The sequence below is a fragment of the Oryza glaberrima genome, chromosome 12 (genome assembly GCF_000147395.1).
Source record: "Oryza glaberrima chromosome 12, OglaRS2, whole genome shotgun sequence".
Classification (NCBI taxonomy): Eukaryota; Viridiplantae; Streptophyta; class Magnoliopsida; order Poales; family Poaceae; genus Oryza; species Oryza glaberrima.
Window position 1 is genome coordinate 21,058,947 of NC_068337.1, and position 125,723 is coordinate 21,184,669.

The following is a 125,723-nucleotide window of genomic DNA, read 5'->3' on the forward strand; positions in this document are numbered from 1 at the left end:
TTACTGTACACAATTACTTGGGTGTTTTTTTTTTTCCCTTCAGGAGGGCCTCCATAACAGAATTGAAATGATTTTCTGATGTGAGGTTCAGCAATGGCAGCCAAAAAAGTCATGGAAGAAGCTCTGATGTGGAGGCCACCGAACTGCAATCTGTGCTGCAGTCCACTTTGGCCTGGAGGGGTGTGGCCTCTCACCAGTCACCTCCTTTTTATCTTGGCATCTTTCTTTTGGATTGCTCCTCCAGATACACTGCTGCACTGTTCTATCCCACTACTACAAAGAAAACCCTTTGATTTTTCTTTCCTTTCAATTTCCATCCTTTTTTTTCCCGCTGCTTTTGTTTGTTGTTTTGCTATGTTGGACCCCATGGTTACTAAAACCCGCAGGGTTCACCGCCCGGTAACCGGTCCAGAACTCCAAACTCTGGGTGCGGTTACCGGCTGGAAGGATATGAATTTGAACAAAAATTCTTCAAATTCAGAGCTATTCAAGCCAGTTACCGGGTTTCGCTGGGATGTCGTTTATTTCGGCGAAACCGGTTTTGCCATGGTTGGACCTCTATCATGTCCCTATCGGCTGGTGTGGTCTCACCTAGTCAGCTGTGTGGGTTGGGCTACCTGGGAGGAGATGTTGAGCCCCTGCCTCTGCTTCTTCTTCCTCTGGCAGTGGCAGCATGCACTAGCTTCAGGATTTGTCGGTCATCATCGGCGCCACGACGAGATGTATGAAGCTCTCGTTCCAGTGCCCAATCGAGTGCCCTGTTGAAAATCTCCATGCAGGTGAGGTGTGCAGCTGCAATCCTTCTTGACTTCGCCATGGCCCCCCTCCAAAAGATGATCCCTGATGTGCAATTTCATTTGCAATTGCAAATTTGCACTCAAATTAGTGGAAACAGCACGTTGATGCTGTACACTGGAGGACTTTTCTTGGAGATGTTGGACACTCAAAATCCGATTTCGCACGCGGTTGCGCTGCCCGATTATGATAATCGGCATTTTTGTTTTATATACGCAAAAATCGAATTTGGCTGTTTGGAAAAATGCTTTCTTGTAGGAGAGCTGGCTGGCATTTTAATCTGTTAATTAACCCCAAGCATTAACAATTCAGCACGTTTTGCCGTGTTGTAGCATACTGCATACTACATCGTACGTGTTCTTTTTTGTGTGCATGTGTGTGTCGCATTAGTTGGCAATTACGAGTTCACCTACTGTTCACCTGATCATCTTTCTTTCTCCTTTATCTGACGTTCTATTAATGCTTTACTACAATGTTTCTTGTTTTCTGAGACTGGAGTGACTGTTCAAGGACCCAAGGGTCAGTGGTCACTACAGCTTTTATATATATAAAAAAACTTATTTGACATGCCTTGGTTGTCCTCTGTGTACCACTTTCTACTTTATTTGTGTGTCCGTCTGTGTGTAATCTTATGTTGATCCTTAGCTGTTGATGTGTCATTAGCAAGTGCCCTGCTGATGACATGAACTTTCTTTAACCTCGCATTACCTATTATTAGATTCCTAAATATTGTGCCCCAGTCTTTGATTTGTATATAGTTTGCACATGTGCCACTGTTGGTGGTATTTCTTTTTGACAAATTGCTTATTGCTAGATATTTTTTTTTTGCTATGAAAAAAGTGGACTATATATGTGCTCCCTGAAAAGGAAAATTCGTATTCTGTTTTGAGTGATGACGCTGAAAGTTTTTGGACTTGTTATGCTCCTCTCCATTTTTGTTTTATTCCTTCCGTAGGCTACAAGGTCACCTATATGTGTGTTGAGAGGATAAAAGAAGAATTACGGCTGAGGTCGTCTTCTAAATATTCTTTACTTAGCATCGTTGCTCTAGCTGTACTCTTACATGACTCATGATATTTCCATTAGATTCCCAGACGTTGCAAGCCGACGGCAATAATTGTGGTACATTGATTCACTATGCAAACTGATGAAAGATGGTGGAACTGAACGAATCAAGGGTCCATTTGAAGTTCATTGCAATCTCTCAAGATTCGAGAAACACCCAGGGATCTTCCGGCTAGCTCTACAAAGTGGTGGCTAGCTAGCCTGGGTTCGAAGCTTCACCCTGTCTAATTATTTGATATTAGGTCATCCCCTAATATTCGCTTCTTTTTTTCTGTCAAGATTTGAGATCTTATTTGGCCACTCGAAGCAGTTAGGAGCAGGTATTCCCTTCGTTTTTAAATAACCGACAATTTGGACATCACTCTTTGAACTTTACATGAAAGTCCATATTTACGACATAGTAATACTCCCTCCGTCTCTAAATATTTGTCGCTGTTAACTTTTTTAAACATGTTTGACTGTTCACCTTATTCACAAACTTTTACGAAATATGTAAAACTATATGTATACATAAAAATATATTTAACAATGGTTCAAATGAGAGGAAAAGAATTAATAATTACTTAAAATTTTTTTAATAAGACGAACGATCAAACATGTTTAAAAAAGTCAACGGCGTCAAATATTTAGGGAAAGTCAATGGCGTCAAATATTTAGGGACGGAAGGAGTACAATTTAAGAACACATGGAATCATTTTTAGTGTTTGTAGATATATATATCTTGCTCAAAAAGACTAGTGATCTAAGTGACAAAGTGGATAGTACCCGTCATCGGTTATTTAAAAACAAAGAGAGTAATTATTTTTTTAGAAAAGGGTATTTTATACCCGGCTTCTATTTCCAACCAGAATATATGCAGCCTTTTAAATTAGAAACTTAATCCCTCAAACAACGCCAATCTAAATTTCGCTCCTATCAAGATTGGAACTTAGGACCTTGGGATGCTGTACTCATGTCATTGCAATCTTATTTTAAAGAGCGGAGAGTGGATAAATCGAGGATGATAGATCCCGCAAGCGGATAAATTCCCATGTTTCAAACATGTTGTCCTTGTGGTAAAAGATCAAGGCGACGCGACGACAATGGCACGGTGGTTCGTGGTACTCGTGGCCTGGCCGGCCGGCCGGCCGGCAAGCAACCTTTCACGGCGAGGAAGCCATGATCTTTGGGTGGTTTGATTGTGCCCTGCGACCTGGAAACGATGGGCTCCTGGACGTCTCCTGCGCCAGCTGAAAGGTGAACAGATGTACCATTGCATCTGGCAGGTTTAGAACTCAGTGAGAGGCTGCGTCTCACTTTTCTGGAAGAGGCAGACACCCATCTTTTTTCAGGGGGTGATCAGATGGAGATAGGTTATGGTGGTAACAATTTCGGAGGCGAATGATTTCTTGCGTGTTTGACTCACCATCGTGTGCGGTACTACCTCCGTCTGCACTATTCACGTTCAATATTTGATCGTTCGTTTTATTTAAAAAATTTTTATGATTAATATTTTTATTGCTATTAGATGATAAAACATGAATTGTAATTTATGTGCGACTAAATGTTTTTAAATTTTTCACAAATTTTTCAAATAAGACGAACGGTCAAACGTTGGGCACGGATATCCACGGCTACACTTATTTTAGGACGGAGGTAGTAGCTTTTACCGGGATTTTAGTGAGATTTACGGATTTATTTTTGACATACGGATATTTGTTGTAAGTTGCAGGGGACGCGGTCGTGGGTGTGTGTACATGTGCATTTGATGTCATCGTGCAAAGGGGAAAAAATGAAATAAGGACAAGTTATAAAATCTTAGTGGTTGTGATCTCTAACGTGAATGCCTGCCCTTCTCTAGTGCTCTTGCCTTGGCTTTTGATGGGGATGCATGAGAGATAACCAACCATCCGGTTTACTGCCAAAAAAGAAAAGGATTAGTGATAAGGGGAGTATAGAGCCGTGGATTCCCTTCTTAATCCTGATTTGTTGAACGGCTATGGTGGCTGCGATGACGGTGACGGCCAATGATACGAGATAAGAGCCACTTGGCTAGCAAAAACCACTGGCATGTGTACGACTCTCCGAGCTCGGTAACATTTCTCTATTTTGATATCACTCTTCTTTTTTCAAATTCTTGCTATTTTTTACCAAACTATGTATATGTAGATAATCACGGGGAGAATTTAATATAGTCTAACAAATATTTAATAATTAAGAAATCAAATGGCGAAAGATTGTGATTGCTCGAGTAAAGAATATAGGTGAAAATTTTGTTATATTTAAGGTCAGACAAATTACACAGGTTGGATTCTTAATTTGTTAATAAAAAATAAAATTTTGGGAAAAATATTAGACGCTAGAAATTAATATATTTAGGACAGTGGAAGTGCAAGAATTGGTATAGGTAAATATATAGGTGGTAATGCATTATAAAAGTAAATTTTGAGAGTTTTCACTCCAAGTGTGGTCCAGGGATCCTAGAGGAAGAAGTTAAGGGATGGTCCCACTTGGAAGGAGATCAAGTAAAGCTCTTATGTATAATCTTATAGCTGAGGTAATTAAATCAAATCAAACCATGGGAGTCATGATCATATCCATGATGCATGAGATCATTTACAACCAGGCATGCATGAAAGCTCCACTTAAACCAGTTGCCGTGCCCTAGTGTTTAATTAGTGGACGTCGTAGTAAAGCCTTTTGGTGCGATTGATTTGTGTGGTTGTTGTTGGAACATGTGGACATTATGCATGGGATTGGGATCAAGATGGTAATTAAGCTAAGTGTGGATGCTGCATCGCATGGTACACGTAGGAAAGTAACACGCACCTAAAGCCCATGGTGATGTGTCACTGTGCCAGTGACGTGTCCCATGATAGAAATATAGAATGACCGTGAACATAGAAGAAATCAAGAAAATATGCTATGTTTAGCTCCAGTTCTCTGTACTCCCTCGCTTTCATATTATAAATTGTTTTAACTTTTTTCTAATTAAACTTATTTAGATTTAACTAAGTTTATAAAAAAATTTAGCAACATCTATAATACCAAATTAGTTTCATTGCATATTATAGGTTAGCTTTGTGTTGAAAACGTTATTATATTTTTTATATAAATTTGATTAAACTTAAAATAGTTTGTATAGGAAAAAAGTCAGAAAGCCTTATAATATGAAACAAATGAAGTAATTTATAGCTTATAAATTGTTTATGGACACTCTTTCTAATTAAGAGTAAGATTTCTGTAAATATTTTTTTTATTTATCAGTATTTCTTAGAATATCGTTTTAAAACAACTTTTCAACTGTAATACTTAATTTATCTACCACTGGAATAATTCTCCTAAACTTAGAATCATCCATGGAACATGTCATTAGCATGGAAGAAAGGAAGACGACCATATATAGTGCTTTCTTACTGTCAAATTAATATGACACATTTTGACCTTTTGAAGAAAATATACCTGGGTTGTCGAACTCCTCGTTAATAGTCAATTTTGTTTTCTCTATCACTGTCCCCTACCTTATGAAAAAAAAATATCTATGTGACAATGTGTAGCTTACGTGTAAAAATATGCTTTGGTTTGGTGGAATGCACTTGATGTCCAAGTTAAAACAATGTGGTTTTCTTTGGAACAATGTATGAATTTTAAGGCGGAAGCACCGAAAGAAAGTACGTTGGTGTAGTCGTGATAACCCCCTCTCAATATTCAATTTTTTGTGTTCAATAAAATTACACATATAGGAATGCGTTTTTAGTAAAAAAAAAAAAAGTATTGTGAGGTATTCTTCTTGGTCTGGTCTATCTCAGCGCATCTCAGGGATCTTAATGGTTACTAAATCAACTTCTACATTTTGAATGTCCTAAAATAAATCAACTTCTACCTTCTTACCTACCATTGACCCGCAAAGAAATTTTATTCCTTCAATATCCCTCACTTACCTACCCCTCCGTTCAAAAAAAAAAAACAATCCTAACTATGAACCTGGAAATATGCGTGTCTAGGTTTGTAGCTATGAGTTGTCTTTTCTTTTTATAGAGTAGTATCTACCAACATAACTTATCTATTAATTAGAGATATTTTGGTCCTTTATCTTTCTCAATATTTCTACCTTGGAATCTACGGTTTGAATATTTATGGGACAGAGGGAATACATGACTTGTTTTATTATTTAATGTACTTTAATCCCAACTTATAGGTTTTTTATATTTACACAATTTTGATTATAAAAATGATAAAATGTATGTTAAAATTCAACCGCGTTATAATAAGGTGGAGTATGATCTTGGATTGAAGACAAAGACAAAGTTCTTTCTTACCAACTATCAATGTTTCTTACTTCCTTCCTTTGGATTTGTTTGAAGTCAAACATCTCTATCTTTAACCATTAAATTTTAGAAACCTGTATAACTTGAAACGGATGAAGTATTTCCTCTGTCCCAAAAAACCAAACCTCGGTGAGGATGGAACATGATCTCTATCTAGATTCATTGTACTAGGCGATGTTCCATTCTCATCAATGTTGATTTTTTTTACAGAGGAAGTAATAAATATAAGCCACGTTATTTTTGAAGAAAATATACCAGAGTTGTCTCTTCGCTAGTACTCCCTCTTTTCCACTTTAAGTGCAACCATGAGTTTCCGTGTCTAACTTTGATCGTCCGTCTTATTTGAATTCTTTTTATAATTAGTATTTTTGTTGTTATCAGATGATAAAACATAAACAGTACTTTACTCACGACTTATGTTTTTCAATTTTTTTTCAAATTTTTTTAAATAAAATGGATGATCAAAGTTGAACGTGGAAAACTGTACTTAAAATGGGACGGAGAGAGTAGCGAACATATCCTTCGCTGGTAAAATATAAGACAAAGAATAATTTCTGTGATGACACAGTGAGAGGGAGTACGGAAAAGAAGCACACTACATTTAATTTCATCAACAGAATCCAGGTTTGGCCAAATCCTAACAAATTGTTTCCTTTATGCTTGTGCTTATGCTTATACTTATAAGCTAATATTTGAATTTTTAATCTTGATTTAGAATTGATTTTGAGTTTTTTCATCGTAGTTTATTTTTCAGTCTTCGCTTTTAAATCGTTAAGAACATATATATATATAAATTTTTTATTCACAAATTATTTTTTTTTGCAAATATGCCGCTATAATACTATGGCAAACATGGGTTCCCAAAGGGGTAATTGTGTTCATGTCTTGTTTCGAAATGCGATTATGATTTTGCCTTTTTTTTTAGGATTTGTGTTTTTTGCCTACACTTTTTCCCCCTAAATCAAGCATGAATCACATACAAGCTTCAGGTGGTGAAAGGGGAAAAAAATTGGATCAGTACAACATACCCGGCGATTGGTAGAGATCATGGACGAAATGAACGCGGGATCCTGTGATGAACTCCGTCCTCACCCTTCTTACTCAAGCGATCAACCAATCGATGGATGCTGCAGCACAGAGAAGAATTTTATAGGATTATGTAAGAAGAAAGAGAAGGGGATCACTGTTTGGCTTGCCACGCAATATTAGCTGATATTTAACTATTTTGTCACTTTTAGAGCAAGTTTAATAATATAGCTGGCTACTAGCTCCAATTCATCCATAACCAATCAGTCAATTCATATAATAGTTGCTTACTATACTATTAATATATGGTTCCACCTATCATACTGTCAGGCATACTCCTGACATAGTCGATGAACAAGCTGAGTTGATCCCTGATGCAAATGACAAGCTACAGGAAGGAGCTGTTACTGAAGATGGCAAGGAAGAAGCAGGAAGACCCAAGCGTAATAGGAAGCCCAATATCAAGGTCCATGGGCCTGAATGGACAGCGTGAGTTGTCACCTGCGTGCGGCGTGTGCGTAGCTCGTGAAGGAGTTGGTAGGAACAAAGTATAAAAACATGTGTAGCTGTATGTCTGAAACTTGAGTTGGCAATTGGAGGCGAAGGCGGCGGCGGCTCGATCCTGTTGGATCTGAGAGGAATACATATCAAATTGCCACAATCTCTTGTGTTTTTCGCTTGTTCTTGCTAGTACCTAACAATCTGGTATCAGAGCCTCTCGAATTCCCCAAAATTTCTCTTGATCGGGTTGTAAAATTCCAGTGATAGGTGGGATCCCGCTGCTTCGGTGGTGTGGATCCGCAAAAGTTTCGGCTCCCTTGATCTGGTTAGCTAGATTCGGAGAGGGGAGAAGAGAGAGTTCAATACTAGGGCTGTGAGATGGATCTAGAGGCGAAATTCGATCTGTTGCTCAAGACCATTGCGGAGAATGAGAGGAAGAGGGTGGAAGGGGAGGAGCGCACCCGAGCAGATTATCAGGAGCTGAAGAAATCTGTAGAGGCGCGTATTCCAGCCGTGGAGAAGAAGGTGGAAGAGCTCGGGAAATCTATGTCGGAACTCAGTACAAAAGTGGAACATCTGGAGAACAGCATCAGTCGACCTGGTGCAGAGCCCTGGACCAGCCGCACTTCAGTCGGTAATGGAGGAATCGCCAAGGAGGAACCCATCACACCCCCAGATGGTATGCATAACACTCACTTTCGCTCCCCAATTCCATTTGGTATTGAATCCCCTTTCAATTCTCCTAAGAGTGCTGGTGAATTAGTTAATCTGAGTAGTACTGTCTCCCCCATGACCTGTCCCCAATTCAATGGTGAGAATCCTCAAATGTGGAAGTCTAATTGCGAGCAGTACTTTGATGTGTATGGGATTCATCCAAATCATTGGGTTAAGATTGCTACATTGAATTTCTGTGGTAATGCTGCATTTTGGCTTCAGTCAGTCAGGAAGCAGATGGAGGGTATTACTTGGGTGGCACTATGTGAACTGGTGTGTTCCAGGTTTTCTAGGGATCGTCAGCAGGCATTGATTCGCCAATGGGTGCGTATTAAACAGGAAGGATCAGTGTCTGAATATGTTGAAAAGTTCGACAGTCTTATGCATCAGCTCCTAGCTTACGACAGTTCTTTGCTTCCGGTGTACTTGGTGACTGTTTTCATTGAAGGACTTCGTAGTGATATTCGTACTGTGGTGTTGGTGCAACGCCCCCAAGACTTGGATTCGGCCTGTGCTATTGCTCTTTTGCAGGAAGAAGCTACTGAAGGAATCAAGTCTATTGTTTATCGAAAACCTGACAATCCTGTAGTGTTTAAAACCACTCCAAGAGCTAGTTTGCCTGGGCAGCAACTGGTATCTCCAAAGGCCAATGTTACACCAGCTACTGAAGATAGGAGGGGTTTAGAATCTGCTCGAGCTAGAGAAGACAGACTAGCAGCACTTAAATCATATCGTAGATCTAAAGGACTTTGTTTTGTTTGTGGGGAACGCTGGTCTAAGGATCATAAGTGTGCTACATCTGTTCAATTACATGTAGTACAAGAGCTCCTTGATCATCTTCAGTCAGATGTATTTGCAAGTGGTGCTGAATCTGCTCCGGTATCTGAGGACAGTGATAATAGTGTTTTGATGGCTATATCTCAGCAAGCACTATGGGGTACTGAATCCTCTAAATCCATTAAATTGAGAGGTTGGGTCCAAGATTTTGAGCTCCTCATGCTTGTGGATTCTGGAAGCACACATTCCTTTATGGATGTGCAAGTTGGATCCAAATTAAAGGGGGTCACTCCATTAGCCAAAAGTTTGTCAGTTCAGTTAGCAGATGGTGGATCACTGACTTGCTCTCATGAGTTAGCTAATTGCCGATGGTGGATGCAGGGACACAATTTTGTCAATACTTTCAGATTGTTGTCCTTGGGGGGCTATGATGTAATACTCGGGATGGATTGGTTAGAACAATTTAGTCCTATGCATGTGGACTGGAGCAACAAATGGATGGAAATCACTGTGAACAATCAAGTAGTTAAGTTGCAGGGTATAGTACCAAACTCTGGTCTCTGCACTGCAGTGTCTCTAGATCAGTGTTTGGGCATGGCCAAACAAGGAGCACTCATGTACTTGATTCAACTGGCTGCAGTGGAATCTCTGACTGACAATACTATACCTCCTGTTGTTCAACCCTTAATTCAACAATTCCAGGATGTCTTTGATGCACCAACTGGTTTACCCCCAAAGAGGAACTGTGACCATCATATACCTTTGCTTCCAGGGGCAGCTCCTGTGAATCTCAGGCCTTACAGATTCAACCCTGCTTTAAAGAATGAAATTGAGACTCAGGTGACAGAAATGTTAAACTCTGGGATTATCCAACACAGTCAAAGTGCCTTCTCTTCTCCAGCATTACTTGTTAAGAAAAAGGATGGTACATGGAGATTGGTGATTGATTATAGGAAGTTGAATGCTATTACTGTCAAGAGTACCTACCCAATGCCAGTTATCGATGAGCTGCTTGATGAATTGGCTGGTGCTACTTGGTTCTCTAAGTTGGACCTCAGGGCTGGTTATCACCAAATCAGGATGGCACCTGGTGAAGAGTACAAAACTGCGTTTCAAACTCACACTGGCCATTATGAATACAAGGTCATGTCCTTCGGTCTAACTGGAGCTCCAGCTACTTTCCAAAGTGCAATGAATGAGACCCTCAAGCCAGTTCTTAGACAGTTCGCCCTGGTGTTTTTTGACGACATATTGATCTATAGCCCAGATCTGAATTCTCACTTGGACCATTTGCACCAAGTGCTGTCTTTACTTCGAAAGCATCAGTGGCAAGTTAAGCTCAGTAAATGTTCATTTGCTCAAAAACAGTTATCCTATCTAGGGCATACTATCAGTGCTACTGGAGTACAGACTGACCATTCTAAGGTGCAAGAAGTGCTTAATTGGGAGACTCCCACTTCTCTTAAGAAACTTAGAGGTTTCCTGGGTTTAGCTGGTTATTACAGAAAATTTGTCAAGGGGTTTGGAGTTATCAGTAAGCCTTTAGCTAATTTACTCAGAAAGGGGGTTCAGTTTCTGTGGACAGAGGAGGCTGAGGCAGCTTTTCAAGCTCTCAAACAAGCCTTAGTATCGGCTCCTGTTCTAGCCTTGCCTAATTTCCAGAAACCCTTTACTGTTGAGACTGATGCCTCAGACACTGGTATTGGAGCAGTGTTGTCACAGGACAATCATCCGATTGCTTATATCAGTAAGGCCTTAGGTTCTCGTACAAGGGGGTTATCTACCTATGAAAAGGAATACTTGGCTATACTTATGGCTGTGGATCATTGGAGATCATACTTACAAATGGGGGAATTTTGTATTCTTACTGATCACAATAGTTTGATGCACCTCTCGGAGCAGCGCCTTCATACACCCTGGCAACATAAGGCGTTTACCAAGTTATTGGGACTCACTTATAAGATTTGTTACCGTAAGGGGGCTCAAAATGCAGCTGCAGATGCACTCTCTCGAAAATTCCAAGATGATACAGATGAACTTATGTATATTTCCAGCTGCCAGCCTTCTTGGTTGCAGGAAGTAGAGCAAGGGTATCACAATGATCCTTTTTCCACCCAATTACTAACTGAACTAAGTCTGTCACCATCGGCTAGAGAACACTACGCTCTACAGGCTGGAATTCTCAGGTATAAAGGAAAGATTTGGATTGGTAACAACCCTGTTCTCCAAAATAAATTGATTTATGAAATGCATGCTTGTCCTATGGGGGGTCACTCGGGCAGTCCGGTCACTTACAGAAAACTGAAGCAGCTGTTTGCATGGCATGGTATGAAGAAAATGGTTCAGCAGTTTGTGAAGGATTGTCAGATCTGTTTACAGGCTAAACCAGATCGTGTTCGTTATCCTGGACTGCTACAACCTTTGCCAATTCCTGAAGGTGCTTGGCAGACTGTATCCTTAGATTTCATTGAAGGATTGCCCAAATCGAATCATTTCAACTGTATCCTCGTCGTGGTGGATAAATTTTCCAAGTATGCTCATTTTGTCCCTCTAGCTCATCCCTTTTCAGCTCTGGATGTGGCTCAGGCTTTCATGAAGAATATATTCAAGCTGCATGGACTGCCCTTGGTGATAATTTCAGACCGGGATAAAATCTTTACTAGTCACTTGTGGCAGCACCTTTTTGATCTTGCTGGTACTAAACTTCATCTAAGCTCAGCCTATCACCCTCAATTCGATGGTCAAACAGAGCGAGTCAATCAATGCCTTGAGATTTATCTTCGGTGTTTTGTGCACTCAGTTCCTTCTAAATGGTTTGCCTGGCTGCATTTAGCAGAATATTGGTATAACACCTCTTTTCACTCTGCTATTCAGTCCTCTCCTTTTGAGGTTTTATATGGTCATACCCCTAACCACTTTGGCATTAGTTCCAAGGACTGTATTGTTCCTGATCTTGCTAGTTGGTTGTCTGAACGAAAGCTTATGCAGCAGTTAGTACAACAGCATCTTAACAGAGCCAAGCAGCAGATGAAACATTTTGCAGACAAGCATCGCAGTTTCCGAGAGTTTGCTGTGGGAGATTGGGTGTATCTCAAATTACAACCTTATATTCAAACTTCAGTTGCTGCTCGTGCGAATCACAAGCTCTCTTTCAAGTATTTTGGACCATTTCAGATCTTGGAACGTATTGGTGGTGTGGCTTACAAACTTCAATTACCTCCAACTAGTTCTATCCATCCAGTTTTCCATGTGTCCCAGTTGAAATCTGCCACTGGATTCCAAGCCCCTGTTCAACCGCAATTACCTACTTCTCACTCTGTTTTACAATACCCAATTGCTGCTCTGGACAATCGACTGGCTAAGAAAGGTAATGACACTGTCTCTCAAGTGCTAATTCATTGGTCTGACTCTCTCCCAGCTGAGGCTACCTGGGAAGACTTGGAGGAACTCCGCAACCGTTTTCCTGAAGCTTTGGCTTGGGGACAAGCCAATTTCCAAGGGTGGGGGCTTGTCAGGCATACTCCTGACATAGTCGATGAACAAGCTGAGTTGATCCCTGATGCAAATGACAAGCTACAGGAAGGAGCTGTTACTGAAGATGGCAAGGAAGAAGCAGGAAGACCCAAGCGTAATAGGAAGCCCAATATCAAGGTCCATGGGCCTGAATGGACAGCGTGAGTTGTCACCTGCGTGCGGCGTGTGCGTAGCTCGTGAAGGAGTTGGTAGGAACAGAGTATAAAAACATGTGTAGCTGTATGTCTGAAACTTGAGTTGGCAATTAGAGGCGAAGGCGGCGGCGGCTCGATCCTGTTGGATCTGAGAGGAATACATATCAAATTGCCACAATCTCTTGTGTTTTTCGCTTGTTCTTGCTAGTACCTAACACATACACACTACGTCTTGCAGTCCGTGCTGTAGCTGGCTATAAATCTATAGCCCGCTGCTCTTCTCTATCATTTTTTATCTCATTAAAATATGTTTATAATTTTCTAATAGTCTGCTATTGTACCTGCTCTTATAGGTGGTAATTAAAGATTTATCACTGGACTCATATGTCATAGACACATAAGGGCTCACCTGGTCCCCCTCCGTGGCCGGCGGGGCATCGGAGGAGGAGAGGACAGATGGGAGGAAGAAGGCCAGCCGGTGGGCCGGCGAGATGTATATGGGTCCGAACGAAATGGGCCGCTAGTTTTCGTTGAAAATCCCATCCCGGCCCATGTCATATAGGCCACACGTTGGTAGCAGTTTCCGCGCGGAAAAAGTCTATATAGACTCCACAAGCATTAGCCGAATCCCAATCTCATACGCATATTGCAGTTGAATCAGATTTTGCCAGATAGTATAAGGAAGCCAAAGGCAAAACTGTCTCAAATGGCCCGAGACAATCAAATGGTTTGCTACTATTCAGATTCGTTGTGTATCACATTCTTATCTGGATTGTTTTTTTTTTCTTTTTTGATGGAGTATCTCTTACTACCTCTCAAATATTCCTTATGTATTTTTTTATGGAGAGTATTTAAATTTTAAAATTCATACTTTATTGATTTTGAACAAGAGATCAGATTATAAATATATTTAGGGTATAAAAACTATACGGGTATATTTGTATATCAAAGTGAATTTTTAATGAAGCATTGGTCTTATTACTCTTAGGAATCTCTTTAAAAAAATAATGGTCAAAGCGTAATTTTCGAGATTTTCTTTCAAAACAAAACAGTACTACACTACAAATCTGTGGAGATAGTAGTAGTAATTAAGATACATGAAACAAAGGGCACAAAATATACTCCTTATGTTCTTCTGGCCACTTAATTACATTTTGATTACTAGTACAATACATGAAATTGATATCTCCCATGAAAAAACATGCAACTTATATAATTACATCTTTCTGATTTTATTACTAGTACAATACAAATGAGCTTAATATCTCCCATGAAAAAAAAGGAACATTTTCAATCAAGAACTAGTTGATTATCTGAACCTAACTCGATCACTCTCATCATCATCATCATCTTGGTCCCAGCTCGAGCACGCTCTCCTGCCTCAGCTCGCCGATCTGGGCGTCACTGACACTCGCCGCCGACGCCGCCGCGCTGACATTGGCGGCGCCGCTCGTCGTCGTCGTCGTCGCCACCGAGCTGCCGCCACCGCTGCCGCTGCTGTAGCAGCTGTAGCCGCGTCCCAGCGCGCGTGACGCCTCCAGCTCGAGGCACTCCTTCAGCTCGGCGACGACGTCCGCCATGGCCGGCCGCTCCCGCGACGGCCGCTCCTTGCACCGCAGCGCCAGCTCCGCCACCTTCCACGCCGAGTTCACCTCGAAGCAGCCTCCCATGGCCGCGTCCGCGACGCTCTCGATGTCGCCCTCGGCCAGCCGCTGCCGCGCCCACACGGCGAGGTGGACGCTCTCGCCGCCGCCGCCGTCGCCATCGCCGAGGGGGACGGCCGGTGGGCGGCCGGTGACGAGCTCGAGGAGGACGACGCCGAAGCTGTAGACGTCGCTCTTCTCGCTGAGGCGCGAGGTGTGGTAGTACTCCGGGTCGAGGTAGCCCAGCGTGCCGGCCGGCTGCGTGGTGACGTGGGTCACGACGTCGCCGGCGAACACCTTGGTCAGGCCGAAGTCGGCGATCTTGGCGTCGAGGTCGCCGGAGAGGAGGATGTTGCGAGTCTTGACGTCCCTGTGGATCAATGGAGGCTGGCATGACTTGTGCAGGTACTCCAATCCTGCAATATCCATGGACAGTTGAAATTTGTCCAAATTTTGGTCAAATGTGTCAGGCTTTGAACATGTTTTCAGGTGTGTGCAATTACTGTGCAGTCTTGTATATACCTTGAGCAGTGTCGAGAGCGATCTTCAGACGTTGATGCCAGGTGAGTGGTGCAGCAATGGAGGCCTCTCCTGTGACAGAATAATTATAAAAAGAAATTAAGATGGATATGAAAATCATGCAAAATAAATGGATATGAAAAAGCTTTTTTAAAAAATAGTTGGAGAGTGGACACATGAGTGCAGCACTCAGAACTGAGAAATTAGCCTAACACAACAGCACACATTCAGGGTTATAATCAACAGCACACAAATGTACTGACTATGTTTGGTAAAGAATAATGTTTAAAACTGAAATTTAGCAATGGGTGAAACAGTATGTTGCCAAATAGCTTACCTCTTAAACGATCCTCCAGGTTTCCTCCTTGCATGTACTCATAAACAAGTGCCAGATGTTTCTTATCCTTGCAATATCCAATCAAGGAAACAAGGTTTCTGTGATGAACTCTAGTCAGGTGCTGAGCCTGAAAAATGGAACAAGGGCAATTATTTATTCCCGGCACGCGTAAAAAGATGAATTTCAACTGAACAACCTGATAGGTTACCTCAGCTAAAAACTCTTTATCCCCTTCAGAAGATGTTTTTGAGCACATCTTGACAGCAACTGGAGTTCCATCCTCCAAATATCCTAGGAAGACAGTGCCGAATCCTCCTTTCCCTATTTCCTCTTTGAAGTTTGATGTCATGAGTTTCAATTCCCTGTAGGTGAATTGCCGGTTCTCGAATACGTTCGACCTTTCGTGAGGGCTAATAAGTCTTGCATTGTTTGTGATCCAGGTATCTGAAATAATCAAAAGTCATCTTATATGAACAATCTTCAGAAAATGCAGGTTCAGTTGTTCTTTTGATGAACTGTTGATTGATTACCTTGTTTATTCCTCCTCCTGTGAAGGATAACAATTGCTGCCACAAACAGCAGAGTTGCTGCAACTATTGGAACAGCTATTGCAATCACAAGGATTCTCTTGCTTTGCTTACTCTCCGGAGCACAGGTATTATTAGCCCCATTATAGCAGAGATTTGCATTGTTGCCAATCCTAGCATAAGAGAAACAATTCTGAATTAGTTAAATTTAGACACTAGATTGACTCTAAATTCTAACTCTAGGTCCATACAGATATTTTGGCAACAGGAACACAACTACATAGATCACAGGTCCATCAGGGGATGTTTGGCAAGGTATGAGTTTACAAGATGATCCAGAGTTGCAGACCTTAATACAAGTGATCCATTTTCTCTCTTTTGAAGTAAGTCAGAAGGAATCGATCCACTGAGTTTATTGCTTGACAAATCACTGTAAAAACCAAGTACATTCTTAACATACTGGTGTAATTTATTGTAAAGCGAATTCTGGCTAAGAAGAATACTTACAGGAACTTGAGTGCTGGCATTTGCGCTAGAAAATCAGGTATTGGGCCAGATAAGCTGTTATTGGACAAATCCCTGAAATTGAAATCATTATGAAAATACTCCAATAGGTAAAGCTGATCTAGTACATCAATAAATATTTTAACTATCATGCTACTTCAGGTTTTTGCTAGTGAAATTAGTGGCCGATATTTCTGGTCAGGAAGTGAGAACAGATAACCTTTTTTTTTTTTGAAAAAAAAAAACTACCAAATTTTGCACTCACAAGTATTGCAGGGACTTCAGATCACCAAAAGAAAGATTAACTGGACCAATCAACACGCTTGATGACAAATTCCTGCGAAAAAAAAAATCATTTAGAAGTAGATTCGTACCACTACAAGTTTTTCGACTGCATTTGATAAAACAGCACTGTTAAAATGCTCAATTTTGTGACTACTTACAAAGCTGTTACCAATGCAGGATCAAATGAAGAATAACTACAGTTCAATCCAACCCAGGCAAATGCCTTTGGAGCACATGGATCCCCCATCCAATTCTTCTTCAGTTCATAGTTATCGCGAATTTCCATCATCGCCTTCGCTGTTCATACGAAAAAAAAAGGAGATTCTGAACTTTTTACCTCACCATCATTCTAACAAACAACTCAAATCCGAGATTTTAAACTGAACAAAATATTTGGGGGCCAAAAAACATCAAGATTCAGAGATGTGCAACTATGCTGTACACCCTACCAAATACACAATGTTATGATCTATATGCAAGTTGATCAACAGCATTCTCTCCAAACCTTTGAAAAAAGATTTTGAGCATTCAAACGAATTTGTTCAGGCGTTGGCTGCACCGAGAGTATTTCTTGTAAATCTAATTTGTATTTACACCCGGCTACATAACACTTACACTCAGTTATAGTACACTAAAATTAAATTTATTTGCTATATATTTACAATTTTTTACATGCTTAGCTCATTTTTTTTGTTATTTCATTTAAGACGGGCTATATCCATTGATTGAAAACTGTGCGAGATTCGAAGCTTCGCAAGATCAACATATAGGTAGTCCTTTTAAAAAAAACAAACGAATTTCATCGAATTTTATTTTTCAAACGAATTTAAATCTGGTTAAACTCATACCGTCTCTGTCGTTCGTCGCGAGTTCAGGCATCGGCTGCACCGAGTAGATCTCGAGCCCGTTGACGATGGGCGGCAGAGCGGAGTCCGGCGCGGCGACGAGCGACACGACGTGCCGCTGCCCCGGCCGCGCCGCCCGCACCGTCGCCCTCACGACCTCCGCCGCGAGGTACCGGGGCGTGTACCCTCGCCGCCCGCCGCCGGCGGAGGCGTCGCCGTCGACGAGGACGTCGAACCGCCGCGCTGCGCCGGCCGGCAGCCGCTGCAGCTCGGCGAAGTAGAGCAGCAGGAGGTAGGTGGTGGTGGCGGCGTCGTCGGAGCTCCAGGGGAAGTCGAGGCGGCGGACGGTGGCGTTCGCCGGCGTGGCGGCGCTGCGGAGGATCGGGGAGGGGTCGTCGGAGCGGCTGATGTTGGTGACGTCGACGGCGGCGGCGACGGTGATGTTCGTCCACGACGGGTCGTCGCCGTACGGCTGCCACAGCCGGTTGTACGGATCGAATGGGTACCTGTTGATGTTATTAATTTTGCAAGAAAAGCTAATAATGATTAGGTTTGATTAAATGGAGAAAATTTCGAATTTTAATGGAGTAAAATGTGTGGTTGAACTGATTAAGAGATGTGTGATGAAATAAACTACGGCTGTGTTTAGTTCCACACCAAAAATGGAAATTTGAAGAAATTGGAACGATGTGAAGGAAAAGTTGAAAGGTTTGTGTGTAAGAAAGTTCGATGTGATGGAAAAGTTGGAATCTAAACATGACCACACATACTAATACAATGAATCTGAACTGAATCCCTCTAACTGGCATGAAAATGTATTATGTCTCTCATAGTTTATCAGCCATAGCTAAATTTTAATTTTAGAGTTGATTTTGATTTTTACCTATAATTTATTTTTTAATTTGTTTTAAAACTACTGATAACAGAGATATATTTAAAAGTTTTGATGGGAGATTTCGGGCAAAAAATTGTCGCAAGATGTTTAGCAAAAATCGATTTAAGATTATATTTTGTGAAGATTACGAAAGAGTTGAAAAAAAGAGAGGCTAAACTAACTTAGACAGGTGTACAAACAGACGACAGCTTAATTAAGATGATAACTTTGTTTAACATTGCTTGCGCTGGTCAAATGCCATGCGTCAATCAGGTCGTGTTTCAGGGAGCTCAGGCCGGCGGCCTATCGTGATTTAGAATATAACTGACATTAATGTGGACAGGAAATTCAGGGTGTGTTTAGTTTGCGAAAAGAAAATTTTTAAGTGTTACATCGGATGTTTGACTGCATGTCGAAATGGGTTTTCGGACAGAAATAAAAAAATCAATTTCATAACTTGACTGGAAACCGCGAGACGAATCTTTTGAGTCTAATTAATCCGTCATTAACACATGTGGGTTACTGTAGCACTTATGGCTAATCATGGACTAATTAGGCTCAAAAGATTCGTCTCGCCATTTCCATGCAAACTGTATGATTAGTTTTTTAATTTATCTATATTTAATAATCTATGTATGTGTCTAAAGATTTGATGCGACATTTGTTTGAAAAAATTTCTGTAAACTAGAGAGGGCCTCAGTCGGCAGCTGTTCAAGTTGACACAGAACCCATGGATTCTGAAACTAATACATTCAGAAAACCGTAGTATTAGTGGCTGTTGTGTCGATGGAGATCTCACCTGAATAGTTTGTAGTAGCTCGCCGGGCGCCAGAACTGGTAGCGGTTGAAGGCGAACCTCGCCGGCGGGCGGTCGTGGTTGAGCAGAAGCAGCGACTGGTTCGCCGTCGCCTCCGGATACAGCTCCGGTTTCAGCGGCCTCAGGTCCAGCCCGGAGATGAACGGCGTTCCCTTCCCTATGTTCACGAGGCACACCTGTAGAAGATTCGCAAATTAACTAGCAGCCCCATCTTTTCGCTTATCATTTATGTTTATGTATATTGGCCAAAATTTAAATTTTTAACTGATTTTGGGGTTTTTTATCGAGGTTTATCGCTAAGAACACATTTATAAAATTTTTATTCCAAAATTATAGAGCCTAGCAATCGGCAGACACGACCAAATTATAACTCTAGCAAACGGATGGTTGATAGTCAATTTATAAGGATATGGAAAAATTGAGTTTTTTAAAAAAATTTCTAGCTTCTAATTTATTTTCTACGTTCTATAATTATAACTTTTTAAAATTTAGATAAAAAACTATTTGGGAAGCTTCTGATTCTGAGAGAAATTGCAATTGTGAAACTCTCCCAAATAGACCCTATATTGAGCTGCATGCACCAGTTAGTTCATTTCTGAGATATGAGCAGTTGGCTCAAGATAAATTATATGTAATTAATAACATTGGTTTCCTATGTATAATTATGATTTGAAAGGAAGAATAAAATCCTGCATTGTTAAATTGTGGTGCCCAGGGTTCAATATTTCGATTTCGGTATTTGTATCGGAGGGTGCTGATATGGCAAAATTTTGGTCTGAAATTTTGTACAAATATTGCTAACGTTCACAAAAAAAAATTAAAAAATTCGGCCGAAATGGTTCTGAAATTTTGAACCCTGGTGGTGCCTGGTATATCTTTTAGAATTTGTACTAAGAGATGTGATAACCGGTGTTTTAAAAATCGACAATATAATCTCTCGATTACATGCTTATGAGCCATTCTTGCTGGTTCACACAGAGAAACCGCTCGGTAAACTGTTCAAGTTAAAAAAGCCTCAAAGTGAAATTCATTTCTTAAAAAAGAACAACAAAATTTGTCCAAATTTATAACGTATATACCTGGAGGAAGTCCGCCGGCGGCGACACGACGGCCTCGAAGATGTAGATGGCGTCGGCGGCGGTGACGTTGACGGCGGTCCACCGGTTGGCGCCGAGGTGGAGGTCGAAGACGACGGGGAGCATGGCGATGGCGCCGTCGTAGTTGCCGTAGTAGAAGGTGGCCCTCACGAGGTACCTCCCTCCCGGCGAGAGCTGCCGGAGCGTGTAGCAGCCGCCCCGCTCGCCGGCGGCGGAGGCGGCGCCGGGGAAGTAGCGGACGGTGAGGTAGCGGGCGGCGAGGTCGCGGTCGGTGTAGGGCGGGTTGATGCCGGCGCTGAGGCCCGCGCCGGCGTCGAGGAAGCCGGCGTCGGGGACGTAGCGGAGGCCGCGGGTGGACTCGTCGGAGTAGCCGCCGCCGTCGGGGATGCCGCAGTCGATGCTGATGAAGCCGAGGCTGTCCGGCTGCTGGCCATGGACGACGGCGCACAGGAGTAGCATCAGCTTCGGCAGCAGCCGCCGCCGCCACCGCCGGTGAACTGTTGCGGCGGCTTCCGCCATTGGTGACGGCATGCGAGCGAGCTAGAACTTAGCTTCTTCCTCTGATATGATATGTAGCATATAATATACTATCCTGATCTCTTAATTATCTCGTACCTTGATTGATGGTGATTAGGGTGATGATTAGAGTTTAATTAGCTCTGGTTAACTATCTAACGTAACATATCCTAACCGGTTTCATATTCTTAACGTTATAAATGATACGGCTAAAACATAGATTTAACTATGATTTTTTACACGGGAAACTACTTTGAAAGACTAATCTATATATATTATATATTATATATATTAGATATTAGTATGTTTAATCTATATATATTATATATTAGTATGTTCTGGTGTCTTCGATCTAAATATTTAAAAAGTTATGAAAAGTAACGTTAAAGAATTATGGAACCAGAGTAACGGTTTATAGGATTGGTTCGATATGATTGGACACTCTGGCAAGCTAATCACTGGTGTGATTGTGCGTAGGTCAACGACGTGCCCTCCAAGTGCTTGGAAGGAATTTTCCCTGGAGAAAATTAAGTCACTAAGTCAACAAGCAACAGCTGCATCAGCAAAATTAACAATTAATCAGGAGATGGCCGGTCCTATCCGTACTTGTCATTTCTCTAGAAAAATTTTAAAAAGAAATCTCCGTGTACGACGAAAATCCCACGAATACGATAAGCTGATTAGTGCCGTTGCATTCTTTTTTATATCAAAAGGATCTTTTGTAAAGCGAAAGAAAAAAAATAAATTACACCAAACAAGTAGACTAGATTATTTTTTTTCGTCATAACTAATATTAATATTTTTCACACGCAAAATTAATATCCTGCAATATCAGTGAGCAGGGCACGCAGAAGTTGATCAAATTCAGCAACTGAAGTTTGGACTGCCATTGCTGTTTCTTGGCACATACTCTCTCTGTCCATGAAACTATGAAAGTGTATAGTTTTATCTAGTCAAAAATAAATTAGATAATAGAATAATAAATAGTAAATTGCACTTTGGTTCATCTTTTGTTACCCAAGTTTCAATTTGGACCACCCTTAAACTTATCTTTTCAATTTGGACCGGGTAAATTTACCATCATTGCGGTTTGGACTACCATAAACAACTTTTCTCGTCATGTCTAACTTCCTATTTGGCAAACATATGAACCATACATAGAGGAGTTCGGCCATATACTTAGAGCTGATGTGTTTAATGCTAGAAAAAAATTGTTTGTAGTGGTTCAAATCACAATAATGGCAAATTTATCTGGTCTAAAGTGAAAAGATATGTTTAAGGATGGTCTAAAGTGAAACTTAGGTAATAAAATGTGGCCCAAAGCGTAATTCACTCTAGACTTAGACTAAAAGACTACTATGCTATTTATTATTAGGGATAAAAAAAACAAGGAGGGAGAGAGGGTACTATTGATTTGAGGTTTTTGCTAAAAGCACAGTACCACAGAGATACAGTGAACCGTTTTAATTAAAACTTCACTCTTTTTAAAGATAAATTCTTAAACTAAAACTACACCCGTCATCTTTTCTGCATTTCCTCAGAGAAGATGTTGAAATGCGGTTGGCTCTTGGATGCTCTTCCTCCTCCTCTTCTTCTTCTTGCTATGTTAAGACACGTATCACCATTTCAGCTGTTGTTTTGCACAGTATTTGATACATTTTTGTCTCTGGATTCTGAAATATATTTCTGTATATGTACGACCTTGATCATCATTTTCTTATATGGTGCCTTGGTGATCTTGTTAAAAAATTATATAGTTGGCTTTTTTGGGGAAAAATAGTATACTACTCCTTGATAAGGAAGTGATATATCACTTTGGCCATGACCATGATATATCACTTGGCCTCCATGATCTTTGTATGCTATGATACTAGCACGCATTTCCGGAAACTACATACTCCTATAGTTGAGGACCAAAGATTATAGTTGACATGAAAGTATATAGCACATGGGCGACGCGGCGACTATGTGTACGTGCAGAGGCTCTCCATTTTCTTTTAATTTTTATCAGACTGTCACCTGAGTCCTATTTATCTTTAATTTGCTTCAGTGTCACGTAAATGCCACGGTGATACTATTTGAAAAGAAAAACTAAGGGTCTGTTTGAAAATTTTGAGAAGCAGCTAGTTGGTATCTTGCTTATGAGAATATAGAAAAGCTGGGTTTCTCAACTTCTGGCTTCTATTTTATTTTTTAGATTCTACAACTACAACTTCTTAGATTAAAAGCTAAACTGTTTGGGGGAGCTTGTGATTCTGGAGAAGCTGCAGCAGCCAGAATCTCCCCCAAACAGCCCCTAAGTGCCGTGTGGAAGACAAGTAAGATGAAACTACTTCCAAACCATTGAGGCCTTGATTGGCTAATGGGTTAGTGAAATGATTTCCCACCCACCAAAAGACATCTTTAAATTCTAACCCTTCATTCATTTCACAATCCCAATCACAACCCTTATTTCCCCATTATCCAAACATACCCCGAAGGAAATCAATTTGTACTGGGTTTAACAATTGATGTATGCCAAGCCTATATTCCTGTTTTGCAGTTGAGAGACGTGAACAAAAATTGGACTATAGTTGAGGAACGTAAAATATACTCTCATCTGATACTGTTTGGGGAGCTTCTGGCTTGTTTGGTAGAGTTTCTAACAATATGAAATTCCCCAAACAATATAGCTTTTTATCCAGATTCTAAAAAGCCGTATTTGTAGAATTTAAAAAATAAATAAGTTTCCAGATTCTCAAAAATAGACTACCAACCAGTAGGAAGCCAATAATCAACTTCTCATAATATTAAGCTCCCAAAAAGGGAATAAGTGTCATGTGGAAACAAGTAAAATGAAAGTACCATACAAACCATCAAAGGGATCCATTTACACTAAGTTATTTTTACCATACAAACCATCAAAGGACTTTTGGGCTGGTTTGGTTTGAGGCCTAAATTCAGCTTACCAATATTTGACAATTTCAATAGTGTTTAGTGTCTATTTGGTCTGAAGCCAAATTTTGGCATGCCTAAGAAAATATGCCACTTTAATAGTTAACTTAGGTTATTTTGGCTTCAATCTAGACACAACTTTGCCTTCCCAAAATTAGCCATGCCAAAATTTAGAATTACCGAAAATTGGTAAGTTCAATTTAGGTCACAAACCAAACTAGCCCTTTAATTGAACTTGGTCCGTAGTCGAGGAACGTAAAGTAGACTCTCCCCAATGTGATAGCGTCCAACATAGGCCCATATTACCCAGGCCCGAGATAAAACCCCCATCACGGAATAAGTTCACTTTGACTCCCTTAAAAGTGACCCGAATCTGATCCATGACCCTAAACCGCAAAACCGGATATCTCGACCCCCGAACTATTCAAACCAGTGCAATTTGACTCCCTAGGCGGTTTTGGAGGGCGGTTTGCTGACGTGGCGCCTATGTGGCGGTATTGACCGGGTCTTCATCACACGTGGCGTTTGACGGGGCGCTTACGTGGCATTAGAATCAAAATTATAGAAGGGACCCTTTTGTCATTCACTGACGCGTTGCTAGCCTTCGTCTACGGCTCGCCCACCGATGGCGAGCGGCCCTCGAGGACGTCCTCGCCCCGCTACCGGCGCCGACCTACGCACCAACAAGAGGCCGCCCGAATGCGTCGTCGACGGCGAGTTCCGCTGCGCCGGTGCTGTCCTGTAGGCGCCGCCGCCGGAGCTGGTGACTCGTTTCGTCCCCACGCCGCCACCACCGCCACCAATGCTGCAGCAGCATCGACGGGAGCTGCCTGACGCAGTTTTCGTGCGGGGAGCCAGAGCGGCGGAGGCGAAGAAGGACGGCGTGGCGGGCGGATCGATGGCCGCCGCCACCGCCATGGCGTGAAGGCCGACCGTGTGCTCCGCCTCCGCCCTCGCGCCGCTGCGCCATCGCTCCCCCTCGTCTGCGCGGCTCGCCGGGATCCCCGCCGTCGCGACCACATCGCACTGCTCCTCGCGGTGAGCCGCGCCGCCTACCTCCTCCCCCGCTCGCCTCCCAACTCCCTTGCCGACGTTGGCCTGCTCCCGCCGTCCTTCACCGCTTCCTCTGCCACCGCCGCTGCGGGCTTGCTTGCCACCACGCGCCACCAGCTGAAGGGGAAGAAGAAGGGGAGAGAAAGAGAGAGAAGGGAGAGAGGGAGGAGGAAGAAGGAAGGAGACAGGGGACTGACTCGTGGGCCCCACATGTTAGTGGGCCCACATTTCTTTTTTTTATGACTAATGGGCCCCACGTATATTTTTTTAATTCTAATGCCACTTAAGCGCCACGTCAACGCCACGTGTAAAGAAGACTCGGTCAATATCGCTACGTAGGCGCCACGTCAGCAAAACCGCTTTCTAAAACCGCCTAGGGAGTCAAATTGCACCGATTTCAATAGTTCGGGGGTCGATATATCCGGTTTTGTGGTTTAGGGTCATAGATTAGATTTCGGGTCACTTTTAAGGGAGTCATAGCAAACTTATTCCCCCCATCGCTCAGAAGAAAAATCGAAAAAGCCCAACCACAACGACGCGGCCCATTACAGCCCAAGTCCATTACACTGACAAATCCGCCCCCACGAATCCAACGGCCCAGATCAACCCCATCCTCCATCCCAGCCGTCCACGCTAGGGCTATCCCTCCCCGAAACCACCCACGCCGACCTCTATATAAACCGGAGACCTTCTCCCTCCTCCAACCCTAGCCACCCCCGCCTCCCCCATTCTCCCCGCCGCCGCCGCCGCCGTCTCGCCGCCGACGAGGAGATGGGTCGCGTGATCCGCGCGCAGCGTAAGGGTGCGGGCTCCGTGTTCAAGTCCCACACCCACCACCGCAAGGGCCCCGCGAGGTTCCGCTCCCTCGACTTCGGCGAGCGCAACGGCTACCTCAAGGGCGTCGTCACCGACATCATCCACGACCCCGGCCGCGGCGCGCCGCTCGCCAAGGTGACGTTCCGCCACCCGTTCCGGTACAAGCACCAGAAGGAGCTGTTCGTCGCGGCGGAGGGGATGTACACGGGGCAGTTCGTCTACTGCGGCCGCCGCGCCACGCTCTCCATCGGCAACGTGCTCCCGATCCGGTCGGTACCCGAGGGCGCCGTGGTCTGCAACGTCGAGCACCACGTCGGCGACCGCGGCGTCTTCGCCAGGGCGTCCGGCGACTACGCCATCGTCATCAGCCACAACCCCGACAACGGCACATCCAGGTGATCCCCATCTCTCTCGCTTCTTTTTTTTTTGCCTGAATTGATGAGATGTTTTGTGTTAGATCTGTTTGTTAGTGTCGTAGTTGTGTGGTAGTAACTACTATTATTGGATCTGAATTGATTTGTTCGCGTGATTAGAAGAACTCATCTATTGGAAATGATCTCGGCTCAATCTAAATATGGATGATGCGATTTAATGTTGCTTTAATTATTTGTTATTTAGTAGAGACCCAAAGTAAATATATGTACCATTTGTTTAGAGATGATTCGAATGCCTTGGATGTAGCTAGTTTAGTGTATTTTCGAACAATTGCTTCTGTTGATACTGTGTAATAGAGCACCACAAACAACTAGTTTTGTTCAATAATCCTGCTGTTTTTTCTATCGTTATAATATAGTTGTATATGTACTACTTGATATTGTTGCCCATGGATGCTTTCTATTTGTTCTACCATCAAGATTGTGGTGGCATATGTACTAGATATTGTTTGTCTATGCATGATTAATATGATTGGCCAATTCGCTCTTTCAAGTGGTGAATTATGTTTGTGCTTATGATTTTGCTATCAAGTGATGTATGTATGCTAACATAGAAGATAATCCTTTACATATGCGCCTTGTTTGATCCGCATGCTTGCTTCTGTTGGAGAGATGTCCTTGGCCTTGTGAAGTATTTTTATTCCTGCAATTTTTTTGTAATGTTCAGTGCAAATAAACTGTATTGCTCATGCAACTAGTTGATATTATTTTCTTGCAGGATCAAGCTCCCCTCTGGTGCCAAGAAGATTGTCCCCAGCAGCTGCCGTGCCATGATCGGTCAGGTTGCTGGTGGTGGCAGGACTGAGAAGCCGATGCTCAAGGCTGGAAACGCCTACCACAAGTACCGCGTGAAGAGGAACTGCTGGCCTAAGGTGCGTGGTGTGGCCATGAACCCCGTTGAGCATCCCCACGGAGGAGGTAACCACCAGCACATTGGTCACGCCTCCACCGTCCGCCGTGATGCACCTCCTGGCCAGAAGGTTGGTCTCATCGCTGCAAGGAGGACTGGTCGTCTCAGAGGCCAGGCCGCCGCTACCGCTGCCAAGGCCGACAAGGCCACTTAGAGTGTTACTTATTGTTGCTACTATCCATATTCGCTACCATGCTTATCATCGCTAGATTAAAGGACATGTATTCCAGTATGGTCGTGCTTTTTGCTTGGTACTCTGGTCACATTTGTGATGAATGTTCGCAGTTTTCGTGGTCATGGTCTGGATTCTACATTCCACCTAAAGAAGTTTTTACCTGGTTATTTAATCCTTGAGTTGTTGAATTAGCTCATGGTAATTGTCAGTAGTCTTCCACTTGGTTCTCTCTGTGGATGATCGTTCTTGTTCTCTGTTTGCGCTGTGGCTGATTGTTCTCATGTTTTTAAGGTTTTTGGGTTAGTCACTGGTCGCTTCGTCACTGTGAGCCAAACCATCTGCCGGTAGTTTTCTTCTTCACCATCATCCGTTTGATCCTGACTCGCGGATCTCCTAATCCAACTTCTCTTTTTTTTTTTTTTAATCCAAACTCACCCAACGTTGGAAACATAGCTTGGAACCCCTTGAAATTGAACAGAATTTATAGCAGGCAAAAATGTAAGAAACCACGCTAGTGTAGCAGGCTTACAGCGGGGCAAAGCAGCATCTGTTAAGCAACCACTTACGTTAGAGATTCAGAGATAAGCGATGTTACTTTGTTTTTACCAACATTTACATACAAGCGGTACAGCACATATTGCCAGAAACCACTTGGTTTTCCAGCCATAATTTTTGACAATTCATGACGCACACACACACACAATGCTGGATTCACAGGGTCACACAGCCATGAGCCATCAGACTGGAAGGGCTCTGTTTGTTCATCACATAGTCACAGATCGCCTTGGCCTTTAGCAGTTGCAGGGGTTGCACTTGCAGCTGGAACCACAGCTGCAGCCATGGGCACCCTCACCAGATTCAGCTGCTTTGCCAACTCCCTCAAATTGCCTGCAAAGAAATAAATCAAATTCAGGAGCGAACAGTTTCAGGCATGGAAAGATAACATCTTCAGTTTTTCTTCAGCATATGGTCACATGTCTGAATCTCAGACAGGAGTTCCCTTCAGTTTAGTTTTTTGATCAAGGAAAAGATTCATAGATATCAATATATCATACCCCTTCTCAGGTGCAACACCGAGGACAGGGGTTGTTGTAGTAGTGGTGATGGTGATCTTCTCAGCCAGGTCAGGGTACATCTTTCTGAACCAAGAAACAAAAAGTAGAACATGAGATGATTCGGTAACCAGAAATGAAAAATCTCTTCTCATCTTGTGGGTAGCTTCATCTGAATATTACTCCAAACCAATGGGAGGAGGCAACACAGGAGATGGAAGAGTATATGCTTTTATCATGGAAAATACATCAAAATCACCTGAACTAATTGGGTGTATCTCTGAATTCTGAAAGCTTATGCCAGTTTAGCTTGATAAATACATAGCAAAACATATTCAGAATCAGTAGCTGAAGATTGAACGTACCCGCAGCCACCGCCGCATCCGCAGGAACCACAGTTGCAACTTCCACCGCACGACATCTTGATCTTCTGGGTCACTTGTAAACTCTTCAGGAACTTGTATAGTTGGATGAAATGAGAGATTGAAAGCTCGATATGAACTCAGTTCAGTATGCCCCCCTATTTATAGTAGTAGTACGCTTGAGAAGAAGCTGCAGAATTATGTCAAGCATTATCTTGCCAGAAAGATGTAGCTGGTTGAAATGGCCTTGAAAAATCATTATCATTCATTGACGTCAGTTTTCTATATGCATTTCTCGGAGTTTTAGAAAAGCATATTTGTTTGGGGTGCAATTGCGTCATTCCTAGTTGAAGATAGTATTGATAAGTGCCCAAAAATATAAAAATATTGACGATTTTTATACAGTTGCTTACGCACAAAGGTTGCACTATTCTAATTGCTGTTAATCTGAACCAAATTTCTGAGCAAATGCGATCTAAGTTCACTTTTGATTCAAAATTATTTTCATACCATGATGTCAACTCTTTGCTTAAAGAAATTGCATTATTGCTCGTATGCAAATCAAACAATTTGAATACGTCTCTTGGATGAACTGGATTTAAACTTCCACCACAAAAACCGTTGAATTTGATCAAGTTCTTGGCTGTTTCAAGCTTGCATCAGTACTATGATGCAGACTTTTTGCTTAAGATATGTGCATTATTGCACAGCTTGAAATTGAATACGCTTCCTTGCATGAGTTAAATTCAAACTTCTTGCATGAATCACGCTGGAGTTTGATTAAGTTCCCACGCTGGGTTTGATTAAGTTCACAAAAAGTCAAACCTATACGGCTATACCAGTTCCACACCAAAAGCACACCAATCGTCATGCAAATGTCTATTTGAATGAGCTAACAGCATGAATTGAAATATATAATTCAGATTTCTTGCACGAACCGGATTCGAAGTACATACACGAAATGAAATATAAAACTGATGTCTTCTTGTTTTTTTTTTTTGAACTCAAGTTTATCGCACAACAAGAATTCAAATCCCTCAAGCTACTGACCAAACCATTCTTCCTTAAGACCCACGGCACTAGCTACACCAGCCACACACTTAAACAAATGGATATCTTATACACATCAAATTCGAACAACTTTGCTGTACAAATCCTATTTAAATTTCTTGCATAAACTGGGCTGGAGTTGAATTTGATAATTATATGACCGGATCAAACCTGCTCAACGTTCAAGACTGAATCTTGAACATGTTCATGTATCAATTGAATTTGAAATACGTTGCCTTTAATCAATTCATCAGATCTGCCTCTCGAATCTCGATCGGAAGAAGTCTGGAATTCAGGAGGGTTTTTTGTCATCTTACATTTTCTTGTATCATCATCTTTGTTTCTTCTGTAAAGGAAATTAAGCTCCGAGTTCTTGATATCAATGGATTCTCTTTTCTTGTGGGAATCACATGGGTCACTGGCTCATTGCATAATTCTCCTTTCTGAGAAACATTTTTTTTTGAACCATTTCTGAGAAAAATTTTGTATCAAAGTTTTTGAGATCACACATGTTTATCTCATGTTATCCGCATGCTTTATTCTACTTCCTCAATGTTAAAAAAAGTTAGGAGTCAACAGCCATACGCCTCAAATTTTGACTGTTCATATGGTAGCCCGAAGAATTCTGACCAAATCACACTAGTATAGCAACACACTAGTACAATAACAGGCTAACAGTAAGAGTAGATAAAGCAGCAATCTAGCCAAGAACTTTTTGGGGGGGGGGGGGGGGGGGGGGTGTAAAAACTTCATCTGTGTTTTCTATCGTAGAATGACAAAAACGAGAGATAATCTATGAGAGAAGAAAATTCATACACAAACAATCTTGCATTTCACTGAACAACATTACACATGGCACACTGGCAAGATGATGACCAGTAGATTAGACAAGAAGCCACATAGTTTTCCAGCCACAAAATCCACAATGGCCTTTGACAATTGATAGGAGAATCTTGTCCACACAAACACACACACATACTTATGAATTCACACAACCAAATATACAGGGACTGATCCATCATGCACACTGGATATCTTCTTTTATTTGTTCATCACAGCTGGGAATGCTGTTGCATGGTTACAGTCCTTCGCCTTGACATTTAGCAGTTGCAGGGGTTGCACTTGCAGCTGGAGCCGCAGCTGCAGCCATGGCCGGCCTCACCGGAGCCGGCAGCCAACTCGAAACCCGCTTCGCTGTGCCTGCAGAAGAAAGAAGCAGAGAAAGTCAGACATGGAACAAAAATAAAAAAAAAATCCTGGAATCCGGTTCAAGTCTGAATCTCAGTTAGTACTAATTAAAGATTTTCTTCAGTTCAATTTTTAAGGTGAAATATATGTTATTTTACCCCTTTTCAGGTGCAACACCGAGGACCATGGTCACTGAGGTGGTGGTGGTGTTCTTCTCTGCCAGGTCAGGGTACATCTTTCTGAACCAAATGAAAAAAAAGTAGAACATAAATATATATCTCTACTATTATAAAAATTGAAGATGTTTTTGTTGGTATTTTGGTACGTCATCCGTGTATGAGTTGGTTTTTAAGTTCGTTTGCTTTTGGAAATACATATATGTATTTAAGCTGGTTTTTAAGACCGTTCACTTTTGGTAATACAAAAGGAATCATATAAGAAATCTGTTTAAAAAACTCGCATGCTAACTTGAGACAATCGGACTCCTAATTGCAGCTCATGATTTTCTAAAAAAAATATATCCAAGCGAGCTCCCACAGTGAATTTCATCTTAACTAAACCATATAATAATAATAAGATTAAAATAGGCTTCACCCGTTGCAACGCACAGGCATTTTTTCTAGTAATGTAAAATAATCTAGAAAAACATATAGTTTTATATGAACATAACTTTGAAGCAATGGAAACAGTATGGTTTTCATCATGAAAATACATTAAAACCAACAAACTAGGTAGCTGCTATCTCTGATAGACTATCTCAGTTTATTTTGACAAATCAGTATCTGAAAAACTATACCCGCAGCCGCCACCGCATCCGCAGCTCGAACCGCAGTTGCAACTTCCACCACACGACATCTTAATCTTCTAAATCTCTTGTAAATTCTTCAGGAAATTATATGCAATGAGGTGTTGAGAAAGCTTGAGGTGAGCTCAGTGCAATTGCCCAGCAGAGCACATATGTCCCTTTATTTATAGACTGCACAATATGTCAGGTATGATCATGTCAGGATGATCTAAGCAGGTTGGGAAGGCAATTTGTATGAATTGAAATTCAAATTTTCTTACAGAAAGATGCATTGAATTTGATGAAGTTCTTAGCTGTTCCCATCTTGCTTCAGTACTAAGATGCTGACATTTTTGTTTAAGAGAGATGCATTATTGCACAATTTGAAATCGAAAAATTTTCTTGTATGAGCTGGATTCAAATTCCTGGCATAAAACAAGCTGAACTTGATCAAGTTCCCAAAAAGTCCACCTGTACCAGTTCCACGCCTATAACAAATATAGATCCATCCTTGTGCAAATTGAATTTGAATTAGTAAGAGTATGGATAAAACTCAACTTTCATTACCAAAAGAGTAAAGTCCATCACCGGTCCCTAAACTTGTACCGCTGTGTCACCCCGGTACCTAAACTCGCAAATCGACCGTTCAGGTCATTAAACTTGTTCGACTATGTCATCCTGGTCCCTAAACTTGTAGATCACTCATTTAGGTCCTCCAACTTGTTCAGTTGTGTCACCCAGGTCCCTAAACTTAGATTTGAATATCATCTGGGTCATATACGACGGTCTAAAGACTTTATATTTAAAAATAATTCATAACTTTTTCATGTGAACTCTAATGAAGATAAACTTTATATCAAATTTGTAGCCCTCGACACGATCTATAACTTTGTAGTTTATTTTTTTTATTTTAAGTCATTTTTGTCCCAAAATGTAATTTTAAAATTAAAATTTCAAAATCTATAAACATGCAACAATATTTTGGGACCCTAAACAGTTTTAATTCAAAAAATTTTCAACTACAAAGTTGTAGGTCGCGTCGAGGGCTACAATTTTGATATAAAGTTTGTCTTCATTAGAGTTCATATGAAAAAGTTATGAATTATTTTTTGATATAAAGTTTTAGACCGTCCTGTTTAGGGACCGGTGTGACACAACTGAACAAGTTGGAGGACCTAAACGGGTGATCTGCATGTTTAGGGACTGAGATGACACAGTTGAATAAGTTTGAGGAACTAAACAATCGATTTACGAGTTTAGGGACCGGGATGACACAGCGGTACAAGTTTAGGACCGGTGATGGACTTTACTCTTACCAAAACAACACTTCTTCTTGTACTAATTTGATTTAAAAAATTCACGTGCAAATTGAAATATAGAACTGAAGTTTCTTGTACAACCTGAATTCAAATTTGTTTAAGCTACCGGCCAAATCAATCTTGTTCACGTACAGTTGACTTTAGACAAATTGAATATTTGCTCACGTACGTAGCTAGTAGAAATTGAATTTGGACAGGTTCCCTTACGGATTGAATTTAAATCTCTTACGAAAATGGACTTCGTTTGAGTCTGATTAATTTCTTGCCCGATCGAATCAACCCTGCTCCACTACCCATGGTTTTCTTTGACCAGCCGCTCCATGCTCCAAAATACATGTATGCGTCATTGCTAAGTCGAATTTTGAACGAGTTCGTGTATGAATTGAAACTGAACTGGAAACATGAAATTCACCTGGAATCGCATTCCGGCCCAGCACGTTACTGCGCATCACGTTCCGGGCTTTCCGGCCCAACTTGAATTGGGCTTACCGGCTTTCACGGAGGTGGCCTTTTTTTTTTAAAAGGGAAAAAGGGCATAGACCGTGCCTTTTCATTGAATATAGCATGAAAAAATAAACCCCTAGGGGCGAAAAGGAAGAAACTCAAAGAGCTAGCTATACACTGTACAAGATGTGGCAGGAGCTCACGCAACCTTCTGGCGCCGGCCAGCATCCAGAGCTTGGCCTCCTCTATGATTTTGGTAAGCAGATACGTCGTTGTGGACTCCTTGTGCTCAAAAATCCGCTGATTCTGCTCCTTCCAGATCTCCCACACTACAAGGAGGATGAGAGTGCGCCATCCTTTTTTGGGAACTCCTGTCGTATTGGCAAGTTTCTCCCACCATTCCTGGATTGACTACGTAGGCTCCCAGTGCCGTGGTTCAAGAAGATGATTACCCACCCATCTGGCCACGGTGGTGGGCTTGACGGCGTCGCCGGAGCAGCGCCTGCGTGAACCTACTCTTGTCCAACTCCGGAGGTCGCCGTCCGCCGGCGTGAACTCCTCCAACGTCCTAATTCCTAAGAAACTTGCCATTTGGAGCTTTATCGGTTGGCCTAATAAGCCAAATCAAAAACCAAAATTTGAACTTTCGAATTTGATTTTGTAGTTGATTTTAAGATATTTTCAACGTAATTTCTTTTTAGTATTGGATTTTGAGTCGCTACGAACAAATGTATAAAAAATTTACCTATGAATTATTTTTTATTTCCTAATAAATCAAAACAGCTTATTAGGAACATGGATAACTGATGAGGCTCTTGGTTATTAATGGTTAACTGGAACATCGCTAAGTTTTCACGTCTTTCATTTCACTGAAAATTCTCTCATCTAGCATGATACTGTACTACCTTGGAAGGCACAGCAGCACAGAATCTAGCATGAAAAAAAATTAAAAATAAGTGGGTAACCCGTGAAACCCACTTATAGGCTAAAATAAGACGCGAACCCACTTACACCCATTGAGATTTAGGACACGTTCTAAATAGCTACTCCTCATTTTTCATTAACACACTTTTTAAAGTGCTAAACGGTGTATTAATTTCGTGTGAAAATTTCCTCAACATGTCCTTCAGAAAAATCAACCAAATCTATTTTCAAGTAATTAATAATTAATACTTAATAAATAATATGACAATCATGTTTCTCGTTTTCCGTGCAGCTTATCAGCTAGAAACAACCGCCGAAAAGAACGCTCCCTTATTCTGCTCATAATCTTGTCAGTCATTTTGCTTAGTACTCCCACCGTTCGTCTTATTTAAAAACTTTTGTGAAATATGAAAAATTATATGCCTACATAAAAATATATTTAATAATAAATCAAATGATAGGAAAATAATTAATAATTACTTAAATTTTTTGAATAAGACGAACGGTCAAACATATTTAAAAAAGTCAACGCCGTCAAATATTTTGAAACGGAGGGAGTAGTTAAACTTCTGAACTACTAGTACCTTTTGGTAGGTCTTCGCATTAATCGGGAACAATGTGATTTGATTGCATCAGTAAATGGAACTGAAAGAACAAGATATACACAAGTAAACCATAGTATATTTTCAGAACCAAACGCTCAGATGAGATAGTGACACAAACGTAATGTAGCCTGAAAACTTCAGGTGCCCCAAATCACAAATGGCCATATCATAGCCTCTAAGATTCAGACAAGAACACAAAGGGGACACCTCACAAGATTCACAGTCCACATTAGTACATCAGGATGAACAACAAGCTGACACACACACACTGGAGCCATTGCACACCAAATGGCTTCTTTATTTACTTGTACAGATCATCAGCATGATAACCTTCCCCTTTAGCAGTTGCAGGGGTTGCACTTGCAGCTGGAGCCACAGCTGCAGCCATGGGCAGCCTCACCAGATTCAGCTGCCTTGCCAACCATCACCTCAAAGTGCCTGCATATCAACAAGGCAAATTCAGAAACGAACAGTTTCAGGCATGGAAAGATGTAGATCACAGCATATTGTTCATGTCTGAAACTCAGGTAGGATTTTTTTTTCTTCTTCTGTTTACTTTTTGATCGGGGAAAAGATTCAGAGATATCATACCCCTTCTCAGGTGCAACGCCTAGGACAGTGGTTGCAGTAGTGGTGGTGGTGGTGATCTTCTCAGCCAGGTCAGGGTACATCTTTCTGAACCAAGAAAAAAAAACAGAACACTAAATTCAGTAACTAGAAATGACAACTTTTTTTTTGTCTTATGGATGGCTTCATCTGAATATAACTTCAAATCAATTGTAAGCAGAAACATTGGGGCTAACATAGTATTCTTCTATCATGGAAAGTACATCAAAATCATCAAACCTTGTGACAGTTTATGTTGACAAATACATAGCAAACATATTAGCTGAAGATTGAACGTACCCGCAGCCACCGCCGCATCCGCAGGAACCGCAGTTGCAACTTCCACCGCACGACATCTTGATCTTCTGGGTCTCTTGTAAACTCTTCAGGAACTTGTGTAGTTGGATGAAATGAGAGATTGAAAGCTTGATATGAACTCAGTTCAGATATGCCCTCCTATTTATAGTAGTAGTACCCTTGAGAAGAAGCTGCGGAATTATGTCAAGCATTATCTTGCCAGAAAGATGTAGCTGGTTGAAATGGCCTTGAAAAATCATTATCATTCATTGACGTCAGTTTTCTATATGCATTTCTTGGAGTTTTAAAAAAGCACATTTGTTTGGGGTGCAATTGTGTCATTCCTAGTTGAATATAGTATTGATAAGTGCCGAAAAATATAAAAATATTGACGATTTTTATGTAGTTGCTTACGCACCACGGTTGCATTATTTTAATTACTGTTAATCTGAACCAAGTTTCTGGGCAAATGTAATCCAAGTTTTGGCCAGGTTCAAATTTGCTTTCACACCATGATGTCAACCTTTGCTTAAGATAGACGAATTGTTGCTCATATTTAAAGCAAACAATCTGAATTTGTATGAACTGGATTTAAACTTTCATCACGAAAAACAGAATTTGATAAAGTTCTTAGCTGTTTCAATCTTGCATCTGTACTATGATGCAGACTCTTTGCTTAAGATAGATGCATTATTGCACAGCTTGAAATTGAATACGTTTCTTGTACGAGTTGAATTCAAATTTCTTGCTTGAACCACGCTGGATTAGATTAAATTCCCCAAAAGTCAAACTTATACCAGTTCCACCCCAAAAGGCACACTCATCATCGTGCAAATGTCAATTTGAATGAGCTAAGAGTATGAATTGAAATATGCAAATTCAGATTTCTTGCAAGAATTGAATTCAGTGGTTTACACGAATTGAAATATAAAACTGATGTGTCTTATATTTTTTGAACTTAAGTTTATCATACGCCAAGAATTCAAATCCCTCAAGCTACTGACCAAATCATCCCTCCTTCAAATCCATGGCGCGAGCTACACCAGACACGTACTTAAACTTATCTTGTACACATCGAATTCTATTAACTTGCTGTACGAATTCAATTTAAATTTAATGCATGAGCTAGACTGCATTTGAGTTTGAAGATTCTATGACCAAATCAAACCTGCTCTGAACATGTTCATGTATTAACTAAATTTGAAATACGTTGCCTTTAATCAAACAACTAAATACACATCACTGAAGTAGTCGATCGGATCATCTTCTTCACGAATAGATATACCTCACTGAATTTGAAGTATTGTTGGGATCGATATCGCACGGCATCGTATTAGGGCACCCGCAATGGTTATCTATAGGCTCTTTACAAGAGATCCATGTCAGCATATTTTCCTACTTGGAAGAGATTAAATGAAGAGAGAGAGCAAAGCTATCTACTAATCTGGAGATAGTCTATAGAAAAAAACGAGGCAATGGATTAGAGAGCTATAGATACCCATGTAGACATACCATTGAAGTGGTTTACTATTAATTTAGTCTATTGCTGAGATGTACATGTTTTATAGATAGCACCTTACTTTACCATTGCGGGTGCTCTCAGGGTTTACAATTTCAGATCTAAATTTCCGAAATTTCGTTATTACCAGTGGGTGTCTGTAGGAGGTTCTTCCGGACGGATTTTTTTTAATTTAGCACACAAAATCAAATTTAGTAAATTTTTTTTTGAAGACAACCTCAAAAAGGATAGGGAGTGCCTATTTTGAGACTTGGCCCAGTTTTTGAGGGGAAACCGGATCCAAAACCCTCACATAAGCACGGTTTGTTGTGGAAAACTAGGCTAAATCCACATGAAGAACAAACTAAAAACTTGCAACGATACAACTGGAGGTTAAAACACAAGTCATCGTTGCCTAGCTCAAAAGAACAGCTCCGACTTCTTATGAACAGACCACAGACAACGTAAGGCAGTGTCTTCAAGACAAAGTCTCCAAGGAGGAAGATAGCATTGAAACGCAAACAACGTCCGTCTGAAAATCGGAACAAGGTTTTCACCCGAAGAAACAGGGAGAGCAAAGTAATGATGCCTTCAAGAAGGAAAACGACACCCACAAGCGTCGACATCGTTGACTCTAGCCCAAGATCGAGCAGGACATTCGCGCCAGCTCTCTCTCCCTGCCAACTACGACAACCCTAGCTACCACAGCGCTACCAAGACGAAAGCGGGAGAGGGTTATCTTTGCCGAGCTTGCCACCCTTCAAATTTAGTAATTTTCAATGTTATTCATTTGAACTTTCTGATATTTCGGAATTTTGGTCCCTCTGGTAGGTTTCCTGATGGTAGTGTGAAAAATCAATTAGCAAGAAGGGAGAGACGGGGCGTGTGGGGCGAGGTGGACCTATCACGGATCTGGAGCTGGTCGACCATGGCTGCCATCACCATGCGCATCTTGTCCTCCTCCAGGAGGCCGTCGAGGTCGCCAAGCATGTTCTTGTCTATCGCTGCCGCCGCCGGGGGAGGAGGAGGAAGGCTAGGGTTTTGGGGTTCGGGGAGGAGAGGAGAGGAGTCGAGATCTAAAACCTTGGGAAAGAAATTCCTTTTATTTTCTTTTGGGAAAAGTCCACTTTGAGTCCCTTAAAAGTAGGCCAAATCTAATTCGTACCCCTCAACTAGAAACCATATAGGACGACTCCCCGAACTATTAAAACCAGTTCAATTTGACTCCTACAGCAGTTTTGGAGGGCGGTTTTGCATATGTAGCGCTGACGTGGCGGTGTTGACCTGGTCTTCATCTCACGTGGTGCTTATGTGGCATTAGAATTGAAAAAATTCTGTGGGACCCATCTGTCATTCATACACAAAATATATTTGGGACCCACATGTAGTTTTTACATCGCCATGTCAGCAAAACTGCCGTCCAAACCCACTGAGGGAGTCAAATTGCATTGGTTTGAACAGTTCGGGGAGTCATCCTATCCAGTTTTATGGTTGAGGGTCACGGAATATATTCGGGTTACTTTTAAGGGAATCAAAGTGTGACTTATTCCTTTTCCTTTTGGAAAAAGTGCACTGAAGGTCCCTCAACTTGTCATCGGGATATAAAATCGTCCTTGAACCGCAAAACCAGATATGCAGGGTTCCTTACCTATATAAAACCAGTCACCCGAGGTCCTTAAGTGGTTTTGACCCCGGTTTTAATCTACGCGGCGGATGAGTCAGCGTGGACCCACGTGGGCCCCACGTGTCAGGTGTCCACATCACCGTCTCTCTTTCCCCTCTTCTCTCCCTTCCTCATCTCTCTCTCTCTCACACTTCTGGGCAAGCTGGCCGGGATGAGGCGGGAGGGCGGCGCCGCGACGGCCGCCGGCGGAGGCAGCGTGCGAGCGCGGTGTGGCCGGTGTGGTGACTGTGGCCGGCCGGAAGGATGGAGACGGTGGTGGTGGTAGAGGGGGAAGCAGCGGGGGGAGTTCTTGGAGCTCTGGATGGGGGTGGGGCTGGGGCACTGACAACGGCGGTGGCGGGAGCATTGGCGGCGGAGGAGGTGGGGGAGGCGGTGGCGGTGGCGGTGGTAGCGGTGGAAGAAGGTGCTGGTGGGGATGCGGCAATGGTAGACGGCGCCACAAAGGTGGCAAAGAAGGCGGCGGCGGCGGCGGCGAGGGCGGAGCGGGAAAAGGACGGCGATGGCAGAGGTGGCGTGGGGATGAGGAGCGTGCGGCGGGGGAGGAGGCACGGGCAGCGACCGAGCTACAACTCGAGTCTGTACCGGGTGGGGTAGTACGCGCGGTGCACGGCGCCGGGTACGTCACGCTCGCACGCCGCCTCCGCCGGCGGCCGTCGCGGCGCCGCCCTCCCGCCTCACCCGGGCCGTCGCGGCGACGCGGCTGGACCGGCGGTGGACTACCTCGACATGGAGGCGCAGCTACTGAGGAGGTTCCCGGAGTGGGAGGGGAACGGTGTCGCCGACGTGCCGTTCGAGATGTACACATCGTCGCAATTCACACGCAAGAACACACAGTACGCACGAGCGTGTTCGGTAATCACATGAAACAAGGAGAAAGATAGTGGGTATGATCGATGCGTAAGATACCTTCCTGGGAGGCGCCGTCCACGGTGCTCCCGGACTGGTGCCCATGGTGGCGGCCGCCGAGCGACATCAGGCGGCCGCGCTCGGCTCGCAGCGCGGCGCGGAGGCCGAACCGCTCGCCGAGGAGCAGGTCCCAGCGGAACAGCCCGGCGAGCGCGGCCATCATGTCGTCGAGCTCGCGCTCCGTCATGGCCAGGAGCGTGCTCGCTGTGAACCCGAGCTCCGAGATTCGCGCCACCGTCGACATCCGCACGCCGTACCCTGCCACCAGCTCCTCCAGCTCTCTGGGCAGTTAGCCGGCGGCGGCGGCGGTGGCGGCGGGGGCACGGGCGCCGGCGCCGGCGGGCCGAGGTCCCACCGGAACGGGTGCGCGGCCGAGAAGGCATCGTTGGGATCCATGCGAGGATGGCTAGCTACTAGCTTGCTGTCCTTGCGGTCGGCCGGGCTCGGTTTCTTCGGTTGTTTCTTGTGTTTCGCACACACCTATGTGCGTCGCGTTGGGCTCGTTATGGAGAGGGACAAGAGCAACGCGTGCAGGGACAGGAGCTCCGACTCCGGCAGCGATGGCAACTCGCTGTGTGGAGATGACAGCGTCAGCGGCGGGTCCAGCACGACGACGACAGCGACGGACGCATCGGCGTCGGCGTCGAGCCGGCCGCTGCTTGACCGGAGAGGCAGCACGAGGTCGTCGCCGCCGCCAAGGCAGGCAAGTGTCGCAGCGGCATTGTTACTCTTACTCGTCTAAAGCCTTCCAAGATTACAGCTAGCTCCATGTCCATGACGTGTGCAGGGCCGCCGCAGAAGTCGAGATTGATGGGCACGGTGAGGCCGCCGCTCCGCTCCGCCAGCCGCCGCCGCTGCCGCCTTGCTCCCCTGCCGAGAGAGCCTCGGAGAGAAGAGTAATCGAGAGAGAGAGACGAGGAAGAAAAAGAATAGGGGAAAGAGAGAGAGACGTGGACACGCTGACATGTGGGGTCCACGTGGATCTCATGCTGACTCATCCGCCACATAGACTAAAACCGGATCAAAACCGGGACCTTTTATGACCGGTTTTAATTAGTTAAAGGGATATGAGATATCTGGTTTTACGGTTTGAGGACGATTTTGTATCTCGATGATAAGTTGAGGGCCCTTGGGTGTACTTTTTCCTTTCCTTTTTGATGTAATTTAATGGGCTTGTTTTAATTGGAGGGCCCTATGGGCTTCGAAATTAAGCCCAGTATCAGAGTTTGAGGCCCATTTGGGATGGAATTCCACAAGGTTGTGTATAACTCAATGAATTATTGCAAACCAAAAAAAAGAAAAATTAATATCATAGAATGGTGAGAGTTTTTTTTTAGATAATGGAATAGTCATCCCGGCCTTTGCTCAAAGAAAGCTACATCCCATTATTACAATCTAGCACTTTAAAACGAGTGTAGTTCAGAAATGATAGAAAAAATGACCACACAAAGGTAAATTTAACCAAAACAAGATCAGAAGAACACATTATATAAGTCTATTTGTAAATCTCCATCCATAATTGGCAAAAAGTTGCATAACCATCGTCTCAAGCTTACGACATGCAGCTTTTAAAAGCTCACCGTCTTCATCACACCTTTGTAGTTGTGCCCAAAACCGGAGCCAATAGGTTGCCCTGAAAATTTCCTGCATATATGTAACAGATGGTGATTTGTTAAAAACCATATCATTCCTACACAACCATAGAGCCCAACAAATTGCAGAAGCTCCCACCAATATTAATTTACTCTTTTTCTTGTCCACCCCCAACAACCACCCATAAAAAATATGAGATATGTTAATAGAGGGGTATAGACCAAAAGAGAACTGCATAGTCTCCATAAAACTTTGCATAATGATAATCCATAAAAAGATGTTGTATTGACTAATTCTTCATACAGAAACAACATCTTAAGCTAACATTCCAATTCCGTCTTGCTAAATTATCCTTAGTCAACACCACCCCTTTAAGCAGGTACCACATAAAAACCTTAATCTTAAGTGGCATCTTAAGCTTCTAAATTATCTTATTTCTTTCAATATAACTATTATAAATCAAAGCTAGATACATAGACCTTACAGAGAACCGTCCATTCTGATTAAAGTTCCATGAAAAACAATCAGAAGAGTAAAATTCATAAACAAACCAATATTTATATTTCACAGAGTAAGAGTAAAATTCATAGACAAACCAATATTTATATTTCACAAACAACATTTACATAAAGCCAGAAACCACATGGATTTCCAGCCACGGACTTTTGACACCTGATTCACACATGGTTGAGACAAACACACACACAGGCATGAGCCATCACACTGGATGGACTCTTTATTTATTCATCATGTAGACAGGCTGGTGCATTGGCAATTCAGTCATAGATCATCTTGGCCTTAGCAGTTGCAGGGGTTGCACTTGCAGCTGGAGCCACAGCTGCAGCCATGGGCAGCCTCACCAGACTCACCTGCCTTGCCAACCATCACCTCAAAATGCCTGCAAAGAAACAAAGCCAAATTCAGCAAATAAGAGTTTCAGGCATGAAGCTCAATCAGGATTTTCTTCTGGTTAGCTTTTCTGGGCAAAGATTCTTCGATATCATTCATACCCCTTCTCAGGTGCAACACCGAGGACAGTGGTTGCAGTAGTGATGGTGGTGTTGATCTTCTCAGCCAGGTCAGGGTACATCTTTCTGAACCAAGAAAAACATAGTAGAAACAATGAAATTCAGTAACCAGAAATGAAAAATCTCTTGTCCTCTTAGGGATGGCTTCATCTGAATATAACTTCAGATAAATGGGGAAGCAGAAACATAGGAGCAGCAATAGTATGATTTTCAACATGCGAAACATACCAAAATCACTCAAAATAAATGGGTGCTATCTCTGAAAGTTTGTGTCAGTTTAGCTTGAATGACCATGTATATAGGCAACATATTTTCAGATTCAGAATCAGTAACTGAAGCCTGAAGAGCATACATACCCACAGCCACCGCCGCAGCCGCAAGAACCGCAGTTGCAACTTCCACCGCACGACATCTTGATCTTCTGGGTCTCTTGTAAACTCTTCAGGAACTTGTATGCAATGAGAGATTGAAAGCTTGATATGAACTCAGTGCAGATATACCCCCCCCCCCCCCCCTATTTATAGTAGCATAGCTGCACAAATTGTATCAAGCATTATCTTGCCAGAATGTCGTTGACGTCAGATTTCTGTAACGGCAATTTGTTTGGCTTGCAATTGTATCATTTCCCATTGAACCTTAGTACTATACACATTGATGACATGACAATATGACATAAGTACCCAACAAAATATACTTTCTTCGTTTCAGGTTATAAAACTTTCTAGCATTGTCCACATTCATATAGATGTTAATGAATCCAGACACACATATATGTCTAGATTCATTAACATATATATAAATATGGACAATGCTAGAAAGTCTTATAACCTGAAATGAAGGTAGTAATAATTACGATTTTTATATAGATTTTTTTCGCCGGGTTGGCAAAGAAAGCCGACCCAAGTGTATTAAGATTAGAGGAAAATTGTCAGGATTACGACAGTCCTGGCAACCAGCGATTTTTATATAGTTGGTTGCGTGCAAAGGTTGCACTGTTCTAATTACCAATCGAACAAAGTTTCTGGAAAAATGAGATCCAAGTTTGCGTCTAATTCAAATTTGCTTCCATACCGTGATGTCAAACCCTATGCTTAAAGTAGATGCATTATTGCTCATATTTAAATCGATTATTTTTAATGCGTTTCTTGTATGAACTGGATTTAAACTTCGATCACAAAAAAACTTTGAATTTGATCAAGTTCTTAGCTGTTTCAATCTTGCATGAGTACTATATGATGCAGACGTACTACTCTTTGCTTAAGATACGTGCATTATTGCACAGCTTGAAATTGAATATGTTTCTTGTATGAGTTGAATTCAAGTTTCTTGCATGAATCATGCTGGATTTGATTCAGTTCCCAAAAAGTCAAATCTATACCAGACAATCATCATCGTGCAAATATCAATTTGAATGGTAGTTAAGACTATGAGTTGAAATATGCAATTCCTCTTGTACGAATTGGATTGATAGGTCCTACACGAAATGAAATATAAACTGATGTTTCTTGTATTTTTGAACTCAAGTTAATTTATCGTACGACCAGAATTCAAATCCCTTAATTAATCTACTGAGCACTTGAGCAGGTCACTCTTCCTTTAAACCCACGTCGCTCAGCCAGCCACTACGTAAAAAAATGTTGTACACATTAAATTTGAACAACTTGCTGCACGAATTCAATTTAAATTCCTATCACGAACTGGGCAGGATTTTGAGTTTGATAGTTCAATGCCCAGATCAAACCTGCTCATCTACACATGGAGCATATATATGTTAAAATAGTTTTTGGTGCAGGTGTAAATTCACGTAAGCACACCATTAAAGCCTTAAATTAAAAGTAACTTTCTATACGAGAGATGATGTAAAATTTGAAAAGTAAACATTCAATTTTGTTCGTGAGATATGAGACTGATAAAAAAAAGAAGAGGATTTCATATATATCAAACAAAATTGTATAGGGCTATTACATGGTTGCATTTTATCACCTCCTACGTACACATGAGTCCTTTTCGGTGAATTTCACCCACTTTACAATGTGTTTTACACGGAATAACAACCGTAGCTTCTAGGGAGGGCTTCAAATCATATTAACCGACCTTACAAATCATAGCTTTGTAACTCGGACAAGGCTCTCCAGAAAACCAAAGAGTCAAGAGAGAAATTTGAGTTATAGGAAAGGAGAGGAGAGTGTGAAGGCGAAGGAGACAAAATTTGTATTAAAGTGGGGGAATAGTTTCATATAATTCTAACATCGATATTGTAAGCTAAGTAAGAATCCTGCTACCCCATAAAAACTCGTTACATAGTATATTTTGCACTTGTTAGCATAAATTTAGAAGAAAACAATAATAAAATTGTTTATTCTTATATTTTTAGATTACATGGCAGACGAACATGCACACACATCACTATACACGCAACACCACACTCACACCCTGTGAATGCGTCTCCTAACACATGCTCCAAGAGACGAAAACCAGTGGAGTGAGAAAAACACTGCTTGCCCATCCCACTTCCATCCCACTTGTTCCCTCTGTGTAATGTTTATATAGGGAACATATAGGGCCTGTTTGGTTCACACCCTAAGAATCACGCCTGAGTCAGGCATGATTCTCAGGCGTCCGATTTTGGTGGCTTGTGGTTGGATGCACCTGCCTGAGTGAGAGTGCTCAGGTCAGGGCACCATCCAAACACGCCCATATATCCTATGCATACAAGCTTTACGTACACACTCCGTGCGCACCAACTAGCAAATGTTCCGTAAAATTTTACAAAAAAAATGAATATTTACTCATAATAGTATACATATATGCAAAGTCTCATATTCAAATTCATTATATTTTAGCCGTAACAAAAATAATTGAAAATTTTGATTGTTTTAGCAGTAAAAATTTGTTAGAAGTTTATCTTTTTTGTTATGGTTAAAATATAATAAATTGAAGATAAGATTTCACAAGTATATGAAATATTCATTGGAAGTATATGTCTAATTTTTTTTCTAGAATTTTTTGTGACATTTAATAGTTGGTGTACACGAGAATATCATTGCTCTACACATCCCACATGTCGCCAATGTAACGGCTGTTCGCTCGACGCGCACGCTTGGGCCTTTCAAGTGCCCCCATCTTCATCGCCGCCGTCTCCCCCGCCGTCGCCGTCGCCGTCACCGTCGCTGCCTTGTTAATGGGCCTCGTGGCAGTAACCCGGACAAGGCTCTCCGTGTAGGGAATCACCATGAACTCGTAGGGCTTTCCCGGGAAACCCCATTCAAATTCGAACTCATCCATTCGCGCCACTTCCATGACACTCTCCTCGCCACCACCCGAGTCATGGTGGTACAGATGTACACCCTTCTGAAGAAGCAGTCGATCATGGCGGCGAAGCACCCCCAATGGCAGGTACATGGCGTCCGGCCCCGACACGGCGATGCTGAACCGCTGCTCCCATTGCCACCGATCATCGCCGCCGCCGCCGCCATTGTTGCTGTACACCCAGAGCTCTTGCCGACCTGACACGAGCAGCCCGATGCACAGCTCGCCGTCGAGCTCGGACAGCAATGGCGGTGCCAGTGGAGATGATGGCCGTGGATGGTGGACGACGGTGAACGTTTCGTGAGCTAGATTGAAGCGGAGGAGGAGGAAGCTGCCCGCCGCCGCCGCCGGCGATCGTCGGAGTTGGAGTTTCCAGAAGAGGTTTCCGCTGGAGTGGATGGCGGTTCGCACGTGGCAGACCGGGTACGACGGCGGCGGCGTCGCCGTGGCCGATCGTGAACACCTCCATGACAGCGGCGCCGTCGTCGTCGGCGGCGGCGGCGTCGGCGGCGGCGGTGGAGAGGTGGACGTAGCGAGCGACCTTGTAGGTGTTTGTGCGAGCGTCGAGGCCCAGCCCGGTCGAGTGCCGCCACGACGCGCCGGCGGCGGCGACACGGCTGCTTTGAGGCAGCGTGAGGACGTCGCCGGTGGCCGGGTTGATGACGTGGACGTCGTCGCCGTTGAGGAGCAGCACGAGGCCGTCGCAGGTGCGGGGCAGCGACAGGGTGGGCTCCTCGCCGCCGTCGCCGAACACCGACACGTGCGCGAGTCGCGGGCACCGGCGGCGGCCATCGCCGGCGCCGTCCGGCCACCGGAGGCGGTAGAAGGGGACGTGGTTGGAGAAGGCGAGCCGCCCCTCGGCATCCTCCACCAACGCGTACAGGAGGAGGAGGAAGGAGGAGGAGTGCTCCTTCTTGCGGCGGCGGCGGAGGAAGGAGGAGGGGTCGCCGGAGATGGCGGCGCAGACGGAGGCGAACCGCGCGAGGGACCTCGCCGGCAGCCGGGTGAGGATCTCGTCGGCGACGAGGTCATCCGGCAAGCGACGGAGACAGGTCCCGGGCTCCGTCGCTACCGTCTCCATTGTCGTTAGCCGTATATAAAAAAAAAAATATCAGTCGGTCACCGGAAAAACGCTACTAGTCGGCCGGGCTTGCTTCTCCTTCTCTTGTATCTCTTGATATATATCTTCCCTTGCTGCTGCTGGAATATTGTTGATGATATGTTTCTGCTTGTGATCTTACGCATGGTGCGTTCTTCAATTCGGTTCAGGGGGATTCAAGAATTAACCAAAGACATATAAGAAAATCCAGTGATCGATCGTCTCTATACCGAAACGGGTTCGATCCTACTCCGTGTTGGGGATCTCTATACCGAAACGTGGGCTTCGTCTCCTCCATTGGCGATTTGGCGTGCAGGCTGCGAGCCCGCGTCTAACTACATGCACCACGGCACTAATTAAGAAATATTAACTTTTCTAAAAAAAAAAACATGGCGCTGTTGATTTTTCATGCAATGTTCGATTATTTGTCTTATTAAAAAAATTACTATAAATAAATATATAAATATGTAAAAGTACAAGTTAAAATTATATTTTATTGAGTGAATTGCACCTTGGGCTAGGTAGTAGCAAGTCTTTTCACTTTAGACCTTCTTCCTCCTTTTATCCCTAAGCTAATTTCAGTGCATGCTACTAAATTTGGGTAGTGAATGTGAAGGTGGATGAGCCTATGTACAGAGGTTGAGCTCAGCTTTGGGTACAGCATCAAAGACAGCAGGGAACAACCGGATTCATGAGCGTGGTGCTCGAGCTCAGGGCATTGAAGGAGTTGAGCCTTCAGCTTGGAAGGATGACATCTTCTTCCCACCAGTGAGCAAGCAGAGCATGGAGACCACCTGCTCATTTTCCCAATCGTTGAGGCAGCAAATAGAAATGTGTGGACGCTGGGCAGGGGAGCCAACGAATAGAACTGTGTGGGCACTGAGCATGGGCAGCTTCTTGTTGTGCCTTGCTCATGGCTGCTTGCTCAGATCTGCGTGCCTCTCGAAGAAGAAGAAGAAGAAGAAAGAGAGCAGAGAGATGGGGGCAGCTGGAGGAGTAGACAGGTACAATGTGAAACATTTTGTTAAGAAACCTGGTCTAAAGTGAAAAGGGTGGTTCAACCCTAGTTCAGAGTGCAACATGGGTAAAAGGAGATGGTCCAATATGCAATTCACTATATTTTATTTGATAATAAAACAAGTCACTACAAAATAAATGATATAATAATCTTAACTTATAATTATTTATATTTATTTTAAAATTTTAAAATAAAACGAATGATCAAACGCTATGAAAAAGTCAATGGCATCATACATTTTGAAATAGAGAGAGTATATTAGTTGGGCTTGAAAGTTCGATTATTGCGCTCTTACTAGACATACATTTAACAGAAAACACCCTTCAAACCTTGCAATTTCTGTATCGTTCAATTGCTTTGAGATTCGTGTGCCACCTTATCTTCTTCCTCTACTCTCTAAGTTCGATAGCAGCACCCCACAGCCTCGTCGACATCAGCAAGGCCAGCCAGACATCCTTCACCCCGCCCGTCCTACTCCTCAAGTCAATGGTACCAAGGTTTTCCCGTCTCCTAATTAACCACTCGCTTAGATTTGCCTACAGCCAAAGTCGCACTCACCACCCCCTTGTACACCCTCTCTCCCAACTCAACCGCCTCTAAACCCCGGAACACCAATCCGTACGTAGTTTATCGGAGTATGGATATCGCCGGTGAGGAGGCTTACAAAAAGAAGTTGTCGTTACTGGTCAGTCTGTCACCTCAATTTCTTTCTTGCGTCTCTTTGTGCCTCCCGTAGTCCAAGGTTTAAGAATAATATATCGGACAATTTGATTATAATCGAACAAATAGGTGGTAGAAATTTTATAAAAAAAATTGTATGAATTGGGTTCAAATTCTCTTAGGTGCAGTTGTTAGCTGCTTCCGTCACGCCGATGATAGGTGCACTATTGCATTCCTTGAAATTTAACGGTTTCTCGTGTGAATTGGAGTCAAATCTTTGACACAAAATGTGTGAGTTGGAGCCAAATTTAGCTTCATTAAGATCCCAACATGACAGGCAACTAGATTTGCTGAATATGGCTGTGTTTAGTTCCACATCAAAATTGGAAGTTTGAAGAAATTAAAACAATGTGACAGAAAAGTTGAAAGTTTGTGTGTGTAGAAAAGTTTGATGTGATGGAAAAGTTGGAATATAAACAGGGCCTATTTTTGAACCTGCTAACACATTACTAATCGAGTATTTTTGAGCCTGACGTGACAAGTAGTGCGAGCTAGCCTGATCTAGCTCCTCGTCGTCAAAGCACGAAGAAATTTGCAGATCACTGCCGTTTCACACTCCGATCATGTGGGCGGCTTACACGCAGGAATTAGACATGCATGCAGCATCAACACCAGATAAGTAATTAGCAGGAAGCATGGTCACTAGTCACACGCTTGTTCACTTTGACTTCCTAACTGGTTAAGCAGATCTGCCAATACTTCTATCAGCGAAAATTGGTCGGTTTTCCTGAAAAATGAGCTTTCCAGGTCGGTTCAGGAATACAAACCGCTCGATTTTTCAGTCAAGTCTAAATTAAACCATGTTTATTTTGTAAAGAAAGTAGCCAATAGTTCACATGTAAACCGAACAAACCATCTATCTGTTTTTGTTTTTTTAGTAGTTGGGTTTTGTGAATCCTCTTGCAACTTACAAACCTAATTTCGCCGATGTTAAAATTGAACTCCGTGTTACAATCATATTAAAGATTGAAGAAAAATAGTTTTCCTATTTAGAATTTATTAATTTTGGGTGATGCATATTAAAGACCTACAAAGTCGAATGATTCCATGGTGGCTCTCTCTCTCTTTACCAACCAATCACCATTATATAGTGGTAGAGCTAGAAATGTTGTGGAACCCAAATATTTGGGAGATTCTATTGGTTGTATTTTTTTTAAGTTAAGCCTACGGAACTATCCAAAACCTCACATCTGGTGGTGGCTTCGCCGCTACCCTCGTCCTGATCCCCATCTCCTTATCCCGTCATGGTCAAGTTCATCTAGTTAGCATCAAACACTTCACCGAGCTAGAGAGATAGATGAGTTGACATCTAAGACTGTCACAAATTTTTCGGTTGCATGTACAAATCACAAAGTTCAAAGTCAAAAAAGCAAAAGGTCAAAAGCCAAGTTCATTTGAATTTCCACCTGGCACGCCAGTTGGGCTAGCTGGCCTTGGTAGCCACCAACCCAAGCATGCACAAACACTCCTTTAATTTGCTTTTTATCTGTCTCAAATCACGGGAACCCTCTCTCACACAATTTCACACGCTATCAATTAATCATACTATCAAGATGAAACTAGCTAATTAAGCTGTTGTGTCAACGTCGCCTTATATACCTAACAAACAAAGCCTTAATTGATTAACCGTGTAACATCTTCCTCACGCACCGATTGTCCTACACCACTCAGCCGTGGTACAGATGGCACTGATTTTTGGATGACATGGTTTTTGCTGCAAATATCATTTGGATTCGTCGAATGATAATCATGGCGATAGATTAAGACGCGATGAACCAACCAAACACAGACACACATACAAACAACAATAATTTACCATCTCCTTCCTAAAAATGTATAACGCCGTTGATTTTTCACACAACGTTTAACCATTCGTTTTTATTTAAAATTTAGTATAAAATATGTAAAAATATAAGTTAAATTATATTTTATTTGATGATAAACGATAAAATAAACAAAATTTATACATATTTTTTTAAAAAAATATAAATGATCAGATATTATATGAAAAATAAACAGAGTTATATATTTCAAAATAGAGGAATATATATAATATAGATTGATTTTGATGTAATTGTTTTCTGACTATATATCGTCCCTTACATGTGGGCCCTCCTCGGAGGCAGAAAGAATCTGTTGACTGGTTACATCATCAGTAAGTGGTAGGAAACTATAGTACGAGTGTCACAAGCGCAAAATAGTCTACAGCTCCACATTAATGACACAATTAACACCCTCACATGTCCGTGCCTAACAGCCATCACACACGTGGCACCCTCTCTCTTTTTTGCCCTTCCCATTCTGAGGCTGCCATGTGGGCCCCACCTGCGTCGCCACGTCAGCGTGCTCGTGAACCCGAGGGCCGAGGCGGCGACCTATATAATTTCAGGTGGTGGAGAAGGTGTGCGAGAGTGTGGGTCGGTCGCGATGCCGTCGTCGTCATCGCCGGCGGCGGCGGCGGCGGGGGAGGGATCAGGCAGGAAGAAGGCGGCGGGGCGCCGGCTGGCCGGCGTGATGCTGCTGCTCCGGCTGGCGTCGCTGTGCTTCGCGGTGGCCGCGGCCGCGTTCGCCGCGACGGACGGCGCCGCGCTCCGGGCCGCGCCGTTCAGGTTCCTGCTCGCCGCGAACGCCATCGTGGCGGTTTACTCGGCGTTCGAGGTCGCCGCGGCGGCGTGGGAGGTGGCCGGCGGCGCCACGCTCCTTCCCGAGGCCATGCAGCTCTGGTTCGACTTCGGCCACGACCAAGTAGGTGTCTCTTCTTCTTCTTCTTCTTCTTCTTCTTCTTCTTCTTCTTCTCCGGTAGCTAGCTAGCTAGCTCGCAATCGCCATGGAATCGATGAACTGGATGTGCGCGCGTGCAGGGGTTCGGGTACATGGCGCTGGCGGCTGCGGCGGCGGCGGCGCGGGAGGCGGCGACGTGCGGATCACACGGCGGCGGCACGGCGTGCGTGCAGGGGGACATCGCGGTGGGGCTCGGGTTCGCGGGGTTCGCGGCGGTGGCGGCGGCGGCGGCGGCGTCGGGGTACCGCCTCGCCTGCTTCCTCGCCACCGGCTCGCGCTCGCCGGCCTCGCCGTCCTCCTCCCCCTACTGACCAATTCAGTGTACTCCGGTCGCCGGAACAAACACCTCTCGGGCATGAAAATCTGCAGTGTCATGCTCGCCTCGAGCTAGCTAAGCTAGCTTGGACCTTGGATAGCTCTAGCTGCTTAATTAATTAGCGGCCTAGCCTTAATTAATTACAGTATGTGTTAAGCTGCATGCAAATCGATTAGATATATAGTATCAGAGTGCTATGTGTATTTTGTGTGAGTGCTGCTGTTGCAAGTTGCACGAGAAGAGAACTAGCAAAAGAAATCGAAGAAAATGAGAAGCTTATTAATTAATTATATTATATGCAGCAATTTCAAACAAAACGACCGATATCATCAATTCGATTTGTACGTGTAACGGTGTGCGCGCATGTGTAATTGTAATTCAACTTGTTTAATTAGGTGTGTCATATTGGTCACCTACTTTTAAAATACGTATTAATGTGAGTTTGAGTGAGTTCTATTCTTGTCTAAGGCTAAGTACACCTCCCTTGTTTTTCACACATACGCTTTCTGATACATTTTTTTAAAAAATAATATATAAAAGTTGCTTTAAAATACCATATTAATCCATTTATCAGAAAAAACAAATATTTAATTAATTATACGCTAATGACTCGCTCTCTTTTGTATGCGCGAGGGATTAGTTCTCAACTTCACCATTTGAACACAAACTAACCATTCACACGAGTATATCTTACACATGGCATGCTACCTATGATTGCAAGATATACTCATGCACACATTACAAAGTGATTGCAAGATCTAACAATGTAATTGAGTGGAATAAAAACATGGAGGAGATGAAAGCTGCTAGGGTTTGATGGTAAGGGAGAGAGGGTGGATAACTAAAACTCATCAAAACTGACTTGGTTTCACTAATCTTGTGTATTGCTAATTGTTAGTATCATGAGAAAAGGAAAAATACACAGGGGATTTTCTGTACATTTCTAGCTAGATGTGATTTTTTTTTTCAATCCTACGTAACTTGTCATGTGTACAAGGTACTCCCTCCGCTTCACAACGTAATTCATTCTAGCATTTCCCACAATTTCTAGATTCATTAACATCAATATGAATGTGGAAAATGCTAGAATGAATTACATTGTGAAACGGAGAAAATATGTTTTCTATATATAGTTAGATAGGTAAATGACTAACTTAATTCACATTACTGATCTAAACATGTATCTTTAAAGAAAAATGACCTATGTCACACCTAAATAAGTCGAATGATCTACTCTGTAAAAATCATAAAAGAGAAAAGAAAAGGTAAAAATGCTCGTAAAATGGCCGTCGACGACGAACTGGACATACGGACGGGCGGGGCGTGTGCGACTGCAAAGTGCAACAAAAATTGCGGCCCGGCCAGGCATGTGGGGTGGGCTGGGCTTTCGGCCCATGTTAATATGGGCCGAGGTGGGCCAGGTTTGATGGGCTGGAGCGACATAAAGGTTTGATGGCCTAGCTGGAAACGCGGTTTGAGCTGCTGCAGTTGTTTCGGGCGATTCTTCCTCGTTGGAAAAAAAAAAAAAAGAAAAAAGAAAAAAAGAGAGAAGCCCGGAAACCGTCCAAGTCCATGCTCCGTCACGCACGGCTGGATCATGGAGCGCGGCTAGAATTATTGGTCATGGGTTCCTCATAAGTTTTAAATTTTGTATTAAAGTAGATGGTCGATTTATTCTTTAATTTCTGTCTCTTTTATATTAGTGCCGAGTACGGTGTTGCAAGATCAACTATTCACTCAATAATTATAGACATTAAGATTTTAAAAATAATATGAACTAAGAATACGGTGACAATAGCATTTCAAAGTATACAAAATTATGGGGAGGTTAGTCCTTACTTGCCTCCTCTGTCTTGGAAAAATAATCCAATATCATATTTTTTATGTATATTTTTATTATTTGAGTTATTTTGAAATATAAAGAATATTGTTTTGTCCATTGCGAAGGAGTCTACTAGTCTTATTTTTTTTACTTATCCATTAAGATTTCACCTGACATGACATCTCGAGTGGGTAAAACAATTTAAGCACTCAAAATAGACAATTTTGAAAGTTAGAGACTAAATCAATACTTCATTCGTCCCATGATATTTGTTTTTCTAGCATTTAAAAGTTGTCCCAAAATAGTTGTCATTTTAATGTACTAATTGTCACATCAACCATCTCCAATTTAAATTTCTCCCCATTCTACCTCCAACCAACATCTCACATCGAATCATGCATTATTTATAAAAGGGAATTATAGTCCTTTTCTTATAACATTAATACATGCTAAACAACCTAGAATGACAAGTATTTTAGGACAGAGGTAATATTCACCCAAAAAATAAAAAAATAATTAGACATTCTCCTTGATTTTTTTAGATAATGATTCTCCTCGTATATGAGAAATTTAAACATATGAAAAAGAAAATTTAGACATATCAATGAAATGCTGTTTATCAAGTTTCTAAAAAACAGATAAAAAATTATCAAAAGGCAAAGCAGTAACCGATGGAAACTGCAGTTAAAATCCGACTTGACTGCTATAAACTGATGACTCGTCGAAAAGCAAAAACTCGGTAGCGTCCAATTCCAAACAAACCCAAAAAACCAAACGAGAAGGAAAAAAAAAACCGCCCACCCAATCGAAAACCCTCCTCCCAACCACCCACGCCGTCCGATCCCCATCCGACGGCTCACATCCCCCCAACCCCCGCGCCGTGACGTGGCCCCCACCACACCAAGATGCCACCTTTTTTTCCCTTTTCTTTTTCCCCGCATTATTTGATTTCCTCTCTCTCTCTCTCCTCTCTCGCTTCCTCCTCCTCCTCTTCGCCGCCGCCGCCGCGCGCCGCCGATCGGGCCAGCGGCAGGGGGGCCACCCGCGCGCGGAGAAGGAGGCTCCGGCTGTCGACGTCTGCTGCGGCGGGCGCGCGGCTTCACCGCTGCGGTTTCTCTCTCCCCCCGCACACCCCCCCCGCGACGTAAGTGAGGTCAAAACCCTAGTCTCCTCCTCCATCTCCGTCCCGCGGCTGGATCTGGGGCCCGGTCCCGATCTGATCGGGATCTTCGGCTCCGATCTCCGTCCCGCGGTTTGCCCGCCTCCCGATTCGTCGGTGGATTTGGGTGGGGGGCGCGCGCGCGCTTTGCTCGGTTTTTTTGTGTGACTGTGCGATCGGTTTCGGGAGCGGGGTTGCTAGATCTGAGCGGAGTACTCGTGTGAGAGCTCGTGTAGTTGGCGATTCCTCCGCGTGGGAAGCTTAGATTCGTTGTGTGGTCTAGTCGCGTCTCGCAGATTCGATCGAACGCTACGATGAATTCGTGTTTCTGGTGTTCCTTTTACGGATGGAATTGGTCGAAGTGTTTCTGGCTATGAACTGCTTCGTGCCAAAATTCCTGCCTCTATTTAGCTGTACTTTGAACTGTGTGTGTAGCTCTAGCAGTCTAGCCCCCTAGAACTCGTTCATTCATTCATGCTGTTACCTTTTCAGTAAGAGCTAAAGCTAATTCCTAAATTTGTCCGGGGACCAAGCTAGTCCTGTTTTATGCAGCAGCTCCTATTTTCATAGCTTCCAGCTGATTCCTGCTAGTATAATACTATAATTTATAATATGAATATGCCATGGACTGTTTTATTGTGGCCGGCTGTTTTCGTCTGCACAAGTATTGTGTCTCACTGCTTTCCTGTCTTTCCTCTGTTGATTTTATTGTTCTATGTTATATTGGAATCTAGTAAGCTAACACAGTACACCGACTTTTTTATAATAGAATCTTGTATATAGGATGAGGTCATATCGATGAATGATTAACCCCTTAGTGTTTTTATGCTGGTATTTGTGATACATCATACATGGTCTTGTAAAGCTCATTAGCTTTTGTGCCAATCGAATGCTTCGAAGTTGTATCACATCGTCTTATTTCTACAGTATGTTGTTTAGTTATTGGCGTATTTTTTATTTTCTGGTCCAGCAATTTATTGGCATATTCTTATCTATTGTACTGTCTATATATACTTCATTTCTTGCATGTTTATTGTTTTATCTTATTAATGAACTAGCATCTTGTGGTTTATTTTCTCATGTTGCCTGCTGTACCAGATGATTTTTTTCTCCTTATGAATTGGCATGCTTAAAGTATATCTACTAAGTGTAATTCTGGATATATGCGTATCTTGTTAACTTTGCATTATAGAGGAACATAGTGCAGCTTGTGTGGCTTTGCAGTTGGTATTCTAGATGATTTTACTATGTGTTGGTCTTGTTTATTTTGCATCTCTGCGAAGCTATACATGTTAGATATGTGTAATACTTTTTTGCCATGAGCCATGATTGTTTATCTAATTCCTTTTTTGGGGTCTCAGAGTCAATATGTCACTGGATATTACTCAAGTTCTCTTGAGTGCACAATCTCCTGATGGCGCGACTAGGAAGCTTGCTGAAGAAAGCCTTAAGCAGTTCCAGGAGCAAAACCTCCCAGGTTTCTTGTTCTCCCTCTCAAATGAGTTGGCCAATGAGGAGAAACCTGAGGAAAGCCGGAGGTTGGCTGGCTTGATTCTCAAGAATGCACTGGATGCCAAGGAGCAGCACAGGAAGAATGAGCTTTTCCAGAGATGGCTGGCACTAGATGTTGGCGTTAAGGCACAGATTAAAGGATTGCTTTTGCAAACTCTCTCATCTCCTGTTGCAAGTGCCAGATCTACCTCTTCTCAAGTTATCGCAAAGGTTGCTGGAATTGAGATTCCACAGAAGCAATGGCCTGAACTTATTGCGTCGTTGCTCTCAAACATACATCAGGTCCAGCCAAATGTCAAGCAAGCGACGCTTGAGACACTTGGCTACTTATGTGAAGAAGTTTCTCCAGAAGCTGTTGACCAAGACCAAGTCAATAAAATTCTTACTGCTGTTGTTCAGGGTATGAATGCTTCTGAAGGGAATTCTGATGTGAGGCTTGCAGCAACACGGGCATTGTATAATGCATTGGGCTTTGCTCAGGTTAACTTCTCCAACGACATGGAACGTGATTATATCATGAGAGTTGTTTGTGAAGCAACTCAGTCCACTGATGTGAAGATAAGGCAGGCTGCCTTCGAGTGCTTGGTGGCTATCTCATCCACTTATTATGACAAGCTGGCTACGTACATGCAGGACATATTTAATATTACTGCTAAGGCTGTTAGGGGAGATGAGGAGTCAGTTGCACTCCAGGCCATTGAATTTTGGAGCTCCATATGTGATGAGGAAATTGACATTTTGGATGAGTACAGTAGTGAGTTTACAGCTGACTCTGATGTTCCTTGCTACTATTTTATCAAGCAAGCACTTCCTGCCTTAGTGCCAATGCTGCTAGAGACCCTCCTCAAGCAGGAGGAAGACCAAGACTTGGATGAAGGTGCTTGGAATCTTGCAATGGCTGGGGGTACTTGTTTGGGCCTTGTGGCGAGAACTGTTGGGGATGATATTGTACCTCTTGTGATGCCTTTTGTTGAGGAGAACATAACAAAGCCTGATTGGAGGCACAGGGAGGCTGCAACATATGCTTTCGGTTCCATTTTGGAGGGCCCATCAGCTGATAAACTTGCTCCTCTTGTTAATGTCGCATTGAATTTTATGTTGTCTGCACTGGTGAATGACCCAAGTAACCATGTGAAGGACACAACTGCTTGGACCCTTGGAAGAATATTTGAGTTTCTTCATGGTTCTGCACTTGAAACTGCTCCTATTATCACATCTGAGAACTGTCAGCAAATACTTACCGTGCTTCTTCAAAGCATGAAGGATGTCCCAAATGTGGCAGAGAAGGCATGCGGAGCACTCTATTTCCTTGCTCAAGGCTATGTGGATGCAGGATCCGCTTCGCCGCTAACTCCCTTCTTCCAAGATATTATTCAGAGCCTTCTCTTTGTTACTCATAGGGAAGATGCTGGAGAATCCAGATTGCGTACTGCAGCTTATGAAACTCTAAATGAAGTTGTCAGATGCTCCATTGAAGAAACAGGCCCTATTGTTATGCAGTTGGTACCTGTGATCATGATGGAGCTCCATCAGACACTTGAGGCAGGAAAGTTATCAACTGATGAGAGGGAGAAGCGGAGCGAACTGCAGGGCCTTCTCTGTGGTTGTTTGCAGGTCATAATCCAGAAGTTGGGAGCGATGGAGTCAACAAAATATTCCTTCTTGCAATATGCCGATCAAATGATGGAACTGTTTTTGAGAGTTTTTGCCTGTCGAAACGCCACTGTGCATGAGGAGGCTATGCTTGCTATTGGTGCATTGGCATATGCGGCAGGTCCAAACTTTTCGAAGTACATGCCTCAGTTTTATCAGTATTTGGAGATGGGACTACAGAACTTTGAGGAGTATCAGGTCTGTGCCATTACCGTGGGTGTTGTGGGTGATTTGTGCAGGGCACTGGAGGACAAAATTCTGCCTTACTGTGATGGAATCATGACCCAACTCCTGAAGGACTTGTCGAGCAATCAGTTGCATAGATCTGTAAAGCCACCTATATTCTCATGCTTTGGTGATATTGCACTGGCAATTGGGGAGAACTTTGAGAAGTATTTGATATATGCCATGCCCATGCTACAAAGTGCAGCAGATTTGTCGGCGCATGCTGCTGCAGCTGATGATGAAATGCTCGATTACACCAACCAATTAAGGAATGGAATACTGGAAGCATACTCTGGTATTCTTCAAGGATTTAAGAGCTCCCCTAAGACACAATTACTGATGCAGTATGCTCCCAATATTCTTAATTTCCTTGATGCTCTTTACAATGGGAAGGATATGTAAGTCTTTAACTTTATATTTTGCTTCGCTGCAATCCTCATTATTAACATCGATTTTTTTAGTTAACTACCAAAATCTAAATCGATGTCATATGCTTTTCAGGGATGATACTGTGATGAAGACTGCGATAGGTGTACTGGGAGATCTCGCGGACACGTTGGGTGTCCATGCTGGCCCTTTGATCAATCAATCTATCTCAAGCAAGAGATTTTTGGAGGAGTGCTTAGCATCTGATGATCCACTGGTCAAAGAGTCAGCTGATTGGGCAAGGGTTGCAATCAGCCGTGCGGTTTCAGGTTGAGGTCACATTGGTCTCGAGTCTGCACATGCATCATTCCACTTGTCATGTCCGGGTCTTGGTTGCATCATGTCTAGACCTGCTCTTTGGAGAAGTCAACCCATCCTTACAGCAGAGTCGGAGGTCCTCACTAACTCATGCATCAATACATGTGTCAGCCTGTCCTTATCACTTCTGCAGAAGAGAGGGTTAAGTTGGCTGCCTGCTAACTTTGCTTAAGGCATCTAGAACCTTCATTTCTTACTGGAGGTGAGATGAGCTTCTACAGTTGCCTGGCATCCCGATTGTTCATCGGCATGGCTTGGCATGCGTAGGGTCTGGGTGCTATCGTTTTCCATTGCATTCATTGCATGCATCGAACTTTGGTCGGATGGTCACTCGATACATGGTCCAGTTGCTTATGTTTCAATTAAGCAAAAAGAGGGCTCGAATGCATTGTCACAGGATTATTTTGTATTAGCTCAGGGCGACAAAGTTCATTATGTCGGACCTGAGCGTTCTGTCCCTCCCTTAGCTGGTAGCTTTTCTTTAATTTCCTAGCATTTTCTTCACTTGCATTGTCTTGCATTCATTCTTGGTCTGTTTTGTAAGAGTTCACCTTTTATCAAAACTTCGGTCCAGTCCGGTCCGGTACAGCACGCCGTTGTACAAGTCCTCGCGTGCATCGGTTTTATTTCCTGGTGTATCGGAGCAGCAGGCATTTGTACTTTCTTTCTTTTTTTTGGGTTACTATCCTCTGCTCCATTTCAGTTTCCTTGAAGAAGCTGGGCTGCTGAAAAACAAAAACAATTATAGGTCTTGGAGTGGTTTTTTTGGGAGGCGGTTGGCCGAGTTGAATTTGTTTACAAAAATTGTATTATTCTATGGAGCTCTGCCTCCTCTCTCCCCCCATGTGTCATATCATTTGCTGGCATATTATGAGAATATGGTGAAATGCGTTGAAATGATATGGTGTTTTGCTTGCATGGTATGCTCGTATGGTTTGATTCGGTAAGAGTTTGGTGCCCAGTCCCTCTGTGGCTGTATATACAGTTATTACTGCCTAGTGTAAAGTTTCGAAATTGAATGATGAATTTGATTCATTTGTTAATTTTCTGTTTATCCGAGTGGTGAAGTTGCCTCAGGTTTGCTGGTTGGCAAAACTACAGACGCGTTGGCCGATTTGTTCGATTTGCAGAAATGGATGTGTGCATTAGTAGCAGTAGTGCGCTACGTTTAGCACACGTAGCAGTGCGAACTGCAAACCCAGCGAAGTTTCCTCTCGACGCGGTTGCCATCGATCATCAAATCGGTCGTTTGTTTCTGTTCTTTCTTTGCACTTGCACTGCCACTGCGGGATGCGTATTATTTGGCTGCCACATGCAAGTTCAGACTTCTTGATTCCACTGCGGTCAGATTCGGTAAGTTTTCAAGAGGAAGTTATCTGAAGCTAAACCGATTTGAACATCTACAAATGTCAGTGATCGGAGCCATCCCTCTCTACAAAGGTATAATGCATTAGTGATCGGAGCCATCCCTCTCTACATAGATATAATGTATTATGGGCCGTTCTGGATTGAAGCCTAAACGTGCCCTACCAATATTTTTAATAGCTTGAAGAGTAGGCACGGTTGTTTAGTTTGAAGCCAAATAATTAACATTGCCAATGTTCAATTTGGCAATTTCTAAATTCTAATGAAAGTTTTGGCTTCCAGTTTGTATGAAACCAAATACAACTTTACCCTACCAAAGAAATGTTAGTGCTAAAATTTGCTCAGGTTTTGGCACTAACAATATTTTGATTGGGCATTGTTATAACTGTTTGTATATACTTGTATGGACAATGTTTTAGGAAGAAGCTAAGCTAAAAGAACATGTGGTTCCAAGTATTAATATTCTTTCCTATCACTCTTCCTCTCTCTCTCAGGGTACTAGCAGTACCATGAAGGATATGAATGGAAGTACCTTCTGAGTTCTGATGTATTCTAGTTTTAAAATAAATTAAATACCTAATATGAACTGAAAAAAAACAAATTCCTGTCATACATCACTACCTATATATACTTATGTTCATTTTGCAATTCTATTCCAATAGCCCAATATGCTTTTATTTTTGCATGAATCATAGGCTTGGCGATAACACTAGAATGGGAAGTGGAAGTTAGATGAGAGTAAGACAGCTTCCTTATGAAACCACATGATTTTATATGTGGGTGAGCCTTTGAGAGTGTTTTTTTTTTCTCTCTTTTCCCTCATGTCACGTCGCATTAGTCTGATTTTGAATTCTGAAGACATGTTCTTTATTTGCTCCAACGTAATTTGTTCCAAGTGTCTCTGCTCTTCAGGAACAATCACATAGCTTTAGAAATACAGCTTCAGTTCCAGATTCTGACCAGCCAGCTGATATGATTTGTTTGATAATGCCCTCTGTTATTAAGGATGATTCTTGGTTCAGACTGGAGAATTCAAATTACAAAAAGGTTCAGATTGCTTTGAGAGGTACTAGTACAGCATTTTAGCATAGATAAAAATGAGAGAAATTAACCGAGATAGACTTCAGGAGTTCAGGGGCAATAAATGAAACACTTCTTCCATCCAACCCATTGCATGGTGTATTTTCCATATGCCAGATGCAGTTTGGTTGTCACTTAATTCCTGCCTCCCCATTTCATTGTAAAACAAAACTATTTCAAATTTGATTTTTAAAAATAGTTTTGGATAGATATCTTACTTGGCCTTTTAGCAAACATGAAAAGAGAGACAATGGAAGTGCGGAAAAGAGCACCTAAAATTAATCCTAAAATCAAAATCAACCTTAATGTAGTTTGAACATAACTATCTAATTTCTAAGGCAGTTTTTTTTAACAGAAACAATCAATATAAATCTCTTCCTTATAATTATAATGAAACTCAATCCATCCTTTACATCAGAGATATATGTACCAAACCAAAGTAGGAGTAACCAACTAGTTTAATCCCTACAAGGCTACCAACTCAAATTAGCCCCCTCTAAAAAACCCCCCTCAAATTAGCCCCTAATTTGTCTATCTTAGAAGAAAAATCCAAAGGGTTAAAGTCCCAATCTTCTCAAATAAGACTCAATCCTATCCTAGGATTAGCCTAAACTTCATTTCTTTAATCCAAACTTCGCCTATAAAAGCAGCTCGTCTCATCACTCAAACTCACACACTCCAAGCAAGAACTCAGCTTAGCTAGCTAGCAATGGCCAGCGCCCTCGCCTTCGTCGCCGTCCTCCTCGCCGCCGCCGCCGCGGCGACCTCGCCGGCGGCGGTGGCGGCCACCACGCTGACCATCCAGAACCTGTGCCCGCACCCGGTGTGGCCACTCGTCACCCCCACCTCCGGCCAACCCATCTCCGACAACACCGCGCGCCTCGACCCCAACTCCCTCATCTCCCTCGCCTTCCCGCCCACGCCGTGGTCCGGCCGCGTCGCCGCGCGCACCGGCTGCGACGCGGCGGCGTCGCCGCCGGCCGGGTGCGAGACCGGCGCCTCGCCGCCGTCCACCGTGGCGCAGCTGAGCGTCCACGGCGGCGGCGACGTCGCGGCGTACAGCGTCAGCCTCGTGGACGGCTTCAACGTGCCCGTGGTCGTCAGCCCGCAGGCCGTCGGCGGCGGCCAGTGCCCCGCCCTCGGCTGCGTCGTCGACCTCAACTGCGACTGCCCGCTGGGGCAGCGGTTCTCCGACGGCGCCGCCTGCCGCGGCCCGCCGGAGTACTTCAAGGGCCGGTGCCCGCTGACGAGGACGACGCCGGGCGACGTCGAGCCCGTGCCGCAGAGCTGCCGCTCCCCCGGCGAGCTCAAGGTCATCTTCTGCCCGCCCACCATGCTCACCGCCGCCGCCGCCGCCGCCAGCGACATGCTCATCCGTACCGTCGTCGCCTCCAGCTAGATCGCTCGCTTCGCCGGCGAGACGACGGCGAGAAGAGAAATCCCGTGCCTAATGCTGACGCATGCATGGGCTTAATAATAAATTAATTAATCAATTAAGCTGTGGCTTTGAGCATGTTAATTACTACTTAATTAGTCTTAATTAGCATCGATCTGTGGCTGTGGAGATGTAATTAGCTCGAGCTTTGGCTTGGAGCATACTTGGTGTTCGTCTGTGTTGTTTTTCGATGTGCTACGCCATTAGCAATGGCTAGCAAAAAATAATCAATCAGTATGAAATTTCTCGTGTTGTGATGAATTTGCATGGTGTATTTAATTCGTTATTTACCATAAATTTCATCATATATATTATCAAGAAAGTAATTTGTTATATATATAGAGCTGATAATTAAGTAAAAACATTATGTGTTATCGTCCCTGCTCCGCGTTAATTAACGCAAAATAGACAAGTTATATACTACTCTATACTTAATATAACTTCTGTGAAATTTCTACGCTTTCATTGATAAATACATTTTTCTACGCTTCATTTTTTTTTTCTGAAGCTGAGGAGGCTAGTCCTCATTCCATGAGAAAAACAACAGCGACTACAGTTGATCAATCCAGGTAGTCCGCAAATTATACTTTCAAAAACTGAATAATGAAGGACGCAAATTCGAAAATCCAATCTAGCTAGTAGAAAAGTTCAAACACGGCCTCAAATCCAAATTAAAAGTTCATGCGCGAGCGGCTGATGCGCGTACCGTGTGCGAATTCAATCGATCAATACGAATGGTTCTATTTTTATGACGACTAAACATAAATATGACTTTATTTAACTTTTGACATGCATATATACCTTGCTTCTTTGCAGAGAAAAGTGCCTTGCATTGGCTAACTAAAGGCAAAGTTGAAATTTGGGGATTTAGCTCGATATGTCATCATCATTAGCTGAATTATAGTACGAACTTGTCTAGGAAATCGGGCAAAGCCGGTAAAGTAAAAGGAGCTCATCAAGTTGAGAGTACCAGACAAATTGATTGTGTTTCAAATTCGAATCTGTTCCGGAATCAGGAACATTCAATAAACCACAGCTGGGTTTTCGTTTTCTGCGAGTTAATCTTAACTAATTAAAAAGATTCGTATTTTTCCAATCGTCACCTCTTCCGTGCGCTGTTTTTTCGTCCGTGCCCCCCCCCCCCCCCCAATTGTCCGCCCCCAAAATCCCATCCGGAATTCCATCATACAAATTGAATAGGACAGGGAAAACTGAAACATATACACACAACCAAAATCCCATCCGGAATTCCATCATACAAATTGAATAGGAGAGGGAAAACTATAACATATACACACAAATTTTATCCAAATCCTAGAGAAAACACTACTACAAGAACACAAATAAAAAAACCAAACCGGAAGGGGAGGGTGCCGCCGCCGCTGTCGAACCGCAGCCGCCTCCCGCTGGATCCGGCGGAGGGGAGGGCGCCGCCGCCGCTGGGACGCCGGGCAGCCACCGCCTCCCCTCCCCTCCCGCTAGATCCGGACGTCGGGCCACCACCATCTCACCGCCGCCTCCCCTCCCACTGGATCCGGCGGAGGGGAGGGCGCCGCCCCACCACCACCGTCTCCCCTCCCGTCCCTCGGGAAACCGGGCCGCCACCGCCTCCCCTCCCACTGGATCCGGCGGAGGGGAGAGCACCGCTACCACCACACAGGAGACGGAGAGGAAGAGGGTGCTGCTGGCCATGGGGAAGGAGCCATGGAGGGGGAGGGGACGAAGGAAGAGGGTGTTGGGAAGGAGTCATGGGAGGGGGAGGGGACGGAGGAAGAGGGTGCTGGGAAGGAGCCATGGAAGGGGGAGGGGGACGGCGTGCGTAGAGGGTGAGGGGAGGGGGAAGGAGTCGCCGGATGAGAAGGAGATAGGGGCGGGCGGAGAAGAGAAAAAAGAGGCGGGCGGAAGTAACGAGATAAGGGCGGGTGGAAGTAACGAGGCGCGCCGCTCTCTCGCTCTCCGCTCGTGTCCACCGTCACGCTCGTATGGGCAATTTTTTTTAAAAAAAAGGCATAGCAAGCAATTAATACATGATTAATTAATTATTAATTATTATAAATTTGAAAAATGGGTTCCTTTGAATTTTTTAAAAAACTTTTATATATTATTTTTTAAAAAGTACACCGTTTAGTAGTTTGGAAACATGTTAATGAAAAACAAAAAAGTTGAAGTTTAGAGTTGGAGTTTAGAAGGGGGCATTAAACGTAACAATCAGATTTCATCCATCGTGGTGCGTCATCACCATTTCAGCCTGAGAGGATCGGGAGTTATGAGAGGAAAAACTGAAATAGGGTTAGGGTTTTGGTACCGGCCGTTTTAATGGATTCTAAACCGATCCGAACCGTCCATCAAAACGAGTGGCTCGGATCAATCCCGCATCGAGCTGGCCTCCATCTCTGCGCTGCAGCACTACTGGGCCGCACGCAGCACATGAAGCACTAACAGCGTACGATTGAGTTGTTGGGCCACATTTGGTATGGTTAGTCTTTTTTTAAAACAACAAGTCCACTTTGTCTTTCTCAAATATATCTCCAATCTAATTTTCATAGAAAAACTAAAAATAAAAATTACCTAACAAAATACAATTACCCAACAAGAGGAAGTTAGTCTTTTTTTAATTGCGATAAAACCTTAGTTGATGTTGAAATATATTGTTTTCAACATGTTGTTTATTGGCAAATTTATAGCAAGAATGCCTTACTCTAAAAGGACTCATATCACAAATTAAATCCTAAAAATATTTATTGTGATTTTAATTGAAATTACTCCGTAGCAACGCACTATTGAATAATAATTTATTATGAGCTATATTTCCCTCTATCATTTGAGACTTTTTCTAGCGAGCAAAAGTACCAAAGCAGTGTAAAAAAAATTCGGTTACAAACAAATATTTTTAGTTTTAATACACCGTAGCAAAGCACGGGCATTTTGCTAGTTACTTAAATTTCCCACAAAACCATTTTGCTTCACTTGAAAATTTTTCAATTCTGTTTATTTAACTTCTTTCTTTCAAGGTACTAATAAACCATCGGATATGCTTGGTAGGCTCTGCCTATTTATTTCAAAAGTATTTCTTGGGTGTCAGGTGCTTTATAGGTTTGGGGTAAAATAGCATGCATAATCACTGTACTAATCATGAATCCAGTGGTTAAAGCCGAGGAATCTGTACTACAAAGAAAAATCTACAAAAGTTTAAAGATAAAGACCAATTCCTCTGCCTTATTCTCTGCTTTTTCGCCGTAAGAATGAACATTTTAGTTTGCCGGTTTTCGCTCTTGAATACCACCAAAGTTTGCTTGCTCGCCCAAGAATCATTGAATAGAAGCATTTTCATTGAAGGGAAAAATTACATGACAAATAGCATCAAAACTCTGTCAGTTGTTTCTACTCCTATGAGAAAATGAACAGCACTGACAGAAGCTGTAGAACAAGTGAAACTTCATTTTTGGCTGCGTTCGGGAGGAGGGCACGTAAAACGAAGCATGCATTATTGTATAATTAATTAAGCATTAGCTATTTTTTTAAAAAAAATAGATTAATTTGATTTTTTTTAAATAACTTTCATATAGAAACTTTTTATAAAAAACGCACCATCTAGTAGTTTGAAAAAAGTGTACGCGGAAAACGAGGGAGTAAGAACACATTCTTTGTTGTTGAAATGGCGAAGACAAGCTCTGGCCAGGCTATATTAGGGCTTAGGTCCAAAACCTGTTGGGCCACTTAAGTCCTCCTTTTGATGGGCCTCAACAAGTTCCATCCTTTTGATGGGCTGATATTTTGGGCAAAATTTTGGCACACATGGATGGGCCAGTATTGAGGCCCATCAAAAATGAATCATGATAATGTGATGACCCAGCCCAAGATGAGTTGGCCTGGCCTAACAAACATATCAGTCCTTACTGTTCAATATCAGGAGAAAAGACAAGAAAAGAAAAGAACAGAAGAGATCTAAGAATAAGTTGGCCTTTACATGCATGCTGTCTTGATACGTTTGAGTCGATTTAGTGGCTAATAATGCTCAGTGGTGCATGTATGAATTAAGTTAGAACAAAAGGTAATGTGTCTATCTCAATGACAAGATTATACCTGAGTAAAATGCATGGAGGGTCATCCAATTTATTTAGGTGTGTCATATAAGTTATTCTACTTGGCAAATGTTCATATAAATGTAAGTTTAGTGAGTCATTTGTTAATCTAACTATCCATCTATCCACACGAGTATGCCTTGTACAATGACATGTCACATAAGATTAAAAAAATTGCATCCAAAAATGTGTAGAAAACTCTTCGTGTATTTTTTCCTTTCTCGCAGCACTACCAATTGGCAATACACGAAATTAGTGAAACCAAATCATTTCACTTGTGCCTAACCTAAGAAGAAAGCTTGGGAGGTCGAGCGAGCCGAGTAACACTGCTCACTTGTCCAACGCTAGACTTAAAACTTGAAAACTGGATCTATCAAGTTTTGAATAGAAATTTCTAGACAGAAAGTTATTTGAAAAGTGTATCATTCGAAGTTTGGAAGTCGTTCTCACAAAAAAAAAAGGGTAAAAAATCAGTCGAGAAGCTGGTTCAAACTCAGCATAAGCTCTTCCCTTATATAAAACCGTCCTCGGAGCCTACTAGCTAAGACTTCAGAAGGGACAATTTCTCCCTAATTATAACTATCCGAAGTTGGCTAAACCCAAAGTCCCTGAGCACCCCAAAGCAAAGCATTACTCCCTCTATCCAATAAAAAACTAATAAAAAACCAATACTGGATATGACACATCATATTACTACGAATCTTAATATTGTACTAGAATGCGTCACATCCAATTCTATATTCGGTTTTTTTTTTTTTACAATGAGTATATCTCAGTGCCGACATGAGGACAAGTAATTTCAAAAAAAAAAATGACATGAGGACAAGTGAAGTGCCACCAACCAAGGTACAGGAATACATATATCCCGCGTCCCAAGCATCTTGTAAATACGCACGTAGTAGATGTAATTAATGAAGAAATAACCGCATGTGAAGGAACATTCCCCAAGCACGAAATGGTGGTTAGATTAAAGTAATTAAGGCAAGGCGATTCCATTAAACTAAATTAATCCTTGCTTTGTCAGCTCGACCCATCCAGTTGATGGGCTCTCCAGTTTCCTATGCGAGCCCGTGCTACACCTCTGTCAGCTGATTGCCAGTCGGTGCTCAGATCTCCATGCATCCATCTTTTCACTAATTATGTATAATAAAAATTTAAAATTAATATACGGATAATGCAAAATAATTAATTCCACAGAAAATGAAATTTCCATCAGCAAAACCAAATAGTAAAATTTAGAAAACGATCGAACAGGAAAGCAAGTAGAATTACTGTATTTCACATTTGCTCCCTTCAATGGAATATATTTTGATAATATATTTGTTTTGTACTGAAAATGTTACTATATTTTCTTATAAACTCAGTTAAATTTAAAAAAAATATAAAGAAAAAGATTAAACGATTTATAATATGAAACGGATTTAGACATAAGAGAAAATACTGAAATATTCTTGCAAAACTTGTGCCTATGAACCTATCCGAAACATTAATTAAGCGCACGCAATGTGCCGACGCCGCATGCAAATTAAACGCACTAGCTAAAAAGCCACTATCAAGGATAAAGTACACTCCTACTAAAGTGCAGTGATTGGTTAATGTAGGCCACTCTATTTTACAGCCACCAATCTAAATTTCAGCTAAAAACCGGTTCATTTCGGCTGTTAGAGTACTCCCTTCAGTTTAATATTAATTGACGTTTTGAACAAGGTTGAGATCAAACTTTTATAACTTAGACTCTTAATAACTTTAAAAATATTTAGTTTAAAGAAACTAGAACAACATATATAGATTTGTTTTTAAAGTACTATAATAAAAGTAAACATGCATTTATTTATTATATATATTATAATAAAAAAATAAGGTCAAAGATGTATCTTGTAAACCGTGTCATTATCCAAAACGTCAATTAAAATGAAACCGGAGGGAGTAAGTTATATTACTCCCTTTGTTGTTCATGACATGTCCCCTAAACTTATTTTGTGTAAATAGTTTTTCACTTATATAAAGGTTCTAAAAATATCATACTATTAATTTACCACTAAGATTATAATACTCGATTAATTTACCTTATTTGGCATGCCTCCGAGTTGCTTAGAGCACCCGCAATGGTTATCTATAGGCTCTCTATAAGAGATCCATGTCAACATATTTTTTTACTTGAAAGAAATTAAATGAATAGAGAGAGCAAAGCTATCTACTAACCTGGAGATAGTCTATAGAGAAAAACAAGGCAATAGATTAGAGAGCTATAGATACCCATGTAGACATTTTACTATTAATCTAGTCTATTGCTGATATGTACATGTTTTATAGATAGCACATTACTTTACCATTGCGGGTGCTCTTAGGCCACTATGAAGTACTCCCTTCGTTTCGTTTTAAGTGTTGTTATGATTTTCCCCGCTCAACTTTAACCGTCTGTCTTATTTAAAAAAATTTAAAAAAAATTTAAGTACATAAGTCACAAGTAAAGTATTATTTATGTTTTATCATCTTATAACAACAAAAATACTAATTATAAGAAAAGTTTAAATAAGATGAACGATTAAAGTTGGGAAAAACTTATGGTTGTACTAAAGTACTCCGTACCCTAGACCCTAGTAATTAATGTGCAATGGCAGATTACTGTACGGTACCACACTGGCACCCTCTCTTCATTTTACTGCCACCAACCCAATAGTAAAAACGAAAAAAAAAAAGAAAAGCAAATTTACACGCGATACACACATTTCACCGAAGCTACAATGCACGGAGCTGCAGTACATGGATCGTGTGACTCACGTTGCAGCCACGCGCTACAAAACAACCCAAACCCTACACCTGCATGCATAGTACTCATCAATCATCATCCGCATCCACTCTCTCCATTCCGAATAAATAAATCTACAATAAGATATAAAAACCTACAAATTTAATATAAATATGATAATCCCTTCGTCCCATTTTAAGTGTATTTTTTTTCCAAGACCATCCATTTTATATATAAAAAAAATATTAGTTTTTTTTAGTTTTTACTAAATGATAATATTATTTTATGCGTGACTTGTTTTTAAAAGAAATTAAAATTTTTTAAAGGGATAAGTCCATTTTTCGCCCTTAAACTTTTGTGTTTGTCTAAAATACACTCTCAAACTACAAAACCGGGTATATAACGCCTCCAACTATTAAAGACGAGCCCCCAAAACCAAATCAAAGTGGTTTTTTTTTGGTTACGTGGCATCTACGTGTCAATCCAAGTCAGCAAAATTATTGAAGCAAAATCCTCTCCTCTCCTCTCCTCTCAGCCTCTCTCTTTCCTCCTCTCCTCTCTCTCTCTCACCGACGGGAGCTGTGCGGCGTGGCGGGCTGGAGCGGCGGGCTCGGCATCGGCAGCGGCGGCGGCCTCCCATCCGTGACGGTGGCAGGCACGGCGACGACGACGGGAGCGGTGGCGGCGGCGGCGGCTGCAGCTGCGGCTAGGTCGACCAGCGTCCGAAGGTCGCGGGGCAGCGGATCCGTCGGCCGTGGAGCCGGCCGCTGGCGACGATGACGGCGGTTGTGGTGACGCCGGATGCGGCGAGCTCGGCCGGTGGCATGGCCTAGGGAGGAGCTCGCGGCACTCGACGGCGACGGCCATGGTGCAGAGTTTGCCGGCTCGAGGAGCAGCAGGAAGAAGGAAGAAGATGGGGGCGTGGATGTCGCGGGTGTGGTTCTTGATGTTCCCGGCGAAGAAGTACAAGATCGTCGTCGTCGGCCTCGACGATGGCAAGACCACCACGCTCTACAAGCTCCATGCTGCCCAAACCAATCTCCCCCAACCCGACCTTTCTCCTCCCTGGCAGTGGCAGCAAAGGGGCTTGGAGCTCGTTGGGTGGCGTTACTAGCGGCGACGGCCGAAGGGCGTGGAGCTCGAGGGACCCCCTCCACAATCGCTCGCCACCGCCATCACCTTGGCCACCACCTATCTCGTGTGCCGATCTCAACCCGCTATGGAGGAGGGCAGATTTGTGGCAGGAAAGCGGTGGGAGAGAGCTTGCTGGGGGCTGGAGGGAGTGAGGCCAGTGGAAAACGGGATGGAGGCTGAGACAGAGGGAGCTCGTCGGCAACTTCGGCTGCTCCATTGAGATTTTCAGGGAGGAAGGGGAAAGAGCAGAGAGGAAGGAAGAAGAAGAAAGGGGTGTACTGACTAGTGGGACCCCCTCTCCCTCTTAGTGACGTGGAATTCTTTTTTAGAGGTGGCATCCGACGTGACATCCAATTGTACCAAAACCAGCCTAAAACTGCTTTTGGGGTAAAGTCTCCGGTTTTAACAGTTCGAGGGTGTTAGATATCCGGTTTTACAGTTCGAGGGTGTGTTTTAGACAAGGTAAATAGTTGAAGGGCGTAAAATGGACTTATCCTTTTTTTAAAATAAGACGAATGATCAAACGTTTGAGATAGAAGCCCACCACTACACTTAAAATAGATTAGAGGGAAAATATTTTATACTACGACTTTAAACATTACTCTCTCCTTCGAAAAGTCTAAGTCCTATTTCTTTTTACACTAAGACAAAAAAAAATAATTCATTTACCATGTGCCAAAACCAATGAACATGCAACCATTAAACATAAAAATGGCTCCTTGGGTTTCTATTAAAAATTTAATTTAGCACATGATCACTACAGATAGGAATTGATTTTTGAAAAAAAAATTAAAGAATGAAATAGGTAGGAGGGAGTTATTCTGTTTAGACTATGTTTAGTTCATAAAAAAAAGTTAAAAATTTGGGAAAAGTTGAAAGTTTGGAATAAAAAGTTAAAAGTTTATATGTGTAGGAAAATTTTGGATGTAATATAATGTGATTTAAAATTAGAAGTTTAGGGTAGCTGGGGTAAACTAAACACGCCCTAAATTTTACTCCTATGGAGGCAGTATTGCCTCTGACACGCAAAGCTAGCTTTCGATCGATCTCATCCGCGTCACTGTCCCTACCTAGCTGACCAGCACCAGCTCGATCGATCTACTCCTATCTAGCAAGGTCCAGTATGCTCCCTCACAGATTATTTATCAAATTAATTAATCACCCCGTTAATTACACCACTGGTTCACTTAAACCCTAGTTAACCCCCTAACCCCAAACCCCCCATCCCCCGCTATAAATACCACCCCCAAATCTCCCTCCCAAACCAACCCAACCCAAAGAAAATCCATCCATGGCGATCTCCAAGCTCCAGCTCGCCCTCCTCGCCACCGCAATGGCGGCGGCGGCGATCTCCCCCACCGCCTCCGGCGCCTACACCGGCTGCGCGACGCCGAGGAAGGTGACGATCCAGAACCTCTCCGGCCGCGACCTGCCCCTCTCCGAAACGCCGCTGGCGAACAGCGGCGCGCTGTTCGGCGCCGGCTACGTGCTCCGCCACGGCACGCACGCCGAGTTCACGACGTGCCTGTGGACGGGGCGCGTGGCGGCGCCGGGGGCGGCGGTGGTGGAGTTCCACGTCGGCCCCGACGGCGGCGCGTGGTACCAGGTGGACAACCGCCAGGCCGGGTCGCCGGTGAAGGTCACCGTGACGCCGCACGGCCGGCCGCTCCAGGGCCACTGCCCCGCCGCCGGGTGCCGCGGCGGCGGCCAGTGCTTCGCCGACGCCGTCCCCGGAGGCAACTGCCACGCCGTCGACGAGCTCAAGATCATCTACTACAGCCCGTGATTTTGGTTTTGGTTTGGTTAAATTTCGTTTGGATTAGTGGGTGATTAGGCCGTCTATTAGTTTTAAGTTAATCATTTGGATCGTCGTCGAGTCCGTCTACTAGCTATATGTAGCTACTGCTAGCTTTAGCTAGTGAGTGTGTCAGTGTGTGACAGTGTCACGTCATCGCATGCATGCATGCATTGATGTCGACATGTCCTCGTAATGTGCGTCGTGTTTTGTCTTGTCGTGTTGTTGATTAATCCTCGATAATTTGATGTGCATGCATTGTTTGCAGTGCAGTGTGCCAGTGTTGTTATATTACTGGACAGTGGACGCCTGATCGAGCAGTGAAACTCCAGCTGAACATTATCATCATAATCATAGACAAAAATATAATGGAAAGGAAAGATGAACTGATAAAGTAGCTTAATAACTACTCCATCCGTAAAAAAAAAAACAACCTAAGAGTAAGAGGGGATCTTCTGTTCAGATTCGTTGTACTAGAAGGAGTCACGTTCACTTATAGTTTGGTCTTATAGTTTGGTCTTTAGGACGGAGAAAGTACTTCACTCCTCATTATTAGTTTGGTCTTTAGGACAGAGAAAGTACTTCACTCCTCATTATTTTTAGCACAGTATCAAATCAAACATTTTTAAATTCGACTATAATAGCAAAAAAAATTAAAAAGATCTATCATGTAAAATTGATATTACTAGATTTATCATTAAACAAACTATCATAATATGAAACTCTTTTTATTTAGAACATCTTATTTTTATAAATGTTATTGGTTAAAGTATCATTTTGAAGACTACGTCGAAGTCTAAAAAATACTTATATTTTAGTACAGAAGGAGTAGTTTATTCTTTTAACAGAGTATCAGAGTGAAGATAAATATGCAAATTCTTTGATCGTATTTAAGAAAGGAATATTACAATAAGGCTATAATAATTGGGCATAAGGCAAGAATTAAAGTGAATCATGACAAATTGGGAAGCATATGTACCAATAATTTTTTCTAATAGTAAACATGAACATAGGTATTATAAATAAATGCAGTGGTGGCAGATACTACAAACATTCCTCAAGCACGAGATGTGAATTTCAAATTGATGATTAGTTTAGAAAATTTATACTAAATACTAATTTGGTGTATTAATTATTAAACATAGACTAATTACAAAACTAATTACACATATAGAGTCTAATTTGCTAGATGAATTTATTAAGTCTAATTAATCTATATTTAGCACATATTTACTGTAACTGTACATTGTCAAATCATGGATTAATTAATCTTATCTCGTAAATTAATCTCAATATATGTACTTAATTTTTGAAATTAGTATATGTTTAACAGTTTAAATTAATGTCTAAACATCGATGTGTCCCTGTATTCCAACTACCCCTACGTTGTGCTACTGCTACCTGATCTGAATAGTAGTATGATTCCAGCATGCACGCGTGCCCGGCAGAGCTCAGATCTAAAAAATTAACAGAGTATCTTCTGGCCCATTCCCTGCACAAGCAGATAAAAAGCGTAGCCACTCGTTTCTGTCGACCATTTGGTCCAAATGCAAAATTAACCAAATGCAAAATGAATGGAAATTTGTACTAAGTGACGATTAACTTGGTTAATTAACCTGAAACTCAAGAAATTAATGAGACCGGATTAATCACACTTCTATTACTTATGCAAATGCACAGCTTGTTTACTGCAAAATAAACTATGATTAAAAAAACAAAAAATCAAATCCAAAATTAAATTCTAAAATTTAAATTTGAACTTATAAGTATAAGCATAAGCCAACTAATAAGGTCATGAGGCTCGTGTCTCGTCTGCCCCTCTCTTGTCCTCCTTGCTCTTCTTTTTTCTGGTCAGGTACCAATTCTAGCGACAGCCCAATTTGGACTTGTTTGGAGCTGGAGCTCAGCCAAACAGTTTCAGTTCCACCTAAAATAAGAGTTGAGTTGAATGAAGCACTCTCACAAAATAAACTAGAGAGGTGAAGTAGGGTTTAGTCAGCCTCACAATTCTACTTCAGACACAACTCCTGAAACTAAATTCAAGAGTTGTAGCTCTAATCGACCGTCCATGCTGGGGAGTGGACACCCAACACTAAAGGCCCCTTTGAATCGCAGGATTGAGAAAACGTAGTAATAAGAAAAACGTAGGATTTTGATAGGAATATAAGTGTAAAACAGAGGATTGCAAAACGCAGAAAAAACACATGAATGACCATTTGATTGAACCACAGGAAAAACAAAGGAATTGGATGAGAGAAATAGACTCAAAGGAAAGTTAACAAGAGGTTGAAACTCTTACTAAATTTCCTCCAAAATCTCTATAGGATTGTCCATTCCATAGAAATTTCAAAGGATTAAATATGATTCAATCCTTTGTTTCAAAGGACTTCGTAGGAAATTTTTCTATAAAATTAAAATCCTCTACAATTCATATGTTTTTCCTATAAATCAAAGAACCTAACGAGGCCATGAATTCCTACGCTATCCTACGCTATAAATCGTTGGCCGGCCCGTCACGTACGGCCCAACGTTCGAGATTATGTGATTAATTGCAGCAGTTTCAGCCTTGTACGCACCAAATAATCGGAGCTGATTTCTTCCGTCCAACACCTGAAGAACGCAAGGGTGGTACTTTTTACACTGTAAAATTTGAAGGCTTAGGTTTAAAAAGCATTTTATGCATTTTTGACCTAAAAATATTTAAGGTTTAGGTAGGATTGTGAAAGAAAACAAAATTATTATCAATGATAGGTAATTTACCAAAGAGAAACAAAACTAATAATTTACCAAATTATTAGTTATCAACAGTAATTTTAATTACATCACAAGTTATTAACAGTTAGCATCACAAATGAACCAAGAGAAAGGGGTACAAGAATTCAGAGATGAGTCGAAATTAGCTAATAGATATGTATCAGGTCGATCATGAGTTACTAACGGATAAAAAATGAAACCTGGTTGTTGTCCATAACGTCTTCGGATCTCGAACGGACATGTCCACGGGTAAAAAGTCACACCCACGCCCATGCCCATCAGGTCGGGTATCCACGAATACCCGGACCTATGGGCAAAATTGCCATCTCTAGCCATAAGCTCTACATTGTGAAGATCTGAACAACACTAAATGTTGGGGTGAGTCACATAATATAAGAGATTTCAGGTGGATGTAATATATCCTAGTACATATCTTAGTCAATATTTATTGTATTAGAATGTGTCACATTCACCTAAAATCTCTTATATTATAGTACGGAGGAAGCAGTAACAATTTCTGGCTCTTGTCGTTCTTTCATTCAGGGGAAGAAATAGTTAGAAAAAGAAAGAACACAGCTGGATGGGTAGATTCCATGGCATATCCAGCATGCATTCAACCTCCTCGCCCACACTCACAGTCATCGTTCTTATCCTGACCCTCCGATTGTTGAAAGCAGCACGTGTGGATCTGTACACGGACACTGCATTTAATACACAGTACATCAAGCACGAAGCCTCCGAATTGTTGTAATTTGCATTATATTGCAATTTACAGACATGCACGTTTAGCAATAATGCACTGTATTCGTTCAAGAAAATCCTTTTTCCAGTTTGGACGACAAAATTCATAACAAATGCTAAACTTGCTAATACCCACGTAAAAAAAAAAAACTGCATTTATGTTTGCGCAGGGCTTGTTCGAAATGCACGATGAAAAAAAGAACGAAGAAATAGAAAAACGTATGATTTTAATAAAATGTACTACTTCCGTCTCATAATATAAGTAATGAAGTAATCTATAATCGGATGGAACTCATAGTATAACAAATCTGAACAAAAGAGTGTTTAGATTCGTTGTACTATAAAATGTCTTATTCAGTTCTTTATTGTTTTATTATGCGAGTGAGAAAGTATAAACAAGTACAAATAGATGAATGTAAAACATAAGAATGGACGTTTAATTAGGCTACAGAGAAACATTGGAATAAGATAAGAGACATATTCAAGGGAAATTTTGAGGTTTGAGCTATTGTTAACTTTTCACCAAAATCTCTATAGAATTGACCATTTTATAAGAATTTCAAAAGAAATGATAGTTTCAAATGACTTTTATATTTTTTTCATGTATGAATGAAATCCTCAAAATCTCATAGATTTTTCTTGCAAATCAAAGTGGGCTTTCCGCAAGACCGGTGGCTTAATTTGGCTACAAGGTTAACGCTGTGTTCGGATTCCAGTAATGGGAACTAATCCCTCCTGCACGAAAAACGGAGCGATCTATTAACGTGTGATTAATTAAGTATTAGCTATTTTTTAAAAAATGGATTAATATTTTTTAAGCAACTTTCGTATAGAATCTTTTTGTAAAAAAACACATCATTTAGTAGTTTAAAAAGCGGGCGCGCGAAAAACGAGTGAGATGAGTTAGAAACATGGGGATGCAAACACAGCTGTAACTACAGCCTACTCCAGCCCAACCATAGTCTACCGCTGGTCACATTATTTGATTCTCTCTCTCTCTCTCTCTGTGAAAAAAAAAGAAGAGAAACTCAATCCTGCGCTTGTATTTAAAGCGTAAAAATAGGATGCCCATAATTGATCAAGTTACTTCTCCAGACAAGATTTACTTATTTGATTTAGACATATAGTACATGCAGAATCTCAAAAGGGATATGAAAATCTGAAAAAAGTTTATGCCAATGTGACTAAGCGTCTGTTCATGGTACGCAAAGGCTGCCCATGTTTTTCTCCCTTCTCTTTTTGAGAGAAGGCTGAATGCGAAAGGCGGCATATGCTTGAGGTTCACTCGAGTGGGCCGACCGGAGGCATCATGACTCGTGATAACAGTCCAAATCATGGAGCCATGCCGCCATGGATCAAAGCTGCCTAGCTACCTCTCTATTGTCTATGGATCCTTATGCTGACAAGGACATCCTAATGTGCTCCTCCATTTTAAACACTCCCTTTTGTTTTAAAATATAAGCTAACTTTAGAAAAAAATATTATTTGAAGGGATTAACAACATCGGTAAATTTTTATTAGGGAAATGTTCTGATTGGTTGTGATGATGAGAGTACATGTAGAGACATTAAATGAGAGAGATGGTTGAGTCGAGGGAGTAGGCGATTAGACATAGAAGTAGATATATTTCAAGATAAATTTTAAATGTTAAAAGAAAAAAAATGTACTCTTACATCTTAAAATATAAGCATTTTTTAATTTCGATATGGTCATTGAGATTCTACTTTGACTAAACATATTTAAAAAATAAAATACTTTAAATATAAGCATTTTTAAACTTCGACATAGTCATTGAGACGCTACTTTGACTAAAAATATTTTAAAAAATAATATGTTTTAAATAAAAAGAGTTGTATATTACGATAGTTTATTGAATGATAAATCTACTAGTAACATTATTCTTACATGAATGATCATTTTTATTTTTTAAGCTATTAATGGTCAAAGTTAAAAATATTTGACTTAGCAGCATTTAGAAAATGATTATATTTCAGGATGGAGAGAGTAGTACTTTATCAACATTGATAATAATTTCTACTAGCTAGCAATCAACACCGTACATATAAGTACTAGTACTACATTCTTTGTAAAATAAAAGGGGATTTTGAGAATGTGTGTGCACATATATTTGTCGAAATCCATCCCTGTGACGGATGTAGTATAAACTTGCTTATATTACAACCAATGCATGCTGGGTTCTCTGCTATCGGATTGCGTACGCGCGTGCAGAATTGTTGCTAGCTGTGCGCTACTCCTGTAGTTTGTTGGTAGTAGCACTCTAGCTAACCGCTTCGTTACATGATATACTGAATTAGACACCACTAGAGCCGTGATACTATGTGGTGGTATTATTTTGCTTATTGTATTTTACTAGGTACTCCCTTCATCCAATATTAGTGCAACTTACATTTATATATCTTATGATTACGAATTAGGATTATGAATCTGGATATACAATTGTCCAAATTTATAATTTTAGGATATGTCATAGTTGTCTGTTGTGATTTTTAGTATTAGAAAATACCACATTTATATTAGGTTACTTATATTGATACGTACGGAGTAAGAAGGGTAAGAAAGAATACGTTCACTGTTTTCCAGAACAGGTTTCCATGCTCATTGGTTCTTCGAAGGTTCTTGGCTTCGCATCAAGCACGCGCGCAGTTTCCTAGGGCAGTCAACACTTGGGTTGTGGATGCAATCACACGAGCTACAGCGCACGCAGTTTTAGGCTTTATGCAGTGAGCGTTGAGTGCATGGAATACTTTGGTTGTGAAATCCTTATATATATATATATATATATATATATATATATCTCTTTTAAAATGGTGAAGTTAATTAGCTGGCTATCATATAATCATATACTAAGCAAATTAATCACTTTCTCTTTGGAATAATTTAAACACAGGTGGTCGATCGAATAACAAAAGCATCACGAGCTATGAATATAAATCCGACGGAACCCTATAAGATTCATCAGTTCTTACTAATCCAAATTCCAAAGCATGCACTTTTCATCATTATCCCATCTCATAAACAATTACTACAGCCCAAGGTTTTGATATTAGAGCAAGTTTAATAATATACTTCCTCTGTCCTAAAATATAGCTACCTAATACTAGATGTGATATTATCTTGTACTGCTGTCCAGATTCGTAGTACTAGATAATGTCACATCTACTACTAGGTAGCTATATTTTTGGGATGGATATAGTAGCTAACTATCTTCAAATTATTTATAGTCAATCTAATAGATGATTCATATAATTTGTATCACCTCAATAATAATTGGTATCACCTATTATACACACACAAAGTGTTTTACCGTTTGTGCTACAGCCAGCTATAAATCCGTAACTTGCTTCTCTTCTCTCTCACCTATATATTATCTTTTTGCCTATATATTATCTTTTGTATACGTGCTTATAATTGATTTATAGTCTGTCATTGTATCTGCTCTTAGCTAGCTTGATGACCTAGCAGCTTCATCGATTCTTGCGTGTCCTTTTGGATTAGTGTGCATCCAAGCTACGACAATGGCGGCCGCCACCTTCGCCTTTATAAAGCTTACCTTTGCTACCACTCAACCACACCCCCATCCTCACCAACTCACTCCCTTGAAAAGCTAGACACACACACATGGCCAAGCAGCTCGCCCTCGTTCTCCTCGTCGCCGTCGTGGCGGCGGCGGCGACGTCGGTGGCCGCCGCCACCAAGCTGACGCTCCACAACCTGTGCCCGTACCCGGTGTGGCCGCTGGTGACGCCCAACACCGGCTTCCCTTCCATCTCCGGCAACACCGCCCGGCTCGACGGCGGCGGGCGCGGGCTCGTGTCGTACGACTTCCCGGCGAGCTTCTGGGCGGGGCGCGTCGTGGCGCGCACCGGGTGCGGCGGCGGCGGCGGGCTGGCGCGGTGCGAGACCGGGAACGCGCCGCCGGCGACGGTGGTGCAGCTGGTGGTGCACTCGCCGGAGGGGGCACAAGACCTGGCCGCGTACAGCGTGAGCTTGGTGGATGGGTTCAACGTCCCGGCGGTGGTGAGCCCGCAGGCCATCGCCGGCGGCGGGCAGTGCCCGGCGCTGGGGTGCGCGGCCGACCTGAACGCCGGGTGCCCGCGGTCGCAGCGCGTCGTCGGCGCCGGCGGCGCCGTCGTGGCGTGCCGGGGCACGGCGGACTACTTCAAGGCGCGGTGCCCGCTGACGAGGACGACGGGGAGCGACGTCGAGCCCGTGCCGCAGCACTGCCTCGCCCCCGGCGAGCTCAAGGTCGTCTTCTGCCAGCCGTCCATGGTCGCCGCCGCCGTGCCGGAGCTCATCCGCACCGTCGTCGCTAACATCTAGCTGTGTGTGAGGTCCTCGTCGTGCACACGTGGCGCGTCCTGCGTGTGCCACGTGTACGGGCTAGCTGTGTGTAGAAGTGGGTAGGGGGGAATAATAATGACAGTGCGTACACGTATGTGTACACCGTATGTCGACTGTACGCGTACGGACGGGCACCGTCTGGTATTAGTGTTGTACGTGTACAATCTAAAACGTATTTTGTTTTTTATGTAAGAAAAAAAAATGCTTTGATGTGTTTTTATTGCCACGTACTATATATGTCTGTTTGACGCGAACCGACGATGTAGCGACAACAGTAGATATGCACGTGAACGGGGATGGAAGTTATTGGAAAGATTGTTTGTTTTGTATGGATGTCTGCAGGACAGCAACCAAAGCGTTCCAGTCTATTTTCTCTTATTATCCTGCAGTAAAAACGTAGTTGTTCTCTTTCCATCATTTTCTTCTTTCACACGTACTCCCTCCATCCCATAATATAGGTGATTTTGTGTAGATGCGAAGTATCATAGTACAATAAATTTGAACAAAGATATGTCACGTCCATCCAAAATTTCTTATATTATGAGACGGAGAGAGTATGTTATTATTGTGTTTTATGATTAGTCTATCCATCCATTCAATCCCCAATCGTGAAAAGCACATCCACCCAATCAATCTGTAATTATATATGGATACTAGCAAAATGCCCATGTGTTGCATAAATACCCATGCGTTGTATTGGGTAAAGCAAAAAAAAAAGTAAAAATGGGTGTGTGGGAGTAAAATTCCACTAGATTAAATTGAGTTCCTTATAGTTAAATCGAATCTTTCCAGTGTAAGTAAGACGCTAACATGATATAATTATTTGTTTTTACATATTTCAAAGAGAGTAATAGTACCAGAAATGTTTTTGTTTTGCTAGGTATCAGATCAACCTTATTGCATTCTAATCGCATAATAGCTTTCACTCAAAAAAATTAAAAGGAAATCGTACAATGAATGGAAAGGAAAAAAACTGGTGTATCGCAGAATAGCTTTCACTTCAAAAAAAAAGAAGAAAATCGCACAATGAATGGAAAAAAAATGATGTGGTTAGATGTCCTACGGCGAATGAGAAATTGACGAGGAAAAAATCTAGATGTAAACACGATTCATTTTGTTGGTGATTACATTTTTTTTAAAAAAGAAAGACATGTGATTGTTTTCTATTTTTTAAAAGTAATTTATTTTGTCGGTAAATAATTCATTTTGTTGGTGATCACATGGTTTTTTTAAAAAAGAAAGACATGTGATTGTTTTTTATTTTTTTAAAGTAATAAAATTGCTCCTTATTTTTATCCAATTCCTGGTAGGCGTGGATCCAAACTTTATTCAGTATAGTAGCCTTGGGCAAGCCTCCTTTTTTTTTTGAGAACCAAATATATTAAATTTAGAAGCACAGCACATGATTAAGGATTACATCATTAGCCACTTGGGCTATTTGGGTAACTGCCTTAGAAGGACAGTTGGATACTAGCAAGGAATGGGATACATTTTGACAGAGAAATTGAATTGGCAGCTGTCTATTTTGTTGTAATTCTATCATTGCTTTTTTTTGCTAGAAATCAGCCATCTTATTCAGATCTCTGGAGCAGGGGAAGCAGACTCCAATGCTGAGGATGAGCAGCAAAATTTCGTTGACGAAGCTGTTTCACAAGTACCTGATTGTCCGAAAGAAAGACCACATCTGTGATCTTAAGTTTTTGACAAATGCAGAGCGCAACATAAATACTAGCATGTTCTGCTTGCAAAGCTGAAGTATAAGTGTCAGAACTGGCCTTTACAAATAAAGCCTTGTGAGATGTTGGGTCATGAAGAAACAGACCAAAACCTAACTTATCATCCTTCCATGAAGCATCAACAAAACATCTTGTTCCAGAAGGAATGGAGATATTTGAATCAGGAGAATTAAAAAAGAGAGAATTATCATCCTGATTTTGAGCTTGTGTTAAGGTGTTATAGTTTGAAGCCATAACATCAGCTGCAATGCAAACTTGAGAAGGCTCCCAGTTTTTTCTTTTGAAGTAGGAACCATTTCTAGCTTTCCAGATAAACCAGAGAAAAATACAAAATTTTTGAAAGCTTTCAGTTTTAGAAGAAGCTGCTAGAATGAAAGAAATAATCTCTGGAACTGAATTCATACTATCAATGATTTGGAAATTCAACTTGAAATCAGAGAGCATCCAGGAAAGACGGGCAAATGAGCAATGAAAGAACAGATGAACTGAAGTTTTTGCCGAGTTGCACCTGTGACAGGAATCAAGAATGTCTGGAATTCTAAAATGCAAGTTATTTGCAGTTGGCAAAGCATTACGAATAAGTCTCCACATAAAAGTTTTAACTTTAGGAGGGATCAATTTGTCTGACCAGGTTTTCTTTAAAAGATTGAGATGAAGAGTGGGAATAGCACTTTGAACATGATTCATTTCCTTGAAATGATAATTATAAGCACTTTTAGAAGTGCACTCACCTGAAGAGTTGTGCTTCCAACACAATTTGTCCACACCTTGGTCATTTAGACATTGAATCTTAAGTATAGCCTGAGTAAATCGTCTGCCACGGTCATCTGCATGAGTCAACGGTCATCTGCCACGTCACGAAAATCGCCCTTCGGGAGAAAATCGCCCTCCCAAATGGCGGCGGGTGAATAGTTTTGTAAATTTTTGAAATACAAAATTAGCTTTATAAATATTTTAATAAAAAATTAAAAAAAAATCATTTGCTCTGTGGGCTGGCTGCTGGACTGAGTTTGTTTTTTTGGGCCAACCTGCTGCTGCTTTGGCTGGGCTGCTTGCGCTTTCTCCTGTTTCTCTTTTATCTCCGGAGCATCATAGATCGTTATTAGGCGTCCGGATTCGTGAATTAGCGGCGAAATATCACGTGGGCCCACGCTTTAACGACGGACGAAAAAAATTAACTGGAAGCCTTACCTATTTTTTAATTAGATATAAGTATAGATATAGATAGACAGATAGATATAGATGTCCTGTTGCAAACACGACTAAACTTCCTCTTCTCCCATTGCGTTCTCGCGTGCAACGCGCATATGTAATCACAGATCCAATGTCCTATCCCCTATGCTTATAGCATATCCCAATTTATATAGGTCTGATCCGTTATAATATAGAAACATGTTACTAGTTCTAATAAATATTTATAAAAAATAAAAATAAAGTCCTATATTTAAATATGGAGTTAATCTCTGTTCCAAAATATACCAACTTATAGATATTTTTTAGATAATGGAATATAATATTCCAGCCTTTGCTAAAAAAATACAGCCAATTATTACAAAGATCTACTCCAGAAGAGAGTGTAGTTCTAGACAAGTTGAACACACCAAACAAGAGAAGAGATAACTCAAACTGAGAAAAGAAAACAAAATGTGGAGCTAGAAGGCCTCGTCCAGGCCTAGGACTGAAGTTCGAAGCCAATATATAGGCCAATGACAATATCCTTACACGAAGAGGTTTCTCCAAAGCGGTGCCCCAAGGAAGATGCGACATGGATAGCCGTCACCGCTCGTTCGGAACCGAAGCAAGGTTTTCACCCGGAGAATATGGTAGGGAAAGGAAAGGGGTATGCTAAAACAATGCCTCCAAGGAAACTATAGATATTAATTTGGAAATAGGTACAATAATAATTTCTTAGAAAACTTCTTTTAAGTGCATTTTTTGATTTTACAATAATTAATTCATTCGTATGTCTTGACTCTTGACTAGTTATTACAAAAAGGTTTAGTTATGCAGCCATTAAAAAAAATCCCATGGTAGTAAAGGAAAGATCTGTAGAAGGTTGAATGTGGTACGTGGAGGCTGCAATGCCTCAACTACCACAGTACAGAATCACAGCGAAATGAGCGACGCCTCGCAGAGGCTTTGAAGGTTAGGATGGCCCAAACACAAGCTAAGATACCACTGTTCGAATTGGGCCTAGGATGACATGCAGACGGACGGCCCATCCTTCATTACTTGGGCTAGAACGCGGTGTGGCGTACGACCGGCCCAAACTACATGGGCCGAAGCGACCATCCCTCCAACTATTAAAATTTGGTGCAATACTAGTTTCTCGCCGGTTTTGACTACCGCGACACCTACATGACATGTTGAGTTAGTGTTCGTTTGATATGCCTGCTAGTGGTGCTCACATGTCATTACACTATAGTTATAAAAAAATTAATAAAAATAACACCTACATATTAGCAACAGACCGATTAAAAAATTAATAAAATAAATACATAAGGCCCACATGTCGGTGTTTCTTCCCACCCATTCCTAGTCTTCTGGATATTAGAGGGCGGAGATGGTGGGATGACCGCCGATGCCAAATATGCTAAGCTTTGTTATTGTCTCCTTATGTGGAGAGTTCTACCCAGCCAAGTTGTCAGAACAAATCTTGATATGCTTCAGAACATCACCTTTCTGTTATCGTGAGATGTATTGCCTACTATGGATTATTTGATTGGAATGAAATTTGAAACGGATATACTTGACGATGATGATATGAATCACTTGAAAAATAAACGTATTCATTCGGTTGCGGATCTGATACAAGATCAATTCGGACTATAGCTCCCACTCCGCCACGTCAACACCCGTGCGTCTCATTGTTTCTGCCTCGAGCCATCCTTCCCTCCCAAGTCAACAAACCGCCATTCCGACGCCGGCCTGCACCTAAACCAGAGGCAGCGACCATTTTGATTCAAAATAGTTGAAATTATAGAAAAGCTATATGAAGATCATGTCAACAAGTGAAATGGGATTAGGTTTTATTCTTTAAACTAAAAGAGATTGAATCAGAGAATAGCAATTAATAGCTACTACTGCAGGAGTCCTGATGGTCCAAATAATAAGCCACGTATATAATCCTTCGAGTTCAGACAAATAATTAAGCCATAACAATTACTAATAAATAAACTAATAGTACAGTCTTGCCCCTTCCTATGCATAATTGCATACTACACATATGTTTTTTTCTTTTCTTTTCCTTCTTCTGAGAGCAATCTTGTAGATTTCCTGCCTCTTGTCGTTCTCTCATTCAGGACCAAATGGAGAAAAGGAAATACTGGATAGTTACCGTAGATTTTTTTTCTCTGTATTTCTTTTTTTTTTTTTGGTGAAACTGCAATTGTTACCGTAAATTATAAGGCATATATCGAGTAGCATTCAGCCTCCTCACAGTTCTTATCCACTTATCCTGAATTTCTCGATCGTTCAAAGCTGCACGTGTGGATTTGCAGTTTGTCACCCCCTGCATTGCTTTCAAGAACCTCAGAACTAAAAACTGACACGCGTAGCACGAGTGCACTGTACCGATGAAAGGTTCTCCAGTGAGGACGATGAGAAATATATAGAGAATTAAGACATTATATATCTAAAAAATACATAGAGAATTAAGCATTAATGCTTTGATTTTATCTTCTTAGAGTACCAACTAAGAAGATTCAGTTTGAAATTTAATTTGGGAACGTTGCTAGTACTACCTTCATATTTAAATACACGACTTTATTCTGTCTTAATCTGACCACTATTTATTTTTTTATTAGAATATAAACAAATATCTAACAAAATTATAATATCGTAAAAGTAAAAAAAATATATCCATATAATTTTGATGTTTTCAGGCTAACCAATTTAAGAGCTATAATATAATCAAAGTTTCAAATGTTGATCAACTAAAATAAATCCTGTCATATACTCATATTTAAATACGGAAGGGGTACAATGGAGATGGCCCCACTAAAGAACATCTCCTGATTTTACATGTCATTAAAATATTATTAATATCGATCAATGTAATATATCAATTTTATAAATATGCAAGCTTAAATTAGACTATTGCAAGTTGAAGAAAAAAAAACTTTAACTAACACTAAATATGTATTATTCACTATCATGTGTTTATTTGTTTGGCAAATTTTATGGGTCGAACTAATAAACTTGTGTATTTGTGAAGTGATATATCACCTATTGATTTATGTATCAATTTTTTTCATAAATATTTGAATGAGATGCAATAAACGAATAAACATCCTTTTATAAAGATAAAATTAGGCTTTCCCATGTACTACATATCAAATAAAGCCGTTAATTTCAGAAAATTTTCGTGGGCTTTGTCTAGGTAAACTTTTTTATTATGCAAAAGCACTCAAGCTGTTTTATTTAATGATTTTGCATAACTTAAACATGCAAAACCATGAGGATTTCTCACATGTTTTTTTTACTTGCTACATGCTAATCCAAAGCCCCTTTCACTGTCCCATCGCTGCCAAGTGGTTTTGGCTTGTTCTTTCCGAATAATACCATATGCATCCAACCTACTAAAAAACCTAGGAAAACGGCGTCTGCCACGTGTACACCACTCCTCTGTCTATTTAATCACAAGCAAATCAATTAACTCATACATACTCATCAGTTCATCACAGAGAGAAAAGTTTGCACACAGCTAGCATGGCGAACAAGCTGCAGCTCGCCATCGCGTTCGTCGTCGTCGTCGTCGTCCTCGGCGCCATGGCGGCATCGGCGGCGGCGGCGGTGGCCCCCATGCTGACGATGCACAACCTGTGCCCGTACGCGGTGTGGCCGATCGTGTCGCCGGACAGTGGCTCGCCGCCCATCGCCGACGGGATACGGCTGGAGGGCCGCGGCGTCGGGCTGAGGTCGCTCTATCTCCCGGCGGGGTTCTGGTCGGGGCGCGTCGTGCCGCGCACATGGTGCAGGGACGGCGGGCGGTGCGACACCGGGAACGCGCCGCCGGCGACGGTGGTGAGGCTGTCGTTCAACGGCGCCGGCGGGCTGGCGGAGTACAGCGTCGGCCTCGGCGAAGGGTTCAACGTGCCGACGGTGGTGAGCCCGCACGCCATCGGCGGCGGGATGTGCCCGGCGCTGGGCTGCACGGCCGACCTCAACGCCGGGTGCGCGGCGGGGCAGCGCGTGTACGGCGGCGACACCGGCGGCGACGTCGTGGCGTGCAGGGGCCCGGCGAGCTACTTCAAGCAGCGGTGCCCGCTGACGAGGACGGGCGGGGGCGACGTGGAGCCCGTGCCGCAGCACTGCATCTCCCCTGGCGAGATCAAGCTCGTGTTCTGCCAGGCCGCCATGGTCGCCGGCGAGCCGGAGCTCATCCGCACCGTCGACGTCGCCGACAACTAGCTAGCCTAGCCGGCCGGTCCGTTAATTAATTACGTGTGTTTTAATTAGTGCGTGTTTAACTAGTTAATCAGATCATCAAGCAGTTAATTAATTAATTAATTACTCCGGTTGGCCCGCGCTAACTGCTAATAAGTGCACATGGAATAACTCCGGTTTGTACGTGCGCATATACGTGTTTTAATTACTCTAGTATTGTATACATACTTGTGTACGTACGTCTACATCGTATATTCGTATTGTGTTTTTGTGTAACTCGATCTAGTAATCCAACAGTATGTATCCGTCCATAGTGATATTACCTACTACTACCTCTGCTTATTAATTAATCTCATCATGACAATATATCAACTTCTTTTCTTCCCTGCTACTCCCTCTGTCTCAAAATAAACGCAGCCATAAGTTTACATATCCAACTTTAATCATTCGTCTTATTTAAATTTTTTTTGAGAAAAATAAAAACATAAGTCACGCATAAAATACTATTTACTCCCTCCGTTTCACAATGTAAATCATTCTAGCATTTCTCACATTCATATTGATGTTAATGAATATATATATATATATATATATATATATATATATATATATATATATATATATATATATATATATATATATATATATATATATATATATATATATATATATATATTAAATTTGTTTGGTGCTCCATGGTGCGCGGGCACCATTGCTGAAATTGAGTATATACCCAATTCAAATGAGTATGAAACTTTTTCAATTACTTAGGTGTTAACATTAATTACTTTACTAACTAGTTCAAAGCAAGTTTGAACTGAATTTGAACTTGATTTTGTTAGATTTTGATTCTAGGTATATAGCATCCATACATATAACTAGTTAGGTATATAATCATGGATTGTGAAATAAAGTTAAATTTGAGTTGTTTTGTTGATAGGTATAAGTATGAATCGAATTATTATAACTAGGTATATACTCACAATTTGAAAATTTTAAAAAATTTGAGTGATTTTGTGTATTAGATACCATGGTGTTCGGGCACCATGGTGCCCCATATGAGTGTCATATATATATATATATATATATATTCATTAACACTAATATGAATGTGAGAAATGCTAGAATGACTTATATCATGAATCGGAGAAAATATGTTTTATAATCTAATAACAACAAAAATACTAATCATAAAAAATTTTAAATTAGACGGACGATTAAAGTTTGATACGCTTATCTAAATTGGAGTAATATTTTTGAGTGTATTGTTTTCTTTGACCATCACTAGCTTCTAAATTATTATTTTTTGAACAAACTAATTAAAGCCATTTGGACTATATGACAAGCACCGCATTTCATCCACGTGGCACACTTTTAAATATATCAAATTTCGCAAATACTATTATCATAATAAATATCAAGACTTCGGTCTCTAACAAGCTTTTGCTCCAGAAGCCTGTAGCGGCCGTGAGTTCTCCTTTTCCACCTTCCTCCTTGACCCCTCTTCCTCCTCGGTTTCGGCGGCTCGTCGCGAACAACAGCAGGAATAGGGATCAACCCTCGTCTAAGGTATGATTTTTCGTGTAACTTGGCTTAATTTCATTTTCTCTTAGTTCTTGTGATACAGTCCGAAATGGTCGTCGGCGCCAACTCGATCTCTGTCCTGGTGTTATGAGGTAATTCCTCCGTTTCACAATGTAAGTCATTTTAGTATTTCCTACATTTATATTGATGCTAATAAATTTAGATAAATATATATGTCTAGATTAATTATCATCAATATGAATGCAGGAGATGTTAGAATGATTTATATTGTGAAACGGAGGGAGTAGTTGTCAGAGGTTTAAGATAGTTGTTTTGTTTTTAGTGAGGCCCGAGATTTATCTCTGGTCGGTCACTTTAAGCACGTGCTAATAGACAGACATATTTCTGGGTTTGCCTGCATAATTGAAAACAAAAGAACACGGATTATCTAGGCGATTAACATGTTCCATAACTTGATTATTTATTCATCCATTTTTAAGGCAGGAATCAGATCAGCGTGGACAACCTAGCTCATGTGTATCTAGTTTATCAGAACTGAAATGAAATAGCCCAAGTTAGCCCAATTTGATGGTTCGTAAGCCCATCTTCTGCTCGCTTCGTTGCTAGGCCGTTTCTGTCCTGCCACGTACTTTCAGGCCCAAATACGGAGCCCAGTTTGTTGGTTGGATCAGTTAGGCTTTGTAGCTGGCTATGCGCCAACCTTTGTATGATTTCACGTATGTAGTTTAAATCACTTAAATTGAGCTACACTTTATAAACACTAGTTTTTCATAATAGTATTTAGAAGTGTATCTAAAATCTGAATACCGACGAGTATAGATAGTAATTTACCCATGCTAATGCCACGACAATATTTGTTAACAAAGACCCCCCCCCCCCCCAAAAAAAATACACATAGCTAGAAAATAGATAAATTTATAAAGCTAGGTGTGTAATATAACATCACATATACCTTCTTTTACTATGCAATTTGCATACAAATACTTTCGGCCAATCTCAATTTTTACCCCTTTAGAATGAAACTACCAGAACTTTACATCTAACCATCTTACAAATCTGTCTCCACCTGTATAACTAGCTAATTAAGTCGCGCTTTCGCGCGACATGACCTATCCTTTTTTTATATATGATAATTAGAACTAAGGGCATGTTTAGATTACTGCCAAAATAAACTTTTCCAAAATTTGGCAATATCAAATTTTTGGCAAGTTGATAGTATTGTCAAATTTTGAAAGAATGTGATAAATATGATGTTACCAAAATTTGCCTAGTGTGTGAAATTTATCGTAAATATTTATATTAGCACCTCTTCTCAACTTTATATATATTATTAGCATGTATTATATTTTAATTATTAATCCAAGTAATTTTTGAAAATTTATTTTAAAGCATTAACTTCTTAACATTTGAAGAACCTCGTTCTGTATTATTGAAAGGGACCATACCACGCTTGGAAAAAAACATTAGCTTTTTTTCTAATATTATTTTTGGAGTTTAATTCCAAGTTTTTTTATGCTTTCAGTATTAAAAAACATTTTTTCTATATATGCCCCTCTTTAGATTGCAAATGGACCGTAATTGGTCGCGTCTGAAAAAAAATCGTCCTCCATTTTCGTGTGTGGGTCCTTAAGAGGACTACACAGAAAAATTAATTTTCACAAATGGACCACTTAAGTGGACTGCATACGAAAATAAACGTATTTTCACAAACAGACCTCTTAAGTGGACCGAATGTAAAAATATAGTTTTTTTTATCCCAACCCTTTCTATCTTTTTCCTCTCACTTAATCCCTCCTCTGTATCTCTATCTTTTCCTTCTCTCATTTCCCTTTTTATTTTACTTAATCCCTCCTCTCTCTCTCTCTCTGCCTTTCCTTTCCTCCCCTTCGAGCGCGTGGGGCACGGGAGGCGGTGGCGGCGCGGCCGGGAGCGGACGGGAGGCGGCGCGGCGGCTGGTGATGACCGGAGGTGGAGCGGGCGGGAAGCGGCGGCGGTGCCGGCTGAAACGGCGCGGCGGCTGGCGACGGCGACGAGGAGGAGGAGGCGGCCCGCTGCCAGGAGCGGCGCCTTCATCTCCACGCGCGGCGGCTGCGGATTTGGTGGTGGGGGATGCGGGCGGCGGCGGGCTCAGGAGCGGCGGTGGCGGCCGGTCGCGGCGGAGGCGGTATCGGAAGCGGCGGCGAGCGGCTCGGCGGACGGCGGCGTCGGGCGCGCGTGGAAGGCGGCGAGGGGCGACGGCGACCTGCCCCCGCCCGGATCCGGCGGAGGCGGCTGCCCCCTGCCCGGATCTGGCGGCGGCAGCCGTCCCTCGCCAGCATCCGGCGACGGTGGCAGCGGGCGGCGGCGGCGACGTCACCGACCACGAGGAGGGCTGCGGCGGCAGCTTCTAGGGTTTTTTTTAATCTGCCCTCTATATTTCTAACCATCCAATCGAAATCCAACGGCTCAGGTTTTCTTGCATACGTGGCACAATCACAGACCGAATAAACATCCTGCGTTCATTGATGATGATGATTGATGATGATGATGATGACATCCTTCACCCTTGCCGTTTGGAACGTACCAGAATATATGAGTTTACCCTGAACAGTGAACACTTGTTGCATAGTAGTATTATCCCTGCATGAGAAATGAAGTGATTTCTCTTAAAAAAAAGTAGTATTAACGAAAGATATCCTCACAAAGAGAAAATGGAGGGGAACAAGCAATGTTGTTTTTTATACACAAGAGACCATTCAACATATTTTCTTTTTTTTTCATGTTGCACGTTTTGCTTAGCGATGTGTCCTTTTTGTCTTTAATATTCCCCCTTCCCGCAATGCAAAAGTTATTTTGGGTAATTGGCTAAGGGGAGTGTCTAGGCTCACAGAAAAATTGATTTTATTTGGAGCTAGTACGCTTTGTTGGTCAATCTGACGTTGCCATAATGATAGAGTTTTTAGCCATAAGAAATTGCCTACCATTATGCGGGTTATCTTCATGGGTTCCAATTGCTCCATTCTTGATGTATGATGCTTTCATATAAACAACATGATACTATGTGTATTGGTGCTACACGCATGGAATTGGTAGCCAGGGAGCTTTTATTCCAATTTGGATGACGTAGAACCTATTGAATTTCGTACTAGAATATATGTAATTTTGAAAACGTTATTTCAATCAACCCTTTTATTGGCGGAAGTTGGGGCTTTATCCCATCATGTCTATTTTAAATTATTCTGAAACTTGTTGACTGTGTGCTTCCATTTTATCTGACAAAAAATGAAAAATGCAGTCAGAGACGACATGACACGAGACTTGTACAATGCATATAAAACTTTGGAAAAAGTCCACTTTAACTCCCTTAATTGTACGCCGAATCTAATTCGTACCCCTCAACCAGAAAACCGGATAGGACGACTCCCCGAACTATTGAAACCAGTGCAATTTGACTCCTTCTGCGGTTTTGCTGATGTGACGCTGACATTGCGGTGTTGACCCGATTTTCGTCCCACATGGCGCTTATATAGCATTAGAATTAAAAAATATCAATGGGACCCATGTCATTCACAGCAAAAAAAATACCGCGGGACCGACTGACATGTAGGGTCCACATGTCATCCTCTCTCCTTCCCGGCGGAGACGGCGGCGGTGGGCAAGAGGCGGGGGATCCAGGCGACATTGTTGCTGGAACCACGCCCATGACGGCTTCGCCGACTCCGCCCCCACCCTACCCCGCGCCCGACCCCTCTCTTCCTCTCGGACGCAACGCCGGACAACGATGACGACATGGAGATAGCGAGGCGGAGCTGGAGGGGTGGCGGACGCTCCAGCGCCCGCCTCCCGTACGCCGCCGATCTGACTCTAGTCCCGCCCGTACGCCGTCGTCGCCACTCCGGCCCCCGTCTGCCGCCGCCGCCGATCCAACTCCCGCTCCCCGCGTGCGTACGGAGGGGGAGAGAAAAGAGAGAGAAGGGAGAGAGAGGGAGGAGGAAGAAGGGAAGAAGGATGACATGTGGGCCCCCACGCGTCAGTGGGTCCCACAATATATTTTGTGTGTGAATGGCAGATGTGTCCTACAGACATTTTTTCAATTCTAATGCTACATAAGCGTCACGTGGGATGAAGATCGGGTCAACACCGTTGAGGGAGTCAAATTGCACTGGTTTCAATAGTTCGGGGAGTCGTCTTATCCGGTTATCTTGTTGAGGGGTACAAATTAGATTCGGCGTACAATTAAGGGAGTCAGAGTGGACTTTTTCTTAAAACTTCCTACGCAATTTGCTTCGCTAATTTTGCACATATAGGAAAGCCCAACGTTGGCCCATTTCTCTCGTGTGTGTACATCTATATATATTGAGAAGAAAACCTAGCTAGGTCACTCAAGTCCTCCCATCCAGCAGCTCAGCCGCCACAAGGCATGGCCGATGCGAGCTCGGCCGTCGCTGCCCCCAAGCCCCAACTGGCCGCCGCCACTTGAGCACCAAGCAGGGCCAGCTCGACGACGCCGTCGCCGCCCGCCACCAAGCTCGAACAGATCAGCTCCAGCAATGTTCAATCCAGCGACTTTTGCATTGATTGATTGATTTTCTCTGCTCGTGTGATTGTGTGATTGGAGTCGACTAGCTTGAACCAATTGATAGTATCCCTGTGCTGTGCGTGCATTGCATGTGTACATATTACCAAATCTCTGTTGCATATGGATCCACTCTTGGATATCGGTTTTCGCTTGAATGCCGTTTTCTTCTGTTATTTTGTTGTTCCTTTTTTTAAGCTATAAAACCCAACCTTCTCTTTATGATCTGTTTGTTTTCAATATTGTAATTTTTTTTCTGGAATTTGTTATTAATTATAACCTTTTCATTATCTCCTGAGCTAGCAGATTGATGATGAAACAATTTCTCCAAGCGTTTGTTACGCTGACATCCATATATGATGGAGGGCTATGTTACCATAGCCTTCATAGTTTTCAATCTGAACCATCTGCTGCTCAATCATTTTCCCCAGATTTTTTTTACAGCGATTGTTTCTCCATTGCTAACTGTTCTGTATTGATTTGGGATTCAAATTCCTTTCATGGTTTTTGCTCGTTTTCTTTACAATCTCATTCATTTGTCTGTGCAACATTTGGGAAAAATTGGGAGAAGTGATGATATTATATCCATACCACATTTCTGCATTCACTATGATGATCATTAACTTCATGCACTACCATCTGATCTCCCGCTACACATAATAAAGTTATGGTACAAGGCTATATAAATTGAAGTTGTGCAATGCTGGACTGATTTTCATTTACACGCTGAATTTATTTTGTTAATTAATGTGCAATCTGTGATGCAAATAATCCCATTTGCTGAATCACTGTGATTATTGCAATCAAAATCACCATCTTTCGGCTGAGATTGCACATTGTTATTCTGCAAAATTTATCTTTGTTTTAAATTAAGGTTTATGCCATTTGGTATCTGACACATAATCATTTCTCTGATTATGTGTCTCGAAACATGGCAGAAAGTGAGGGGGAACGGTCCTTGCGACACTGGTTGCTACTATATGAGCTTCTAGTTACTATATACCCGTTTACATTTCCTTGCTTTTTTAGTATTTCTGTTTGACTTTTGTCATGCCTATGTGTTGTGATGCATTAGTTTTGTACTGTGGAGATTGTACCCCTGTCAAACCATTTAATGAAATTACAGATAATTATTAGACTGAAAATGCCGTCTTTTGGCTGAATCACTCTAATCAATCAAAATCACCATATTTCAGCTGAGATTGCACATTGTTGTTACGCGAAACAATTTTATCTTTGTTTTAAATTAAGGTTCAGCCATTTGGTATCTGACACATACTCATTTCTCTGATTACATGTCTCGAAACATGGCAGAAAGTAAGGGGGAACGGTCCTTGCGATGCTGGTTGCTGCTATATGAGCTTCTAGTTACTATATACCCGTTTACATATCCTTTGCTTTCTTAGTATTTCTGTTTGGCTTTATTCATTAGTTATGCCTATGTGTTGTAATGCATTAGTTTTGTACTGTGGAGATTGTATGTCTATCAAACTACTTAATGAAGTTACAGATAAATATTAGACTGAAAGTCTAAAATCACTGTAGCATATTGGGCTAAAAGGTATAGTTTGTTTACTTGGAATCTCTCGAAAGTTTGTTTGATTGCTGAATTTGTGCTCCAGTTTGTTTGCTGTTTCTTACATGAAGCATTACCTGTCCTGATGTTATTTATCACTTATGAGATTTGTGTATGCAGTTTCCATTTTTTCAGTGCCTGTTATGCAGATGCCAAGCGTCTCATTGGCCGGAGATTTACTGATGCTTCTGTCCAGAGTGATATTAAGCTCTGGCCCTTCAAGGTCATTGCTGGACCTGGTGACAAGTCAACGATTGTGGTTCAGTACAAGGGTGAAGAGAAGCAGGTTGCAGCTGAGGTAATATTCAAATCGTTTCTGTGATGGCTACTTAGGATTTATGCTATGATTTTAACTTGCATTGTTGTAACGATGTTGTTAAAGTAAACAAGTAATGGTAGCAAGTTTGCTTATCAGCTTGTTGTTTTTCAGTTTTTCCTGTGAGCCTATCTTTTCGTTCTTTTCCATTATAAGAACCCATCTCTCTTTATGGTCTGTTTGTTTTCTATATTATAAATGTTTTTCTGTAATTTGTTGACCTTTTCATTAAATCTTGAGCTAGCAGATTGATGATGAAACAATTTCTCCAAGTTACGCTGATCCATATGATGGAGGGCTATGGTAACATAGCCTTCATAGTTTTCAATCTGAACCATCTGCTGGTCAATCATTTTCCCCAGATTTTTTTTACAGCGATTGTTTCTCCATGCGTACAGTTCTGTATTGATTTGGGATTGTACTAACACTTAGCATAACATACATTAATGAATTCCTTTCAAATTAAGATTTCTATTATAGTGCTATTCAAATTCCTTATATGATTTTTGCTCGTTTTCTTTACAAAATCTCATTCAATTTTCTGTGCAACGTTTGAGAAAAAAGTATTATTTGGGAGAAGTGATGATATTATATCCATACCACATTTCTGCATTTGCTATGATGATCATTAAATTCATGCACTACCATCTGATCTCCCACCCACATGATAAAGTTATTGTTACAAGGCTATATAAATTGAAGTTATGCAATGCTGGACTGATTTTCATTTACAAGCTGAATTTATTTTGTTAGTGTGCAATCTATGATGCAAATAATCCCATTTGCTGAATCACTGTGATTATTGCAATAAAAATCACCATCTTTCGGCTGAGATTGCACATTGTTGTTCTGCAAAACATTTTTATATTTGTTTTAAATTAAGGTTCATGCCATTTGGTATCTGACACATAATCATTTCTCTGATTATGCGTCTCGAAACATGGCAGAAAGCGAGGGGGAACGGTCCTTGCGACACTGGTTGCTGCTATATGAGCTTCTAGTTACTATATACCCGTTTACATATCCCTTGCTTTCTTAGTATTTCTGTTTGGCTTTATTCATTAGTTATGCCTATGTGTTGTGATACATAGTTTTGTACTGTGGAGACTGTACGTCTGTCAAACTACTTAATGAAATTACAGATTATTGGACCGAAAGTCTGAAACTACTATAGTATATTAGACTAAGGTTATATAGTTTGTTTACTTGGAATTGCTCCAAAGTTTGTCTGATTGCTGAATTTGTACTCCGTTTGTTTGCTGTTTTTCGCATGAAACATTACCAGTCCTGAAGATATTTATCATACATGAGGTTTGTGTATGCAGTTTCTGATTTTTTAGTGCCTCTTATGCAGATGCCAAGCGTCTCATCGGCCAGAGATTTACAGATGCTTCTGTCCAGAGTGATATTATGCTCTGGCCCTTCAAGGTCATCGCTGGACCTGGTGACAAGTCAATGATTGTGGTCCAGTACAAGGGTGAAGAGAAGCAGTTTGCAGCTGAGGAGATCTCTTCTATGGTCCTCATCAAGATGCGTGAGATTGCTGAAGCTTACCTTGGCACCACCATAAAAAAAGCTGTCGTAACAGTTCCTGCTTACTTCAACTACTCACAGAGGCAGGCTACCAAGGACGCTAGGGTCATTGCTGGCCTCAATGTCATGCGTATCATCAATGAGCCTACTGCTGCTGCCATTGCCTATGGTCTTGACAAGAAGGCTTCCAGTGTTGGTGAGAAGAACGTCCTCATCTTCGACCTTGGTGGTGGTACCTTTGATGTCTCTCTTCTCACCATTGAGGAGGGAGGTCAAGGCCACAGCTGGTGATACGCATCTTGGTGGTGAGGACTTTGACAACAGAATGGTGAAGCACTTTGTTCAGGATTCCCAGAGTGCAGCAGCTCCTCCAGGACTTCTCAATGGCAAGGAGCTCTGCAAGAACATCAACCCTGATGAGGCCATCGCCTATGGCGCCTCTGTCCAGGCCGCCATCTTGAGCGAGGAGAGGGCAACGAGAAGGTCCAGGACCTCCTGCTACAAGAAGAGGGTGGAGAAGAACATGCACAAACACCATCAAGGACGAGATGATAGTGTCCGAGCACCGACGCGGCTGGCGGCCAAGAAGATGGGAGGACGCGGTGGAGGCGGCCATCCAGTGGCTGGACAAGATTGAGCCTGTGCAACCCCATCATCGCCAAGATGTACCAAGGCGCCGGCATGGACGAGGACGTGCCGTTAAATTTTGGCTAATCATGGTGGTTAAATTTTGGCTACGTTGTAATGAAAAATGCATTGGTTGCTTCGTTAAAGTAATAGTACTACAATTGTTCAGTTTCGGTTCATCCGCATTTGCCTTTTGATTTTTGTTTAGCTGCTACTTAAATCGCGTTTATTTTGCATACAGTATCTATCTGTCTTCTCCAAAGCGTTGGGGTGTGCTTTTCTTCCCCGGTGGTATTCACTATTCAGAGTCTTTTGTCGTCATGTCTGCTCTAATATGCCATCCATTGTAGGGAGTGGATTACGTCCCCCCATCGTGTACCTTTTTCTTTTAAAATCGATGCAAATAGTTGTTAAAAATTCTGAAAAATATTGATAATGTAGAGTACAATTATATCTAATAAAAATCGATGCAAATAGTTGTTAAAAATTCTGAAAAATATTAATAATGTAGAGTACAATTATATCTAATAGTCCACAAAAAATAAAGTTTAAATTCGACCTATACATCAAGAACCAAAAAAGACAAATTCAGATATTAACAGTGCGCTACTATTTATACGTTGAATTTGTCTTTTTCATATCTCGATGTATGAGTTGAATTTGGACTTAAGATAATTTGTCTTTTTCATATCTCGATGTCTTTTTCATATCTCGATGTATGAGTTGAATTTGGACTTAAGATAATTTGTCTTTTTCATATCTCGATGTGTGAGTTGAATTTGGACTTAAGATTTTGTGAAGTTGTATAGATATGTTGTATAAGTGTTGCCAAATTTTTCCAGAATTTTTCATAACCGTTTAGATGATTTTTAAACAAACGAGGGGACATCACCTCGAGGGATCAAACGAGAGGACATCCCCTCGAGGGCGAGGGGATCCAAATAGTTTCCCATCCATTGTACTAACCTCCGTCCCAAGAGATAAAAAAGGTTTTTTTCTATTTGTACTGCTAAAATTGTTCATATTTTAAGATTTTTTTTATATATTTTGAGTTGGAGGGACATAAAAATACATAGTATTGGTTTGACCGGGTGTTTTGAATGGTTATTGCTGGATTGTGTTTCCTTGGTGTGGAAGCATGAGCAAACGACGAGCAGATCTGATGTCGTCTTCCATTGCATATCTCGTCTGAACATGAATCGTCATTCAGACTTGAGAGGTAGAGTATAGTAAGAGAGAGAGAGAGAGAGAGAGGCGTGAGGCATGCAAAGCAAAGCTTTTCCGTGGATCCGTCCGGGCAGAGGCGGTCGCCCGCTTTACCCACCCCCACCCGGGATCTGCATGCAGACGCCGGCAGCGGCCAAAGCTGCACCCCATGCTGATGCTGCTTCCGGTGGTGCCGGGGCCGGCCGGAGTCGTGAGTCACGGCCGCCTCGGTGGCCGCACCGCCTCCGTCTCCATCTTTACTGGTATTCTCTCCATCCCAAAATATAAAAATTTAAGGTGGAATGGAACGTTTTCTTGTCAAAATATAAAAATTTAAGGTGGAATGGAACGTTTTCTTGTATAACGTATTTGGACATACTTTTTATCCAAAAACATTGTATTAGAAAATGTCCTATTCAATCCAGTACTATATTCTTATATTTTATGACAGGGATAGTAACCATAGTACTACTATACTACTTAATCTGTTTCAAAATATAGGTTATCTAGCATTAGAGACCAGTTCTCTTAAGGTTCTACAAAATTTTGGCCCAAAATGCATTTAAGCAAACAAAGCCAATACAAAATTTGGTAATTACCATAAATAGCTTGTTCACTTTGTTGCCCAAATATTGATTTGGGCAACAAAGTGAACAAGCTATAGATTTGATATCATCTAGTATTACGAATCAGACTGGTCTCATATTTAGATTTATAGTCCTAGACGATCAAATCCAGTACCCTCTTCGTCTTAAAATATTGCAAAGGTTATATCCAGATTACCCATCCTAGATTGTACTAACATTACTCCATCCATTCAAAAGTAAACCAAGTAAACAACGTAATACATGACGAGACATTATCTAGTATAACATATTTGGCATATTTTTTGAATAGATTTATTATACTAAATAATATCATTTACTGTATTGATTTATTTTGAGTCTGAGGGAGTATAACGTAGTACTACCAATCCCGACATTGGTATGGCATGGCGTCACATGGGAAGCACCCCCACCTCACCTGGAGGAGGCAGGGAGCGTCGTCGCCTACCTCCGGTCTCGCCATGCTACCTTTTGCCGCTTTTTCTCCCCGGCAGCTTAGCTCAGCTCGGCAGGTTCGGTCTTGCTTACCATCTTTCACTCTTTGACCACCCATATAACTACTATATTTACATATAAATCCCTTTTTTAGTAGTATACTTTTATATGATATTTTTTAGGATGTGTTCGGTTAGTAGTGTTGGAAACTAATCCCTCAAACACGCAAAACGAAGTGATTCATTAGCGTATGATTAATTGAATATTACTCCCTTCGTCCCAAAATATAAGAACCTAGGACTACTGTCCAGATACGTTGTACTAGGAAACGTCCCATCCAGTACTATGTTTTTATAGAGTAAAGTCCATCACCGGTCCCTAAACTTGTACCGCTGTGTCATCCCGGTCCCTAAACTTGCAAATCGACCATTCAGGTCCTCAAACTTGTTCAACTGTGTCATCCCGGTCCCTAAACTTGCAGAACACTTATTTAGGGCTTCCAACTTATTCAGTTGTGTCACCCCGGTCCCTAAACTTGGATTTGAATATCATCTGGGTCAAATAGGACGGTCTAAAGACTTTATATTTAAAAATAATTCATAACTTTTTCATGTGAACTCTAATGAAGACAAATTTTATATCAAACTTGTAGCCCTCTACAACTTTGTAGTTGATTTTTTTATTGTAAGTGATTTTTTGTCCCAAAATGTAATTTTAAAATTAAAATTTCAAAATATATAAACATGCAACAATATTTTGGGACCCTAAACAGTTTTAATTCAAAAACTTTTCAACTACAAAGTTGTAGGTCGCGTCAATGGCTACAACTTTGATACAAAGTTTGTCTTCATTAGAGTTCACATGAAAAAGTTATGAATTATTTTTAAATATAAAGTCTTTAGACCGTCCTATTTGACCTAGATGATATTTAAATCCAAGTTTAAGGACCGGGGTGACACAACTGAACAAGTTGGAGGACATAAACGAGTGTTCTGCAAGTTTAGGGACCGGGATGACACAACGGTATAAGTTTAGGGACCGGTGATGGACTTTACTCGTTTTTATATTTTGGGACGAAGGGAGTAGCTTTTTTCTAAGAAGGATTAATATGATTTTTAAAACAACTTTCGCATAGAATTTTTTTCTAAAAAATAAACCGTTTAGTAGTTTGAAAATCGTGCATGTGGAAAACGAGAGATATGAGTTAGGAACCTTAGCAAAAGAACTCAGCCTAGTTTTTTTTAACTAACAGAGACATATGGCTACATGGTTGCTGTCAGGGTTATGGATACCACATACCTAATAGTAATTGACTAAATCTCGGTAGGACCCACCACATACCATGTCCTATACGGAAACAACCTGCGGATATAGGATGAGTTCCGCACAAGGAAGGATGACCAGAGTTCTACATGGAAACGACAAGAACTACTCGAATTGTATCCATATTGGTTTTCCTAGTTCTACTTGGACAAGGGGACATCTATGGGTATAAATATAAGACCCCCTAGGAGGAGAGGGGAGACAACCAATACAATCAAGACCCACCACAATCAACATACACGGACAACATACAAGCTTACATACGCCAAGACAAGCTGCCAAATATCGACATCAGAGATATGCCTGGATCGACCCTATCCGGTACCGCCGGCCGTTGGGATCTAGCGCTGTCTCTGATCTCGCCGGACACGGATTCGAGGAGGAAGACTACCCTGTTGTCGACTACGAGTCAGACCTTCAGACCGTCATGTCAACAACAGTTAGATAGGCTACCCCAAATATTGTGCTTGTTTGATTATGGTGAATAAGAGCAACGACCGGCTTCGGCCAACAGGATGTAGGGTTATTACCTGACAATTCAGGGGCCCGAACCTGTATAAAAATCCTCGCCTCCGTCTCTTTTACCTCAGTATTGCGTATGTCCTAGTACCAACGGTCCCCATACTATGCAAATACCGGAATCGCGACATCAAACGTCGACAGTGGCGTGCCAGGTAGGGGGATTTTGGTGCTTCAGGATTTTGACGAGATGGGTTCAAGAGATAGATTCTTCGACAACAAGCTACTCGACGACTTCGCCGTGGGGAGATCCAACACGACCGGAGTATGTCTCTCGACGAGATCGGAACCATCGTCATCAACAATTCGATCTCTCGAGATCGACCAAGCCTCAAGATACGCGGCGTACCAAAAGACGTCAGTTCATATGATGTCGAACGAGTACGCGACGAGGTAATTGGTAGATTGGTTTTTTAAATTAATCTACTAATTTCGTAGATACATCCGGCATGTATCTACAAAGGTATGCAATATTTTATATGCAATTTATCGTACCTATTCAGATCATACAGATCTATAATCTGTTATGTTTACCTAGAGCATGTTTTTTATACAATATCTGTTGCGCGAGTGTCCCCGATGTTAAATCGACTACGGTCTAACACTGGGGGCTCGCTCTATTTTCTTCTGTATAAATCATGCTTGTTTACGGTCTACATAATGCCTGATATTTACATCTGCTCGTTACATCCTGATAGTACTAGAAGATCCATGCAGTTTTTTGAGTACATACTCGATATTATCTGCTATATATCTTGCCTTCTAGAAAATATTTTTTAGGAACAATTGAGCACTCGAGTAGAATGTGGTCGAGTACACCGCATTATCGAGAACGTTCTCGACAAATGTAGAGTCGTCGCGCTCAACCTACCAACGAAGACCGACGACCTATCTCATAGCACCGGCCATGGCTGGACTACTCGGGAAAAGGTTGTTAACGGATAATTGCTCGCGAATGATGTCGGCTTGATCACCCGACATGATCGCGGACGGACATTCGGATATGCTACGAGTTGGGTATGTGAGTCATGCTGGCCACATGAGATACACATGTAATAAACCAACTCTAGCGACTTCCATTGGTGCTAGAGAGATAATTCTACGCGCTGGTTCTCGAACCAGCAAACCCGTAGCAATCTCTCACATCGCGACTTCCATTGGTGCTAGAGAGAATTCTACGCGCTGGTCCTCGAACCAGCAAACCCGTAGCAATCTCTCACACCGCGACTTCCATTGGTGCTAGAGAGATAATTCTACGTGCTGGTCCTCGAACCAGTAAACCCGTAGCAATCTCTCACACCGCGACTTCCATTGGTGCTAGAGAGATAATTCTACGCGCTGGTCCTCGAACCAGTAAACCCGTAGCAATCTCTCACATCGCGACTTCCATTGGTGCTAGAGAGATAATTCCACGCGCTGGTCCTCGAACCAGCAAACCCGTAGCAATCTCTCACACCGTGACTTCCATTGGTGCTAGAGAGATAATTCCACGCGCTGGTCCTCGAACCAGCAAACCCGTAGTAATCTCTCACACCGCGACTTCCATTGCTGCTAGAGAGATAATTCCACGCGCTGGTTCTCGAACCAGTAAACCCGTAGCAATCTCTCACACCGCGACTTCCATTGGTGATAGAGAGATAATTCTACGCGCTGGTCCTCGAACCAGCAAACCCGTAGCAATCTCTCACGCTGCGACTTCCATTGGTGCTAGAGATATAATTCTACGCGCTGGTCCTCGAACCAGTAAACCCGTAGCAATCTCTCATACCGCGACTTCCATTGGTGCTCGAGAGATAATTCTACGCGTTGGTTCTCGAACCAGTAAACCCGTAGCAATCTCCCACTACCTTTACTTCAAGTGATCGAGTTACGACTACTACCTAGTCCTCGACCAGAGGTGTAGCGATTCTCCCACTACCTCTACCTCAACAAAGTTGATATCAGGTACACAATATCGCCAAGTGTTTTACCTAGAGATCCCTTACCACGACGACACCTAGAGTTGAAACATATCCTCATGTCCCTTTACGCCGTCTTGACAAGGCCTCTGAGGAACCTAAGGGAACTTCGGCTGGGGACGCCCAGAGCAGATAAGGCATTGTCGGATCCTGTAGAGACGAAAGACCATGTAAGATCTGGTCGTGTAAGAGTTCTCGCCGTGCGTATTAACCAAGCCGTGTAATCGGAAATGGACTTTCCAACTTCACGGCTGGGGGCTAGGATCAGTGCTTGTTCAACCGAGGCAGGTCGAAGGTCCAAGAGCCTTATCCTCCGAGAATGATTCTCCTACGACAAGGCTGGGGGCTAGGGAGAGTGTATGACTCTACAAACTGACTGATCGGAGTCGGTAAAAGAGAAGACGCTCATACACAAAACATTAGTCTGTATATTTAATTTATTTTTAGTTTTTCCATACATATTATAACATGTCACCCTTTGAGCGTTCGCTCGGGGGCTATTTCTATCTAATATTTTTTTCTGAGTATTGATTTCAGGAAAAATTCTATTCGACATCATTGAGGACTCCATGTCTCTATGGTTCTACACCAAGATCGACTAAGGCGAATACGACAAATGTTGACAAGACTTCGTCGCAGATTCTACGCCTTCTCGATTGCTCGAGAACGGTTGGTGGATCTCGACAAGGAATACGGAATGAAGAAATGGTGTACCCGCCGAGATAAATTTCTTGACTTCAATCCAAATTCTCGATTACAGCAAGACGGGAGACTTAGACGTATGCTCTGGATTTTCTTGGTTGACGTCGGAGATTGACTCTGACAAACCCTATAGGTGCCCGCACGAGGCTGATAAGGGAAGTCTAATGTTATTTCTGAACTCAGCGAGAACGGTTACACGAGCACGATAACAGTTACTTCAAGGTCTGCGGTTGAGAATATGAACTTGTTCATTTGCATTGAAGTCGGGGGCTACTGTCAGGGTTATGGATACCACATACCTAATAGTAGTTGACTAAATCTCGGCAGGACCCACCACATACCATGTCCTATACGGAAACAACCTGCGGATATAGGATGAGTTCCGCACAAGGAAGGATGACCAGAGTTCTACATGGAAACGACAAGAACTATTCGGATTGTATCCATATTGGTTTCTTTAGTTCTACTTGGACAAGGGGACACCTATGGGTATAAATACAAGACCCCCTAGGAGGAGAGGGGAGACAACCAATACAATCAAGACCCACCACAATCAACATACACGGACAACATATAAGCTTACATACGCCAAGACAAGCTGCCAGATATCGACATCAGAGATATGCCTGAATCGACACTATCCGGTACCGCCGGCCGTAGGGATCTAGCGTTGTCTCTGATCTCGCCGGACACGGATTCGAGGAGGAAGACTACCCTGTTGTCGACTACGAGTCAGACCTTCAGACCGTCATGTCGACAACAGTTAGGTAGGCTATCCCAAATATTGTAGTTGTGTGATTATGGTGAATAAGAGCAACGACCGACTTCGGCCAACAGGATATAGGGTTATTACCTGACAATTCAGGGGCCCGAACCTGTATAAAAATCCTCGCCTCCGTCTCTTTTACCTTAGTATTGCGTATATCCTAGTACCAACGGTCCCCATACTTTGCAAATACCGGAATCGCGACATCAAACGTCGACAGTTGCTACCTTCATTCTAAATTATAGTTATTTTTAACACGGTAACTTATTTTAAAATGGAGCTATTTCTTCACATACCCTTTCCTTTCAACCAATCACAACCATTCTCTTTACATACGTTCTCTTCTCTACCTATCCCAATTCTTTTTCAATTATCTCTATATGCTTTTCTAATATCCGTACCTATCTTAAAAATACTTACTTTTCAAAACGGAGCTAATAAGTGAGAGGAGAAATGTTCCAGGCCAAGATTGATTGATTCCTCGTTCCCTCTTTGGCACCATATGCATGGGACCTCGAGCCAGTACTCGCCCCCTATAGCTCTCCAAGGAATATTTCTGATGTTGATTAGCGACCAACCCCTGATGATCATATCGCCTGTCTTTTCCTAATTACCTACCAACCCTCTCTCCCTCCCTAGCTTTGCTTCTTTCTTAACCATGCATGAATGACCCATTATTTCCCAATTAAGCCTTTCAGGTGATGATGATTCCAAATTAACCAATGAGCATGTTACCATGTAGTTCATGAATTTTGTTTTAAAAAAAAACATATTTCCATCCATCTGAATCACAGAATCAGTACTGATCTGTACGCACATTTCGGCCTAATAGCCTATTAATATTATGGAGGAATTTTGCCTGAATCAGCCCTGATCAGTGCGATCACTAGTTCAGTACTCGTCAGTTGTGCTTGTCAACACAACGGAGACTCCAATCATAGCCAAATTAACCTACAAATACTCCATCCGTTTAATAAAGTAAGACTTTCTAGCATTGTCCACATTCATATAAATATTAATGAATCTAGATATATATGTCTCTAGATTCATTAACATTTATGTGAATGTGAGAATTACTAGAAAGTTTTATATTGTGAAACGGAGTAAGTATTAATTAGTGCGTGCATGTCTGCCGAATTACTTTTGAACGAGCTGCTGAATGTATTTACTTCTAGCTAGCTAGATAGTAGTTCCGATTGATCGCTGAATTTAGCGAACGATTTAATTTGGTCATCTGGCTACCAAAGCGCGCTCCATTGATCGACGAAAGGTCATGACAAGTTATTAGATTTGTATCCCAGCAAAAAAAATTTAGATTTGTTTTCTTTCAACAAAGAAAAAACCGGTCCATCATAGACTGCTAACAAAGATATGTTCAGAGTGTTGTCTAAATCAACCGAGAAAGGCAGGCCCAGGTTTTCCAGGCAGCATCACAAGGCTAGTCGATCCAAATTTGAACCCTATTTATCTTATAAATTATGATACGATAGCCTCTCCTTCATATCTAGTGTTTTCTTTTTCTAAATTAACCATACCAATATCTAGTAATATCAAATTTTGGTACAGTTGAATGCATGCATTTGGTTTGAAGTCTTAACAAAATTTGGTTTTGTGTTTTAACATAAATTTTGGTTCAGTTTATTGCTAAATTTTGACATTGCCAAATTTTGGTAAAGCAACAAACTAAATGAGACTTTGCCATCACAACCTTGCCAATTCATACCAACATTTGGTAAGAAACTTCTACTCATAAAACTATACCAAAAATAAAATTGGTAAGGTGTCAAACTAAACACCACCTTAACATCTTGATCTTGCTAAAATTTTGGCATTACAAAATTTTGGCCCAACAACAAATTAATGGTAAAGTTAAAAGTGACTGTCATTAATTTAATTATGATTTCTCTCTTCAAATAATATAATATTTCAATCAACATGAATCGAGCCGAAGAGCACCAGTGGTGGAGTCGTGGATGTAAAACTCAAATCCTTATACTCACGAATATTACTAGATCTAGGACTTTGTCAGTGCACTTTGTCTGTTGGAGCGTGTGTTAACATTATTAGGGACACAATTGCGGATGTGTGAGTGTGGAGCGAGTAATGTATGTGGTGGTGTATACGTATGTGCGTCTTTCGTACATGTAACTGAAAGAAAATATAAATCAAACCAATCTTGCTATACACTATATGTGTGCATCTCTTTGCAAGAGCATGAATACACTGTACTCTAGCTAGCATATGTAAATCCGTATGTATATATAGGCCGAGTTCAGTTCCAAAATTTTTCTTCAAACTTCCAATTTTTCCATCATATTAAAATTTTTCTACACAAAAACTTCCAGTTTTTCTGTCACATGTCACATCGTTCCAATTTCAACCAAACTTTTAATTTTGGTGTGAACTAAACACACCCATACACGAACATGTGTATCTAGGATAGTCCAAATTCTAGTATAGCAGCAGCTTAGCTGGTAGCTAGGGACTAGAGAGAGAGAGAGAGAGAGAGAGAGAGGACTATGGGCCAGAGAGAACAAACACTGGGCCAGGCACAGGAGGCAGGCACCAAGAGAACCCTGCAGCTTTCCCTTTTTTTCATATGCCTAGCTTTGGAGCTGTATAAATACAGAGGCAGCAGCATGAGAGCTGATGGGCCTTCACTCTCTTCATCTCATGAGCATCTCACTCACTCATCTCACCATATTTTTTTTTTGTGCTGGAGCCCTCCCCTTGGCTGCTGTTACCATCCATGTTTCAATTCCTTAGCATGTCACCCTCCTCCTCATCTCACCACACAACACACTAGCTCCTAGCTTGGCTCTCACTCTCTCTCTAGATCTCTCTCTCTCCTACTGTTAGGGTTTGCCTCCTTGCTTTAACCCCAGCAGCTATAGCTAGCTTAGCCACCTTTTGATTTGCTTCAATTCTCTCTCATGTGAGTCATGACATACATTGACATCCAACTCCACTACTAGCTATAGATAGCAAACATTGCTAGCTTTCTCTCTCTATCTCTTGCATGGTTGAAATACTACTGGCTCATTTCTCACTTAGCTGCTAAGGAATGCCACATAAATTATAAAAGACACAGCACTAGTTGTGGTGTAGAGCATTTGGAAAGAGAAGTTTGTGGTTTTCCTTCTTCCTAACACTCTTTCTTCTTCTTTCACCTGTGAGAAACTGTGAGCTAGTAGTGTTTTTAAGAAGAGAGGAAGAAGGAGATCTAGAGAGAGGCTTGTTCATCATATCACCATGGTTTTCTCCTCGCTTCCAATCTTCCTAGACCCTCCAAATTGGACTCAGGTAATTATCCCATTCAATTCTATTCATCTATCTCTCTGATCTTGGCCACTAGCTACTTCATGGATTTTATTTGGATTTTGATCTGAAAGTTTTGGTTAATTTCATTTTATCATGTATATATATGCATGTAGAATCATCTTCAATTGTCCATAACATATTGATCAGTAATTTCATTTGGTGATACACTTTATATCATTTGATCACAATTTTCTTAATTAGTTTCTTCATTCTGTCACGAGCATTTGAATCAATCCTAATTCCTAAGCATGTTCGTGAATATACCATGCTTTGAATTAGTTCACTTTTACCATCAAAACAAAAAGGAAATTAAAGTTCACCCTTTATTAGTTCTTCTCCTCTGATTATAGCTGATCTCTACTGATGCAGATGCAGCAGCAGCCACTCCAGTGTCTCATCGGCGGCGGCGGCGGCGGCGGCGGCAGCGACCACCACCACCTGATGCCACCGCCGTCCGGTCTGGCGCCGCTGCCGAGCGCCGCCGGCGCGGCGGACACGGCGGCGAGCGCGCCGGCGGCGGCGGCGCAGCAGCAGCAGCCGCGGCCGGCCGTCGTGTCGATGTCGGAGCGCGCCCGGCTGGCGCGCGTGCCGCTGCCGGAGCCCGGCACGCTGCGGTGCCCGCGCTGCGACTCGACGAACACCAAGTTCTGCTACTTCAACAACTACTCGCTGTCGCAGCCGCGCCACTTCTGCAAGGCTTGCCGCCGCTACTGGACGCGCGGCGGCGCGCTCCGCAACGTCCCCGTCGGCGGCGGGTGCCGCCGCAACACCAAGCGCTCGACCAAGAAATCGTCGTCGTCGTCGTCGCGCCAGGGAGGCGGCGCCGGGAACGCGGCGGCGGCGGCCACGTCGTCGTCATCCACCACCTCCACCTCCACGACGGCCACCACCTCGAGCGCCGCCGCCGCGGCGGCGGCCGCGGCGGCCGACGTGATCGCGAGCATGCAGGCCGGCGGCGCGCTGCTGCCGCACCACCTGATCGGCGGCCTCCCGTCGTCCGCCGCCGCCGCCGCGGCGCTGGAGGCGTCGCTGGAGGGGTACCACCACCACCACCACGGCCACGGCCACCAACTGCCGTTCCTGCAGCCGCCGCCGTTCTTGCAGCAAGGGCTGCACGGCTACCACTTCGCCGACGGTGACGTCGCCGCCGGCGCCGCCCTGGCCGACGGCGGGTTCCCGAGGGGCGTGGCGTCGGGCCTCCTCGCGCAGCTGGCGTCCGTCAAGATGGAGGAGCACGGCACCAACAATGGCGGCGGCGTCGGCGGCGGCTTCGTCGGAGCGCACGAGCAGTACTGGCACGGCGGCAATGGCGGCGGCGGGTGGCCGGCGGAGTTCTTGTCAGGGTTCAGCTCATCGTCGTCGGGGAATGTGTTGTGACCGTCGCGAAAATCCATGGATGCCACAGAATTAGGGTCTCCCTTAGTTTTAGGGTTATGCATGTGTGGCAATGTGCTGTGTTCTTCAATTAGGTTGGGTTTTTTTAAAAAAATTTGTGGGGTTTTACATGCTCTTTTTTATTTTCTTTATTTCTGTTCTTTTGTTTTTTAAAACTTTGAGTTTGAAGGATAGCTGCTAAATGTGTTGTGTAATTAGCAGCTGATTTAGTGGGGGAAATGCTGCAGGTGTAAAACTCATGGAGAGGGGGTGATATGAGAGAGAGGTGTTAAGGTGTTACTTAACTATACTATGTTTAATTGCATGAGGAACTTTGGTATGAAATCCATATGGTCTGTAATATTTTGTTTTATAAATCTCTATATTGTGTGTGTTTAGTCTGTTCTTTAATGTAGTTTCTGATCATGCAATGGACTAATTAATGTCAATGTATTCTTTCTGGTTTATATTTGACAATGTGATATATCTCATCTGTAAACAATGCAAGTTTAACCTTAATTGATCGTAATGCTTGGCCAAGGAAGGCTCCATTTCTTGCAATATGATCTGGTAATTAAGCTGCCATTGTGCATCTAAACATGTTAATCAATTTTCAGATGTTTATGACTGTCACCTCTTGTTGATTCTTTATCCTCATTGGTTAAGATGATCATAGGAGTAATATATTATTAAGTAATTAATCTAATGGCTAACCTCTACAGTTAGTACCCATTGAGAACCGTGCAAGTTCATTGCACATTTGAACACTTGCTCCTCTAGATTCTCTAGTGTGGATTTGCATATGTAGATCATATAGATAATTAACATGCACCTCCAATGATCTCTCACTGTCTCTAGATATGTTGCCTACAAGATATGTTCTAGTACTATATACCAGTAATAATAATTTAAGCAGTAGACCATGCATATTTTTTCTATTGATAAAGGAATAAACATTCTAACTGTTGTATCTACTCCCTCCATCCCCAAATAAACCAACCTCGTAAATACTATGAATTTGGACATACACATTCCATATTTGTAATATTAGGATGTGTCACATCTCATACGAGGTTGATTTATTTTGGGATGGAGGGAGTACGATTTTACACAAAGAACATGCAGTAGCTAGTATATAGTACAGAGTACTCGATCGATCGTATGATTAGTACCTACTTGCAATAAAAATATGATATCTCATTGTCCTTCGTGATCTTCGCAATGTGGTTATATATGTCTCCTGCGTGCTGCGATCCTTTCTTGATCTTGATGCATGATGAACAGGAACTGATCGATCGGATTAAACAATCATATATACAATGCTGGCATGAATCGACACAAACATCAGCAAAAGAATGGCATCATGATTAAAGCTGAATGAGTATATGTGTAAGCAACTTCTAAAGATTCATTATTTGCAACAGATGACACTCATATATATTGATGTTATATAATGGTTTCTACCGGTAGTAAATTCGACTATACCGTTCATCTCTTTTCTAATATAATGGATCATATTTATTTAATTACACTGCCAACTCAACTATTGGTAGTCAGTGGCGGACCCAGAAAAATTGCATTGGGTGTGCCCATTCTAGCGATCACTCCACCATATTTTCTACAAGAAAAAAAAACAATTCTGATGGCAAAAATTTTGGTCGGAATTTTCAAAATTCTATTAAAATGTGGTCCATAATTCATGAAAAATCTGTAAATTTCACAACAATCAATCTCATGTCCATTTTCATATTATATTGATTTTCATATTACGGGACCTCTAGACAAATTGTGATCACTGTTATGTTCTATTTTCTGAGAGGGGATTCCATTTTTATGTCCTTTGATTTCATACTACATCCTAGTGTTTTTCCAAAAAGAAAAAAAAGGGTATGCCAGTGTCCACCTGGCACACCCCCTATGTCCATCTCTGTTGGTAGTAGAACTGCTAAATCAATGGTTGAGATCACTTATATTGATGATAATACTGACAGTATAATACTACCAGTAGAAACCACCGTAAATGATACTCTTATTTTAGCAGACATGAGAAATTAATTCTTGCAGGATATACATCGCATATACATTTTGCATTATTGTTTTAGCTATATATGGTTTGAAATTTTCAAATATTGATCACTTTGGTTTTAATTTGCAAATTTGGTTTTAAATGCTGATAGACATGAGAGGAAGCTAACTACTCCTAGCTAGCAAGCTGGAGACATGGTTGCACTTTTTATGCATGGAGAATGTACTGTGCTGCCTGCCAAGATTTGCATGTTACATTGATCTTCACATATATCCAAAATATGTTAAATTAATGTACTGTATGTGTACGGCAGTTGCTCAGATCGAAAGATGATCCATGCCATGCAGCCTCTAGAATGCAAAAATAAACTGCAAATAAACTAATCTAAAGTACAGTCAATGACAGGCCATATGCAGCAGACGATGAAACCGATCAAAAGTAGAGACATCTTCAGAATGTGTGAATAGATCAGATTAATATTAGTTTATTTTTCAGAATTCAGAAGAATGACATGAACAGAAAATAACTGAAACCGTCGATGCCGGCCTAGGCTGCAGATGGAGTTGGGGGACATGAAATTCTGGGCACTTGATGATGAAGTGTTGGATTGCTTTAGGCCTCAAATGATTATGGAATCGATCGATCCATCAGTACGTAGACGCATAAAATCTGCAGGGTAGCTAGCTTGTCACTGATCATCTCTAGTTATGTGCTTGCTAGACTGGACCTTCATTAGCACTCCTAACATAATGATCACCTTTGCTTTGAGCTATGTTTGTTGCCAACAAATGATGTGCCACATTAATTCTTTAATCCCAGAACATGCAACACACACCATAAAAAACAGCAGCTTAAGCTATGTAGGAGTATCTGAATTTGGTAGTCTTCAATTAATATCCCCAGTTGCAATTTTTCAGAAAAGTATTTTGTGTTCATCAATGTGCCACATCAAGAGTGATTAACTAGAGAAAATCCAGAAAGTTAAAACTAATTAATTTAATGTGTATGGTGAGTGATGCAGATGCAGTCACCATCAGAGGGAATCTGGGTGTTCTTTGGCAGATCTGCTTTTTGCTAACTCCAATGCAATGCTGAAGCAAGCCTATAGCTCTTCTCTTCTCTTCTCCTGAGGTGTGAGGTGAGATGAGATGAGATGAGGAGGGAATAAAGCAGCAGCAGGGCCAACCTATGCAAAAATATCACATCAAAGAAAGAGAAAGAGGAGCCCCTGTTCCCCTGGGCCCACACTCTATCCATCTAGACAGATCATACACAATCATGGCACATCTCTGATTCTCTCCAATGTTATTTTTTTTTAGTTTTGTTTTTTTGGTTGGAGCAATGGAGCTTGGATTATAAATTTTGAGCATCTCTCAGCAAGTGTGTTGGAAGAGAGACAATGTGCTGACAAAGCTGCAGGGACTGGAAGTTTGCTAACTTAGTTGCACATGTTTGTATGCACCCTTGATTCCTTGAATGCTTGGAATTGCAATATAGGTTTGTTTATGTCACCAAGAAATTAACCTCTCTGATCAAAGATGAAAAACACTGGCATCGTATAAAGCACTTGACTGATCAATTCTAAACGAGAGATGGTGTCATTTTTAAAAGAATGATGGTTATAGCTGACACATATCATCCTATCGTAATATTCGTCTAATTACCATATACTTTAATAATATCTTCGACTTATGCATTTAGAATGCATATAGCCGAATTAGCCAGAGATAGTAGAGCAGTTAGGGCTGTGGCCCTAATCCTAAGCCTAAATACTCATTAAAATTACACTTCAAAACTTCGATCAAGAAATAAAAGATAAAGATAAAAATATGTAAATTACATTAGTATATAGGTCTAGTTTTGAGAAAATTCTTATTCCACGCCCTATCAATAAGACCTTATGTCTATATAAATATGGGCATGCCATCTCGAGAAATAACTACATGAAAACTAAACACTTAATAATCGAACGTTACACAATTAAATACTAAATCATAATGGATAGAAGGATCTTGGTCTTATATCTAACATTGGCATCTGGCAGTTCAATTACCAATCACCGCATCCTCGATCTACCTATATCCATTAAAAATAGTACAAAATTATACTAAAACCAGTCAAAAAGATGGCAATACTAGATCAGAATGGAAGCCTATGCTATCCATCCAAGGCTGTCTGTTGGCCTGTGGCAAGGGCAGCAGCACAAACACCAATGCAAAAATATACTACCGGCCGATGACTGCGCTTGTCAGACAGATTGATGCTTGCGACAAAACAAAAAGTGCAAGCAAACAATTTCTTTCTTTTGTTTACTCCATAGATTTCTCTCCTCCTCTTCCATGTGCTCAACAATCTCCGAATCTGAAAATAGAATAGGCCTAAATCCAGTCCAAAAGCAGCAGCTTCAGCTTCAAGTTAAGCATTGCTCAGATAGATGCTGTCATGTGACAACCGATGTGGAGCAACATCTTTGTTAGCGTGTCTGTTTGTGTCAGGAAATTCAGGGTGTGACATGCATGCAATCTAACCACTTTTGACTTTTGACCCCCTCCTTGCTCCACATAGAGTGAGATTCCCTGTTGGAGATTGACCTATAATGTAGATCATTCTAAAATAGTTATAGTTCTAAGTTGTTTAGAATAGATAGCGGAGAAGACAGCTGCCAGGCAGGTCGAGTGGCTACCCAGGCTCTGCCGTTGCCGCCTCCACTACCAAATGTCATAAATATCTATAAAAATTGGCCGGTTATTGTGAAACGCTATTAGTCATGTGGGATCGTTGTAAAACACTATTAATCATCCGGACTCGATGACACCGTTGGCTCTGTCACTAGACATAGATTAAGGTTTGAAATAAAAAGGACTACAATGTCTCTTATTATAATGTATGATTGGAAGTAAGAGGGTGGTTGGGGCAGAACAAAGGAGAAATGTGAATGAAAAGTAATTGATGAGATAAGTAAGATTTTAAAGTGATAACTATTTTGGAATACATTTTGAACCTTAGAAATGACAACTATTTTCAGACGAAGGGAGTAATACTCCTCCGTCTAAAAATATTCCAAGTATTTTCAGAGGTTTTCATGGGAATTAAGAAAATATGTGGAATTAAATAGTGAAAATTGTGAGTGGTTGAAACGAGAAAGTAGATAGAGAATTAAATGGAAGATGATTATGATTGGTTGAGATTAAAGTAGGTGAAGAAATAACTATGGCCGTGTTTAGTTCGTGTGCTATTTTTTTTTTAAGTATACGGACACACATTTGAAGTATTAAACATAGACTAATAACAAAACAAATTACAGATTCCGCATGTAAAACTGCGAGACGAATCTATTAAGCATAATTAATCCGTCATTAGCAAATATTTACTGTAGCACCACATTGTCAAATCATGGCGTAATTAGGCTCAAAAGATTCGTCTCGCGATTTACATGCAAACTGTGCAATTGATTTTTTTCGTCCACATTTAATACTCCATGCATGTGTCAGAACATTTGATGTGATGGAAAAATTGAAAGTTTAAAGAAAAAAGTTTGAATCTAAACATGGCCTATATACAAATTTGAACTCTAAAAATAGCTATACTTTGGACAAAATGAGTATGTTGAGTTAATTTCATGAAACCATCGACCAAACCAGATATGCTTGTCTTAGAACATAGAAAGTACGTTTAATTGTCTGAGCTATAGAAAACCATATGAATTTTAGTACTTGTGTACTTAAATATGAATTCCTGTTTCTTTTCTTAATGGATGAATGCACACGCTTCTCAAATTTCTAATGGTGTATATTTTGAAAAAACATTATATGTGAATTTATTAAAAAAATTTCGATTTTATTTTTGAATTTTATACTAGATAATTCATTTATTTGTACATTCGAATATTATCACAAATTATTTAACTATGTAGACATTCAGCACAAATTTAGCTATTACTAGTTGGGAGCAACACGCTCATTCGACCTAGGATGTCTTGGAGTAAAGGATAACTAAATTTATTAATAGCATGCATGCGGATGGCTCCCGCATATAAGAATAGCTACGGATGGATGATACCATATCCTATACCATATTTAGTGGATACGGATGGTATGCGGAGGATGCGGATATGGATGCGTATTGTTTTGGATGTTAAAAATAGTGTGGACTTGGCTTACAAACATATTAAAATTGTCGGATATTACGTGTATATGCAATCCATATAAAACCTAATCAACAATACAATAAGCAGTAATGCAATAATCAACATACCATCATGATAACTATATCCACATAGTACTATCTGAATCCACATCCATATCTATCGAATTTCTATAAATCCTATGATATTGTTGTTTTAAGAATGGATTCGGAGTGGATCGGTTTTGTCCACTACCATAAAGCTTACATCTTGATCTTACGAAATTTATAAAGCAAAATTTGCTATACAACACCAAAATTTGCTATAGTGGTAAAATATGACACGGTTGTTGGACATCCCAAAAACTAGTAATTAGTTGGGGAACACCATAACCATTATTTTATTATTTTTATTCAAATAGAGAGAGAAATATTTAGAAAGGAGAATTTTGCTCCTGAGCCATAAGCATGTAACCAAGCCACTCTCCATCCCTAAATTCTAGGGTTTTGGAGGGGATCGGGGGGGGGGGGGGGGGGGGGGGAGTGGCTTTGGTATAGCTTGAAGGCTTGAAGCCTTGAACCAGACCCAGTTAGGTTATAAGCATCCATGTGCGTTCTCACTCCGTTTGGAAAAAAAAATGGTTGTAGTGTCCTACTGGTAATTAACAATTTCAGGCTGACCAAAAGTAGTCACATTTTTAGGACGCCGTACAGTGAAGATCACAAGCTTTAGATATCCTGTACCCCTCTATCCCAAATATAAACATTTTTAGCTATAAATTTGAATAGCTATTTATCCAGATTTAAAGCTAAAAATTGTTATATTTTAAGATGAGTAGTAGTAAAATTTTGCCAATTTATAATACAATTGAGTAATTGAATGTTCAACTGAGAATCTGAAATAGCATCTGCTTACATTGCAGTCAGAATTGCCATTCAACTGTGTGAAATGGAGGTGCGTAATTAACTTGTCTTGAGAGGTGGAGTACAATTATTGGGACTGTTGCAATCACCTGATGCAATTATTGGCACTGTTGCAATCACCTGTTGCATACTCCCTCCGGTTTGAGATTAAGTGACATTTTGGACATCATGGCAAATACCAATGAAGTATTAATTAGATCCATATTTCCTGTTATACCCCTCATTAATACTCCAAGCATTTTTTCTGTTTGCATGTATGCATGAGGGGTATTCTGGAGAAATAGAAAAGAGAGAGTAGTGGAGAAAGCAAAAACGTCAATTAAACTCAAACCTGAGGGAGTAACCCATAACGCCAATTAGTCTCAAACCGGAGGGAGTACTGATTATGTAACTTGAGACATGTATTGGGACCTGATGAACGCTATATATGGAACAACCATGAGCAAAAATTCTAAGCTACTCCCTCCGTCCCAAAAAAGACTTAATTTCTGGGTTTCCGTGTCCAACGTTTGACCGTCCGTCTTGTTCGAAAAAATTATGAAAAAATTTAAAAAGATAAGTCACACATGAGGTATTAATCATGTTTTATCATCTAACAACAACAAAAGTACTAATTATAAAAAAAATTTCATATAAAACGAACAGTCAAACGTTAGACAAAAAACTCAGGAATTGAGTCTTTTTGGACAGAGGGAGTAGTTACTAGTAGTAAAGCCATCAGATTTACTGCTCAAATCCGCATTTGAAACTTCTCTTTTACATATGGTATTACAGTCTTCAGGATATACATGGGAAAACCTTGCATTATGTTGTCTACATATAGCAGCTGCATGTTTAAGAAACTGTACACATCTATCTCAACATCCTGGGCTGCCTAAACAAATTCTCACAACCTGGGAGTTTCAGCACACAAGCATGGAAACCTTATAGTTCAAGCTTGTGGAAAAACCTCAATTGGTCGGCATGCCATGAATCATGAGCAGAATGCAAAGTGACCAGGATGCTACTCAATCTGACATTTGATAGGATTGCGACGATGACTCGCTCATCATCGAGTTCATACAACCATAGGGTATTGAGACGCTGGGCTGTCCAATTGTTCAGGGATGTCATTTTCCGGGACCTGCTCAGGGGTGGCCTGAGGAGGGACCTGCGCGGAGGCTTGCGACTGGGACTCCTGTTCCTCTTGTTGCTGGACTAGGAATCTGCTCATCCGCTCGAGCAGCTGCACAGCCTTCCTCTTCCCCCTATCGGTGCCGTTCAAAGCCAGCTCCCGCAACGGGACCATGATCCCGCACTCCTGCGCACGAGCTAAATGCACAAGATGGTGCTCTCCACTGCACAGATGTAGCATGACAGCCGCAGCATTCTCTCGATTTCTCGGGGTTCCGCTTCCGATCATCTCCACAAGCACAGGGACAGGCTCTGCCGCCCCAATCGCTGCCTTGCCCTCAGGGTGGCTGGATAGTATGGAGAGTATTGCCATAGCCTCATCCATGAGCGCTCCTGTGGGGTTGGTCACCAGCCCCATGATGAGTGGCACAAGGCCAGCTCGTATCGCTCGTCCCTTGTTCCCTTGGTATATACACAAGTTGAAGAGAGCTGCTGCTGCATCCTTCTTCCCCCGCTGGCTACCCTCGCCTAACAGCACTACAAGTGCAGGGATAGCCCCCATCCCTCCAATTGTCACTTTATATTCATCAATCACTGAGAGACTAAAAAGTGTGGCCGCAGCATTCTCCCGTGCCTCCATGCTGCCATTCTTCAGAACATGGACTATGCTTGGGACAGCACCAGATGATATGATGCTTGCCTTATTGTCCTCATGTATGGAGAGGTTCAGAAGGGCAGTAACTGCATGTTCTTGAGTCCGTAGGTCAGATGAGGACAGCAGACTCAATAGCAAGGGAATGGCACCTGCCTCAGCAATGCAAATCCGGTTGTTTGCATTCCGCTTTGCAAGGAGGCGAAGCTCTGCAGCAGCTGATCTCTGCTCCTCAGTGTCTGGAGAGCATAACTTAGATAGCAGAGCATCGATGTTAGCACGTTCACTCGAAGAGCATGCAGGCGTAGGCTTGTTAGGCTGGGTTGAGCGCTTTGGTGGCTCCATCCCATTGGTTTCACACCACTGGGAAATGAGACTTCTAAGGACATAGTTTGGCGTCAATGCTGAGGTTGACATCTTCTGTTGCGTGGTTGGGCAGGTATGATGGCCTGATGCTATCCATTTCTCGATGCATGCCCGCTCATATGTCTACAAATTAACAAATAAAAAATGTTTATACTAAAATAACTATTTTAGTTGCATTGTGCTTTGGGTCTTAAAAATAAAGAGGTAGAGATTGCTACCTGCCCTGTAGACACTATAACAGGATCCTTCATCAGCTCAAGAGAAATTGGACATCGGAACTCGTCAGGAATGGTTATAGGCCTTGAATCCCCATTTGAATCCAATACCCTGGAAGCCATAGGAGGCCCCATGTCAGGGTTCTGTGTTTGCACAAAATCCTTAATCTTCTTCAGTAGCATTGACATTTTCTCAATGTGTTCTCCTGGGTCCTGACCACCGCCGGATGCGACCATCTCATGTAAGGCGAGTGATTCTTGCGTGAGATCGGTGATTGTCATCAAGTGTAGCTTTTCTGACAATCTTCCAAGAATAGCCAGTTCTGCACTTGGGTCATAGTTCTTGTCATATACAGATAGTAGATCATTGTAGAATTCATCGTCAGGCATATCAATCCGTTCTTTTGCTCTTTTGAGCTGTGCGTGCACTAACTCAACCTGGACAGGATTTGGATAATTATCCCAATGCTGGATTTAAGTGCTTAATGATAATAGCAAGAGGAATTCTTTTCAGTGTGCTGTCATCGTTACCTGCTCTCTAACTTCATCTGATATATCCAATTCATTGTACGGAATGTCGCACAGAGCTTGTTCCAGCTGCAAAATTACTCCCTGAAACTTTTTCATTACGCTGTCCCTCTCAAGAACCTGCAAACCAGAATGGGAAAAGAAAGAAAGAAAAGGCTCCTTAGCTAAACAAGTGGTTGTACAGAAACAAATCCACAGCAATTAGTATTTCGAAAAGCATGTTTATAAAAAATGATTTATAATAAGAACAAAATGGTAATCAAAGGTCAATAAGAATACAGGTAAAGCAGGGGAAAAAAGAGATAGAGTAACACCAACATTAAGAGCACCATATAAAAACATTACAAGCTACAGGATGGACAGTCAGAGGCCTGCGGTTCAAGTACTGAAGCAAAGAGCAAGAAAACCAACCTGAAATTTAAACTAAACCAATATAATCAAGAAAATCCCTTGCTTCTGAGCTTGGGAATAAAATGAGCAAGCACTTTCAATAACATCAAAATGGAGTTGAAGAAGGAAAACGTTGAATCAATACATGAGTTTGATAGTCACATAAAGAAAACTAGACAATGACTACCATATTTCTAACTTGTAGGTTCATCCCTTCCCTATGCACAGCCGTAAAAGATATAGTCGGTGAGTCATAGAGGTAGTCCTATCATCAGGTACATGGGCATTCCAACAGGCCAAAAAAGAAAAACACTTTCAACGGGTGCAGAAATCCACTGGTGGGGACCTTAATGTTTGAGCCTACAAACAATATAGTTATGATGTCGATCATCTGAAGTTCTCTAATGACAAATTTTGTTGATCTGCTCTGGTTGCGGCAACTTATTGTATTTCAGTATAAAAGTTTAATGAAACCTATTGTGCTCAGAAATAATATTTTTGGGTCAATGCACTCAGCGAGCATTAAGTGGTAGGTATAGAACCCAATTTGATTACTCTCTACTAAGCAATATTGCACTTCCAAAATGAAAATATGCTTCTTCAGACCATTTCATTTGCTAGTTTATAAAAAGAATTTAACATGAAATCTTCCAGAAAACCTTTTACTTGCTGCTATTTAATTTTCTGACAAAGCACGTGGCCTATTCAACTCCTGAACAATTTCAACAACTACCCAGCCAGAAGTTAGTTCTTAATCCGGAAAAATAGTGCATGAGCGATCAAGATAGTCATCATTGTTGTATGAGCGATCAAGATATAAAATAATGTTCAAAGACTATTGATTACCAATATTATGTAATAGCACTCATAAAGCATCCCATTGATAACACGGACTCGATGAAGGGTTTGAGGCCTTGATAGTTACAACAGATACAGTCAACCAGATTTGACCAAAGTAAAGCAAACAATTAGTACAAGTTCTTTGTCCCAGTGAAAATAGAAAAATGAAAATGTCTGTTATGATTAGATATACCATACAGATAATAATACAGTTATACTTGACAAAAGAACATAGTACTCCAATCGGTCAGATTTGATGTACCATACTGGTAGGCAGAAAAACTGGCTAGATAATGATTCAAGAGGTGAAATTTATGATCCAAAAGGAGCAGTTGAATTGCTCAGGACTGGAAGATCATACCTCTCCTCAAAAGAACAATTCAAAGCTATAGACAATATCCACTACAAACAACACACAAGAAAGTGAAAGACATGATCATATGGTTGTCCCAACTAATCCACAACAAATCTTGCTTTTACCATGGAGAAAGACATGATCATATGTCTATCCGTTGCCTCTCCCAACTAATCCACACAACAAACCGTGCTTTTACCATGGGGAATAACATGTGGAGTACAACCATGAAGGATGTAGGGCAAGGGCAAGTAGATTCTTGAATGTTTCAACAAGTAAAGAAACCGATGGAGGAATCCGTCCAAGCATTTATTCTACAGCAAATCTATGACAAACTCATGGATGCCCTGAGAAATGAGAATGCATGGATCATTTACAGATGACAAGTTTCGCAGTAGATCCACAAAAAAAAATAGCAAGGAGTTTGATCTGAAATAACCAAGTTACAGACGCCCCCAAAGACCACAACTTATGGACCCTACCAAAATTGCACCACAAAAGAAGAACATATATTGGTCGCATTGAACAAGAAGCAATCTCAGCTCAACAAGAAATCTAGCTGAACAAATACAACACAGCTGCAGAATAAAATTATGGAAACCTTTCTCTCTCTCTTTTTTGCGATTAATAAGCAACAGCAACTAAATCATCCTAAAGCCCCTATGCTAAAACAAAAGAAAACTCACTTAACAATCACGACCCCTACAATTTGTTTTGTGTTTCAAACAACTGCACATCAATATATATTAATATTAGTCCACACGATTTATAAAAGCAAAAATTAAGCACGGATACACAGTAGACGAATCAGAATCATATTTTTGCATCCAAGAATCTTAATTTTTTTAGGAGACTAAAGTCAATAATAACCTTAATAACTAAAGCTGCACTTTATTTTTACCTAAGAACAGGTCATAATATCAAATCACCAATCCATAATAATAATAATAGTTCCTCCCAAAAAGGCAGCCAGGACCACGAATCGAACAAAATCAAGAAACCCACACGCGCGCACATACCAAGGAGATCCTGCTCCCCTCGCGGCCGAGCCGGAGCAGCGCGAGCGCCGCCTCGAGCGCGGCGGCGAGCGGCGCCAGCGCCCGCTCCTCCTCCTCCCCCTCCCCCTCCCCCCGCCTCCGCTCCCGGAGCTCCTCCACGAAGGGCCCCAGCAGCCGAATCCGCCGCGACAGCGCGAGCAGCTGCCGCCTGTACGCGTTCCGGTACTCCCCCGCCCCCGCCCCCGCCCCCGCCCCCGCCGCCACGGCCTCCACCGCCGCCGCCACCCTCTCCACCGCCGCCGCGGCACGCGCCTCCGGAGGCGGCGCCTCCCCCTCCTCCTCCTCCGCTCGGTCGCCGGCCATGGCGAGCGCGAGGCGAAGCAGCGGGAAGAAGAAGAGGAGGAGACCTCGGCTAGTGGCAGAATGGTAAATAGTGGGGAAATGGAGGGGCGGAGTGTTATTTTGGTGATGGATCGCTGATCAGGTCAGCGTCTTGGGTACGTTGGGTTGAATGGGTCTTCGTTTTTTTCTTTTTTCTTTTTTTTTTTTGCCTGTCTTCCACGGCAGATTTCCGTCTACATTCTTCGGTGTAGCTGCACCACCGGCTACCTACCAACCGGGATTATTACCGTGTCATGTGGTGTGGAGAATTAGGTTAAATCATACTCCCTACCTCTATATTTTAATGGATGGCGTCGTTGACTTTTCAATCAACGTTTGACCATTCGTTTTATTTAAAAATTTTGTGTAAATATAAAAATATTTATGTCATACTTAAAGAACATTTGATGACGAATCAACTCATAATAAAATAAATGATAATTACATAAATTTTTTAAATAAGACAAATGATCAAACGTTGGATAAAAAGTCAACAGCGTCATACATTAAAATACGGAGGTAGTAATTGTTATTGTAGAGTTTTTTTTTCTCTCTATAGGAGTGGTTGATAGTGATGGTAATGTGTATCAATTACGTGTGGTTTGAGACAATAAATTAATGGTTTATGTAGGGCTGGATGGAATATAGGTGATGCGTAGTGATTGTTTTGTGGTTTTTTTTTTTGAGAGGCTGTTTAGTTTGTTGTGTGTTCAAAACACATTATTGGTATTATCTAGTTGGTAAATAGTGAGAATTTGTGCGTGCACGTGAATTCAAACATAGCGTGTCCATGTCTCGCGTGTCCATGTCTCGGATTGGACAGATCCACCTGAAGCGTCGCTAGAAGAGAGCTGGACACAGCATGAGTAACAAAGATTGTACCGGACACGGCATAGTCCTAATTAATGCTGTCGATGATGTGGGCCCGAAGGTATCATGTTTGGAGGGAGGAGGCCACCCCCAAACTCACATGGCGCCTCCGAGAAGGGTGGCGCCTGGGTGGAGCAGTGGCCGCCCCCTCCCAGCTTAGCTTAGGATACCGACTTTGGAGGGAGGAGGCTGCCCCCAGACCCACGTGGCACTTCCCCGAGGGGGCAGCACCCGAGGTGGAGTGGCGGTTGCCCCCTCCTCGCTTGGGGGTCGGGCCCATCCCGATCAAGACTGGAGGGAGGAGGCTACCCCCAGGCGCCACGTGGCCCTCCCCGAGGAGGGATCGGGCCCAAGGTAGGACGGTGGCCGCCCCTTCCTGTGACTATGGGTCGGGCTCCCCTCGACCCCCTCTCTTGGTCACCACGTGCGGTGGGTTAGGTGGCCGCCTCCAGGCGCCCACCTACCCGCATTTATGGTGACCTGAGCAATTGCGTCACGCCACATTTAATGCGATCTGCAGTGCACTCAACCGATCTGTGACCAGTCCGTGACCGGTCGAATGGCCGATGCGACGGCGGCTGAGTACCCCCGCCTTATGAGTATGCCAGGCGGCGTGCGGCGTGCTCTGTCCCATCACATTATAATGAGAGGCTTTTTAGTCTCTCATCATAGCCGGAGTCGGTTTATCCGCTCTGGTCAAACAGGAGCCCATAAGTCTTAGGCTTTTTAGTCTCTCATCGTAGCCGGAGTCAGTTTATCCGCTCTGGTCAAACAGGAGCCCAGAAGTCTTCGTCCCTTAAATGGCGACTGACAGGAGCATCCCCCGTGTCAGGCGGCAAGATTTGACAAGCCTCGTCATCAAGGCGACGTGCGCTTGCTTCCTAAGTCAAGAGACAAGACAGGCATTTAAAGCAAAGATTGTAATCCTTCTCCACTAAGTTATGTTTTTGGACCCATGTGGTAACCTCTTGAGGTATGAAAGGAGGTCTAGGCCTAGTGGTAGAGGGAGAGGAGCTTCTTAGCGAACTCATGCTTGTCTCGCAACCTCAAGCACTTGTGTTCTACACTCAATCAACCAAGCACAGGAGTAGGCTATTACATTTCTGAGCGGCCCGAACCTGTATAAACCCCTTGGGTGAGATCTTTTTTTGGGGGTTCAACCCCATCTTCACACATCTACACAGGAATATCGAATCTCACCCGCTGCCCCCGGCCGAACCAAAAAAGGGGGCCTCACGGTTCTCTGGTGAAGGAGTTCACCCTCCGACAAATGTATGCAGGCGAGACGATGAAGAAAACCTGACGACACAAGTGGTAAATATTGCTAAAATAAATCTAGTTGGTAAATATTGTTTTCAGGTTGATAATACTTGTCATTTTGGATAAAACCATGGTTAAACTTCAAAAACTTTGATTATAAATAACATTTAAACTATTTGTCTTACAAATAATGAAAACCTAAATTAGCCTGAAAAGGTAATTCAATTAAATCATATATTTATTGACATTTCTATATATATTATATTAAAAAATAGTGGGCAAAGTTATTTTTTCCTCGAAACAAAAGTATTATCAATTCAGAGGGAGTCGTACTTTCCTACGCACACAAACTTTCAACTTTTCTGTCACATCGTTCCAATTTTAATCAAACTTCTAATTTTAGCGTGAATTAAACACACCCTAAATATATATGACATAACTGTTGTATGGTTTCTTATCAACTTAAAGTACACTCCATTATGGATTGACTTGGGAGTTGACCCGTGCAACCATCTACTTTTGACTCTTCAATTATGACACATATAAATAGTTGTCTTGGTAACTCCATATGATTTTCGACTCCCTCCATATAACTTTTAAGCAACCACAACCATTTTTCATTCAGTTTCTTCACCTAGCTACTTTCTCATCTTGAGTAGCGCGCAACAATTATTTCCCATTTTATTTTCTCCTTGATATCGTTATTCAACCTCCAAAGTTCTAGTATTTTGTAATGGAGAAAGTTTTTTCTTTAAGAAAAAAAAACTTTATATTGAGTCGATTGGAGAAGACACACATATAACATATGCAAAACTAAAAGCCTAGGTGGTTGTGTTCTGTTTGGAATTGTAGGTCATAAGCCTA

The 125,723-nt window shown here is 41.9% G+C and overlaps 12 protein-coding genes, 2 long non-coding RNA genes, 9 other non-coding genes and 3 pseudogenes across 29 annotated transcripts; 20 read left to right on the forward strand and 6 right to left on the reverse strand.

The window, feature by feature from the left end:
- Positions 1–13,967: 13,967 nt before the first annotated feature.
- Positions 13,968–20,853, reverse strand: LOC127756701 (probable LRR receptor-like serine/threonine-protein kinase At1g51880). The gene is made up of 12 exons (XM_052282071.1): positions 20,284–20,853; positions 19,187–19,380; positions 17,517–18,019; positions 16,827–16,965; positions 16,649–16,720; positions 16,387–16,458; positions 16,229–16,309; positions 15,883–16,052; positions 15,561–15,796; positions 15,353–15,479; positions 15,019–15,087; positions 13,968–14,912 (listed from the first exon to the last, which is right to left on the reverse strand). The coding sequence occupies exons 1-12, from the start codon at positions 20,830–20,832 to the stop codon at positions 14,200–14,202; spliced, it is 2,925 nt and encodes a 974-aa protein (XP_052138031.1). The 5' UTR covers positions 20,833–20,853; the 3' UTR covers positions 13,968–14,199.
- On the forward strand, positions 14,988–17,667 carry LOC127756702 (uncharacterized). Of its 2 annotated transcripts, none has more exons than XR_008013285.1 (6): positions 14,988–15,059; positions 15,721–15,792; positions 15,908–16,007; positions 16,123–16,194; positions 16,846–17,438; positions 17,544–17,667. It is a non-coding gene; the product is annotated as an uncharacterized LOC127756702 (long non-coding RNA). The 2 variants fall into 2 exon arrangements; XR_008013286.1 differs by having other exon boundaries at positions 16,133–16,194.
- A 4,654-nt stretch (positions 20,854–25,507) lies between the features above and the next one.
- Positions 25,508–27,311, forward strand: LOC127757106 (60S ribosomal protein L8). The gene is made up of 2 exons (XM_052282532.1): positions 25,508–26,015; positions 26,773–27,311. The coding sequence occupies exons 1-2, from the start codon at positions 25,576–25,578 to the stop codon at positions 27,116–27,118; spliced, it is 786 nt and encodes a 261-aa protein (XP_052138492.1). The 5' UTR covers positions 25,508–25,575; the 3' UTR covers positions 27,119–27,311.
- Positions 27,230–35,936, reverse strand: LOC127757108 (metallothionein-like protein 4B). 5 transcript variants are annotated; one of them, XM_052282538.1, is made up of 3 exons: positions 35,774–35,911; positions 28,195–28,278; positions 27,230–28,027 (listed from the first exon to the last, which is right to left on the reverse strand). In XM_052282538.1, the coding sequence occupies exons 1-3, from the start codon at positions 35,827–35,829 to the stop codon at positions 27,931–27,933; spliced, it is 237 nt and encodes a 78-aa protein (XP_052138498.1). In that variant the 5' UTR covers positions 35,830–35,911; the 3' UTR covers positions 27,230–27,930. The 5 variants fall into 5 exon arrangements, with proteins under 5 accessions (XP_052138498.1, XP_052138497.1, XP_052138499.1 ...); XM_052282537.1 differs by lacking the exon at positions 35,774–35,911 and adding an exon at positions 28,557–28,715; XM_052282539.1 differs by lacking the exons at positions 27,230–28,027; positions 28,195–28,278 and adding exons at positions 30,413–30,803; positions 30,950–31,030 and having other exon boundaries at positions 35,774–35,936.
- LOC127757109 (uncharacterized) lies at positions 30,801–31,819 on the forward strand. The gene is made up of 3 exons (XR_008013355.1): positions 30,801–30,875; positions 30,960–31,014; positions 31,680–31,819. It is a non-coding gene; the product is annotated as an uncharacterized LOC127757109 (long non-coding RNA).
- A 3,741-nt stretch (positions 35,937–39,677) lies between the features above and the next one.
- LOC127756394 (probable transcription factor FL) lies at positions 39,678–40,254 on the reverse strand (annotated as a pseudogene).
- A 1,780-nt stretch (positions 40,255–42,034) lies between these two features.
- Positions 42,035–42,985, reverse strand: LOC127757107 (metallothionein-like protein 4B). The gene is made up of 3 exons (XM_052282533.1): positions 42,836–42,985; positions 42,462–42,545; positions 42,035–42,349 (listed from the first exon to the last, which is right to left on the reverse strand). Exons 1-3 carry the CDS (start codon positions 42,889–42,891, stop codon positions 42,250–42,252), a joined length of 240 nt encoding a protein of 79 aa, XP_052138493.1. The 5' UTR covers positions 42,892–42,985; the 3' UTR covers positions 42,035–42,249.
- Positions 42,986–45,527: 2,542 nt separating this feature from the next.
- Positions 45,528–46,869, reverse strand: LOC127756968 (uncharacterized; annotated as a pseudogene).
- A 4,169-nt stretch (positions 46,870–51,038) lies between these two features.
- Positions 51,039–52,193, forward strand: LOC127757826 (CASP-like protein 4C1). The gene is made up of 2 exons (XM_052283410.1): positions 51,039–51,370; positions 51,487–52,193. The coding sequence occupies exons 1-2, from the start codon at positions 51,053–51,055 to the stop codon at positions 51,715–51,717; spliced, it is 549 nt and encodes a 182-aa protein (XP_052139370.1). The 5' UTR covers positions 51,039–51,052; the 3' UTR covers positions 51,718–52,193.
- A 2,303-nt stretch (positions 52,194–54,496) lies between these two features.
- On the forward strand, positions 54,497–59,755 carry LOC127757049 (importin subunit beta-1). Its single transcript, XM_052282469.1, has 3 exons — positions 54,497–54,688; positions 56,065–58,491; positions 58,595–59,755. Exons 2-3 carry the CDS (start codon positions 56,072–56,074, stop codon positions 58,791–58,793), a joined length of 2,619 nt encoding a protein of 872 aa, XP_052138429.1. The 5' UTR covers positions 54,497–54,688; positions 56,065–56,071; the 3' UTR covers positions 58,794–59,755.
- A 2,205-nt stretch (positions 59,756–61,960) lies between these two features.
- On the forward strand, positions 61,961–62,978 carry LOC127757601 (osmotin-like protein). Its single transcript, XM_052283146.1, has one exon. It carries the CDS (start codon positions 61,992–61,994, stop codon positions 62,679–62,681), a length of 690 nt encoding a protein of 229 aa, XP_052139106.1. The 5' UTR covers positions 61,961–61,991; the 3' UTR covers positions 62,682–62,978.
- An 8,951-nt stretch (positions 62,979–71,929) lies between these two features.
- On the forward strand, positions 71,930–72,771 carry LOC127756822 (uncharacterized). Its single transcript, XM_052282199.1, has one exon. The coding sequence runs from the start codon at positions 71,974–71,976 to the stop codon at positions 72,466–72,468; it is 495 nt and encodes a 164-aa protein (XP_052138159.1). The 5' UTR covers positions 71,930–71,973; the 3' UTR covers positions 72,469–72,771.
- Positions 72,772–79,452: 6,681 nt separating this feature from the next.
- Positions 79,453–80,560, forward strand: LOC127756679 (osmotin-like protein). Its single transcript, XM_052282043.1, has one exon. It carries the CDS (start codon positions 79,612–79,614, stop codon positions 80,311–80,313), a length of 702 nt encoding a protein of 233 aa, XP_052138003.1. The 5' UTR covers positions 79,453–79,611; the 3' UTR covers positions 80,314–80,560.
- A 6,165-nt stretch (positions 80,561–86,725) lies between these two features.
- LOC127756890 (osmotin-like protein) lies at positions 86,726–87,734 on the forward strand. The gene has a single exon (XM_052282277.1). The coding sequence runs from the start codon at positions 86,781–86,783 to the stop codon at positions 87,480–87,482; it is 702 nt and encodes a 233-aa protein (XP_052138237.1). The 5' UTR covers positions 86,726–86,780; the 3' UTR covers positions 87,483–87,734.
- Positions 87,735–90,852: 3,118 nt separating this feature from the next.
- LOC127757210 (heat shock cognate 70 kDa protein-like) lies at positions 90,853–98,017 on the forward strand (annotated as a pseudogene).
- On the forward strand, positions 93,860–93,967 carry LOC127758286 (small nucleolar RNA Z194). Its single transcript, XR_008013708.1, has one exon. It is a non-coding gene; the product is annotated as a small nucleolar RNA Z194 (small nucleolar RNA).
- On the forward strand, positions 94,122–94,207 carry LOC127758268 (small nucleolar RNA Z195/SNORD33/SNORD32 family). The gene has a single exon (XR_008013691.1). It is a non-coding gene; the product is annotated as a small nucleolar RNA Z195/SNORD33/SNORD32 family (small nucleolar RNA).
- Positions 94,309–94,392, forward strand: LOC127758271 (small nucleolar RNA Z196/R39/R59 family). Its single transcript, XR_008013694.1, has one exon. It is a non-coding gene; the product is annotated as a small nucleolar RNA Z196/R39/R59 family (small nucleolar RNA).
- On the forward strand, positions 94,435–94,573 carry LOC127758288 (small nucleolar RNA F1/F2/snoR5a). Its single transcript, XR_008013710.1, has one exon. It is a non-coding gene; the product is annotated as a small nucleolar RNA F1/F2/snoR5a (small nucleolar RNA).
- Positions 94,811–94,949, forward strand: LOC127758291 (small nucleolar RNA F1/F2/snoR5a). Its single transcript, XR_008013713.1, has one exon. It is a non-coding gene; the product is annotated as a small nucleolar RNA F1/F2/snoR5a (small nucleolar RNA).
- LOC127758287 (small nucleolar RNA Z194) lies at positions 95,693–95,790 on the forward strand. Its single transcript, XR_008013709.1, has one exon. It is a non-coding gene; the product is annotated as a small nucleolar RNA Z194 (small nucleolar RNA).
- On the forward strand, positions 96,023–96,108 carry LOC127758269 (small nucleolar RNA Z195/SNORD33/SNORD32 family). The gene has a single exon (XR_008013692.1). It is a non-coding gene; the product is annotated as a small nucleolar RNA Z195/SNORD33/SNORD32 family (small nucleolar RNA).
- LOC127758270 (small nucleolar RNA Z196/R39/R59 family) lies at positions 96,206–96,289 on the forward strand. The gene has a single exon (XR_008013693.1). It is a non-coding gene; the product is annotated as a small nucleolar RNA Z196/R39/R59 family (small nucleolar RNA).
- LOC127758289 (small nucleolar RNA F1/F2/snoR5a) lies at positions 96,336–96,474 on the forward strand. The gene has a single exon (XR_008013711.1). It is a non-coding gene; the product is annotated as a small nucleolar RNA F1/F2/snoR5a (small nucleolar RNA).
- A 9,768-nt stretch (positions 98,018–107,785) lies between the features above and the next one.
- Positions 107,786–110,308, forward strand: LOC127756771 (dof zinc finger protein DOF5.1-like). Its single transcript, XM_052282144.1, has 2 exons — positions 107,786–108,427; positions 108,815–110,308. Exons 1-2 carry the CDS (start codon positions 108,377–108,379, stop codon positions 109,820–109,822), a joined length of 1,059 nt encoding a protein of 352 aa, XP_052138104.1. The 5' UTR covers positions 107,786–108,376; the 3' UTR covers positions 109,823–110,308.
- Positions 110,309–117,594: 7,286 nt separating this feature from the next.
- On the reverse strand, positions 117,595–122,761 carry LOC127757411 (protein spotted leaf 11). Of its 2 annotated transcripts, none has more exons than XM_052282912.1 (4): positions 122,370–122,761; positions 119,769–119,885; positions 119,241–119,675; positions 117,595–119,145 (listed from the first exon to the last, which is right to left on the reverse strand). In XM_052282912.1, the coding sequence occupies exons 1-4, from the start codon at positions 122,709–122,711 to the stop codon at positions 117,949–117,951; spliced, it is 2,091 nt and encodes a 696-aa protein (XP_052138872.1). In that variant the 5' UTR covers positions 122,712–122,761; the 3' UTR covers positions 117,595–117,948. The 2 variants fall into 2 exon arrangements, with proteins under 2 accessions (XP_052138872.1, XP_052138873.1); XM_052282913.1 differs by lacking the exon at positions 122,370–122,761 and adding an exon at positions 121,002–122,286.
- Positions 122,762–125,723: the final 2,962 nt, after the last annotated feature.

Coding starts and splice junctions, on each gene's coding strand:
- LOC127756701 (XM_052282071.1), bottom strand. CDS start 20,832: ATGCCGTCACCAATGGCGGAAGCCGCCGCAACAGTTCACCGGCGGTGG. Junction 15,797..15,882: donor CAGGAGGAGGAATAAACAAG/GTAATCAATCAA, acceptor TGATTATTTCAG/ATACCTGGATCACAAACAAT. Junction 15,088..15,352: donor CCTGGAGGATCGTTTAAGAG/GTAAGCTATTTG, acceptor ATTCTGTCACAG/GAGAGGCCTCCATTGCTGCA.
- LOC127757106 (XM_052282532.1), top strand. CDS start 25,576: ATGGGTCGCGTGATCCGCGCGCAGCGTAAGGGTGCGGGCTCCGTGTTC. Junction 26,016..26,772: donor CCCGACAACGGCACATCCAG/GTGATCCCCATC, acceptor ATTTTCTTGCAG/GATCAAGCTCCCCTCTGGTG.
- LOC127757108 (XM_052282536.1), bottom strand. CDS start 31,646: ATGTCGTGTGGTGGAAGTTGCAACTGCGGTTCGAGCTGCGGATGCGGT. Junction 31,031..31,587: donor GGATGCGGTGGCGGCTGCGG/GTATAGTTTTTC, acceptor CATTTGGTTCAG/AAAGATGTACCCTGACCTGG. Junction 30,804..30,949: donor GGTGTTGCACCTGAAAAGGG/GTAAAATAACAT, acceptor TTTCTTCTGCAG/GCACAGCGAAGCGGGTTTCG.
- LOC127757107 (XM_052282533.1), bottom strand. CDS start 42,891: ATGTCGTGCGGTGGAAGTTGCAACTGCGGTTCTTGCGGCTGCGGCGGT. Junction 42,546..42,835: donor GGCTGCGGCGGTGGCTGTGG/GTATGTATGCTC, acceptor TTCTTGGTTCAG/AAAGATGTACCCTGACCTGG. Junction 42,350..42,461: donor GGTGTTGCACCTGAGAAGGG/GTATGAATGATA, acceptor GTTTCTTTGCAG/GCATTTTGAGGTGATGGTTG.
- LOC127757826 (XM_052283410.1), top strand. CDS start 51,053: ATGCCGTCGTCGTCATCGCCGGCGGCGGCGGCGGCGGGGGAGGGATCA. Junction 51,371..51,486: donor TCGACTTCGGCCACGACCAA/GTAGGTGTCTCT, acceptor GCGCGCGTGCAG/GGGTTCGGGTACATGGCGCT.
- LOC127757049 (XM_052282469.1), top strand. CDS start 56,072: ATGTCACTGGATATTACTCAAGTTCTCTTGAGTGCACAATCTCCTGAT. Junction 58,492..58,594: donor CTTTACAATGGGAAGGATAT/GTAAGTCTTTAA, acceptor TATGCTTTTCAG/GGATGATACTGTGATGAAGA.
- LOC127757601 (XM_052283146.1), top strand. CDS start 61,992: ATGGCCAGCGCCCTCGCCTTCGTCGCCGTCCTCCTCGCCGCCGCCGCC.
- LOC127756822 (XM_052282199.1), top strand. CDS start 71,974: ATGGCGATCTCCAAGCTCCAGCTCGCCCTCCTCGCCACCGCAATGGCG.
- LOC127756679 (XM_052282043.1), top strand. CDS start 79,612: ATGGCCAAGCAGCTCGCCCTCGTTCTCCTCGTCGCCGTCGTGGCGGCG.
- LOC127756890 (XM_052282277.1), top strand. CDS start 86,781: ATGGCGAACAAGCTGCAGCTCGCCATCGCGTTCGTCGTCGTCGTCGTC.
- LOC127756771 (XM_052282144.1), top strand. CDS start 108,377: ATGGTTTTCTCCTCGCTTCCAATCTTCCTAGACCCTCCAAATTGGACT. Junction 108,428..108,814: donor ACCCTCCAAATTGGACTCAG/GTAATTATCCCA, acceptor CTACTGATGCAG/ATGCAGCAGCAGCCACTCCA.
- LOC127757411 (XM_052282912.1), bottom strand. CDS start 122,711: ATGGCCGGCGACCGAGCGGAGGAGGAGGAGGGGGAGGCGCCGCCTCCG. Junction 119,886..122,369: donor AGGGGAGCAGGATCTCCTTG/GTATGTGCGCGC, acceptor TCTGGTTTGCAG/GTTCTTGAGAGGGACAGCGT. Junction 119,676..119,768: donor CAGATGAAGTTAGAGAGCAG/GTAACGATGACA, acceptor AATCCTGTCCAG/GTTGAGTTAGTGCACGCACA.